The following is a 139,053-nucleotide window of genomic DNA, read 5'->3' as shown; positions in this document are numbered from 1 at the left end:
GTGGAATGCATGTGTCTGTGTGATTTGGGGGTTGTTATGGCAACAGCGCGGACTCATTCCAAGTCAGCCAGCAAATGCTGGGGTGGAAATCTGTGTGAAGGGCTGGGTCTCACGGTGGAGCCTTCCTGGCCGTTTCTAAGACAGGCAGCCGCGAGTTTCCAGGACGGAGAGCCCGGCTGCTGGTGGGGAGGGAATCACATGCAGCACGCAACCCTCCCCCACGAAGAGATGCTCTTTGGAGAGCTCCCCGAGGGAATCCCCTCTTTACAAGACTAAACAGCTGCCTGCATCCAGCAGGACGCAGGGCTGAGGGGGCTCAGAGCTCCTCCACAGTGGGGCTCTGCCCTACACTTACTCCAGACCAAGGGCATTTGCCTCCCAGGCGGTGGGGCCAGCGAGGGCTGCGGGACTGCCCCCTCCCGGGGTGCAAAGGCTGGTCCCAGGAGGGAGTGGAAGAGAGCGCCTGGCTGGGAGGATGGTGTGCAATTGCACAAGTGCGTGGGTGGGTGGGCAGGAGGCCGTGGACAGATACGTAATTGTTGTGGGCTGTCTGGGGAGAACTGCACTGTCTGCCGGGCTGTCCAGAGGAAAGGGAATCCAGGGACACACACGTTCTACACACACATACCCTTCGCGGTGTGTGCACACACTTATCCACATGCCCACAGGCTCCTTTCCCCACATGTTCACCCCTGGGAACGGGGTCCCCAGTCAGCTCCTGGAAACCCTGGCTGGGAGGCCCTCGGTGAATCCAGCAGCATGCGCAGCCCAGCTGGTACCTGCCCCAAATGTCGTTACTGCTGTTTATCCTCCCAGTGCATCACAACATGGCTGCAGGTCTGTGACGCCCCCTTCCTGCTCCTGGATCAGCTGTTCATAGTGCTTGCTCCTCAGCACTATCCCCCTTCAGGCTTCCCAGCTCGCTTAGGGCCCCCCTTTCCACTGGGGGCCCCTTCATTTGACTTTCCATCTGTGAGGGTTTCCCACAGTCCATCCCCAGAAGCAGTGTTCCTTCGGTGGGGGTTACCCCACAACTCCAACTCCAGCCCCGCTCCTCTCCCCCGTTACAGGGCTTGCTTCTACTCCTTCGGAGAGCTTCCCCTCACCCCAGTCCAGCTGCTGTATTCCGGCAGTGCACGTCCCATGTGCCGGCAGAGCACGCTGAATGGGGCCTCTTCCCCAGCACGGGCAGCAGGCTGTATCCTGGCTGATCAAAATGACCTTATTTTCTTCCTGCCTTGCACCCGCAGGTCTCACTCCTGAGGGAATCTCGTCTTTTCCCCCCATCTCTGCTTGTGCTGGACAAGCCGCTTTCCTTGGGAAATCTGCCTGGACACACTCCTCGGCCAACGTTACCGCTGCCTCCATCGTCTCTGGCTGGTGTCTCCTCACCAGACCTGAGAGGGATCTGGGAGGAGCTGCATAAATTGCTCTAATATCATGGCATTCATGACTGCTTCCACATCCTGCCCCCTTGGCCTCAGCCGTCCGGTGGCCCAATCAGTCAACTGCTGCACAAATGCGCTGGCTCTTACCCCCAAGTCCACCTGGCTGCCCTAAATTTCTACGGGTGTCTTTCGGCTGCCAAGCCTCGCCAATCCAGCGCTGCAGCCATGAACACGCCGTAGTTCTCGGCCTGCTCTCGGCTCAGCACTGCGTAAGCGGCTTGAACGTCTCCCACCAGCTAGGGGCTAACCAGAGCGCCCCTAAGCCTGGATCCCAGCCCCCGCTAGGCGCAATCCGTCAGTCCCAGTGCACTGGGATCATTCCCAGGCCCCACAACTTCCATTCCCCACGGCAGGGCTGGTCACGGTCTGTACTAACGGCTGCTCTCCCTGGGCCTGTTTTGTCCCAAACTCCTGAAATGTTGGCGGTTGCACCGCCTGCCACCCAAGCAGGGCTTGTCTCTGGCTTCTGCTGCTCTCCCAGCCACTGCATCGGCTCCAGGTTCAGCCTGTCCTCTCACAGGCCACCTCTCGAGCCTCCCTGGCTCTGTGAACGGGCTCCCCCATCAGCTCCCGGAAACCACATGTGAGAGGCCCTTGGTGAATCCAGCAGCGTGCGCAGCCCAGCCGGTACCTGCCCCAAGCATCTTTATTGCTGTTTATACTCCATATGCATCGCAACGTGGCAGCAGGTGTGTAGAGCCCCCTTCCTGCTCCTGGCTCAGCCGTTCAGAGGGCTTGCTTCCCAGCGCTGTCCAGCTGGTGAGCTAATAACCTCATTAGCTCAGCAGGCTCCCTGCCGTGCAAGTGATCCTGGCTACCTTTCCAAACCCAAACTGCCGACGGCCCTCCTACACCAGTGCCCTGGGTCGGCTACGGAACCAGGAGGGTGGCTTGCAAAGGGCTCAATTTATAGCTGCTAACAGCACCCTGTCACAATGCTGAACACACACACACACATGCTGACACATGTTTCACACACAGACATTACACACATGCATGCTTCTCCCCCCCAAGAGACATATATCTTCCCCCCCACCCACACAAATAGACCCTCCCCCCATGCACACACTGGACAAACGCATTCTCCACACATAGAAGGGGAAATTCCTGCTGTGGCCACGGCTCCCTTCAGTCTGAGCCTGTCGCTCCGGGGAACCTTCTTGGAGCTGGCTGCGGCACTTGGTCCCCCAGGAGCCTGGAGTTCGTTCATTTGCCCAGGGCACGTGGTGACAGGCGGAGCCCTGGGAAGTGACAGGATCTCTGCACCCAGGGCCTCAGCCTGATACCCTTCCTCAGGCAAACCTCCCAGCAAAGCCCAGAGATGCTTTGGGTGAGTAGAATCCAAGCCAGGACGTGGGGCTGTGGCTCCCCCAGGACAGGGGGGACAGACAGTGTCACACACAAGTGCCTCATGCCCTGTGTCTCAGCAGTGCCCTGTAGGGAGCCCGGCGAGGGCTGCTGGGTCTCCATGGCCTCGCAGCGCCATGCCGGGGAATTGGGGCCAGCACTCACTGCAAAGGAAGACCCCCCCCTGCATTGGCTCCCCCACAGCACCATGCCCCACAGTGCCATGCTGGGGAATTGGGGCCAGCCCTGAGTGCCCCCACGTGAGCCCCTTCCCTGCTGGGGGTGACTATACTGGGGTTGCTTGGTTAGTACGGGTCCATCCCCCCGCGGCTACTGCCTCATCTGAGCTCTCAAGAGTCTTTCAGCCTAATTCTCTGGCTGCCTGAAGGGCGCATGGCGCGGCCCTGACCGTGCGACCACAGCAGTCACATTGCCAAGGCAACCCCTGGTCTGTGGTTACGCTGGCCCGTTCCTCGTTAGAGAGCTGAGGTCACGGGGGCCCCGGGGAGGCGACACCAGGGTGGCGGGAGGCAGCCGCAAACACTGCTGAGCGATGGGTGAAGGGCTGGGCTCGTCCGAGGGGCTGGACTCGCCGGCTGCTGCTGCTGGCACCTTTGCCTCCAGGTCCCTGCTGTAGCTCAGGCTCAGCCGCAGCTCTGGAGGCGAGAATGGCCCCGGGATGGGCTGGGCTGGGGTTAGGGAAGCCTGCGTGAGGCCTCAAGGCACATGGCCCGTCACAGGGCTCCCCTACGCTGTTACCTGGCAAGTGAGACCCCTGGTCCACACAGAGGCAGGGCTCCATGCCCGCCAGTGCGCATCAGCTGGGTGCGGGACAGGCCACTTCTAGGAAACCTTGGCCTGTGCACTAAGGCTGCCAGCTTGGGCGGGAGGGGAACTGGTGCCCAGTGTGCTGCAGACCCCTGTGCCACTGGAGACTAGACTGAGCCCAGCCCGCTCGCATCACGCAGGCTGCCTGGCAGCTAGCGGGCGTGGCATCGGGTCACAGTGGCCTGGGATAAACTCAGACAGGGACACAGAGGTGAGAGGCTCCATAGGCCAGCCCCCATGCCCTGGGCCATCCTGCTGCACAATTCTTATCCAAAGTGCAAAGTGCTTGGGCTACTTGGAGCGGAGAACAGCTGTACAGCCCTCTCTGTGGGATTCACCCTGGGGCAGAGGCCCTGTAGGAGGCCTAGGAACCTCTTCAGTCCCATGTAAGCCCGGACAGCTCATGCACAGGGAAAAATTCACTCTGTGCCAGCAGCTGCATTAAAGTCCTGGGGAATTCTGACCCTCACCATGCATCATCCCCAGGCCCCAGCGTGAATCCCCTGCACAGGCCTGATGCCTTGTTTCTTGCTGGGGCTGTGAGAGTCAAATTCCTCTTTGCTGGCTCTAGGTTCATGAAACAGCCTCCAAGAGCAGGTGAAGAGGATCCCAGCTCTAACTAGCTGAAGATGCGTGAAATTCACCAGTTCCACTCCCCCCAGCAGGCGACCAATCCATTTTCCTTCAGATTTTCCCTCCTGTTTTGTTTATTACAGAGAAGACAAAAATCTCGGTGTGTGGCCCCATCTGCAAAGAAAAGGGAAATCTGCAAATCAATCTGCAATGGAATCGCCTCTCTCCCAGCCCCTAACTGCAGCTGATTATACGGTGGGTTGTTTCCCCCCCGTAAGTGATCTCCTGCAGCAGAAAGCAGCATCTGCGCTCCTCTACGCCCACACGAGCCCAAATAGCCCCAGCACATCTAGGCACAGGTTGGAAAGAAATTCCAGACCAGTAGGTGGGGCCTGTTAGCCGCAGTAGAAAACACAAGTGACTCATCAGCAGAACTGGTAGATTAGGAAAACAAGCCCGCCCCCCCACAAATCTATGCATCTCTGTTGCTCTCTTACATTTAATACAAGAGTTTGAGCATACTCTCCCTAGCAGGAAACAGATACATGTGTGAAGTATGTCCTTATACTTCCAGTTACCGCTTTGAACACTGGGCCTGATCCTGCTGCCTCTCATTGATTTCTAAATGAGGGGGCCCTTCCCAGCAAGTCAGAGATAACAGCCTTGCAAGGAGCTACCTGGGTCAGTGTCAATTCAACTGCCTCCATCAAGTGCAGGATTTGCAACAGAGTGAGCATGACCGTCATCTGGCCCTTTCCGTCAGTCTGTCTCTCTTTCCAGCTGTGCAGGGGCTGTGAGAACTGAGTTGATCACACACAGTCTGTCAGCTGACCTGCCTATTCAAAGGTTACCTTTGCTTCCTTCACATGGTACAAGTGCACAGACACGTTTAATGGCCCTTGGAGTAACTGGCTTTGTCCAGCCAGTGTGCTTGTGGCCGGCATCCTCATGTCATGCCATTCTTTCCTCTCTCTTTGGTTTAAAGTGTGATGTCACATGGTGTGGCCACACAACACTGCAGACTGCTGGGAAACTGGTTGCTGCCCCAGGCCTGCATGCACAGAAAGTTCAGTCCATGCAAGTCTCGTGAGAGTGTTTCCTCTCCCACCCCTTGTTACTAGAACTGAGCCAAGAGGCAGAGCTGCGGGTGACTCAATAAAAACAAAAACAAATGAAAACCAGTCTCCTCCTGGCGATAATGGGATTGGTTCTGTCTCCACCAGGCACATTCCAGAGAGGCGCGAGGGACTGGGGGGAACCTTAATGAAGCCAAATTATTTTCCGTATTCAAATGTCAAAGTTCAGCGAGGTGCCGCTGGCTGCATCTGGCACAGCTGCTGCCTGGTGGCAATGCGGTGGAGAGGCATCACACCCTTGTTGCAGCCAGCACAGAGTGTCTGGTGTGTGCATCCAGCCTTCAGCCAAGTGACATGCTTTTTCCATTCCCTGCTCTTCATTACTTTTTGGAACGCAGACAGCGTTACACTTGACCACAAGGGGCTTTGTTTCCCTTTGTATTTGTTTTCCCTGTTTTTTGCTGTCATGTGCTCTCTTGCCAGACACGAAACTCAGCAAACCTGGTCAGTGAAAGTACAAGTGTATGGCTGTGGTTTGGCTGGGGGGATGGGAATTTTACTCCCCTTGGTGCCAATCCAGCAAAACACTTAAGCACCTGCTTAACTTTTGGCACTTGAATAATCCTGTTGGTTTCACTGGAACATCAAATCAAGCGCCTCCATAAATGTTTGTCTGGATTGGGTCCTGGGGTCAGTGGTTTCTACACGTGCCATTTATGGTACTTCCAACTTTGGGGCCTGGTACTGTAAGCTCCCCCTGCCTTTTCTAGGGCCTGATCCTGTGATGAGCCAGGTGCCCTCAGCTTTCATTGACCGGAGTGGGAGTTGAAGGAGCTAAGCATCTCACAGGAAGGTGCTAATACTTCCCCTGGGTTGGGCCTTAGTTCAGCACTGCTGCCTGCCTCCCATTCAGCTGTGCACCCTCTAGCCTGCTACGGGAGTTGGGCCACTCTTGGGTTTGCAAATGCAGAGCAAAATCCCAGCATGAACTAGGAGGAGACTGGGGTAGATGAGGTTTTTATCCTGGGAGCTGGCACAACTGCCTGAGAAGGCTGGCACCGTCTTGCTGTCTGGTACCAGTCTGAGCAGCCACGTTGCCTGCACCCTGGGGAGGGAGCAGATATTATGGCAAAGGACCATCCAGTGCTCATATGCTGTACTGTAGCTTCAGCAGCATTTTAGCTTTAGGGTTTTTTTTCTTGTCTTCCCACCATGAGAAGGAGAATGAAGCCTCATCGATTTGATCTCTTCCCCCTGCTATTTGGATCTGTGGGTGTGAGTTTGTTGTGTCTGAGCTCATGCAGCTCTCGCTGCATGCTTACCTGAAGAGGTACCTATGTTAATTAGCTGACCAAAGCCACAGGAGTATTTGCATGGAAATTGGCAGAGCAGCTAAGAGGGAGAGAAAGGCTGGTGTTGAAAAGGTCCCCACATATTTTGTGGGGAGGAAAGTGTGTCACCTTAACGAGCTTCCTGGTTGAGAACAAATAATGCTCCAATCATCAAACCCCCCTATCCATGTGAGAACATGACTGTGAAGAGAGCCAGCCAGCGCTAAGGAGTGGGCTGACAGGCCAAGATCTTGGGTGTCCAGGAATCAGTCCTGCAGTAATTACGTTGCAGAGCAACCCACTCATTTACTCCCACACTCACCAGGGTACACACACATTCGCTGTCACACATGCTCTCCCCCTCCCACCCAGGATTATGGGGGGATTAAGGGAGGACAGTCTGTCAAAAATCAAGAGTGAACAAAGCCAGGCGAGACACAGACACAGAAAGAGGCAACACACACACACACATTAAAATGATGGGATGCGATTAGTATTTGCGTTTGGTATTTTTTCTAGACCCTGCGTCTTAGCTACTTAAACTGTGCTGCTGTAAGAGTGATTCCTGCAAGTTAGCACAACACTGTCGCAATGAGAGCTGAGCAGTACCCTCCGTTTGGGAGCAAAGGAGAGATCAGCCTGGCTCACCAGCTGGGCAGCTGGTGAGTTTAATCAGCCGGACTCAGGGGGAAAGTCACTGCATAACTAGTCCAGGAGCTGGCTCGGGCGAGAGCACACTCTGGAAAGCTGCAAATGATGCCTTTGAAGCCGAGATAGGCCAGAGAGACAGTTCACCCTCCCATTCTCCATGACAATAGCAATAAAGGCATTCAGGTGATCTCTTGGGCCTGGAATACTACTGAATAGCTGCTTAGGACCTGGTCCCTATCCCCATCACCTTCACCCAAATATGCAAGTGATAATACTGTGTGTTGTGAGAGATGCCTGTGTATAAATAAAAGAAAAGGAGTACTTGTGGCACCTTAGAGACTAACCAATTTATTTGAGCATAAGCTTTCGTGAGCTACCGCTCACTTCATCGGATGCATCCAATGAAGTGAGCGGTAGCTCACGAAACCTTATGCTCAAATAAATTGGTTAGTCTCTAAGGTGCCACAAGTCCTCCTTTTCTTTTTGCGAATACAGACTAACACGGCTGTTACTCTGAAACCTGTGTATAAATAGTTAAGAAATAAAGTGCCAGTAGATGGCGCTCAAGAATATGCAGTGTTGCTACCTCACGGTTTTATCCCTCGTCTGGCGCTATTTGGTGTGTTTCTTGGAGCTCCAGCTTCTGGATTCATGTGAATATGTGAGACTCTCATCTTTTATTTACAAAAATAGTTTGTAGCCCTTGTGGTTTCAGAGTAAAGCTTGAAAATGTGAGCTGAGTGCACCCCGAAGGCTCAAAATGCAGAAGGTAAAGAAAAACAACCACAAATGTATTATTATTTTTAATAACTCTTGATTATTAAGCTTCAGAGTAACAGCCGTGTTAGTCTGTATTCGGTATGCATCCGATGAAGTGAGCTGTAGCTCACGAAAGCTTATGCTCAAATAAATTGGTTAGTCTCTAAGGTGCCACAAGTACTCCTTTTCTTTTTGATTATTAAGCCAGTCTCATTTTGAGCGGGGGGACTTGATGCATGATTTTTGAATGTTTGAGTCTTGGCAATACTGAATTCCTTCCTTCATCCCTTTGCTATCTTGTTATTTGCTTCCTGCATCCATGCCTTGTTTATGCTGTCAGGCTGTGAGCCCTATTATAGATCTGCAAAGTGTCCAGCCTGGCTTGGGTGCTATATGAGAAAGATGGTTCAGGCACTAGAAGACTTCGGTTCAAATCCCTGCTCTGCCACAGACTCCCTGTGTGCCCCTGGGAAAATCACCCTGTGCCTCAGTTCCCCATCTGTACAAGGGATGACAGCCTGGCCTTGCCCGCCAGATGTGTTGGGAGGATAAATACATGAAAGACTGCGAGGTGCTCAGATACTACAGCAATGGAGGCCATAAAAGTACCTTAGAGAGATATAAACATCATAATGGTAAGCTCCTCAGGACAGTCTACACCCTGCCTAGGGCTAAGGGCACTCAACAAATAATCAACAAAAGTAAAATAAGTGTCAAATGGGCCATGCAACGCTCCGGGACCTGTTGTCAGAGATTAAGTCCCATCAGTTATATGAAATAACCAGAAATATCCCCCATTGGTTTCCTTCTCTGCATGACATGAGGCAGCATGCCTGGTCACCAGAGGAGTTATGGAATCCATCTTCCTTCCAGCCTCTTATAAAGGTGTTTTTCATGCTTTGACAGACCTGGTGGGGTTTCCTTTAACTGCGGTCTGGGGAACATGTGAAAGCCATTTACAGCATGCGGCATCGTCTGGCTTTGCCCGCAGGGGGAGCAGAGGTGTGATGTTCATAGCTCCAATCCTTTGATCTGCCTTGCCTCCGGAAAGGTCTGAGTAGCCACTGCCGGGAAAGCCTGCAACTCGAGGGCAGCCTGGCCAGACGAGCAGTCAGCAAAGCTGGTTTATTGCTTTGCATATATTGGGCTGAGACTTAACAAATAAAGTCAGAGTCAAAGTTCTTTTAAACATGTAAAGCAGCAGGGGGGCGTGTGGGTAAGTATTTATAGTGCACAGTTACAGCTACAGAAGGGAACCCTTAGGGGAAAGTGCAGGTTGATGAAAAATGAAGTGGAGACCAATTTCAGAGGAAAGTTGCACGTGCGTGGGGTTGGGGAACCATAGAGTCCAGGGTGAGAGACCATCAGAAACAACAGAAAACAGGTTCAGATAGCAATGGTTCTTCGTGTGGTGACTGGGAGTCAGGACTCCTGGGTTCTGTAACTGACTCCCTGTGTGACCTAGGGCAAGCCATTAACCTCTCTTTGCTTCCCTATCCCAAGCTGTGAGACAGGGATAGTAACAAGAGGCATTTTGAGCCAGAAGGTAGGGCATTAGAATGAAACTCCAGAGACCTGAGGATCTGCTGTTAACCTGTGGTTACCTTATGCAAGTGACTTCTCTCTATGCCCCTGTCCCCGCCCCGCTTTGCTTGTCATGGCTATTTAGACTATCAGCTGTTTGGGGCAGGGACTATCTCTATGTGTAGGTACAGCATTTAACACAATAGGGCTACATTCTTGATTGGGGCCACTGTATGCTACAGGAATACAAATAAATTAATAACTAGATCTTCCCTCCTTGTCAAGGGTGTTGTGAGGCTGACAATGAATGTCTTTAAAGTGCCATTAGATCTCAGGTGAAAGGTGCCGAGGAAGTGCCAAATATGTTGAATTGCTCCACCAGATTGACAAGGATCAAGTTTGAAAAATACACAGTTCCACTCTTTCAAATGAAATCATCTCCTTGAACTGCAGCAGCCTTAGCTAGTTCTCATCATGCTGCCTTGAGAGAGTATTTTGAGAAATGAAGCTTTCCAAATAAGTTTATTCTCTTGTACAAATTCCTTATCCCCCCTTTTCAGATGTGGAAACTGAGGCACGGAGAATCCAAAGGGACTGACAAGGCCAGGATTAGACAATATCCTGATTTCCAAGTCCCCTCCCTGCCTTCAGCTTTCTCTAGTTCTCTGCTGAGGTGCTTGCTGCACACTCTTAGAACCGCACTGATGTTTCTAGATCATATGGAGCATCAGCATTTGCCCAGCTGTTGATAACACGCCTCCCTTAGCACACAGCCAACAGTGATTATGATGTTCTACATCAGTGGTTTTCAGCTGGGGGTCCGCAGACTATATCTAAGATTTCCAAAGGGGTCAGCACCTCCATCCGGAATTTTGTAGGGGTCCGCAAATGAAAAAAGGTTGAAGGCCTCTGTTCTAGGTGCATCGGGAAGTGGTGAAGAATGAAGTTCTGGACAGAGAGGTAAGACACCCAAGATGTGAGGATCTTTGACAACAGAACTGTACCCTCTGGAGGGTACTATTGTTCTTCCACAAAACTGTTCCTTTCAGTGAATGCTGGCACAGGTCGGCTGTGGTCTAATAATTACACAGCTCAGGATCCTTTCAGGGCTTCTCCCACAGTTCGCAAAGAGTAGTGAAGTACAGCATGTGCTAGTCCTGTACACGGGACACAAGACACAAAGGACAGGGGCTGCCTGGAATGCCTGCCAGGGAGACTGGGCAGTCTTTTCCTGGGAAGGCACTGCCCCCTCCGAAATAAGTTACATTCCAAAACCAAAGTGGAACCGTTAACCACTTTGGTGTGGTCTAAAGTAGGTGCGCGAAACAGTGTGAATTAATAATATAACATCCCAGAAGTTAGAGGTGGACAAGAGCTGCTAGATCAGACTGTGCTGGACACAAGGAGGTCCCAGGGGTCTTCTGCGAGGGAGCCTTACAACTGGGGGCAACTTATGCCTCTTATGAGCTGTGGTAGCAGGATTATTGTCCGGCCACAGTGTGTTTGCCATGCGACAGCAGCAGCTCGCACCCTTTGGCACCTCAGGAACTGGGTGCACCCTGTGGGCAGCACTGGGGATCCCCTTCAGCAGCCTGCTTGGTGCTGGGGGGCCTCTCTGGTGTGAATCACTCCACAGGGTCCCACCCCCAGGGCCCAGCTGCTTGTTGTAGGGCAGCACCCCTCGGATCTGACCAGTTCTGTGGGGTGGCAGCACCAGATGTCCCTCCCCAGGCCTCTTCGTGGAGCAGCGCCACGGGGCACCATGGACCCAGGCTCCCTATGGGGCACCGGGGGGCGGGGGGTTCCTGGGGGCAGTGCCGGGGGGGCACCACGGACCCAGGCTCCCTATGGGGGCGGCGGGGGGTGGGGGGCTCCTGGGGGTAGTGCCGGGGGGACACCACGGACCCAGGCTCCCTATGGGGCGCCGGGGGGGTCCGCAGGGGAGGCCGGGCCGGGCCGCGCTCGGCTCCTGCCCCTTTAACGCGGCGGCGGCTCCAGCCCAGCGCCGGGCCCGGCGGCGGCGCGGGGAAGATGGCGGAGTCCGGCGGGGCCGAGTCCGCCCTGGAGCGGCCGAGCAGGTGAGCGGGGCCGGGGCCCAACCTGCCCCCCGCATCGGCCCCCGGGTCCCTCCCCGGGTCCCCCCCTGCCCCATCGCTCCCCCCCTGCCCCCCGGGTCCCCCCCTCCCCCCCGCATCGGCCCCCGGGTCCCTCCCCGGGTCCCCCCCTGCCCCATCGCTCCCCCCCTGCCCCCCGCATCGGCCCCCGGGTCCCCCCCTCCCCTCTCGCTCCCTCCCTGCCCCCCGGGCCCCCCCTGCCCCATCGCCCCTCGGGTCCCCCCCTCCCCCTGCCCTCCGCATCGCTCCCCGGGTCCCCCCCGCATCGCCCCCCGGGTCCCCCCCACCCCCATCGCCCCCCCTCGCTCCCCGGATCCTCCCCGGGTCCCCCCCTGCCCCATCGCTCCCCCTTTGCCCCCTGGATCCCCACTGCCCCCTGGATCCTCCCTCACCCCCCGGATCCTCCCTCCCTGCTCCCCGGGTCCCTCATCGCCCCCCGGGTCCCTCCCTGGGTCCCCCCTGCCCCATCGCTCCCCCATCGCCCCACGGATCCCCCTCTGCCCCCTGGATCCCTCCCCGGGTCTCCCCTCCCCCCTCGCTCCCCGGATCCTCCCTCCCTCCCTCCCCCCCGGGTCCCCCATCGCCCCCCGGGTACCCTCCTTCCCCCTCCCCCATCGCTCCCCACCATCCCCTCCCCTCCCCTCCCCCCTGCCCCCCGGATCCCTCCCTCCTCCCCCATCGCTCCCCGCCATCCCGCCTGCCCCTTCCCCCTGCTCCCTCCCTTCCCCCCCGCCCCTGGATCCCCCCTCTGCCATCCCTCCCCCCCATCCCCCTAGATCCTCCCTGCCCTCCCCCACCTGCTCCACGGATCCCTCCCCTTCCCCCAGATCCCTCCCCGCCATCCCGCCTGCCCCTCCCCCCCGCCTCCTGGATTCCTCCCTGCCTGTCCCCCTGGATCCCCCCCACCTGTCCCCCGGATCCCTCCCCTCCCAACCTCTCTTCCCTGCTCCCTCCCTTCCCCCCCGCCCCCGGATCCCCCCTCTGCCATCCCTCCCCCCCATCCCCCTAGATCCTCCCTGCCCTCCCCCACCTGCTCCACGGATCCCTCCCCTTCCCCCAGATCCCTCCCCGCCATCCCGCCTGCCCCTCCCCCCCGCCTCCTGGATTCCTCCCTGCCTGTCCCCCTGGATCCCCCCCACCTGTCCCCCGGATCCCTCCCCTCCCAACCTCTCTTCCCTGCTCCCTCCCTTCCCCCCCGCCCCCGGATCCCCCCTCTGCCATCCCTCCCCCCCATCCCCCTAGATCCTCCCTGCCCTCCCCCACCTGCTCCACGGATCCCTCCCCTTCCCCCAGATCCCTCCCCGCCATCCCGCCTGCCCCTCCCCCCCGCCTCCTGGATCCCCCCCTGCCTGTCCCCCTGGATCCCCCCCACCTGTCCCCCGGATCCCTCCCCTCCCAACCTCTCTTCCCTCCCCCCAGCCTTTCTGCTCCCCCTTTTTCTCAGTGCTCCCCTCCTTAACTCTCTGCTGCTGCTTGGCCCCAGCTGTCTGCCCACACTTCCTCCATTGTCCCCATCCCACTGGCCCCTAGCATGCATGCCCCGCACCTTCTTGCACCCACCTGCTCCCCTCGGCTGTGCCTCTTGCACGTACCCCCCTGCTCATGCACCTCTGCCTACCCTGATCCCCGCCTGCCCACCACCAGACATTGCTCTGTGCCCCTTCCTCCCCCATGCCCCACCTTTCCCTGAGCCCCTCAGCGCATCCACTTAGAAACTCCCCCTCCCCTCCCCACCATGGGTCCCTCTCAACACACAGAGGAAAGTAAAAGTCTGGAGAAGTCCTTTTTTCTGCCAAGAATTATCCCCTTCCTGCTTGGAGACTTAGACTTTGTTTTTCTGCAACAACAACAAAATGGTGTTTTTTATATCGAGATATCATTTGCTATGTAAAATCATAGTTGGGATAAGATGCAGGTAGTTTTTACCTGAGTATAGCTAGTTGAAGTCAGTCCTGTTTCACACCTCCCCCGCAGTTTATTGTGACTTGCTACATCGGGGTAAAAACTACAGCCCCTTGTCTCCACTAGGTTTTTACATCAAAATAGCTTTCCTGGTGCAAAACCACACCTCTTCTGCAGCGAGGACACAGTCCAATTTGGCAACTGAACTGGAAGGGGAGGGAGGAAAACGAATACAATGAATGTATTTAATGATCCCTTGTCTCTGATATTTGACCAAAGACATCAGAAGACACCCCCGCCCCGCCCCTCCAACCTCCCCAAATCCAGGGTCTTTCCTGGTAAACTAGAGGCGGAGGTGGTGGTGAATTATTGCTAATTCTTAAGGGATTGATTGATTTCTGCAAAGACCAGTCCCTTTGAAGTAAACGTTTTTTGTAAAGATTTTCTCCAATAGAATCAAACCTAGTCACAAGTTCCTGAAATGAACAATCTGCATAGATATTTATGGAGGAGGGGGAAATTAATTCCTAGGACTTCCTCCAAGAGTGTATTAATAATTCCCAAACAAAAACTAGTCTTTGAAGAAATACTGCATCCTCCTTAGTTTTGTGATGCCAGCTCGTTTCTTCGGGGGAGAGAGAGGAAGTGGGCGGTGGCAAACAGCAAGTGAGTTTGCTCCCTGCCTTAATCTCTCAAACTGGCCTCAGTTCTTGGGACAGAGTCGCTTCCTAGGGAGTGGGCATAGGTGTTTGGGCTAAGATTTCTGACGGGAATTTTCTGGTGTGCTCTTTGTCACACTCCAGTACTGCTGTCTATAGTGTAAATGAAACGGGTTACACTGAGCAATAATTCACCACCACCTCCGCTCTAGTCTACGGTGGAAGAGGGGTTTTGCTGGTATTGCTGTACCAGTAGAGAGGGAGTGGCAAACCCTCCTAGTGTAGATGCCGCTGTCTACCAACAGAGGGGTCTTTTGCCTGTATGGCTTATGTCAGTTCCCCAAACAAAATAAGCTATGTCAGCAAAATGACTTTTTTGCGGGTGTGGCTGTGTCTACACTCAGGTTTTCGTTGGTAGAGGAAAAGTGTAAAAAATCGTACCACTAACCAACATTATTGTATCAGCAAAAGTCCCTAGTATAAACCTGGCCACTCTTTCTTGAGTGCTCACAGTGAATTTAGACCCATCATTTTGTATGTATAGTTGGGATAATGTTTTCCAACGTGCATTACTTTGCATTTATCAACAATGAATTTCATCTGCCATTTTGTTGCCCAGTCACCCAGTTTTGTGAGATCCCTTCATAGCTCTTCGGAGTCAGCTTTGGACTTAACGATCTTGAGTAACTTTGCATCATCTGCAAACACTGTCACCTCACAGTTTACCCCTTTTCCCAGACCATTTATGAATATGTTGAATAGGCCTGGTCCCAGTACAGATCTTTGGGGGACCCTGCTATTTACCTCTTTCCATTGTGAAAACTGACCATTTATTCCTACCCTTTATTTCCTGTCTTTTAACCTGTTACTGATCCATGAGGGGACCTTCTCTCTTATCCCATGACTGCTTACTTTGCTTAAAAGCCTTTGGTGAGGGACCTTGTAAAAGGCTTTCTGAAAATCCAAGTACACTGTATCCACTGGATCACCCTTGTCCACATGTTTGTTGACCCCTCTTGAAGTCATTGTGGAATTTGTGGGTAGTTCTCTGAAAACATCTGCTCAATGTGCAGCGACAGTCAAAAAAGCCAACAGAATGTTAGCAACCATTAGGAAAGGGATGGATAATAAGACAGAAAATATCATAATGCCATTATATAAATCTATGGTACACCCACACCTTAAATACTGCATACAGTTCTGGTCGCCCCATCTCAAAAATATATTAGAATTGGAAAAAGTACAGAGAAGGTGTGACATTCCCCGCTGGTATTACCCTGCTCAGCTGTGAGAACCCCCACTCCTGGGCTATTCATGCATAGCCTCTGGCAAGTAAGCTGCTTGGATTGTGCAACCGACTGACACTAGCCAATATCTCTGGTCTCAGACACAGCCCTAGGAACTCCGTCTTGCAGTGTCCATTTATGCCCGTTGGACGCTGCAAGCTTATATGAGTCTGGCAATTTAACAAATTGATATGTACCAGGCTTGTTATCTCAAGGGGAGTCTCTGTCATGCTTCAAACCAAACGCACTGCTTCAGGTAGAATAAACAGATTTATTAACTATAAAGATAGATTTTTATAAGTGATTATAAGTCAAAGCATAAAAAGTCGGATTTGGTCAAGTGAAATAAAAGCAAAATGCATTCTAAGCTGATCTTAACACTTTCAGTGCCCTTACAAACTTAGATGCTTCTCACCACAGGCTGAGTGGTTGCCCTTCAGCCAGGCTCTCCCCTTTGATCAGCGTTTCAGTCGCTTGGTGGTGATGTCTGTAGATGGAGGTGGAAGAGAGAGGAAGAGCATGGCAAACATCTCTCCCTTTTATCATGTTCTTTCTTCCCTCTTGGCTTTGCCCCCCCTCAGAGTCAGGTGAGCATTACCTCATCGCAGTCCCCAGCTGTCCAAAGGAAGGGGGGTGACTCACTCGAGAATCCAACAGATCCTTTTGTTGCTGCCTCGGCCAGCATCCTTTGTTCCTGTGAGGCTGGGCTGGGTTTGTCCCATACATGCCTTGATGAGGTGTGAGCTGACCCTCTGCTCTTGGAGAGTTCTTGCCAGTTCTTATTTTAAGCCATGAAGACACATTTTCAGCCTCATAACTATATACATGAAATTACAACCTATAACATTACGTAAGAACAATTACTATCACATCACTATAACAACAATGCTCAGTGCATCATGAGCCTTCCGAAGACACCCAACATGACAAACTTTGCATTGGATACCACACAATCATTCTACAGGGATGAACATGGGGGTGCTGGGTGTTCCCCCCGAGGTACAGAGCATCACAGAAGAGCAACAAAAATGGTTAGGGGTATGGAACAGCTTCCATATAAGGAAAATTTTAAAAGACTGGGACTTTTCAGCTTGGAAAAGAGACGACTGAGGGAGGATGTGACAGAGATCTATAAAAACATGACGGGTGTGGAGACAGTGAATAAGGATGTGTTATTTACCCTTTCACATAACACAAGAACCAAGGGTCACTCAATAAAATGAACAGGCAGCAGATTTAAAACAAACATGAGGAAGCACTTATTCATACAGTGCACAGGCACCTGTGGAACTCATTGCTAGGGGATGTTGTAAAGGCCAGAAGTGTAGCTGGGTTCAAAAAAGAATTAGATCTGTTCATGGTGAATAGATTCATCAATGGCTATTAGCCAAGATGGTCAGGGATACAACCCCGTGCTCTGGTTGACCCTAAACTTCTGACTGCCAGAAGCTGGGACTGAACAACAGGAAATGGATCTCTTGATAAATTGCTCTGTTCTTTTCATTTCCTCTGAGGCATTTGGCACTGTTCGAAGACAGGATACTTGGCTAGCTGGCCTGTTGGTTTGACCCAGTATGGCTGTTCTTAGTTATTAGAATTAGCTGTATGGGGGATAGGAAATGAAGGAATACTGGGATTCCATGCATTCCACTTTATTTGTATTTTAAAAAAGAAAATCCCTTAAAAACCCCCAAGAGATCTTCATGTTCGAGCAATGTCGTTTGGCTGACGCCAAGAGTAAAGTTGCTGGTCTCCAGAGCATTCTTTATCCAGGCCACTGTAGAGAAGGTTGGTTGTGGTGCAGGGTGAAGGAGAAGCAGTGAGGGCAGAAATTCCTGGAGGATTCTCTTCCCCACTTCCCCCGGTGTGATATCAATACACTTTGTGATGTATACATGTGCGGCTGTGAAATTTTACTGAATGGTTTTAATGAAAAGATGATTGGCTGTGCGGCAAGTATTGGTTTTCCTTCATGAGGAAATGTAATCGTGTTTCATAACAATTGTTAACGGGTTTGGTGATCTAAAGCGGCAACAGACAAGTTGCATTCAGCTTTGTGACAACTAGCAGGTAAACATTAGCCCCAGATTTACTTACATTGCTGACATAATGCTGAACTGACTCGCTCTTTTCCAGGTTGATGTCTGATAATTCGATTGTTCAAAAATAAAGCTTAAACACACTTCAATTTCTTAGTGAAAATGAGGCCTAAATGTAATTATTCGTGATTTTTTAAATAATGTCCTTTATCGATGGGGATTTATAGGAATGGGGTTAAGTGATCCAGCAGGACATAAATGTTTCCATCAGAAATGACCAGCTACAGCTGTTGATTGCAGAAAAACATTTGATTCCATTTCAGTATTGACAGTTTGTAGGATATTTTCAGGTTACTCTGTTTTGGGGGCCTATTTTAAAAATACCAGGTATTTATTTCATACTGCTGTTCTGATCCCAAATATTTTATATAGGTTCCCTTCCAGAATCAGGCATTGCTGCTGTACTGATAATATCCCAGCCTTTCTTACTGGGCACATGCAGGGTGCTGGGTTTCTCCATACTCGCATGTGTTGTGCTGGCCATCCTGTTTGTCTTCCTGTGCTCTGTCAGGGGACTGAAAAGTACAAGGATCCTCTTGCACTTTGTATGTTTCAATCCCTTATGCTCAGAATAATGGACCCAGACAAGTGGTGTAGAAGGACAGTGTGACATCTGTGAGGGTGGGCATGGAAGCATAGTTGGGAGGGCTGATTTTTTTGGCCCACTAGACACTATAATGTCCCCTGTAAAGGATATGTAAGATTAACAGTTGATTCAGAAAGCCAGCTCCAGATCTCTGTGCTGCACTGTTCAGATGGGAGCTCTTCCATGTATACATTAAAACCTCTTATACTTCTGGTGTGGGTATAAAATACATATATGTAAAACCTGGTCACTGCTAAAGATGTGTAGTTCCTTTGATTGTTGTGAACAGGTGGCTACTTAATACAGGGTGGCAAAGACCCTTCAGAGAACTTTTCAATGTAGGCATCTGCAATTGCATTGTTGTTTATGCATTCTAAAACACGACATACATAAACCATACCCCTCTCTTTGCAAGTTAAAATGTGTAATTGTTCAAGTGACATTCTTCACATTTGGAAAAAATCCTGAAGAGACTTCCCTTCCTGGCTGCATTAGCCGGTGACTGCAATGAAATTTAAACCGATGACCATGTCAAGGTGAGACTTGCTGTAGCGGGGATAGGAAATTTCTCAAGGACGGAGATCTTGTGGACCGCTAGCACAGGTGACATAGTTAGTGCATGGCAGTACATACAGTGGGATTGCCACATGCTAGTCTTTCTGGTTTAATGCATGCATTTGTTCCGCTCTCATGAGCTACAAGCTGTTATAGTTGAACAGTGTTCAGTAGCTCGCATTCCCTGTCCATTCTAAATCGTGTACTACCGTGTCATTCCTTCACTTGGGAGGACAAGTGTGCCCTCTCAACTAAGCTGGCTGCATTTGCAAAGGAAACAGTCAATACATGCATCACGCTATAGGGAGGCAGTGTTCCTCGGGGCTAGAGCACAGCATTGGGGAAGAGGCCTTTCTGAATTCTAGCCCTAGCTTTGCTACTGACTTCTTGTGTAGCCTTGGTGTGTCATTACACCTCTCTCCACCCCCAAGCCCTCCTCCATAGAAATAGGGACAGTAATACTTCCCGTGGATGCTGTGAAGGCTAGTTAATGTCTGTGTAGCATTTGGAAGATTTACAGTGCTATGTGAAGTGGTGTAATTTGTTCTGAAGACATCATAAACTATCCGGAATGGAGCTTCAGTGGTTTGTTCCCTGCCCTACGGAGAACCTGTTCTTGCATCGTTGCATGTTGGTTGTTTTGAAATAAAGGGCTCTGCCACTCTAGATTCCACTACTGCTTTCTTAAGTGTGGGTTTGTGAGAGAGTTCAGGGGTCTGCAGGAAGCTCCGACTGGAGATAGTGGGCATCATATGCAGTCAGCGGAGTGTGAGGGAGAAGCTTTAAGGTCACCTCCTCCAGCCCTTTATTTTGATTTGTTGTGCTCATTAAATATTTATTCTCGAAGGCAGATGAAAACAGTCCTTTGTTGCAGTTACGCAGACAGATACCATTTCAGTGGTGCAGGATTGTTCAAACAGCTGGAAATTCTGTCTGTGCAGAGGAATTACTACTGCGCTGTTAAGGCTATTCACTTTAAAATAACACCGTAACCTCCTAAAAGCCAGGAAATTCAGCGATGTCTGCCACACATCCTATACACTAACCCAGTAAGGCAGAGATGGTCTCAGAACTGCATATGATCTTGCATTGGCTATGTGCCGCTGTACTGTGGCACCTAGAAGGCATAGACAGAAGGGTCACTATAATCCTGAATTTGCCTGGGTTTTGCATAGCAAGAGGTATGTGTACACACATACTGCACCTCCGTTCACATGTTTGCAATGCTTTTCAGTTACATTATTCCCCTTTTGATTGTTTAAAAGGTTGCAGTAAGAATTTAGTACCTTTAAAACAAGACCAAACTGATCCCAAATCCAAACCTTGTCTTTTGAAGTTAATGCTTCTTGCTTTTCGTGCAGTTAAGAGTTGATGAAATGCAAAGGGCTATTACATCCAGCCCTTTCTATCTTGGTGAGGGAGAGGTTCAGGATACATAAATACCTACATTTGGAAGAATGGGTACAGCCCAGGTCCTAAAGGAGGATTCCGACTCCAGAGAAGGTGGGTACAGAAGAGACAGCGAGACTCATTTGGTGTCCCCTGGAAGGAGATGCGTACTGAACTGCATATTAGATTGAGGGATGGGTGAACTTTACTGCAGCGTTTGAGGACAAGAGGAAGGGTCGTGCTATGCTCTAGGAAAAATCCTTTTGGACTCTAGGGAAAGGGTATTGTGCAGAGTCGCTGAGTGGGAACTGACTAGGGAGGGTCTCAGCAAGGTATTGGGAAGAGCTGTGAATTTGGAATAATCTACCACAGAAAATAAGAGAAGCAAGTGGTATAAACTTTTTTAGTAAAACAAAGACTCCTGTTCCCTCCCCTCCCCCACCCCCAAAATAAAGTCTGCACAAAATGAAAAATGTGAAATATTTCCCACAACCCAGGAATCCTATAATATACTTTGGTGTCACCTGCCAAAAGCAGAATGAATGGACGCGGGAGACCTACAATTTTCTCCAGCTTAAAAGATGCATGTGTCTCATTGCACATCAAGAGCAAACGGGTCTGTTTTTTTTTCTTCCTTAAAGAAGGTGGGAGAAAGAGATCAAATGTATCAGGAAGGAGGGGAAACCCAGTACAAAGGGAGATTATGGGCTGAACTAAGAGGCTAGGATTGAATTTATGTTGCTGTAACCTAATATACCTTTATTGTGGAGTCTGGTCCATTAGGGGACTTTTTTTCTCTAGGAACTGTTCAAAAATTCAGTTTTGCATAGATTTATATTCTGAGCATTTGCAACAAGGAGCTATTAAAACAAATTTAGCTGCCAGCTATGGTAGACATATATATATCTATATACTCGTATAAATGTTTATGCTGTAGTTGAGTCACTAAAAATGGTTGCTGCTTTTTTTTCTTTCATCATCTAAAGGCTTCTGAGCTGATGGTTTCAGATTATGTAGTTTAAAAGTAAACTTCAGAAGTGCTTTATAGGCGTTGTGAGTTACTCTATAAGTAAACATTTAGTGCATTGTAAGGGACAATCCTGCATTAGCAGGACAATGAACTAGAGCAGGCGTTCTCAGACTGTGGGTTGGGACCCCAAAGTGGGTCACCACCCCCATTTTAATGGGGTCACCAAGGCTGATGTTGGCCCTGGGCCCCAGCAAGTCTGAAGCCCAAGCCCCACTGTCCAGAGCTAAGGTTACATGTCCCCTGCCCAAGGCAGAAGCCCTCGGGCTTCAGCTTTGGCCTCCGCACCTGGGGCAGCAAGGCTCAGGTAGTGGGGCTCGGTCTTTGGTCCCCCCTCCTGGGGTTGTGTAGTAATTTTTGTTGTCAGCAGGGGGTCACGGTGCAATGAAGTTTGAGAACCCCTGGACTACAGCACTGGTTCTCAACCTGCAGCCTGAGGGCTGCTTGTGGTCCAATCAGCACACAACTGCAACCCATGTGACAACTTCAGGGCCATACAGGTAGTGTATATATTGTGTGGATGCGGCCCAGAAAACACAAAGAGAGCTGCATGTGCCGTTCACAATGGTAAATAAGTTGAGAACCGCTGGACTAGAGGGCCTATGAAGTCTTTTTCCATTTCTAATTTATATTAACTATAATTGCTGACCTTTCGTAGAAGGAGAATAGAAAATGAAATGAAATGACCTTTCCAAAGAAAAGCCATTGCAGCACTCAGGTAGGACTTAGACTGTTCTGTTCAGTTAACACAGAGAAGCTGGAGTTCAAGGTGCGTAGTGTAGGACCAGTTTATGTCCCGTCCAAGACTCTTTAGAAATGCTACAGGAGAGCTTATAATGGGCACATCCTTACCCAGAAGGTGAGTGAAAAGGTCGTAGATAATGCAGGAAATGAGTGATATTAAGAGAGTTTGACCATACAGAATTTGGAACTGGCATTATAATTTCAAGTGCTCATGCAGCTGCTTGCCAGTGCTGCAAACCCGGATTTCTTGTCTTTGTGTTAAAGTGGAAGTGTTTAAAACGCTCTGGCAGGCAAAATGATGGTGTGTTTTGGGGTTGTTTTTTTTTCCACTCTTGCTTCAGATTAGCAGTGGGTAGCAGCACCAATCTGGTGGGTGGGTGTTTATGGAGGGTCATGAAAGTTGAGCCTTAAATTTCCATCCATTTTACTGTATTCACATTTTGTATTTGTAAGTAACATAGATAATTGATACTGTCACTTAGGGTGTGTCTACACTGCAATTAGACACCCACGGTTGGCCTGTGCCAGCTGACTCGGGCTAAGGGGCTGTTTAATTGCAGGGTAGATGTCAGCCCCAGCTCTGAGACCCTCCCACCTCGCAGGGTCCTAGAACCCTGGCTCTGGACTGAGCCTGGACGTCTACACCACAGTGAAACAGGCCCTGAGCTCTGTGAGCCTGAGTCAGCTGGCATGGGCCTGCTGCGGGCTTTTCATTGCAGTATAGACACACCCTTATAGTGCAGTAGTGCCCAGACGTCCCAGTCAAGTGCTACAAAGACACATAGCAACAGAGACCTATCCTGACCCAAAGAGTTCACAATCTATCTCTGAAATAAGTTGTGGTGAGTGTGGAAAAAGGGGGAAGGAAGGACGAGGGTAATGAAAATACTGTACCACGGCAGGGTTACAGAGACTGCTACCACACAAAGCGCTGAGTCCAACCCATCAGACATGGGGTAGATTGATAGATTTTTTTCAGGCCAGAATGGGAGGGACAAATGTGAGCAAGTAGTGTGACCTGCTGCATAACGGAGCAGAAAATTTCACCCAGTGACTCAGAGTGGAGGGAACTCTTCTTCCCTGCTCTGTACGGAGTGTTAGTATTGTGTGCTGTGTTTTGTTTTTTAATAAAATCCACTCTCTGAGAGAGGTACAACCTAGCCATCGCTGATTTGTGGTAGGTGTGGAAGCAGGGGTGGGTCTCGAGAAGGGATCTGAAGGCGGACGCAGTGGCCTCGTGGATTCATTCGGGTAGGGTGTTCCGTTGTGCCCGGTTCTATATGTCAGTCATGTGCACATGCTCTTGAACTAGAAGTATTGCCAGGGTTGGTGTGGGAAATGAAAAACAAACCAAGAGCCCCCAAGTAATTAAGCCTGTTTGGGATCTGGAGGAATTACTGCACTTTAGTATGGCACACAAGCGGGTTTGATGTAACTCTTGCCTGCTCTGCGGTTTGGCACCACTAGGTGCCTCTCTGCTTTTGCACACCAGTCCGTGGAAATGTTGGCTATTTTAGGATGGTTGTGGTCAGGGGGGTATTGTATTAGGCAAAGAAAACAAACAAATAGTAGAAAAAACATGGGTCCAATTTTGGGCCTCTAGATGCTACTGTGTTGCAGATAATACATCATGATTTTAAAAGAGGATTTCATTTTATGTAGTTGGGATCGGATGTATTTGGCTTGTTTTAAACTAGTGTCATTTGGTTTAGAGACTGGATCTGGAGGATTAACAGATTATGACTCCAGAGGATGTAAGCCAGTCATGGACGCTTTCTCTATCATATCAGACAGTGTTATTACCCGTAAGGAGTATCATGAAGACAGGGCACAGAATTTGTAATACTTTCCCATGTAACCCTTTGTATCTTTGGCTGAGTCTTTCTATCTCTTGAGGTCCTTGTGTGTTTGAATCATCCTGAAATTTTAGGAATGGAAGAGAGTAGCTGGTTGTTTTATACGATTGGGATACTGTGTAGCTGCCAGAGTAATTTGTAGGATTAGGATCATTTTATATGGGCCCAAGGTGGAGTCATTCCTGTACACCAGCAGGATTAGAACTGGGTCTGATGACAGCACTGTCTTTGTTACTGAGTGTCCCCTTTTAGGGTCTTCCCAGAACCAATCACTGTGTGGACATAGCTTGAATGGTATCAGAGCGAAGTATGGGGCTTAAGTGCAGGCATGGTTGATTGTCTGGTTAAAGCACCAGGTGGGACTCAGGAGATCAGGATACAGTTCCAGGCTCGCTACAGATTCTGTACATGATATTGCGCAAATCACTTAATCTCTGTGGACCTCAGTTCCCCATCTCTGAAATGGGCATGATGTAGGGTTGTCAACTTTCTACTCACACAAAACCGAACTCCCTTGTCCTGCCCTCTGCCCCACCCCTTCTCGCTCATTTTCACCAGGCTGGGGTAGGGGGTTGGGGTACAGGAGGGGGTGAGGGCTCCGGCTGGGGGTGCAGGCTCCAGGGTGGGGCTAGAAATGAAGAGTTCAGGGTGTGGGTTCCGGGCTGGGGGGTTGAGCTGAGGGGTTCAGAGTTGGGGTTTGGGAGTGGGTACAGGCTCTGGGCTAGGGGTGTGGGTTCCAGGGTGGAGCCAGAAATTAGGGGCTCAGGGTGCGGCAGGGGGATCTGGGCTGGGGCAGGGGGTTGGGGTATGGGGGGGGTGTGAGGGCTCCGGCTGGGGGTGCGGGCTCTGGGCTGGGGATGGGGATGAGGTGCTTGGGGTGTAGGAGGGTGCTTTGGGCTGGGACTGAGGGGTTCGGAGGGCGGGAGGGGGTCAGGATGCAGGTTCCCGGCAGCGCTGACCTCAGGCAGCTCCTGGAAGCAGTGGCATGTCCCCCTGCCAGCTCCTATGTGGAGGCGCGGGCAGGCGGCTTTGTGCGCTGCCCCATCTGCAGGTGCCACCCTACAGCTCCCATTGGCCGCAGTTCCAGGCCAATGGGAGCTGCAGAGCCAGCGCTTGGGGCGGGGGCAGTGCTCGGAGCCCCCTGGCTGCCCCTACGCATAGGAGCCGGAAGGGGGACATGCCATTGCTTCTGGGAGCCGCATGGAGCCTGTCTTAGCCCCGCTGCACTGCCAACCAGACTTTCAACGGCCCAGTCAGCTGTGCCGACTGGAGCTGCCAGGGTCGCTTTTCAACCGGACTTTCTGGTCCAAAACCAGACACATGGCAACCCTAGCATGATGGTAAGACTATCTTGTCCACGTAGATTGTAAACTCTTGGCCGCAACAGAAAAGCTTCAAAAACAGACTCCAATAAGAAACTGCTGAGCTTGAATTAATATGCAAATTAGATACCATTAACTTGGGTTTGAATAGAGACTGGGAGTGGCTGGGTCATTACACAGACTGAATCTATTTCCCCATGTTAAGTATCCTCACACCTTCTTGTCAACTGTCTAAATGGGCCATCTTGATTATCACTACAGAAGTTTTTTTTCTGCTGCTGATAATAGCTCATCTTAATTAATTAGCCTCTTACAGTTGGTATGGCTACTTCCACCTTTTCATGTTCTCCGTATGTATATATATATCTTCTCACTATATCTTCCATTCTATGCATCCGATGAAGTGAGCTGTAGCCCACGAAAGCTTATGCTCAAATAAATTTGTTAGTCTCTAAGGTGCCACAAGTCCTCCTGTTCTTTTTTTGTATGTCTAATTTTATAAGCAAGTGGTTTTTAAGTGAGGTGTAACTTGGGGGTATGCGAGACAAATCCGACTCCTGAATGGGGGTCTGGAAAGGTTGAGAGCCACCGTCCTAGCATGTGTATTTTGTATTTACAATTCATGGCACCATGGGGTTCCAGCCACGGTTGGGGCATCTAAGTGCTACCATAACATAAATAACAATGGTTGCTGTCTTGTTGATGTAAAGGTATATAATTTTTAAGAACAAGCAAATATTAAATCCCCTTCCCTCCACCAAAGAGCAGATTTTTCTTAACCTCAAAGGCTTCAATTGTAAAAGAAAGGGCGAGGTTTTCAAAAGTGACTAGTGATTTTGGGCTGCCCAATTTGAGGCACCTTAAAGGACCCTGTTTTTTTCAGAAACGGCTGATCCCTTTGAAAATCGGGCCCACATTGAAAGGGTCTCAGTTTGGGCACCCAGATCACTGGGCGTGTTTGAAATGCTTGGACAGACACATTAGTCTTGAGCTCAGTACTCGTCCTGATCATTTATGGTGAAAGACAAAGATGCCAGGGGACAAAAAGAGAAGAGGGAGGTAAGGTGGGGGAGGGAACAAAGAAATGAGCAAAATTTATTTTATTCACCGATGTTGCTTCCTAAAGGTGTTTGGGTTTCTGGAAAACAGCCCCTCCACTCTGTTAATGTTTAATTAGCTGCTGATCATTAAGTGATTATTGTTAATTTGGACAGGGAGATGATGGTAGATTATTGTGATAGACTGTTCTGATGGTGGGCCACTCCAATTCCTGCATGCTGCTGCTGGGCATGTAAGTAGGTTAATGGGCCAGGTATTTTTAAGAGCCACATGGCCGAGTAGCAGCTAACGGCCCTCCTCCTCCAAATGCCAAACCTTGCGTGTTAGTATGGAAGGAGCCGGATTAGTGGGTTTTGGCAGAGGGAAAGAGGGCCAGAGAAGTGGTGTCTGGAAGTCAAAGTGCCAATTGATATGACTCCATCCAATAGCAAACTCTTCAGCGGTCTGTTTAGCCTTATTGCTCCTTGGTAATATTTGTCAGTGTGAGTTGCTGAAAACAACGACTTTATCATTTGGGCGTGTGAGATAAAGCCTAAGGATCTGAAATATTACGGTAACCATAGCTACCACTGACTTATCCGAGGGAGTTTGACTTTTTTGTTTTGATTTTAAGTGTCTAATTGTAGTTTAGAAATTGGAATCTGAATGTGCTTTTTACATAGGCACGAAACAGAAGGCATTTAAATGAACTACCTTAGTAAAATCTCTCTCGTGCTACCTTGCAAGTGCTCGGAAAGAAGGCCTTTTGTATTCAGACCACGCATGCAAAATAAAGGGATTCTCTCTGGCTTCACTTTAGTTTTGCTGTCCTCGCTGATGTGGGCTTAGCACTGCCCGATCGACGGCTCGAGAGTCTGAAGTCTTTTTTTTATCCACTGAAAAGATGTGCCCGTGCAAGCTTCATGCACATAAACCTACCCTTGCTGCTTCACACCCCCTGCAGTGTCTTACCGTTAGAGACTTGTCTACCGTAGGGACTCTTACAAACACCATCCCTCCAGTGCTACCCCTGGTAATCAGGATTAGGACTAGTGGTAGCCATGAGGCTCTTGTGGTCAGACCTGTCTTTAGCACTGTCCGTTGTTGCTGTTGTTTGTTTGAATTAAAGTAGCACCTAGAAGCCCTGTCTGGTGTCAGGGCTCCATTGTGTTGGTGCTGTACAAAGGATGGGACAGTCCCTGCCCCATGGAGTTTGCAATCTAAACAGACAGACAAAGGGTGGGAGAGGAAATAGATGCACAGAGAGAGGAAGTGACTTGCTGACCAGTGGCAGAGCCAGGAATAGAACCCAAGTCTCCTGAGTCCTAGGCCAGTGCCATAAACGCTGGACCATGCTGCCACTGGAAGCCTCCAGAACCCCATGTACTCTAGGGCTCCTAGTGGCACCAACTGTGGTTCAGCTGAACCAGTGTCAGCATTGGTGGTAAAATTCCCTAGTGTAGACACAGTGGAGGGATAAGAGAGGAGCTCAGTATCCACGGGCCATTAAGTCCTTGGGATATTTTCAGAGGCCTGGTCTACATGGGGAAATTGTCCAGCATAACTTTTGTGGAATAAGCTCTTCTGCAATAGCTCTGCCATAATCGCTTCCCTGTGGACACGCTGTTCTGGAATAAGAGTGACTTTTACTCTGGAATAGCACCCATGTGGGAGAGTTACCCTGGAATAGCTGGGCTGGTCCCTTTCCCCCTTGTAGACAAGGCCTGAGACTGCTGTTTAGTTTTCTTAGAAAATGTGCTAATGAATGTTAACTCCTAGGGCTAACCACAATGAGCTGATGTGTCTTGAAACATGAGAGCCCTTGGCCACACAAAGGGGGAACCCTGTATTAAACATTTGTTAGGTAAGACTCATATTTTCTAATGCAATGTATTTGCCCAGGAGAGAGAAGACCAAATGCTGCAGTTGTTTTTTGTGAGACAAGGTGGGTGAGGTAAAATCTTTTATTGGACCAACTTCTGTTGGTGGGAGAGACAAGCTTTTGAGCCACACAGAGCTCTTCTTCAGGTCTGTTTTTTTTTTTCTTCTGGTTGTTTTTTATGATATGTACCATTGAGACTCACCAAATTCCTTTCACATGGGCTACGAAACAGCTATCACATAGTAATTGTTTTCAATCCTTTGTAGCTTGGACTGGCTTCAAAGAGCAGCAGAGAGATGAAAGGTGTTCCGTCCCATTACCTGTCTCTGAGTCAGCCAGTCCCTTTCACTAAATAGAACTGCGACTGTCACGGAGCTTATGGGAACATTTGGCCACTAGCATGGGCAGTGCCCATGAAACAGTCACCTACAATGAGCTGCCCGTACCCTACTCAGGGCTTGTCTACACTAGAAAACTATACCGCTTGAACTGGTCTATTAGAGCAGTACAATACAATCCCCCTGACTGGATGCAGATATACTGGTAGAAAGATGCTGTACACTGGAACCGCTGTTCCTGTATGGGAAGGAGAATAATTATACAAACTTTACATAACTATCCTAGCAGTCATCATCTTAGCAGTGCAACTGTGTTAAAAGCCCAGATCCTGCAAATGCTTTCAGGTCCTCTTAAAGTTGATGAACAAAGCCCTCGGATGCAATGTACATTGAATATGTTATTGCTTTATGTGAATGTGGCTTTTTATTGTTGAATGTTTACACCAGGGTAATTCTGACTCGTTAATATAGACAGCCACTTCACCTTGCTCCCTGGATTGGGAGGAACTTGAAGTGCTACAGAAGCAGTATTCTCAGCTCTTGGTGAAAAACACTTTGCTTTTCTCTAGAGGTCTCCGTAGGTCCTCTGAGAGGCTCTGCAGCAGAGGGAGAGGGTGGCCATAACATGTAGCGTTGAGAGTGAAGAAATAAAATAAGGAAAATCCCCAAATGCCCCCAATCCTATCTTATTAAAAGGGGGGTGTGGGAGAGAAGAGGGAGAAAAGATTTGCAGACGAGTGAATAGCTTGGCACTGTTGTACAGTGAAGAAGGCTCTGTAGCTTGAAGGCATGTTCTGAAGCAGAGTGGTAGATGGTGACTCTTCCTTACTTTTGCCAGTCAGGCTGTTTCTTCTTTATCAGACGGAGACAGCGATAAGTGTACGGTATATGCAGATGATCTCAAATTAGATACGAACAGCCTTGCAAAGGCACTTTCAAATATTCAAGGCTTCCTTTTGTGCTTCATCGTCTCTGGCATCCAACTTCTGCTTCTCCTCGTTTCTCGTGTAGCACAAAGCACGGAGAGCAAGGCCACACAGTATAATGTAGTGCACCATTATTTTGTGCCCTGTGGTATGACAGACAGACTGGTTTGAGCTTAACCTGTTTTTATCACAAATCCTCTTTTATTAACTGCGGTGTTGTGAGACACAAGGCAGTACTTGTTCCTGCCTCTCCCCCTCACCCCCCCGCCCCTTGGTTTCTCTGCGCCTCTTCTTCAGTTTCCTGTGGTTGTGATTATTTGTCTCCATTGGACTTAGGGTTTCCAGTTTGAGCAGTTTATTTTGTGACAGTTTTGGGGTGGTACTTTTCAGTACACCTAGCAAACATGGGCAACAATAACCCTCCTTATGCTATTGGATTTTTCATGTGTTTTATCAAAAGGAGCTAAAGTGACTTTAATTGTTGGATCCTTTGCATTTTTTCACCCAAAAATGTAAACATGAAGTAGACAGAGGAATTGTTGAGCATGGGCAAGGGGGTATAACTAGGAGTAACGGGATGAAACTAAATGAAGGAGGAATATTGGTACGGGGCGAACTTGTGAACAGTGAGATCTCAGGCCTGCTCTACACACAGCTTTTGTTCCACTTGACCTATTTTGTTCTGAGGTGTGATATTTTTCACCAAGATAGTTACACCAGCACAACCCCTAATGGGGTTCAGTTAGACTGTTGTAAAGTGGCTTATGCCATTATAGCTCATTCCCCATCCTGGATGGGAAAAGCTGTCCCAGGTTAGATTCATAGAGTTTAAGGCCAAGGACCATTAGATCAGCTAGTCTGATCTGTGTATCACAGAGCACTAAATTTCACCCAGTTTAATCCTGTGTTGAGCCAAACAACTTGTATTTTTACTAAGGAAAAACTTGTGTTTGGCTAAAGCAGATTTCCAAGACAGACAGACTAGCCCAGCTTTGTGGCTTAAACTATATCCTATAGTGAAAGCAGTGCAGCCCTTGTGTGTAGACAAGGCCTTATACTGTGGAATAGTCTCCCACGGAGATGGACGTTTAAAACTAAACAGGAGAGACTCCTGAAGAATGTTCCATTAATGAGATATCCTGCCCTGGGAGAGGGACCCGATATAACCTAGTAAGTCTCTTCCATCTTCACTTTCCAAGATTAACAGCTAATAAGAGGAGATGTTTTAAGCCATGTTTTACCTGAATCTTTCTTTTTAAGCTTCTCATTTAAACTGGACTTGGTCCCATAGTTATTTCACAGGGTACAGAGAAGTGTAAAGCTTCATGTGCGCCGACCTCATTTGTCTTTAGCCGCTGAAGGGGGCCAGGGCATTTTAAGACAAGCTCCATGCATTTCTGCTGACAAGGAGAAATGGGTGGGGACGAGTGACATTTTCACTAAAGTAAAACCGATGTCAGACCTGTATTGAGCTTTATGAACTAAGACTTCGTCCTACTGGTAGGTAGCTGATTTGTAACAGTGAATTACGTCCCTAGAGGGACGCTGCCACACTTCATCGCCCCCCAGATATAACCACACATTAATAGCCCTGATGGACCCCAAAGTGCTCTACAGTGATATGCATGTGGCACTCCTGATTAAGGCAGCTGCCTCGTGGGCAGAGCATGACAGCTGACCAGAATGCTGGCCAACCTCTCAGGACTCTGATGGATTTTCTTTAACTCGTGCTGCCATAATGCACTGCATACAGGAAACTGCCATCTGATCACAACTAAGCAGTTGACAAGTTGTGTTCACGACTCCTTATTGGCTAAGAACTGGGCACATCCTGCTGATTTTGCTACCCTGTCTTCTCCTGCCCCCAGCTGACCTGCTTGTTTGTCTCATCCACTTCTTCTGTCTCTTGGTTTAGCTTGCAAGCTCTTTGAACAGGGACTGTCATTTCATATATATTTGTACAGCCCCTAGCACAATGGGGCCCAACCTGTTTGGCCTCTAGGCATTACCCCAATATAAATGTTAATAGCACCAATCCTTCCCCCACCTATTCAGTTAGAATACCAAATACACTCATAGTATGGCTTGCATCTCCAGATGAGCTTGGCAGCAGTTAATCTCCAGGTAAAAGATGCACTGAACGTACATCTGTAGATTACTGTGTAAATACGACATCAGCAACTCATCAGGTTCTACAGGACCCATCTGGAACTCTCTGTCACTCTCTCCCCATTCCACAAAATATGCTAATTAGGGATGTAAATATCATTTAAAAAATTAACTGGTTAAACGATTAAAATTATGTCGGTTAACCGGTTAACTGAGGTCCGGCCGGCATGGCATGGCTGGGGCTGGGGTCCCTCTGGTGCGGCCCGGCACAGCTGGGGCTGAAGCTGTTGCAGTTGGCCCACTGGTCCGGCGTGGCTGGGGCTGCTGTGGCCAGCATGGCCGGGTCCTGGGGCTGGGGTCCCGCTGGTCAGCCGGTGCGGCCAGGGCTGGGGCTGCTCCAGCTGGCGTGCAGGGGGTTAATGGTTAAGGTTGGTTGACAGTAAGCCTAATGCTTACCGGTTAACCTTTTACATCCCTAATGCTAATTAAAATCTGATGATCAGTAGTCTGAAAAAAGAATAATTTCTGCAAATTGAAATCCTGGCTTGAACACTAAGGTTCCTTCCAAAAGACAGAAGTGTGGGATGTTGAGCGAAATGACAAGAATAAGTGAACAGTGGGTCAAATTTGAAAATAGGCCTCAAAAGTTTTGCGAACCCCATCCCCAGTGTGGTGTGATTTCAAAGTTTGCAGGTCCAGCATCGGACAGGCTTGAAAATTCAGCCTAGACCAGTGCTCCTCAAAGTGGTGGTCCGCGGACCGGTGCCGGTCTGCGAGCCATCGGCTGCCGGTCCGCGCACACATTGGGAAAAAAAATTGCCAGTCCACCACATCAGAGAGCTTGAGAAGGACTAGGCTAGACAATATACATCTTAATTGTAATTGTCTGCTCAGCTGCATGGAGGATCTGGGCTCTGATGTTCTGCTCTTCCTGTCTGTGTGGGAAACTCACAGCTGCCAGTGAGAACCCTACGTGTAGCGGGTAAGGAAGTGGAGGCAAGGCCCAGCATGTGGATCTGAGGGGAGAATTGTCCCCATAGCGAAGAACATGCACAGGATATTTCAAGAAACCCAAGAAGATACTGACATGGGGAGGAGTCTAGTTACAGTGCAATGCCAAATGCTGCAGTAAATGGCAATGTCAGAGTTTGCATTCCCTCTTTGGATGTGGGTCAAGCTGGTGTGAAGGAAGCACCGATCAGGGGTTAGCAGGGCTGGCCTTAGGATATACAGGATGCTAAACTGCTGCAGCATGGAATGCGCTATGACTTGTGCCCCCCTCCAGCCGGGCGGCTGCGGAGATTGAGCAGTCAGCTGCGTTCCCCTCCAGTGTCAAGGCCAGAGTTGGAGGTCCGGATGGGCTCTGTTAGTTAGTCACAACTGTGGGGTCCCAGCAGTGTGTGTGAATTGCTTGGCCCTGTTTGGTGGTGTTTAGGCTGGCTCTGATCTGCTAGCCAAGAAGCCCATGTCAGCTGCAGGCTGACAGCTTGTTGTCAGTAACGTGAAAATGTAATTTAAAAATTCAGAAATCTGTCTGGGGTTGGGGGAGTGACAGCTAAGCTATGGACATCATCATGTTCTGCGCTGCATTTGAGCTGGAGAACCCGGTATGATTGCTGTCAAACTGCTTTACATCACAGCATCTTCCCCAGCAGGTAGCTCCATAGGTGTATCACACGTTTTAAATTTAAAAAACCAGTCTGTTTCTCTTGTTCTGTTTTTAGCATGGCTGACAAGAACAGCGCCCTGAAATGCACGTTCTCTGCTCCTGGCCACAGCACCACTCTCCTGCAAGGACTGGCCTCGCTCCGGGCTCAGGCTCAGCTGCTTGATGTCATCCTCACTATAAATAACGAAGTGTTTCAGGTTCATAAAGTTGTCTTGGCTGCCTGCAGTGACTACTTCAGGTGAGAATCTGACAGGAAAGCAGAACCAGGCATCTCTTCCTTTGCCTTTCCTCCTTTACTCTAGGAAAGTTGGTGGGTTGTGAAATTAAGGGCTGGCTGCTCACTCACACTGAGTTGCACCTTAGTCCCAGTGAAGTCAGTGTGCGGAGCGAGCAACTATTCAATATTCAATTCTAGGTCTTGGTCTCCTTTTGGAGGCTGCACGGGCAGTGCTCTCTGCCTGTCAGGGAGGGAAACTCAGCGATGGCTGTTCCAGCTGATTATGGAGGGTCATCGAGTGGCTCTGAGCTGGAAGGATGGTGGCCACAACCATAAGAGCCTCCAGGGGAGAAGTTAGGTAGCAATAATGCAAATGCTAGCTTGTTATTTTCAACTATTACATGTCATTTTATCTAAGGTGTTATGGCCCCCATTAAGAACATCAGAATCGCCACCTTGGGTCAGACCAGTGGTCCATTTAACCCAGTATCCTGTGTCTGACCAGTGCCAGATGCTTCAAGAGGGAGTGAACAGAACAGGGCAGTTACTGAGTGCTCCATCCCGTCGTCCATTCCCAGGTTTAGGGACACCTGGAGCATGGGGTTGCATCCCTGACTATCTTGGCTAATAGCCACTGATGGACGTGTCCTCCAGGAACTGAGCTAATTCTTTTTTTTAACATAGTTATACTTTTGGCCTTCACAACATCCCCCGGCAACGAGTTCCACAGAGTGACAGTGCGCTGTGTGAAGAAGCACTGCCTTGTGTTTCTTTTACACCTGCTGCCTGGTCATTTCATCGGGTGACCCCTGGTTCTTGTGTTATGGAAAAGGATAAATTACACTTCCCTGTTCACCTTCTCCACACCAGCCATGATTTTATAGACCTCGGTCATATTCCCTCTTAGGTGTCTCTCTTCTCATCTGAATGTCCCAGTCTTCTTCAGCTCTCATTCCCAGAGTAGCTGAGCCTCACAGTTTGGCTGGACGTATCTTTCCAGCACCCCTGGGAGGTGAGGCAGGGCTGTCACTCTCTTGGTACCAATGCAGAATGGAGGCAGAAAAATGAGCTATCTTGCCCTAGGCCAGACCTGGAGTGAGTCTGAGGCAAAGCAGGGCACTGGACCCAGCTGTCCTGAGTCACTAGCTAGCATCCTCCCCCTGGGGCCCTCCAACCTCTCTGTCAAACTGTTATTAACGGACAGTGCATTTGAGAGCGGGATTGCTTCCTGACAGGGAAGCAGCAGTTCCAAACGCTAAAGGGTACTGAGGGTCCAGCAGGTGTTTTGATCAGAAGAGTCTGAGTTTCATTGGAGTTCCTGCTGAACGGCCGTTCAACACTGGGAGCTAAAGGGGCAAAGGGCCCAGTAGGTGGAGTCTGCAGTCCCTGGAAGTGCCGGCTCTTGCCTGGTCTGAGGGGCTTGGCTGCTGGATCCCAATGGTCAAGAACACCAAGCACTGTGTACAGGGACGTCTCTTTGATTTTTCCACCACATTTTGCTGCTGGTCCAGGCTGCCTTGTTGTGTGTCTGTTTTCTTAGCCAATCCAGGAGCTGTGTTTTTTCCATTACCGTGACCCCTAAAGGTTTATCGCTGTCCCCTAACAGGCAGGCGATTAACAATGGAGATGATCTTCCACCAAATGCTAATAGCACCATTTGTATTCATAGAGGCTGTCGCAGAGCCATTGCTCGTGTGTTCTCACTGCCAACCATAATTGTCTAGTCGGGTTCTTTTACAACCTCTGTTGTGTTAAGTAGGGCTGTCCTGGGGAACAATAGTAACATAATCTAGCCTTTGAAAATACCCTGCTTTTTATTCAGAAAGGTGTTGGGGATGGGGGGGGGGCAGAGCAATAAATGCCTCTTTCATACATTTCTGTAGCCAGTATTTCAGACCCATAACACCTTTTACAGGAATTGCATGATTTCGCTATTTCATAGAATCATAGGACTGGAAGGGACCTCGAGAGGTCATCCAGTCCAGTCCCCTGCCTGTTTCCTTCTTCACGTTCAGCTTCTCTACCCAACAAATACGTCTGCATCCCAGGTGGACCGAAAACCAGGGTCGCCCGGGGGGGAGCGGCAAGGGGGGCAATTTGCCCCAAGCCCCACAGGGGCCCCCAGGAGAGTTTTCGGTGGCAATTCGGCGGCAGGGGGTCTTTCAGTGCCGCGGAAGAACCCCCGTCCCCGAAGACTCCAGACCCCCTGAATTCTCTGAGTGGCCCTGCCGAAAGCAGCATACTGCTCTGGGAGATGGTTATGTGGAGGGATTGTAATATAATGCTCCTTTCTGTTGCATGGACATACAACACCAGTCAATAGTATTATTGGTCACTGGGCCATGGAAGGCCCATTTTATCCCCAGGTCTCCCACTCAGCTCAGCTGTCTGGGTGCCCACACTGGACTGCACCAATCCTTTTGGCACAGTTTGGGGAGGGGAATTGCAACTCCCTTGCCTCTGATGAAACCCCCAAGCCATTATTTTACTCCTGTGTCTAACTCCTTGAAGGTACAAAATCAGTTTCCTTCTCCCCAAGGTGCCCCGATTTAGGTAGCAGTGACTGCCTATTTAAGACCTTTTAAATCAAAGCAAAGGTCATTGGAGAACATGTCAAACAAAATCCCCATGGAAAGCCTAACTCCTCCAAACTGCCAAATAGTTGTGAGGTTGGGGAGGGAGCCCCTTCCCGGCTCTTTTAGGATCTTTCTACCCTGCAAGCTAAGGTGTAACTGTAGTGTGGGTATGCCGGGCCCGTGCCAGCTTTCATCTGGCTAGGGGGGTAACCAGAGCAGTGAAGACAGGCTCGCCATCCTGGTACTAGCCTGCGGGACCCTGGCTCCGTACTTCGGTTGCTGGCTTGTGCTGAAGGCTGTGCCACCACGTCTTCACTGCCATGGTTACCCGCACTAGCTAAATGAAAGGTCGTGTGAGGATTCCTCCAGGGGCTGCAGAGACACCTTGACTGGCCGTGTAGATATACTTTTAGTGTGGCTGCTCCTTGACGTTTCTGTAGCTTCCTGCAGCAGCCCCATGGTGATGTCCAAATCCAGGAGGGTGGAACTTGGAAGAGAGAGGCAAAGGGGCCAGGTGGGGGTGGGAGGCCCTAAAGTGGGGGGAAGCACATATCCATTAAAAGCCCTTTTTAAATTGCAGACCCTTTGGACCTTTATGCAGCCTGAGCCTGGTTTTGGTGACAGTGGCTCCTCGTTGCTTCTCCAGCAACCTGTTTGCAAGAGGCGTTTGCTCCCTGCGCCCCTCTGGCAACACTAGCTGAGGCATGTGTTCACAAAACAAACCTTTGCACTCAAGCTTCCCAGAAGTAACATAAACGGCGCCTAAGTTTAATGTAAACTTGTAAATGACATGCGGCTACAGCCCCATCATGCCCACGGAGCGGGAAACGCAGCACCTACCTAGAACAGCTTACTAGCTTTGCCTGCAGCACCTGGCTCTGCGTGTACCGCCTGTGGAATTTAGAAGCCTCCTGATGAGGGGATCCAGGGCCTGATCTCTGCAAGGCCTGGTCCACTGACTTGCTCACAGCTGTGCTGTAACTAGATATTGTTTTTAATTGCCTGCTAGCCCCCTGCCGTCCTCCTGCAATACAACAGCAGTTTTCGGAAGATGGTGCAAACTCACAGTTTCGTAGGGAGTGGAGAATAACCCTCAAAACCAGCCGTGCAGCTGCGCTAGTGTGCAGGGAAGCACGTAATTGGAGCAAGTGTTTGTAGCTAAGTAGTTCTCGACCTCCTCATATAAAAACACTGATGGTCCTTTAATAGGCTTGGTCCAGATATTTCTGTGAAGTGTAAGACTCGGCAACTGCTGCCTGGCACTCCTAGAGTGATGGGTGTATAAAGGCCGTGGCCAAAGTGTGCTGGGCATTAGCTTCCGGCAGGATGTCTCCGTGACTGGCCAGCAGCGTGCTCTCTGCAGTTCTCTATCACAATTACCAAATGGAATTTTACAGTCAAGAAAAGTCAGATCCTTGTATTGAGACTTGCAGCAATTGCAAAGTTCTCCATGTGTCCAGAATCTTAAAGCCATTAATAAGTTCACACACAATACAATGGGCCAAACTGAAATCCTTGCCTGAAACGCCCTGCTCCATGTAAATCCAAAGCATCATTGAATCCCCAAATACCAGGGCCTGTAGAAATCTCTGCATTCCCATTGCACCCACAAAACCCCCATTTGCACTTGCAAATCAGGAATTTAGGTGTGCAGTTACCCCTGGTGGTTTTTGCAGGAGCAGGATTGAGACCTTATTTTTTTATAACTGGAATATTTAATTTTTACCTTCATTGTATGTTCCATCATAAGTTTAGTATCAGTTATTTCGTGCTCCCATTTCTCTTTGGCAGCTAGGCCTTTCAAGATGCTGTGCTTTGATTACCAGCCCCCCACCCCCCCAAAAAAAACAACAAAAAACAAAAAACAGAAAAACAACTTAAGGTAGACAGTGCATCACATGATTGGAAACAAAAATTTCTCTTGTGTTTTTGACCTTCAGGGCAATGTTCACAGGAGGGATGAGAGAAACCAGCCAAGATGTGATTGAACTGAAAGGGGTATCCGCAAAAGGACTGAAACACATAATAGACTTTGCTTATAGTGCTGAAGTGACTCTCGATCTTGATTGTATTCAGGATGTGCTGGGAGCTGCAGTCTTCCTCCAGATGGTGCCTGTGGTAGAGCTCTGTGAAGAGTTCCTGAAGTCCGCAATGAGTGTTGAAACATGTCTTAATATCGGGCAGATGGCCACCACCTTCAGTCTCGCGTCCTTGAAGGAATCAGTAGACGCGTTCACCTTTAGGCACTTCCTTCAGATTTCTGAGGAAGAGGATTTTCTTCACCTGCCCCTGGAGCGCCTTGTCTTCTTCCTGCAAAGCAATAAACTAAAGAGCTGCAGTGAAATAGACCTCTTCCAAGCTGCCATCCGCTGGCTGCAGTATGACCAGTCCCGCCGTGCCAACGCCAGCCAGGTGCTCTGCCACATTCGCTTCCCGCTCATGAAATCGTCTGAGCTGGTGGACAGCGTGCAGACCCTGGACATCATGGTGGAAGACGTCCTGTGCCGGCAGTATTTGCTGGAGGCGTTCAACTACCAGATCTTGCCCTTCCGCCAGCATGAGATGCAGTCTCCTCGAACCACCATCCGTTCCGATGTCCTGTCCCTCATCACCTTTGGTGGCACCCCGTACACTGACAATGACCGGACTGTGAGCGGCAAAGTGTATTACTTGCCAGACACCAATGTGCGTCAATTCAAGGAGCTCACTGAGATGGAGGTGGGCAGCAGCCATGCCTGTGTGGCTGTGCTCGACAACTTTGTCTACGTTGTGGGGGGGCAGCATCTGCAGTACCGCAGTGGTGAGGGAGCTGTAGATATCTGCTTCCGCTATGACCCCCACTTGAACCAGTGGCTGCGCATCCAAGCCATGCAAGAGAGCAGGATACAATTTCAGCTGAACGTCTTGTACGGCATGGTGTATGCCACGGGTGGGAGGAACCGGTCAGGGAGCCTGGCCTCCGTAGAGAAGTACTGTCCCAAAAAGAATGAGTGGACCTATGTGTGCTCCCTCAAACGCAGGACGTGGGGGCATGCTGGAGCCACAGTGGGCGGCAAGCTGTACATATCGGGTGGATATGGAATATCAGTGGAAGACAAAAAAGCCCTGCACTGTTATGACCCGTCAGTTGATCAATGGGAGTTTAAAACCCCAATGAATGAACCTAGAGTCCTGCATGCCATGGTCAGTGCAAATACGAGGATTTATGCCCTCGGAGGGCGCATGGACCACGTTGACCGTTGTTTTGATGTATTGGCTGTGGAATACTATGTGCCTGAAACTGACCAATGGACAACTGTGAACCCTATGCGGGCAGGTCAGTCAGAAGCTGGTTGTTGCTTGTTAGAAAAGAAGATCTATATTGTGGGAGGGTACAACTGGCACCTGAACAATGTAACGAGCATCGTGCAAGTGTATAACATGGAAACAGATGAATGGGAAAGGGACCTGCATTTCCCAGAGTCTTTTGCTGGCATAGCATGTGCTCCTGTTATACTGCCACAAATAACAACCCAGAGATAACCATGTGGGACTGTGCTGTCTGGGAGCTCCTCTCTTGTGTTGCATGTTCTCAGGACTCTGTGTTGTCTCTTTGTTGTTTGCAAATAACGTTGTGTGTTTCGTTTGTTTGTTTCGGGGTGGGGTGGGGGGACGGCAGGGAAAGGGAGGAGGAAAATACTTTGCATTCCCTTCTCCAGGAAATCTCCTCCTCCTCTTAATGTAGCGTTCTGACAGCGTGTTCCCTCAGAAGCACTTGTCGGCCAGTTAGACTTAACATATGCTACAGCTAGACAAGGCTCTTCGTTGTTGTCCTGGGGGGGAAGATGCATTTCTCTGACTGCCCATCTTTTTAACGAGGTCATGCATTGCAGGCAGTGACCACTCAGGAGCGTGTTAAGTACTGTGGGATGTTTAGATGAGTTCTGATGTGATTTCATTAATGTTTCACAATTCCAAAAGCTCACTGGGGTGTGTAGATTTTTGTCATCGTCTTGTTTTTAACAAACAAAACCAAACTCTTTATAACATACTGACCTCCAGGAGCAATAAGGGGATGCTGGAAACTAGACGAGTTGAGGTGCTTGGATTATGACGCATGTTCTTGGCTTCCCAAGAAGTGATTTTTTTCTTTCTTTTTGTCTAATAGGATACAGGTTCTCTCTGGCCACTGAGGTCTGTGTTGATTCTGTTTGCTCTTCACCAAATGGGACAGTTTAATGAAGCTCCTCCTCCCATTCCTCCAGATAACCATGTAATGTCCTACTCAACAAAACTCCCCTCAATTGGGGCACCCAAACTTTGCAACCCGGAGGGGCCATGTTGGCAGCTCGCCAGGAGCTGGAGTGCATTGCTAAACGTGCATGATTTTCATAATTGCCAATAAAGTGTGACATCCCCAGCAGTAAGAACGTTGGAGTTGGTAGCTGTTTGTACTCTGATGATATAGGCAGAAGGCACCCAGAGCTGCTTTCTAGGGCCCATTTACTCCGTCTTTCGCATCTCCTTCCCCTTTAAGCGCATTTCCCTTCCCTCCCCTATGCAAATTTACCCAAACTGGGTTTTTTTAAATACTACCAAAGAGCCAGGTGGTGCTTGTCCTACTGCGAAAAGGTTCCCCAACCACCCCATTTATGAATAAGAAACGTCCGCTCCTAACACAACAGAACTCTGTGAAATGTAAAGTCCTGTTGCCCCAAAATGTTTTATTCTTTAACTAGAGACTCATTTTAAGAGGGCTTTGCAGTGTGTGAAATATATTTGTGTTTTCTGCACATAGAAGGTTTTTACTTCTCAGATATGTTCTTTTTTCAGGTCAGTTTTCTAAGCAAATTAACCTGTTGGTACATTGAAGTTTCTCCTTGTATCAGGAATTCTGTGCCAAGGGCTTCATTATATTTCTCTTTTTTGGTGTATGCAAAATGTTGAGAAACAGTTAGGTTCTGGCATTATATAAATGCTGAGCTGTCACCTTTTATAGGGAGTATAAAACGTCTCTTTTGCTAATGTATCATTGATCAGGCCTATTTCTGCCCAAGTGAAAAAGCATGAGCTTCATAATTCAAATTAATTTTCAGATACCTTTCTCTAGGACTTAAATTCAGGTATTTGAAAAAGCGATACAGTAAGTATGCATGTTACCCGGCTAACCTGGTGAAAATGTAATTCTCCATCTTCATTCCATATTTTGCCAGTGATGAATGAATAAAAATAAAGCCCCCATTTTGCTGCAGACATACTAGAGATGCTGCAAAAAAGGTGGCTTACCAACAAATGGCCAAAATTTGAGAGGAAAGAAATGTAAATAGAAGCACTAAAACAACAAAATAGTGGAGCCCTTTTATTAAAATAGTCTACCTCTACATGTTTATCAGACGTTAGTAAACCCCAAATATAATCTGCCTTTTCTCTTCCAGTTGCAAAGTCCATGTAACTTTGCATGGGGTTCCTCCCAGAGGAACACTTCAGTGCTCTTCCCTATTTTTTTTTCTAACCTTCATATAAATACTCTTTCTATGCCAGCAATGCAGAGCCGAAGAGCAGCCCTCTGATAACAAACCAAGGTGCATATTCCCAGTGCTCACAAACTACCTTACAGTAAACAAACCAGAGAGCCTGCATGAAGGATGAAATAGGAACCTGGTGCTAAGGAAAATTGATTTTTTTCGTTTCAAGCTTCGACAGTGGTGATTAAATTGTTGCAGGGAAAGAGAAGAGGAATCTACTTTAGAAATTATGAAAAATACATTCTTGGGGTCCTTTTTAAATTACCCTTGTGGAAAAAAAAATCAGTTTGAATGCATCTCTGGAAGGTTGGTTCCTTGATAGGGGGCTAGAAAAAGCCATTCCAAAGTGGGCATTAATTACGCAGACACTTAGCCACTGAACTAGCCTAGTCACTGCACTCCCTTTCCAGTCCCCCATGGAATCTGTGCTAGGGTGGGTTTCCTGATTCTCTAGCCGGAGACTGCTGGCAGAGCAGTGCTATGCACCATCTGTGTGTTAATGGAATGTTCTTTTTATAGATCTATATCAAAATAAAATTATTTTTCATAACATTAACTTTCAAAATTCTAGCTGCTCTGAATCTAAAAGAAACTGGCTGAACTCTTGTGAAAATGTGTCTCTTGCATACCAGTAATAAAAGAAGTTTTACTCATGTAAAATACATAGTAATGGCTCTGAGCTGTAATATCCATAAGCTCTGTTACCCTGAAAATAAACTGGGTTCTTAGTTGGATAGAAGCTACTTGAATGAACATAGGGTCTACATGACAATGATACTGCTTTGTTTCTTGGATGCACAGTTCAACAACTTTGAGTCTTAAAGGGACTTAGTGGGGGCAAAAGATTGAGCTTTCCTGTATGCATTCTTCTGTTACAAGCCTGTCATCTGGGACTGAGTTTGCTTGGAAACCATCTACCTATTTACAAGAAGCATGGACCAGTTTGGGTGCAGATTTCTCCTTTTCTTCTTTGTCCTGACCTCGCTGGCTTTGTGCCTGTAATAGGACAGTCTTGTTTGATAACATAGTGATGGTGCTCAGTATAAATACGCAGATAGATTTGTCCAGAATTCATTCTGGGGAGGGGAAGGGGGTGAAAGGACTTGCTTCACTTCTTGTTTTTATTGTAGAACTCCTCACTGGCCACGTTTGGCTGGTGGAGCTGCACTCCGCGTGAACAGCAATTGGACTGGGATCCTCTCCCCTCAAAGAGTGAACAAAGCCAAACAAACGTTTGATTGCACTCTGAGTCATTTGTTAGATTCAGAGCAGCAATAAACATTACAGGGATAAACCTGATTTGGCACATTTTTAAATACACTTGAACAGATGGGGAGCGGTAAAAGCAAAGCGTCATTAGTTCTAGGTATTTGTGCAGCTCAGGCATGTCCCATTAGGGGCTCATGGCACTACCAGGATAATAGCCTCTGTCATTTTATGGGCCTGAAAATGTACTTCAAACTGTAAAGAAAAATTGGAGCTCTTGGCAGTGTCCTGTGCTTGGCAGTGTCAGTTTCATACAGCAGTGTCATTTCATACTTTCCCAAAGCTCTGTCTGCTTCATAATCTACTTTAGTTTCCCCTACAATAGAACCTCGCTAATTCTCACTTAACAACTCCCCAGGCAGGCTAATGCTCACAAACAGATCCCAGCCATCTCACCCCAATCCTCAAATTTAGAATAAATAAAAGCTCTCTTCTGCTAGTTCCGAGCACTCTGCCAATTATTTAAAATGACAAAATACAATACATTCAGCTCAGCCGTCTTAGCAAGCCACAGCACATTTATTCAAACACTCCCACACGCATCCAGTGGCCAGCATCTCCATCCATCTACCTCTCTTCAGATGCCGAATGAAACAAACAAGCCTGCAGTGTCCTGTGAAAGTTAGCAAATCCCAAGGCCTTTACTGAGAACGTCTTGCCAGCCACATCCCTCTCTGTTCTAGCAAGGGTGACCTAGCATTACTTGCTCTGCTGACTGAAACTGTGGCCCCATATCATGGGGAGGTGCTGTCTGATGAGATGTCATATTACTAAAACTCTTTTGTTAATAACCATACTGATCTCCTTTGTAAAGCACTTTGAGATCTACGGATGAAAAGCGCTAGTTTATGAAATATGAATGATTCAAATCTAACTATTTTCAGAATAAATGATCAAAGTATACTTTATGATGCTCCTTGGTGTTTTTAACTCACATTTCTTAGCAGACTTGTTAAGTGACCAACTTGTGTAAGTTAGGTCTCCCGTCATTAGTGTGAATCAACAGGGTTTCACTGCAGGTGCCTTAAGGCAAGAGGAAAGCCAGTGTTACTTAATAAATCTACAGCTCTATTAAAAAAAAGTGGAGCCCATCCCAGTATTTCAGCGGAATATGGGGCTCTTCCAGCAGTATCTCCTAATACTGCCTTTGTTGATGATCATTTTAGACCATTATTCAGGTGTTTATAACTACCTCTTAAGGTCCCTTCCAGTTCTACATTTCTACGATTTGCTTTGGGAAGAAACTTAATCTGCACGGTCCTCACCTGGGCATTGTTTTTTAACCAAACCCAACCTCCCCTAATTCCATTTTTTGTGGCGATTCTTGCATCGGACTGTGCATTTTAAACCCTGCCTGGGCATGGTACTCAAGCTGCAGACCCTAAAGCTTCCTGGTTTTCCATCCTCATCCCAAGCTACTGGCTGAATTTCAGTAGCACTTTTTAGTTGAATATTTAAACAGAAGGGAATCGCACAGCGAAGTTTGGAACTACATTTATGAGCCAGTTGTGATTTTTAACCTCATGACAGTTCAGTCCCTGTACGTTCCACAAAGCGGGCAAATGCTGCCTGAGGTCTCGGCTGTGGAGTCTGGCAAGGAGCAGCTTGAAGACAGCTGCCAAACTAGCTTCATCTGCAGCCTGAAATTAGATTCAGATTGTAGGACAAAGGGTAAAGATTTAGTGCCCCAGGACTAGGCAGCAGTAAGAGCCCAGAGTTGCGAACTGAAATGGAAATCGGACTAACTGCTGCAGCAAAAGTCTCTATGGTTTATTTACTGCAGAGAAAGCAAATCAAAGCCTCTTGGCTTGGTCCCTGAGGCTTTGCAGCTGCGATTTCACACCCAGGTCCTGGCACATTGTTAGGCAGAGCAATTTCTGTGTCTTAAAAATAAAAATAAAACCTTTTTCACTTGTTTATGCAGACCAGGGGCCAAACTCTGCTTCTGGTTACACGGGTTTAAATCTGGAGTAATTCCTTTGAAATCACAGGATTTACTCCAGATTAACGCTAGGGTAAGCAGAGCAGAATTTAGCCCTGTCAACGAGTAGTGATATGTATCTTTTCCCAGTCACATTGCTTTGGAATTGTATCCAGGAGTTTTTTACATATGGTATCTGATAACTTTCTTATCAGACCACTGCTCGGTGTCTCTGTAGGAACAGAGCTTGCCATTGTTTTAAGTGCATCATTTCCCTTTCATCACCAGCCTAGGATCTCAAAGCTGGAGACCTGTTAAACCTGCAGCCTTGGAGGGCACAGACTTACAGATTCAGCAGCCATTCATCTTGCTGAGTGGAAGTCTTGTGTTCGGAGTAAGCATGTTAATGGCAGCATTAAGATACTGATGCATAAATAAATTTGTGGGTTTCACTGAGGGTTGAAGGAGACAAACTTGTAATGCAATTCGTGTAACTAACCTGTGTGTATGGTGCAGAATTTGTGGAAAGGATTTTTGCATTAGACATGCGTATTGGCAGTTTCTTAGGAAGTGAACGCAGTCAAATACGACAGTGATGGGTGCATTATAACTACCTAGATAGGTGGAAATGCTTTCTGTTTGCTTAGGGAGGAACTTTCTACCCTGCCCCTTTCTGTCTAGTCACCACTCATCACTTTGAGATCTGGATCCTAAAGTGACTGATTAGAGAAATCTACCTAAAGTGCTTGTTTCCTAAGTGGAATTCAGAGTTGGAAATGGTTGACTTAAAAATCCCTAAAGGCTGCCTCTTTTCCTGCTTCCCCAGACCTGACACATGTTTATTGCTTGTTCATTAGGTGTGTAAACTAGGCCATTCAGGTTATTGCAGGTAATACAGGCTTTCTCTGCTTACCATGTGGGCTTGAGAGGCTTCCCTATCAAGATCTGAGACCTTTAGGTCATCGGGGAAGCGGTTGTTTGTCCTCTAGGGCTGCAGCTGTTGGGGTGGGGTGGGAACCTTATCACTGTCTGTAGCAGTAACATAGAAAATATTCCAGCCTTTACACCAGGGAATGAACACCATCACGATGGAATTCAGAAAAAGCAAGCCTTGACCCTGTAAATCTCTTTATGGAAGAGTTTCAGGCAGGAGCCTTGAAAATAACCACAAAGCTGCGTTTAGTTTCCCAGGATAGGGGCACAGTGACTTCTCTGCTTTGGTTTGTGGCTTGCAGTTTGGGGAATCTGTCATTTGCATTGTGCAAAACAAGTAACTACATTCTGCTTTGGATGGGAATTCTATGAACAAGTAACTAGGGTTTGAATGAATGAGTCAGATCTAGCAAAGGGGAACCTTAAGAAGCTGCTTAGAAAGTGCACCTATTTTGAGGTGCACAGGCCCAGTGTTGGGAAAGCACTTCAGTATGTCAGTAATCCATTCTTATTCAGCAAAGCACTTAAGATTGTATTTCAAAGTTCCAGAAGCACATTAAAATTAAGCATGTGCTCACGTGCTTTGCTGATATAGAACTTAATCATGTGCTTAAATTAAACACATGCTTAAGTGCTTTGCTGAATCAGAGCTTTAACTGCTAAATTTCAGAGTAACAGCCGTGTTAGTCTGTATTCGCAAAAAGAAAAGGAGTACTTGTGGCACCTTAGAGACTAACCAATTTATTTGAGCATGAGCTTTCGTGAGCTACAGCTCACTTCATCGGATGCATACTGTGGAAATTGCAGAATACATTATTATATACACAGACACCATGAAACAATACCTCCTCCCACCCCACTCTCCTGCTGGTAATAGCTTATCTAAAGTGATCATCAAGATGGGCCATTTCCAGCACAAATCCAGGTTTTCTCACCCTCTGCCCCCCCAGAGACAAACTCACTCTCTTGCTGGTAATAGCCCATCCAAAGTGACCACTCTCTTCACAATGTGTATGATAATCAAGGTGGGCCATTTCCTGCAGGAATCCAGGTTCTCTCACCCCCTCACCCCCCTCCAAAAACCACACACACAAACTCTCCTTACAACTGCTAAAGACTCTGCTTCTCTGAAACTCAGTGTGCAAGTGAAGTTCAGACTCTTACAGAAAAGACAGCAATCTAGTTCTGGAAACCACTCAGATGGGTCCACAGTTGGTCTGTAAGTAGTTACCTGGTTACACTGAATAAACAACTTTCGGTAATGTTCCAGGGAGTGAAAGTTAAGACACTCAAACACCTGAACTGCTTGGGTTTTCCAGGCATTCTAGTTTATTTGGTGATCCAGTTCCAATGCAACAAAGAAGACCTCTGCTTTCAGAAAGTCACTAAGTGCCTTCATTTTCTACCCCTCATCGGGGCAAATAAATCTAAATCATTCACAAAGGAGTAGATGTTTCATTTCTATGGCTAAAGAGAACATCCACAGTTACATTAGGTAAGAAATATGAGGGATCAAACCTTCATGCCTCAGGGCATGAGCTAACTGGCTGGGGCTAGGAACAAACGCCTGCTGTGGGCTGTTTATTCCAGAATGGTACATTGTGGGGGATTCTTGCACCTTTCCTCTGAAGCATCTGGTGTGGGGCATTAAAACAGGATACTGGACTAGATAGACAATAGGTGTCCTCTGGCCTCTCAGCTGAGTCTGGACATGTGTCTACCAGGGACTAAGACCTATCAACTCAGAAGGGGGTGTTGAGGCTGCATTTCAGCAGTGGGTGAAGTAAGCCCTGTCTTGACAGCCTGTGAAGTCCCTTGAGAGCCAGTGTCTACTGGATTAATGCTGTATGAGTGTAACGAATTATAATCTTTACAGAGAGACGTAGAAGGATACAAGAGACTGCAGCTCAGTGTAATTTGAAACTTCCCAACACACAACCTGAGAGACCCCCATCCCAACACTGGGAATAGCAAGGAGGGATGCGGTCACCTTCAGGTTTGACTGTTACCATGTCAACTACCTCAGGTCAGATGCATCTAAAGCAGGGCCTTGTTTGCAACAAAACCTGATGCAAGCCTTTTAGCCCCGTGCTTCACTAACTCCAGGTGAGCTTCGGAGCCACCTTCAGCATTCTGGTCTGTCCTAATCTCAAAGGTGCTTCCATCACAAAAGGTGTAGAGGGATGAGGTAGGTCTAGCTACCATCCCACGGTGTCCCTGTTGTAGGGAAGGGATAGTTCAGTGGTTTGAGTATTGGCCTGCTAAACTCAGGGTTATGAGTTCAATCCTTGAGGGGTCCATTTAGGGATCTGGGGCAAAAATTGGGGATTGGTCCTGCTTTGAGCAGGGAGTTGGACTAGATACCTCCCAACCCTGATGTTCTATGATAAGTTTTCCAGTGAGACCATCAGTGTTCTCATATAGCCCATCTGTGCTCAAGGCGGAAAGAGGGGCAGTCATATAAATAACATTCCTGGCCTCAGCTCATCATTTTGTCAAATACTTAGCACAGCATTTGCTGGGGGAAGGGTGAAACCTGGCACTGGGCTGAACTGCCTCCTTGCCAGAGCCTTAATGCAATCAAGATTTATACTGGCTTCCAGGCCATGCATGCAGCTGTAGCCCAGACCCCACCCACACCCCATAATGTGCAACTATGCGTCGGAGAAAGACTCCAGAAGCAAGAAAATGTGTGAATATTTTGCAAGAAAAATTTAAAAACGATGTAAGAAGTTTTAACAAGTTTACAAATACATGCCATGTAAATATCTGAAAGAAAACAGTTACCATGACCAGTTAGCATTTGTTCAGAGAGGCGTACAGGCATGTAGCGATCATATCTTTCTATCTGACAGGCGGTTAGAATATTAGAGTGAGAATCATTGCAACACCTATAATGTCATTTCGAATGATTTGATTAAGTTTAACATATTTAACAGACCAGGCACATCTCTCCGCTGTTAATATTCAGGAACAATTGGAGAGGTGTGCTGGGTTTTTTTTGTTTTTTTTTTGCAAGCAAGTGTACATTGAATATTGAATAAATGGTAATCAAATATCTACCTATCCTCTGTCTGTTTTGCTGGGTATGTAATTGATGTGTTAATTTGCCATTACCACAACCTCCCATATCTTCTGAATCATTCCTCTATGGTTGGACCGTTTTTTCTTTTTCCCATTAGTGGCTACCACTAACTGAGCAGCTCCTAGCAGATGAGAGACTAATTTTTCATTTCCTCTTGTGTAACCATTCCTATTAGGAAGCCCCAGCAGGATTACCAAGGGATCATTAAACAAATTATTTTAAAATCATGGAATGTGAGCACAAGAACAAGAACTAGTTTAGCTGTTGTAATTCACCCAATCACATCATAGGACGATGGAGCCAAAGCCACATGAGAAAACCGCGGCTGGAAAAAACCTGTGTTCTCCCGCCATGCACCACCCGAGAAGCAGAAGTCAGGGAAGGTGAAAGGTTCTGTTGCCTTTGGGATGAAATCTAAGCAAATGGCCACCCACAGTCTTTCACCCCATGGAAGGAGAAAGGAAGTTGAATCAAGTTTAATCTTTAGCACTTAATCTTCTGATGCCAATACCAGCAGATTGCTATCTGGGTCTATGGATGCCTGGTATTCCCATTTGTATTAATCTGTTCTGAGACTGGGGTAACTCTGCAAATCATTCCCACCCTTCCCAAGCAAAAATAATGAGTAGTTAATGAGTCTTAATAAGTCACAAAATTTCTACATGCATTTAGCACTGAAGATCCATTATGCAGCTTGCACACTGTTAATTCCACTGTACAGTCAGTTCCATTTACTCAGCTGGCCTGTATTTAACTATTCAGTTTGCTGTTTATCTAATTATTTATTCCTGATCAGTAATACACCAGCTACTAAGTTATCAGTGAACTGAGGGTTGGTAAATGGAACGCAAGGTAAACTATTACCTGGTTGTAAATAGTAATAATATATTGTGCTGACAGAGGCATAATTTCCTCCAGCCATCTCCAAGAGTTTTAAAATGTGGATAAGTATCGTTCTCTCTCTCTCTCAAAAGGGAGGGGACAGGGGCACAGGCAGGTGAAGTGACTCGGCAGAGGCTGCATAGTGAGTCAGTGGCAGAGCTAGGAATAGACTCTAGGTCTTCTGACTCCCAGGCCTCTGCTCTGACCACTTGACCGTTACAAAATACACCGTTATTGCTAGCAGGGCATGGACTGTTCGTGTGACAAAATAATGCACCAAAAAGTAGGGTGCTGACTTTACCGCAGCTGCTCCGTAAAGGTGGCAGCGTAAAGGCCAGTGGGGGGGGCGTTAGGAAATACCAGCATGATCAGGGTTTATTACTGCTGAATGCCTGCATCTCCCCGACCCCAGCGCTTGACACCAAGACGGCATTAGCACAGCTGCAAGGGGTGACTTAGCAGCCTGAACTTGAAACAGCTGCACTCCCTGGAACTACAGGCTACAATCTCTTCTCTACCCTTCACCCTCTCAACTCACAGGCAGGAAGGTCCATGCGTTTTATGGAGGTGGGTCTTCTAAGGTCCCGACTACTCAGCATGGACAGTAAAGATGCTGGGGGCACCTTTCGTAAGAGTAGAGGCTGCTACGGAGCAGGCAAGATGTGTGTGTGTCTCGATATTTTTTTATATATAGGAGAGGGCAGGTGTATTTATAGGTGGGTGTAGGGGTGTGCACTGGTAGTTGTGGGGGGCTGGGTTACCACAATGTAAATATTGCTTCCACGTCTCTCCTAACTGCTTGTACCCTCTCTTGCAGAAGGGGGTAGCTGCTTGTGAGGGCAGCCAGGGCTGGAAGGAGGGGGGGAACAGGAGGGGGAAGGGAGGGGTTGGGGACAATCAGGGCTAGGAGGGGGAAGTGGGGGGGGGGTTAGGGGCAGCCAGGGCTGGGGTGGGGGGGAAATAGGAGAGGAAAGTGGGGGGACTGGGGGCAGTGAGGGCTGGAGGAGAGGGGAACTGGGAGGGGGCTGGGGGCAGCCAGGGCAGGGATGGAGGAAGGAAAGTGGGGGGGGGGTTGGGGGCAGTCAGGGCAGGGGGGGAGGGAGGAGGAAGGGAGTGGGGGGCAGCCAGGGCTGGGGTGGAGGGAGGAAAGTGGGGGGGGGTTGGGGGCAGTCAGGGCTGGGGGAGGAGGAGGGGAGTGGGGGGCAGCCAGGGCTGGGATGGAGGAAGGAAAGTGGGGGGGGTTGGGGGCAGTCAGGGGAGGGAGGAGGAGGGGAGTGGGGGGCAGCCAGGGCTGGGGTGGAGGGAGGAAAGTGGGGGGGGGGGGTTGGGGGCAGCCAGGGCTGGGGGTGGAGGAGGGGAGTGGGGGGGTTGGGGGCAGCCAGGCCTGGGGGAGGAGGGAGGAAAGTGGGGGGAGCTGGGGGCAGCTAGAATAGGGGACCCCCTCCCCGTCTATCTGTTCTTGCTGGATGGGAACAGGGTCGGTGGAGCCTAGATTTACCGCGCATGCGCGCTGGACAGTGCCCAACCTGCTCCTCTTCCTTCCCCTCCCAACTCATCTTTAAAGGGCCAGTAACGGGGGCGAAGACGCGGAAGTCCGCCCCTGCGCCTGTTCCACGGCGTCTGCGGCAGTTCGCCCCGCGTACGCATGCGCACTTGGTTCCCTTCGCCCCATCTCAGGCGCGGGCGCCGCTGGTCTCCACCCCCCGCCCGGCCCCTCCGCCCGCGCATGCGCCTTGCCCCCTCCGGCCCGGGGAGGGGGACGCGGACGGGGGAAGATGGCGGCCTCGAACAACCCGCGGAAATTCAGCGAGAAGATCGCGCTGCACAACCAGAAGCAGGCGGAGGAGACGGCGGCTTTCGAGGAGGTGATGAAGGACCTGAGCCTGACCCGGGCCCACAGGGTGAGTGAGCGCGGGGGGCTGCGGCGGACCCCTGCGAGGGGCAATAGCCCCCGGGGGAGGCTGGGGGGGGCTGACCCCCGTGCAGCGGGCGGGCTGCGGAGGAGGGGGCAGTTCGTGTCCGCCTTGCGGGGGCTGAGGAGGGGCAACTAACATCCCTCTCGTGGGTGAGGGGGCGATTGACCCCCCCCCCCGTGTGTGGGGTGGGCTGAGGGAGGAGGGGGCGATTGACCCCCCCCTGTGTGTGTGGGGGGGGCTGAGGGAGGAGGGGGCGATTGACCCCCCCTCTGTGTGTGTGGGGGGGGGCTGAGGGAGGAGGGGGCGATTGACCCCCCCTCTGTGTGTGTGGGGGGGGGGCTGAGGGAGGAGGGGGCGATTGACCCCCCCCTCTGTGTGTGTGGGGGGGGGCTGAGGGAGGAGGGGGCGATTGACCCCCCCCTCTGTGTGTGTGGGGGGGGGCTGAGGGAGGAGGGGGCGATTGACCCCCCCCTCTGTGTGTGTGGGGGGGGGCTGAGGGAGGAGGGGGCGATTGACCCCCCCCTCTGTGTGTGTGGGGGGGGGCTGAGGGAGGAGGGGGCGATTGACCCCCCCCTCTGTGTGTGTGTGTGGGGTGGGCTGAGGGAGGAGGGGGCGATTGACACCCCTCTCTGTGTGGGGGGGGGCTGAGGGAGGAGGGGCGATTAACCCCCCCGTGTGTGGGGGGGGCTGAGGGAGGAGGGGGCGATTGACACCCCCCTCTGTGTGTGTGGGGGGGGGCTGAGGGAGGAGGGGTGCTCTGTGCAGCCCCAGTGCTGGTTTAATGTCTCCCTCTGGAGAGCAGGGCTCACCAGGCTGCCTCCCCAGGATATATGCATGGCAGGGAGTGCCATGTATTCTGGTAGCTCGCAGAAGAGTGGAGACTGGTTGGATTTGTGGCATGGGGTTATGCAGGTCCTTTTGCCCTGTCCAGCTTTTGGTGGTTGCCATGATGCCCACCTGCTGAACAGAAATAGATTATTACTGCTGGCTAGAATCAGTACCTCGGAATAAGAATGAGCATCATTGTGTGAGTGAGAGCCCAGACTGAGGTGAGAGGAGTATCATCTGGGTGTGAGGTCCATGAGGAATGTGGGGAAGATTTCATGTAGTAGTTAGGTTCAGGGGCCTTTTGTGCTTGGTCCTGTGCAAACATAGAGGAAAACATTGTGTCTCTCACAAAGAGTTTATAATCTGATCCTTGTCCTCCTCCTCCTATGTAAATATGCATTTGCTTTCTTGATACCTTCTGTAGAGTGCTGAAAGCTTCCTTTTGCTTTACAAAATATGGAGAGATGAGTCCCTGCCTTGAGTAGCTTGCAACTGAACTTAGACATTACGCAGGATGAGTTCAGGCACAAGAAGGTGTAGAGGAGGCACCTGTATCACCATACTGATAATAAGTAAAACTGTAAAAGGAAAAGGAGGACTTGTGGCACTTTAGAGACTAACCAATTTATTTGAGCATAAGCTTTCATGAGCTACAGCTCACTTCATCGGATGCATGCAGTAGAAAATACATTGGGGAGATTTTGTATACACAGAACATGAAACAATGGGTGTTACTGCTGTTACTGCACCCATTATTTCATGTTCTCTGTGTATATAAAATCTCCCCACTGTATTTTCTATTGCATGCATCCGATGAAGTGAGCTGTAGATCACGAAAGCTTATGCTCAAATAAATTTGTTAGTCTCTAGGGTGCCACAAGTACTCCTTTTCTTTTTGCAGATACAGACTAACACGGCTGCTACTCTGGAGTAAAACTGTGTGAATGCATTGAGTTAACATCATTAATATTTTTCCCATTATGTTTTAATTGTCATCAGTGCAAATTAATGCACCTTCAGCTCCGTCTTGTCTTGTGCTGTCTTTGGGAAACACATAATTAGAAATTACAGTGTAGTGAATACATTTTCAGTGCTTGCCAGGAATGTCAGGGTGCTATTTTGACTGCTTATGGATTTTTCTGATTTAAATCTAGTGATGGTTGAGAGAGAGAGAGAGAAAGAGAGAAAAAACTCTCCATTAGTGTCTTCAGCTTATATGTGTGTGTCAACATTTTTATGCTGCTTTAAGATAAAAAAAAAAAAAAATGCAAGCCTGTTTGTAGCCCTATCATACCATGAAAGGGAACATATTGTTGAATTTGCTGTATTGCTTTATATTCCTTGTTATCAGAATAGTGTAAATACTTGTTTGTTGGTTTAATTAAAACAGCTTGGTCTCTTTTACCAGTAGAAGCTGGTCCAGTAAAAGATATTACCTCACCCATCTTGTCTCTCTAATAAAACAAAGGCACATTTCTTTTATCAGCTAACTCTTACTATGGTATATACTTACTTATTCTTACTCTGTTCATGCTAAACTATTTGTTGACATTTAATGGAGGATGCTATGTGAAGTTTCTCCTTGTGTTAGTTGAGGATATACTGAAAGCAGTTTTAGTGATGTTTGCAGTTATCTGAATCTTCTCTTATCCCTTGTGTTGCTGTTCTCCTGGTAGAGCTTGTCAAGTTGGGTTTTGTAAAGAATCTATTTAAATATACACAAGCTTTGTAATTTTCAACCCTCCAGATAGTTCTTAGGATTTGAATATTCTTGAGAGAGAATTCATGAAACTATGTACTTAAAATGTGCCCATTGAAAAGTGGTATTCAGTACTGAGCATTCACAGTTTGAAATATTTATATACGGTAAGGATGGATACAACTCGCAATCCCAGATCCAAGCATACCCAAATATTGGTGTTCAAAATTCTGGTCTGAATTTTGCAGATGGAACTCATCTTTAGTTTAAGGAAGACCAGCATTGAGAAAGTGACCCAAGCTGAATAACTTGTTTCAGGAATCTGGGTTCTGAAGTGATGGAAATTTTGACCAAATAGCTGAGCACAATGTCTCCTTTGTGATTTTTTTTTATTGCATGATTTCATCTGTGTTTAAAATGCAGTATAAAAAGGGTTAAGCACAATCTTGCTGTTGGCTCTCAATTTCACTTGGCAACCACACACTTTGCTGTCAGTCTGAAAATGCGTTATTCTGATTCAGTTTGTGGAACCAACCCAAAATTTCTCTTGTTTTTTTCATTATTAGTAATTGTCTTTTTGCAGTGCTTTACCATCTTGTCTATTTAGTGTTAGTTATTGGTCATAGCAGAGGCAAAGACTTGCAATACCAAGACTTGTGCATACGCACTTTAATGCTTTTCTGAGTTGGTATTCTTCCATCTATTTATGCAATGTAGTCTTGTGTGTGGTTTTTTTTTTTAAAGTCATGGTATTTTCTTGTTCTCACCAAAGTATTGTAAATATGAAACAGAAAAGTCTTAATTTTTTTCACACCAGAAACACATCTTTCTCTCCCCCCCGCCCCGGAGATTTAAATTATTTTAGTTTGAAAGATAGCTTAGCCTCATCATGACGGAGTGGGGAAGAAGGCCCATCTTGCAGCAGAGAGAACCTGGGAGCATGTTTTTTTGCTTTTGTTTTTAATTATCTGAGGCAGTCTGTGTGGGGAGAGGGAGGTGAGTGGCTAATACAGGGAACACACTAAAGTGGGGATGTGACTCAAATGGAATTGCCCCTTGTGTGGGACCTTTGTGCCTGTAATTGGAGAGATCTGTGAGACCCCATCTTACCAAAGTGAGTGAAAAGAATTTCTCTTTATTGTGGACTTTAATATCATAAACAGAGAGTAGGAGCTGTTTTTAAGGTTGGAGAGTGACTCTTTTGTGGAGAGCCCCTTTTTTGGACAGGGCATGAACTTCCAACAGCTTTTCCCCTACCAATTACTACTTTCTTTTGATGAATGAGCTATCCACATCAGTCTCCCCACAAAATATCTGCTACAGCACAGCCTGATGAGGCTTGCCACTGTGTGTGTCATCCTAAATGATGGAGTTGCAACCTTAATATTTCTTTATAAATATTAATCAATTTTTCAAGGTTGTATGGACCAAAATGTTAGAGCACAAAAAATTTCAAGTAATGTTGGTATTCATATTTGGTCCTTCAAATGTCAGGAAATTCAGGGTATAAAAAAACAGTTTGGGCTCAGAATGTCATCTGCCTTTTAAAGGTGGTTCTAATCCAGTTGGAGATATCCCCTGGATTCTAGCTGTTTGTTTTATATTTTTTGTAAATCACTAGGATTTGAGGGATCAGAGCCAAAACAGTATTTGAGCTCCCTCTTCTGGACTCAGCTGTGTTAACTAAGTGAGCACTGCTCTGAGAGCTGTGCTGACATAGATGATGCTGGTTCATAAACAAGGAAGTAAACAAAAAAACTAGCTTCATGTCAACAGTTGGAAACATTTTGCATTATTCCAGTACTCCTGTGTAAAGGTTTGTGTTGTGGATAAAACCCCAGTGGTAATGGAAGTGCATGGAGATGTTTCATTCAACCTTAATACTAATAGCACATTTCATCTGAGGACCCCTAATAATAATAATAAGCCTGGGGTCCCCAGTGGCACACATTTACTGTATTATGTTCTATAACACATAATCCAGCGTCATATCAATCCCTATGATGGTACTGCATATGTTTAAGACCTGAGAAAATGGTGCATGCCTACATTACCTGGTTTTTTCAATGTTACTCAGTTACTGAAAATTTCTTTTGCGAAATACCCGCTCAAAGTTCACCTTGACTAAGCCTGAATTCTTGAATTTTTATATGACAATGAAGTTTTAAAATTGATCTTTCAATCTTAAACACAAGTGAAAAAATAAACTTAATGTAGTAGGTGTAGCCACATGACTGAAGTAAAATTAAATAAAAATGAATGAATGATTAAACAGGGTAAGATAGCAATACATTTGTGTGTGTGTGTATATATATACAATGAAATTGTTATATGTAAAGTGAGAGAATTTCATTACTTGTATTTTGAATGAAAGCCTGTGTAAAAGAGCACTGTCTTACATGTTCATAGAACACACAATTTGCAAGCAATCAAATGTAAACATGCAAAACAGTATTTAAAAGATTAGTTAAACCAAGAAAGCTCATCTATAAATTTTTTTGTTAAAAGGCAGGCTAAATATTAATGATGGTGATACAGTATTTAATTTTATTACGATAGTGTTTGTTTTTGTTAAAAGGATTTGATGAAAATGCTAACTAGGGAGATAGTCGTTATACAGATCTGTAAAGCTAAAATATAGTGAAGAAACATATCATGAAAAATTAGGACCCAACCCTGCAAACGCTGCAGGTAGTGCTTTGCACGGGGAGTAGCCCCATTGGTGTTAGTAATACTACTTGTGGTAGTAAGCACCAGTGGTCCCTCTAATTTTTGACAGGCTGTGTGCGCAAAAAATTTCTTCTGTGCAAATTTTTGAAGCAGAGTTCAAATTTGTGCGCCATGAGGCAAATGCTCCCAAGCGAGTAAAATGTTTATACATTATCCCTTTTCCCCCCCATGCCAGCTTGTAGAGTTTGGCTGTGTTGATCGATGGTGGGTGAACAATGTCAAAAATCGCCCGTAAATGATATTTCAGCCCAGCTCCGATGTAGTATTTCATTTTGTGTGTGCGCGGTGTTTTGGATCAGTGTGCGCCCGGACACACGTGCAGCTTAGCAGGAACAGTGGTAAGCACTATACTTCACTTCTATAAGGGTTTGAGAGATCTGGCCCCTACGTTATTTAATCAGTGTCTAAAATGCTTAGTCACTTTTTTATTTTATTTCAGATCTTAGCTGCTAATTTCTTAAGCAGAACAACAGTTTTTATTTGATATTGTACTTTGGTAATATTTTAAATACTACCTATAAATCAACACACAAATGATGTAGCAGAGTCTGAATACAACCTAAGTCATGTAACTGATTTAAAAAAAAAAAATCCACCATTAGCAAATCATGTGGTGTTAGCATGGCGGCCTGGCCTGGCCCAGCATGGCACTTCAGATTTCTGTTTTAAGTCACTGTTGATGGATTTAAAGATGTTTTGTCTGGTGCGGCTCATGATTTTTCTTTTTTTTTTTCTAACAGAAGGCTGCTTCTGCATTGTAAACACAAAACTCTCGATATGCAGTTACACAGGGACGTAGCTGGATTTTAGACTCGGGTTTCCCCTCAAATGTACATATTAATTTTGACTCTTAGTTCCCTAGGTTTTTTTGGGGGGGTGGGGGAGGGGGTAAAGGTCCTCCCCTTTAAGTCCTTCATAATGCTAAAGAAAGACTCAGGTCCCTGGATACCACATCTCTAAGACAAAGACGAGGTCATTTAGGCCTGGCTCATAATCTTCCCGTATGGTAACTGAATTTCTGTAGCAGGACGCAGAATAAAGCCATAATCCTGCAATTGACTGTTTGTGGGTAGACACCTGTGCATGCAGGTGGCATCCTTGAAGTGTTTGGGGATTTGTGTGCAGGGGTCTGCTGGTGTGTAAGAGGTTGCAGAATCAGGGCCTAAATGTCCAAGGGGCCATACTGTGTTCCCATTGGTTTTGTGCATTTTGTACTTATACTCACAAGCTTAGGGAGAATTAAATGTGCAGAAATAATTGCACCAGATGTTATTCATTCTTTGTAAGATTTAGTGTAAATTGCATTGTGTGAGCATGAAAGTTAATTACCCACAAGGGAATAAAGAGTTTCTGTTCTTGTGTATCACTCAGTGTTCCTTAACTAGTCTGCGTTGTCCAAAGTAAATAGACCTGGTTGGCTGTTGATATGCCAAAGTATAAAACATACATACTGTAGTATTTCTTACTATAAACTTGCTTACATTTTGTTTGAAAAAAGAAAGGGGAAAATCGCTTTGTCCTTAATTTGTCATTTACATGCATTCTGATTACTGAATTTTCTTAGAGGAAGTCTTTTCCTATAAAGTTGCAGTGTTCTTGTATTTAGGTTCATAGTGTTTTGTTGGATTCCTATACACACACACAAGAAATTACAAGATGCTGTTGAAACATAACAGGTTTTTACAAATGTAACTGTTAGTAGAACACCATATTCAGTTAAACAAGTTGTTTCTTTAGCTCAAGTGCTGAAGAATCCTTATGATGGTTTGCCTTCATAGGAGTTATTCAGTTTACAAGCAAATCCATTCTGAAAGATATGTACGCTCAGCTCTTCCAGTTGTTTGAAGTTGAACTAAGGTTTCCTTCCCAGTAAAATGCTTTCTTGACATCCCAGACACAAATGCCAGAAGTCACTGTAATGGGATATAGACCAATAGTTGAGAACAGTTAGTTCTGAGAGCAGGTTTTTCCACAGTTAAGATCCCCAAAAGTTGTTTTGAGTTGTTAGTTTCTCAGTGTCCTGTTTATAACCCAAAGTCTGTAATTTTGGTTTAGTACTGGTTATAGTTACAAAACTCGGCCTATTGACCTGAGCAGAGAACTGCTCATAAGAACTGCCTGCATGAATAAGGGGGTTGTAGGTCTGGACCACAAAACCATGTCTATGGTATGATATCGAACAGTTGCTGAAAATGTTTTAGCAACACATTTCCCTTAAAAATGTTTGAATGTAGATCAGGTGCAAACCATTTTCAGTACTATTTCAGAAAGTGTGATTGTGATTTGGTGAAAGAAAGCAAGGGAAAACAGTTTTGTACAGTCAACTCTTTTCAGTCCTGGTTTGGGGGAACCATTGCAGAAAACCATGCTCAGTAATGGTTTAGTTTCTTATACTTAAGCTAGGTTCTCACAACTTCTCAGTTGCCAGCTGCATCTCATTTTCCACAGGACAAAAACATCACCTTTTCCTTGGCATCTTGATTTTTTTTTTTAAAATCACCTTAGATTTGACTGTGCCAATTGGAAGAAAGCAGACTCTTTTTTTTAACTGGTTGACAAAATACTGCTTTTAAAATAGGAAATAAGTAATTAGTGCTAGAACCCATTTATTTGTCTCATTGATTTTTGTTGCAAACTGTTTGCTACATTTTTAAAGAGAGTAAGGACTCCCTTCTTCACCGAACTTGGTTTGAGTGGACTCATGCCCAGATGGAGCCCCACTGAAACTCTGTGCAGGATCAGTGACTGTAAGGTGGCATTTCAGCTTTTCATGTTTGAGCACAATAATTCTACCAATTATTTTTACTCTTCAGTGAAGTGTCTGCATTGAGAACATGTAAGGTACGTGTAAGGTGCTATTCCTTAGTAATTTTAAGATGATATACACTTGTTTAAATTCAGTTATGATTTAATAGCAGCTTCTTAAATCTTGTAACTTTTTTGTTTTTAAATTTTATATCTGTGGTAGTAAATTGAGAGAAATTGCAGTTATTTAAAAAAAATTAACGTGCAGTAATGCTAAAATGATTCCGATTCAGAAAAAAAAGTTAATTTTATCAAAGTAAATTTTTTTTAAATTGTTGCCCTTAATGTAAGATACATTTGCATTATCTTATTATATCACTCAACTCTAATTATGAAACAACTGTATCAATTTCTAATAGTGAATTATTACAGCAGTCTTGTCAGAGCAGCTGTGAAAATACCAGTTTGTGCACAATAACTTATTTTGTGTTGGCTTTGTTGTTTTTGTACTGAATATATTATCAGGAACTCACTACTTTAGTGTAGTGTGCAGCAAATGTAAAACTATATCTGAGAGAGAAAAAAACAATGGGGGTTTACATTTTAAAATAAAAATTCAGCTTCTTATGGCTGTAATATTACTCCAGTAGTATCATAACTGTGCTATTATAGCTGTTTTACAGATACATATATGCCAGCTGATGGCATTGGAAGAACTAGGTGAAAAGAAATAGGCTGTCAAGATACTCTTACAGTTTTTGCTAACCATGTAACAATGTTCACTTTGTGACAACTGGTTGTGACCTCAGTAGTGCATTCTTTGTGCTGCTTTGCTCTTAAACAACTTGCATTTCAGCAAATAAATGCAACCCAAAGACTAGTGTAAATTTAAGGGAGTGGTGACCGAAGTGGAGACCTCCACGTAGTTGAAACAATGGAATTCAGGAGGTTAGTGTTGTTTGGTTTGTTTAAAATCATCTTTCTTATAGTACTGAACATGCTATGCATGACAACTCCGAACAAGACATTTGTAAAGGTCTCCATTGGTACTTGTGTTTAGAGTCAAATTAGCATGGCAAAAGAGCATATTTTGTCAACCAAAGATGTTTGAAAATGCATCACTACTTTATAACTCATAACGCTGTCACTGAATAACTATGATAGAACTGTTTATAACTGATTTCCTAAGAAATAAAAATTCTTCTCTCCCCGGAACAATCCTGTGCATTATTTTAAAAAAAAAAATCACATAAAATGAATCTTAATTTTTTAATGATTTGTTGTGGGTTGGGGGAGGATTAGAGTGGCACATTCCCATTTTATGGGGTACCCTTACAAATTTCATAAACATAATCACTTTGCTATTCAGAGGAATTGTGGTCTACCAATTAGAGTAGGTCAGTGGTTTCCAAACTTGTTCCGCCTTTTGTGCAGGAAAAGCCCCTGATGGGCCGGGCCGGTTTGTTTACCTGCCGCATCCGCAGGTTCGGCCGATCGAGGCTCCCAGTGGCTGCGGTTCGCTGCTCCAGGAAGCTCCCATTGGGGAGCCTCTGATCGGCCACTGGGAGCCTCGATTGGCCAAACCTGCGGACGTGGCAGGTAAACAAACCGGCCCGGCCCGCCAGGGGCTTTTCCTGCACAAGCGGCGGAACAAGTTTGGGAACCACTGGAGTAGGTTATTGGGAGCCAAGTCTCCTGAGCTGAGAGCTCCAGTTTCAGCCAGTAACTTGGTGTGTGGTCTTGGGCATGTCACTTAACCTTGTGCTTTTCCCCTCCTTTAAAATGGGAATAATGTTTGTAAAACACTTAAAGGTTCTTGAATGAAAGGTACTAGAAAAGTTCCTCTTTTTTATTAGGAAATGTTCCTAGAATATTTACTTCCTTGCCAATTAATCCCATCTCTGTTTTCTTGGTGACTGGGAGAATACCCTCCCTGATGTTCCCACATACCTTAATTTTTGAGGCTGCTTGTGAGTCTTCTTCATGTCAGTAATTGGATGTGCTAATGGCAGATTGTTGTGATGGTAGCTAAATCTTCAATTCATTTGGATTACCAACATGTAATTACTTTATTATTAGTGATGGGTTTGTTTTCCTCTGGATCGTCAAGGTTTCAGAAGGGAGATAAATTAGAATTGGATGTCCCAAACCCCTATCAGCTCACTTCATTGGATGCATTCAGTGGAAAGTACAGTGGGGAGATTTATACACACAGAGAACATGAAACAATGGGTGTTACCATACACACTGTAAGGAGAGAGATCACTTAAGATGAGCTAATACCAGCGGGGGAGGGGGGAGAAAACCTTTTGTAGTGATAATCAAGGTGGACCATTACCAGCAGTTGACAAGAACGTCTGAGGAACAGTGGGCGGGGGGGGGGGGGGGAAATAAACATGGGGAAATAGTTTTACTTTGTGTAATGACCCATCCACTCCCAGTCTCTATTCAAACCTAAGTTAATTGTATCCAGTTTGCATGTAGTTCAAGAAGGTGTGTTGCTATTTGAGGCAACTGATTATCTACTGCTAGTTCTTCTGAGGCATCAGGTTAGAAAGAGATACTTGCAGAGGTGTGTGTAGCTCTACGGAGGGTTCTTCATTGTTTTTATTTCTAATTGTTCTGATGCACTGAAATCCCTCAAGTGGTGCTCTGAGACCTCCAGTGGGCTGGTTCTTTTGAGAAGATCTGAGGGCAGGTGTCAAGACAATGGACTGGAGCTCCCTTTTCTTTTTCCTCAGTGACACACTGAGGCCACTTTTATGGCTTCTAATACTGCTGGGTAGAGTGGGTTATCAAGTTTTTTCCCCCTTACTATCTATATATCCAGTGGCCGTCAGATTGCTTAAAAGCTTATGGTAAGGACACAATTGCAGGAAACCCACAATAGAGATTCCCGCCCCCTCCCCCCCATTTTGTGGCATTCTCCCACCTGAGAGGGAGACTGAGGAGGACATTTTGAAAAGTGCCTGATTCCCACCCTTGTGCATGGAATTCAAACTCTGTTAATCTTTTCAGTAATATATTTTTCATTTGTCCAACAAAAGGATTAAATCTATGTCAGCTTTTAGCATTCAGGGGATGCCAAGTGCTTCCAAACTTAAGGGGGCTTGTTCCTCATCTTGTAAACTCAGTACAGTTCTTGAGGTGCAGTATGAAGGTCGGAGGCTGAAGAGCAAGTGTAGTCATAATTTCAAGAACTGTCAGAGGGAAAAGCATGTTGCAAAGTTTGTGACATCACTGGGATTGGTGAAGTATAAATTTGGTAGCACCGACATGGTTAAATAAGCTTCTTACCAATGTGAATGAACACAAGACTCCACAGGTTTCAGAGTAGCAGCCGTGTTAGTCTGTATTCGCAAAAAGAAAAGGAGTACTTGTGGCACCTTAGAGACTAACCAATTTATTTGAGCATAAGCTTTCGTGAGCTACAGCTCACTTCATTGGATGCATGAATGCATCCACTGAATGCATCCGATGAAGTGAGCTGTAGCTCACGAAAGCTTATACAAGACTCCACAGTGGATGAATCATTTATTCATTTTGTAACAATAACATTTTAACTAATGAATCACACGAGGCATGCTCCCAGCTACCTGTCAGTGGAGTAAAGTGAAGTAGTACACTTCAAAGAATGTAAATATGCCCTGTTTGCCTTTTGATTTATGAAACATGTAGGGTTACATAACTGAATATTCATTCTGTGGCTAAAAATAAAAATTGGAGCATAAAAGCTTATTTTTTATCTTGCTTAATGAGGGCATCTCTGCTTTTGTTTGATCTTTCCTGAGGCCTTTCTAATTGATGAGCAGGGCATGGGGCAAAGAGCAGGTATTAGGGAGGCGCACTTCAAAAATTATTTGTTCACAATTGACTAAAGGTGTCTCTATATCATTAAACTTAAAACATTTCAGATAGGAGAGGTCTTTTTATAATAAACTAACCAATAAGTTTCAAGTCTGAGTCCAGGTTGAGGTTTTACATTTAATTGTCAGTGGCAAACATTCTCCTTTTGGCTGGATACTTTTCAAAAACAAAGGGTGACATTTGAGAACCAGCAATCGATCTGATTTGTGTGTGTGCGCGCTTTTTTTTAAGCACAAGTAAGGTTTGGTTTGTCTTGTAGCTTAGCTTGGCTCCATGCCCAGCAATAGAGCAGAACTCTGAAGAATAGTCACTATTTTAAGTCTGTATCCTGATTTTACTTGTTACTGAGTTGTGGCTGGGTTTTAAACTGCAAACTTTTGTTCACTAGAAATAGCAAAGTGTATTTAAACATAGAAAAACAATCCTGGCTTTTTTTTTTTAACAAATGTTGCAAGAATATGTTCTGATTGCTTAGACACTCAAATAGGTTAAACTTGTTCATTTTCCAGAAGATTTCAATCTTGGCTCGTGGAAAAAAAAAAGTGACACAGTGCTCTATTAAATCACCCACCCATATTTCTCTGGTATGTCATATCTGGATTCATATGCAAAAGGAATTTTGTCTGTGAAGTATCATGCAAATTTAGCATGATGTATGAATAATAAATATTTTCACTCCTAAAATGCATAATTGGCTACTCCTAGAATAAAAAAGGCAACTTTTGTATAACAGCAACAATATCTCCTGTTGCAGAGGTAATCTGTGTGTGTGTAACTGTAATATTGCTTTATTCGTAAGACAAATAACCTTATAATTGAGGCCACCTTGGAGATTTGTTTTAAGCTTATGGGGGAGAATCTAGAATGTCTTGGAGGTCTAGCTTTATGAAATTTACAGAAGAAGCATAAGAGAACAAATGATTCAGTGAAATGAGCTGAGGTCTCAAATAATCTCTTCATTAAGAAGGTAGAAAAAACCCTCTAAACTCATGAAAGACTATAGTAATTCTTGGCTGCTTTGTAATTGTAAGGATGCAGTGAATACCTCACTAAGTTCAGAAGCCTAGCTGGCAGAGAATCAAATGAATGATTACTGAGTTTCTATCAATAAATACCTCAACTCTGAGTTCTTATGATTGGGTGTCATTTGACTGATGGGCACTGATTTTAACACAGCATTATAATTATAAGTTCTGAGAGCTTCAAAAGTGAATTAATTTTTTGTGTGTGTGTGTGTTGTGTATAATTGTTACCTTTTTATAGCTCTGCTATAATATTCTTACAGCAATGATGGCTCACAGAATCATGGACATTAGAAATGGGAACTTCTTATTATGTCATCCAGTCCAGAGGTTCCCAAGCTTTCTTTTTGCTTTTTCCCCCTTTCAGAGAGTCACATTTCATGCACGCTCCACTCCGCCCTTCGGCAGTGCAGGGAAGAGTAGGAGGCAGGGCTGATGATTGCATGGGAGGATGCAGTGGGTGGTGGGTGCCTGGGAAAATGCAGGGGGGCAGATTGTGTGGGAGGCAGGGGTTGGGTGGTTGCCGGGTGCCTGCAGGAGGTGAAGAGGCAGGGGTGCCTCTGATGCACTCAGTCACACTTCTGTCAGGAGCAAGTGCCAGGTGCCCATCTGCCCCCTGCCTCTTACTTGCTGCTGAGCACAGGAAGATGATCTGCTGCTGCTGGGGAGGCTCTGTTTCCTCCTTGCTGCAGCTTTGTAGCGACCCCGCCCCCCCCCCCATATCAAATCTGGTATCTCTGCAGTGTGCATGCACAGGCACCTGAAGGCTGCCTAGCTGCCTGCAGGCTGTCTGTCTGTCTGACCTGAACTTGAGCAAAGCCCAGTTCCCAAGCAGCGAGTGATGGCAGCAGCCTCCTAACTGTGTCACCAGGCAGGGCCTGCAGTGACCTGCACGATGTGGCTGACTCGGAAGCACCTATGCTCCATCCTGTTCACTGCTCCCCTGATAACCTCATCCCATCTCCCTCAGGGAGGTGCACCCCAGAGTTTTAAAACCAATGAGCTAGTCCATTCCTCTTGTCCAAAGCAGAATCACTCCATGCAGAATCTCTTCCACATGAGGAGAAATTAAAAAGACTAGGCTGTGCAGCTTAGAAAAGAGACAACTAAGGGGGGGGATATGATAGAGGGCTACAAAACCATGAATGGTGCGGAGAAAGTGAATAGAGGAGTGTTGTTTAACCCTTCACATAACACAAAAACCAGGCGTCATCCAAGAAAATTAATAGGCAGCAGGTTTAAAACAGACATGAGGAAATACTTCACACAGTGCATAGTGAACCTGTGGAACTCATTGCCAGGGGATGTTGTGAAGGCCAAAAATATAACTAGGTTAAAAAAAGAATTAGATATGTTCATGGAGAATAGATCCATCAATGGCTATTAGCCAAGATGGTCAGGAACGCAACCCAATGCTCTGGTTGACCCTAAACATCTGACTGCCGGAAACTGGGAATTGACAACGGGATGAATCGGTCAATAATTACCCTGTTCTGTATATTCCCTCTGAAGCATCTGGCACCAGCCTCTGTTGAAAGACAGGATACTGGGCATGATGGACCACTGGTCTGACCCAGTGTGGCCATTCTTCTGTTCAGTGCATATTTCTTAATGTTTTTATCCGGTCTTAAATGACCTGCATAGGTTTTTCACCAAGTCCGTAGCCTTAGAGACCTTGTGGTTAGCAGAGAGTAACTGAAGTTGCAGCACGCTTAGGACAAAGATATTTTCAAAGGGTTTGAGAAGTTGTATACATGAATTTTTAGTGCATTGGGAAGGCTCTCGGGCTTGAGTAGTGCATTTGATAGCATGTAGATGGCCTGCTGTCATCAGTGGAGCTATGCACAAGTGCAGCAGTTAATTGCAGGATTGAGGCCTTTTGTTGGAAATTGTGAGTCCCGCCAATGGGTACGTACGTACTTTACTGCTCAAATGGTATTGAAGAGGTGTGGGATTTTTAAAAAAGCTCCAATGAAGTATAGCTATGTAGCAAAAACAGTTTTCATTTCATCACAGTTGCTTCCGATGAAGTTGGTTTTAGCCCACTAAAGCTTATGCCCAAATAAATCTGTTACTCTTTAAAGTGCCACCAGACTCCTTACAGTTCGCATTGCTTTTGTCACTGGCTGATAACTTCTAACATGTTATACATAAGAGGATTTTTTTTTAGTAATTTTCACTTGGTTTGTAGTAGTCATTTGGCTTCCTGTTTTGGCTTGGTTGTCTGTGCTCTAGAACCTACAGCACTTGAATATTAATGGCATCACAGCTCAAGTTTGAAGACATTGGCAGATGCAAGTAGGGAAACTTTCAGAGTCCTATCTACACTGTCTGGATGTAGCCAGTGTTGTTGCTCTTCTCTTCTATGAGTAACCAAAAAAAAAAAAATCACTTGTGTAAGAGAATAAAACTGTTACAAAACATTTCACATTAAAGGTGGAATACATTATGTCCCTTGAGTGCTCTGGAAAGAACAGGTGCTATCACTGTAGGTTACAACTTTGCTCTACACTTCAGGCTTTCACTTCCTGTGCCAGTCCTGTTGGAGAAACATCTGTCAGTCTGGATCCAGACACTGCTGTCTGATCAGTGTTAGGAACTGCAGGCAATCAGTGTCTTTAGAAAGTTTGGCTTGCTGGAGTTGCTTCCCAACTGTGACAGCAGAGAAACAGGGAGAGGAGAAGGAATTTGTTTTTTGTTTTTTCTCTTTGATACAGACTCTGCTGTGCAGTCTGTGTCTGCACTGTCCTCGTAGAATTGTGAAAAAGCGGGCAGTTACCAGTCGAGCGCAAGATATGGTTAACAGTGTCTTCTCGTGAATTAACACACTAGCGGCTTTACAGATAAAATCGTTCTACTGTCATGAGCATTTAATGTTTTCCACCACTAATCTGACAACTAAGTAGTGTGGCCTGAAATTTAGGTTTGCTAAAAAATAAAAATGATAACACTTTAAATGGTTTAAGAGCTTCTGTCTGGATGTAAACGTTCTCTTGCTGGGTTTGCAATCTCGAGATTGAAGCCTTAGTGCTAGTGAATATGAATCATAAAGAGAAATTGGTCTCCTCTTAATGTTCAAGTTGATTAGAGTAAGTAATGTAAATTGTGAAAACCAGTGTAGCTGCTTAATTTTTTTGCCTTTTTTCATAAAATAAGGTGTTAACATAAATAATAATTCTCCATGCACTTGGACCCGTGTGCCTGCATGGATCCCTATTGACTTCAGTGGGTTCTGCATGGGTGCAAAAGTCTGCCTGTGTGTAACAGTTTTCAGGATCAGGGCCTTGGATAAGGAAATTGTTTTAAAAATCATTTTTTAACTTGTTAGTGCCTCTTTGAAATAGCATTCTCTCTCTCTCTCTCTCTGACTCTCACACACACACACACACACACACACACACACACACACACACACACACACACACACACACACACACACACACACACACACACACACACACACACACACACACACACACACACACACACACACCCTTTAATAATTTGATCTAGTTATTCAGGTTTTTTTGCAGAACATATAACTTGCTGTTTTCTGAAGTAAAAAGAAACTTCAGCCAGAATTCTAGTATGTAAACTAGCCAAGGTAGAAGCTGTGTGTTGAGTATTTGACAATCTGAAAAATCCTTGCATTTGATTAGGTGACTACAGATGCTCAAAGACAGAATTAAATGATATAAAAATCAAGGGATTTGCACTCTTTATCTTCAGTAAAAAAAAAAAAAAAAAAAAAAAAGACAAATCAAGGACCCATATTTAACCCCCGTTATCATTAGATTACAATTGGAAATTGAACTGCATTGACTTAGAATTGCTGATTAAATTGATGGAAAAGTCTTACACATTTTCCTTTTGATGACCCTTGCAAATTAGCAGTTATTTCTTCACCTCTACACCCAGTCAGGAACTGAAAGGAATATTTACATCTTCATCTTAGTGTCAGGATTCTACCATTAAAGGTGTGTGTGTCTGTCTTTTTGGGCTGGTGGGTGTGGTGGGTGTGTATGTTCAAAAGAAATAGCAAAATCAGCAATTTCAGTTATAGATAATACTTGCCTATAGATAATATGCTTGTCTTGATTTACAGTGTTTGAAATTTCTCTCAACTGTTCTTGTTAAGTTTGTTAGACTAAATTTTTTCCTCCCCATAACCGTTCTGTATCGAACATCGCATTTGCACTCACGACTACAATTATTTTTATTGCTATAGTGAGTAGGAGTACTAGTCATGGACCAGGACTCCATTGTACTATGTGCAAACACAACAAAAACCAGTCACTGCCCCAGAAAGCTTAAGTATAAGACTAGAGGCGGATAGGCAGATGGGGGAATGCAAGGAAACAGTGAAACTGTTAGCTTGCATAATAGGCAGTGGTCTCAGCACACCAGCAGCAAAACCGTTGCCAAGTATTTTGTAAGCATCACGAGGAAGAGTTTTTTAAGCAGGGATTTGAAAGGGAATAAGGAGTTTGCTGCTTTTGTGTGTGCGGGGAGTTTCTTCCAAACCTTTGGGGCAGATACTTCAAGATATGTAATGAACGATATAATAGCCACTGTAACTCACCCTTCGCTGTTTCCAGCATATAATACAAGATGCCACTTCCTGGCTGTCATCTGTATTCAGGCAGCTGTCCACTTATTTGTGAGTTGTCCCTGTGGGCCAAAATGTTTGCTGCTTTTTTTTTTAATTCATTGATTGTCAGACATTTTATTAGTTTACAAAGCAATGATAGCTTTGAAAATCAGACTCCCTTTTGCAGTTTGTGTTTTGTGAAGTGTGCTGAAGGCAAACTCTAGTCACTGGTCCTCTTTAGTGCAGTAAGTGTGCTTACCCATATTGTCTTGCTGTGCAGTAAGTCATGCCCAGCAGGCTTGGGAAAAAAATCTACTGGTTTGAAAGTGGACTTTCTCTTTTGTAGTGTTTAATAGGGTTTCACCATATTATTTGTTTCACTTCATATATAATCTGGTATCCTTGAACATAAGGGATCCCAAGTGGCCTTATGTTCACCATAATCTTTGCTGCTGTGGACCAGAAAAATTAAAAAAGAAAAAGCAAACAAATAATACTCTATACACTTGATCAGGCAGTCATGTCATTCAAGGCCAAAAACCATCTAAGGAGTTTAATGACAAATATTAACCAGTTCTCCCAACTATTATGCTGAGTGAGTGACTAACTTGCCTAAGGATGCACTGGATGTTTAGCCTAATAAGGTGTAAAATACCTTGAGGCTAAAAGTGTTAGCCAGGATGGTCAGGGATGCAACCCCATGCTCTGGGTGTCCCTAGCCTCTGACTGCCAGAAGCTGGGAGTGGAAAAGCTTATGCTCAAATTTGTTAGTCTCTAAGGTGCCACAAGTACTCCTTTTCTTTTTGCGAATGCAGACTAACACGGCTGCTACTCTGAAATGGGATGGATCACTGAATGATTGCATTTTCTGTTCATTCCCTCTGAAATACCCGACATTGGCCACTGTTGGAACGTAGGATACTTGACTAGGTAGACGAATGATCTGATCCATTATGGGTGTTCTTATGTAGTAGGATGGTACCCTTTCATTAGTATTGTGTTTCTGATTTTTAATGGGACTCTATGTGGGTATGTTGGTCTGCCTGCAAGTATCTGATTGCAGGACACTTGCCATAGTTTGTACAAATGGGGGTACTGGTTTAAATTTTTCTTTTTAGGAGGGGATATATGGGTAGAAAATTTTCTTTTTTTCATGGTTGTGCGACTATGTTTGTGATCACAATTAAAAGGAAAACAGATTTACAAATCAGATAGAAATTCTAGATCACTTGTAGGTAGGGTGATATTAGCAAATAAGAGATTCTGTGGCTGGAGGAGGTGTAGTTGTATTAAATAACCCTGGGTGAAGGTCTGTGCTGTTGTACATGTGTAATTTGTAAAAAGCCGAAAATGGCTGAGAACTTAAAATTTGAATGGTAACAGACTGCAAAACCTGGTGATATTCTAAACAAAAAGAGCTCTCAACCATGCTTTTAGCTCTTTCCATTGGTTCACACTGACTCAGCAGACATTCTAGGCTTCAGAGAGAAAGAGAGACAGTGACAATCCTGGAATCTTATTAAATAGATTAATCAAAGAGTAATTGTCTTGCTCTTAAGATTTCTAAAGTTAAAAATGCAAAGTGAATTTCAAAAGTCTGAACAAGAGGGCTATTCTTCTATGGTTAAAAATGATTTTATGTTCAGAGTTGTTAAACTATGGTATAGTTTTGGGAAGCTTCTCAACATAGGCAGAAAAAACAATGTACTTTAATTTTTTGATGACTTAAATAGATTTTGCGTTATGTAGTGACTGGTTGGCTTATGAAGTTTTTAGCCGAAGGCTATGCTGTCAAGTCCAAATCCATATATGTGAATCTCTTATACACTATTCACTTATCTTTCCTTTTAAGATTTTATTTGCTTTGCTTATCTTCGTGGGAATAGTGGACTGGGAGAAAGTCTCAAATTCCTTGTGGAAACGAACTGGCCAATCTTGAGGTTATTAGATTTTGTTTTTAATTTAGGGCTGGAGAAAGGTGCCAGACTGACAGCCTTGGAGACTGTGACATCCACAGGTCAGTCAGAGCCTGGGCATTTGGATTGGCAAGCTTTCTTATTGCCCTGCAGGTGTACCTTACTTCTGATCTTACAGGGCCCATCTTTAGGAATGAGAGGGGAGTTTGGTCTCAACTACCCATGTGGTCCATGGCCTCTGCTCAGATGACTAATAAGGGTAACGATTATGGTGTAGTGGCCTTTTGTTGATGTGGATGCGCAAAGAGGGAACTGGACTGGGACCACCACCTCATTTCATATAGGAGACCCCAGATTAGCTATTGAATAGTAAGTCTGGGTGCCAGCCCAAAAACTTCCAAGCAACTGTAAATACTTCTGGGATGTTGTTTCTGTCTCACAGATAGTCATTTAGGAGGGGCAGTTCCTGAGCTCTTTTAAATGTGCCTTATTTGGAGACTGCATGGAGCAGCACTCCAAGCAATCTCATTTCAGTTGAGACAGATTTGTACTAGCAGACTTCCTGAAGACTCTTCTGTAGTCTAACCTTATGTATTTAAGATAATTCCTTTTAGCCCTTTAATCAGAGAAGTTTAATATCACTAATGTTTTATTTTAAATTATAAATTAGATTAAATCTTTGTTTAATTCACTGTATATTTAACTTGAAAGCACTGGCTGATTCTGGAATAGCTAAGTTTGAATTTGTATGTAAAATTTAGTATGGAAACTGCAAACTGGCAATTCTCTTGAACTATTACTTCCTGTGTTCATGAGATTCACAAGAGATTATCTTTGTTCTCATCAAAAGGACACTCCACCCTTATTATGATATCAGACTTGTGGGAGCCAAGCATTCTGAATGTGTATAAAGAGATGTTTTAAAAAGGGTGATCATGAAATTTGTCATTTTACTGCAGCTGAGTTCTGTGTACACACTTGTAACTTGCTGAGAATTTTTTTGGGAAGAGTTTAGAACGTCCAGTGTTCAGTTTGCATAAATGCTGTGTTATTCCTGGTGGTTAGCACTTCCTTTGGCTTCCACCTGCATATTTTGATACTACTTAAAGTTGTGCAGGAAACCCCCATGAAAAAATAATGCACTTTTCACTTTCAGAGATCTGGTTCTCTTTTCCCACAACTCCCCTCCATTCTGAATCCCACTGTCCAAACTTATATTTTTAGAAAGTTTTAGCCCAATTTAAATGGGACTCTTGGAGGTAAGTCAAGTGAATGTGACTTTAGTTCTTGCATGCAAGTCATAAAGTAGATACAGGAAAATTGCAGCACTGCTGGCTGTTAGGACAAGCCAGTAATTGTGTTAAATCTGGTGGTGTTGGATTCTGGTCCAGATTCTGATCTAGGTTGTACTGTTGTAAATCCAGAGTAACTCTACTAACTTCAGCAAGATTAAAAAGAAAAGGAGGACTTGTGGCACCTTAGGGTATGTCTACACTACGGAATTAGGTCGAATTTATAGAAGTCGGTTTTTTAGAAATCTGTTTTATATATTCGAGTGTGTGTGTCCCCACAGAAAATGCTCTAAGTGCATTAACTCGGCGGAGTGCTTCCACAGTACCGAGGCTAGAGTCGACTTCCGGAGCGTTGCACTGTGGGTGGCTATCCCACAGTTCCCGCAGTCTCCGCTGCCCATTGGAATTCTGGGTTGAGATCCCAATGCCTGATGGGGCTAAAACATTGTCACGGGTGGTTCTGGGTACATATCTTCAGGCCCCCGTTCCCTCCCTCCCTCCCTCCGTGAAAGCAAGGGCAGACAATCGTTTCTTGCCTTTTTTCCTGAGTTACCTGTGCAGACGCCATACCACGGCAAGCATGGAGCCCGCTCAGGTAACCGTCACCGTATGTCTCCTGGGTGCTGGCAGACGCGGTACTGCATTGCTACACAGTAGCAGCAACCCATTGCCTTGTGGCAGCAGACGGTGCAATACGACTGGTAGCTGTCATCGTCATGTCCGAGGTGCTCCTGGCCACGTCGGCCGGGAGCGCCTGGACAGACATGGGCACAGGGACTAAATTTGGAGTGACTTGACCAGGTCATTCTCTTTAGTCCTGCAGTCAGTCCTATTGAACTGTCTTATGGTAAGCAGGCAGGCGATACGGATTGCTAGCAGTCGTATTGTACCATCTTCTGCTGGGCAGGCAAGAGATGTGGATGGCATGCAGTCCTTCTGCACCGTCTGCTGCCAGCCAAAGATGTAAAAGATAGATGGAGTGGATCAAAACAAGAAATAGACCAGATTTGTTTTGTACTCATTTGCTTCCCCCCCCCCCCCCCGTCTAGGGGACTCATTCCTCTAGATCACACTGCAGTCACTCACAGAGAAGGTGCAGCGAGGTAAATCTAGCCATGTATCAATCAGAGGCCAGACTAACCTCCTTGTTCCAATAAGAACAATAACTTAGGTGCACCATTTCTTATTGGAACCCTCCGTGAAGTCCTGCCTGAAATACTCCTTGATGTAAAGCCACCCCCTTTGTTGATTTTAGCTCCCTGAAGCCAACCCTGTAAGCCGTGTCGTCAGTCGCCCCTCCCTCCGTCAGAGCAATGGCAGACAATCGTTCCGCGCCTTTTTTCTGTGCGGACGCCATACCAAGGCAAGCATGGAGGCCGCTCAGCTCACTTTGGCAATTAGGAGCACATTAAACACCACATGCATTATCCAGCAGTATATGCAGCACCAGAACCTGGCAGAGCGATACCGGGCAAGGAGGCGACGTCAGCGCGGTCACGTGAGTGATCAGGACATGGACACAGATTTCTCTGAAAGCATGGGCCCTGCCAATGCATGCATCATGGTGCTAATGGGGCAGGTTCATGCTGTGGAACGCCGATTCTGGGCTTGGGAAACGAGCACAGACTGGTGGGACCGCATAGTGTTGCAGGTCTGGGATGATTCCCAGTGGCTGCGAAACTTTTGCATGCATAAGGGCACTTTCATGGAACTTTGTGACTTGCTTTCCCCTGCCCTGAAGCGCATGAATACCAAGATGAGAGCAGCCCTCATAGTTGAGAAGCGAGTGGCGATAGCCCTGTGGAAGCTTGCAACGCCAGACAGCTACCGGTCAGTTGGGAATCAATTTGGAGTGGGCAAATGTACTGTGGGGGCTGCTGTGATGCAAGTAGCCCACGCAATCAAAGATCTGCTGATATCAAGGGTAGTGACCCTGGGAAATGTGCAGGTCATAGTGGATGGCTTTGCTGCAATGGGATTCCCTAACTGTGGCGGGGCCATAGACGGAACCCATATCCCTATCTTGGCACCGGAGCACCAAGCCGGCGAGTACATAAACCGCAAGGGGTACTTTTCAATAGTGCTGCAAGCTCTGGTGGATCACAAGGGACGTTTCACCAACATCAACGTGGGATGGCCAGGAAAGGTACATGACGCTCGCATCTTCAGGAACTCTGGTCTGTTTCAAAAGCTGCAGGAAGGGACTTTGTTCCCAGACCAGAAAATAACTGTTGGGGACGTTGAAATGCCTATATGTATCCTTGGGGACCCAGCCTACCCCTTAATGCCATGGCTCATGAAGCCATACACAGGCAGCCTGGACAGTAGTCAGGAGCTGTTCAACTACAGGCTGAGCAAGTGCAGAATGGTGGTAGAATGTGCATTTGGACGTTTAAAGGCGCGCTGGCGCAGTTTACTGACTCGCTTAGACCTCAGCGAAACCAATATTCCCACTGTTATTACTGCTTGCTGTGTGCTCCACAATATCTGTGAGAGTAAGGGGGAGACGTTTATGGCGGGGTGGGAGGTTGAGGCAAATCGCCTGGCTGCTGGTTACACGCAGCCAGACACCAGGGTGGTTAGAAGAGCACAGGAGGGCGCGGCACGCATCAGAGAAGCTTTGAAAACCAGTTTCATGACTGGCCAGGCTACGGTGTGAAAGTTCTTTGTTTCTCCTTGATGAAACCCCCCGCCCCTTGGTTCACTCTACTTCCCTGTAAGCTAACCACCCTCCCCTCCTCCCTTCGATCATTGCTTGCAGAGGCATTAAAGTCATTGTTGCTTCACATTCATGCATTCTTTATTCATTCATCACACAAATAGGGGGATGACTACCAAGGTAGCCCAGGAGGGGTGGTGGAGGAGGGAAGGAAAATGCCACACAGCACTTTAAAAGTTTACAACTTGAAAATTTATTGAATGCCAGCCTTCTTTTTTTGGGCAATCCTCTGTGGCGGAGTGGCTGGTTGGCCGGCGGCCTCCCCACCGCGTTCTTGGGCATCTGGGTGTGGAGGCTATGGAACTTGGGGAGGAGAGCGGTTGGTTACACAGGGGCTGTAGTGGCAGTCTGTGCTGCAGCTCAACCATACACTGGAGCATACTGGTTTGGTCCTCCAGCAGCCTCAGCATTGAATCCTGCCTCCTCTCATCACGCTGCCGCCACATTTGAGCTTCAGCCCTGTCTTCAGCCCGCCACCTCTCCTCCCGGTCATTTTGTGCTTTCCTGCACTCTGACATTATTTGTCTCCACGCATTCGTCTGTGCTCTGTCAGTGTGGGAGGACAGCATGAGCTCAGAGAACATTTCATCACGAGTGCGTTTTTTTTTTCTTTCTAATCTTCACTAGCCTCTGGGAAGGAGAAGATCCTGTGATCATTGAAACACATGCAGCTGGTGGAGAAAAAAAAAAGGGACAGCTGTATTTAAAAAGACACATTTTATAAAACAGTGGCTACACTCTTTTAGGGTAAACCTTGCTGTTAACATTACATACATAGCACATGTGCTTTCGTTCCAAGGTCGCATTTTGCCTCCCCCCACCGCGTGGCTACCCCCTCAACCCTCCCCCCTCCCCGTGGCTAACAGCGGGGAACGTTTCTGTTCAGCCACAGGCAAACAGCCCAGCAGGAACGGGCTCCTCTGAGTGTCCCCTGAAGAAAAGCACCCTATTTCAACCAGGTGACCATGAATGATATCTCACTCTCCTGAGGATAACACAGAGAGATAAAGAATGGATGTTGTTTGAACGCCAGCAAACATACACTGCAATGCTTTGTTGTACAATGATTCCCGAGTACATGTTACTGGCCTGGAGTGGTAAAGTGTCCTACCATGAAGGACACAATAAGGCTGCCCTCCCCAGAAACCTTTTGCAAAGGCTTTGGGAGTACATCCAGGAGAGCCGCGAATGCCAGGGCAAAGTAATCCTTTCACATGCTTGCTTTTAAACCATGTATAGTATTTTAAAAGGTACACTCACTGGAGGTCCCTTCTCCGCCTGCCGGGTCCAGGAGGCAGCCTTGGGTGGGTTCGGGGGGTACTGGCTCCAGGTCCAGGGTGAGAAACAGTTCCTGGCTGTCGGGAAAAGTGGTTTCTCCACTTGCTTGCTGTGAGCTATCTACAACCTCATCATCATCATCATCTTCGTCCCCAAAACCTGCTTCCGTGTTGCCTCCATCTCCGTTGAAGGAGTCAAACAACACGGCTGGGGTAGTGGTGGCTGAACCCCCTAAAATGGCATGCAGCTCATCATAGAAGCGGCATGTTTGGGGCTCTGACCCGTAGCGGCCATTCGCCCCTCTGGTTTTCTGGTAGGCTTGCCTCAGCTCCTTAAGTTTCACGCGGCACTGCTTCGGGTCCCTGTTATGGCCTCTGTCCTTCATGCCTTGGGAGATTTTGACAAAGGTTTTGGCATTTCGAAAACTGGAACGGAGTTCTGATAGCACGGATTCCTCTCCCCATACAGTGATCAGATCCCGTACCTCCCGTTCAGTCCATGCTGGAGCTCTTTTGCGATTCTGGGACTCCATCATGGTCACCTCTGCTGATGAGCTCTGCATGGTCACCTGCAGCTTGCCACGCTGGCCAAACAGGAAATGAGATTCAAAAGTTCGCAGTTCTTTTCCTGTCTACCTGGCCAGTGCATCTGAGTTGAGAGTGCTGTCCAGAGCGGTCACAATGGAGCACTCTGGGATAGCTCCCGGAGGCCAATACCGTTGAATTGTGTCCACAGTACCCCAAATTCGACCTGGCAAGGCCGATTTAAGTGCTAATCCACTTGTCAGGGTGGAATAAGGAAATTGATTTTAAGAGCCCTTTAAGTCAAAATAAAGGGCTTCATCATGTGGACGGGTGCAGGTTTACATCGATTTAACGCTGCTAAATTCGACCTAAAGTCCTAGTGTAGACCAGGGCTTTGAGACTAACCAATTTATTTGAGCATAAGCTTTCGTGAGTTACAGCTCACTTCATCGGACGATTGTTTCCTGCTGAGGTAACTGAGTTCGGAATCTAGTTGTTTGGAATGTGCAGGCAGTCAGGGTACCAAATTGTTACATGACAAATTGCTGTTTCATTGTAAAGGTGCTGCTGTCAGCACATAGGATGTTCTTGGTTGTATCACTTTTGTAGCTTTTTGGAAATATGTTTGTTTTTAAATACAGCTCGTTTCACAAATCTAAAATAGCAAATTAGTAGCATGACATTTTCATTTGGGCAGCATTTCGTTTACAATATACAACTGCTTAATGCAAAACCATTGTTTTTAATAATGAAATTTCTAAATTGATCTTTTAATTTAAAATACATGTTTCTCTGGGAAACATACAGTATAAATTGACACTGTTATCTTGGACCAAGAAAGTAAAATATCTTGGTGAAGTCCCAAGAGTTCAAAATAGAAAACTTCCATTAATTTAATCTCACTAGAGCAAACTAGAGTTGGGAAGTGTGAAAGGATTTGAGAATAATCTCACTCTGTAAAGCAACCTTTTATTTTCAAAAATGATGATCAGAGTATTTCAAAGCATCCAACCTCTTTTGTCTCTGGGATTGCATCTTTAATTTACATTTTGTGCATATAGTTGACAGGTTCATACCTTGGTGGAGTTATTTTGATTAGAAAAAGGAGGAAGTATTTGCTCTGGTGGCATCCAGTATCTATTCCAATTTAACTTGCTTCTTACCATGGAGGCTAAGTAATCCCTCTTAAGATGAGTCACATGTTTAGAGCACTCACAAATCGTAACAGTGAAATTTGCATTGCTTTTTGTCTGGTTTGTGCACACACAGCAGACTTGAACTGCATTTTCTTGGTATCAGGCAAATATTTGGAGCATAAAAATGCTGCTCAAACTTTTAAAATATCAGTCAGCTGACATTGTCATCTGATCATACAGAGTAACTTCAGGAAGTGGCCAGATGAGGATATCTTTCCTTGTTCTCCTTCCTTGAGTGATAATCGTTATGTATTCCACTCTTGGTGTATATATGCCCCATGTGCCAAAGATTGGAACCTTAGGGCCAGTAGTGTCCATTGGCCTGCCACCAGCTTTCTTTATGTCCCCTGTCAAAGGGCATAAAAGGGTTGAATAGGGCCAGCTGCCTCTCAGTTCCTTCTCACCATCTTTGGCTGAGAGATGGTTAGTGGTGTCTATACTCTAGCTATTTTTTCCTAATTTTTTTTCTACTGTAAATGCTATATGTAGTTAGTGTTAGGATTAGTGTTGAATTTCATTTGGGAAACTTTTTATATTGCTTTAGTTTCCCAATATTGGGACTTCAGTCCTTATGGCTGATCAGAAATCTCCTGATTTCAAATATCTCTCATGTGACCCAACTATTTCCCTTAATGATGGTCTTTCTAAGTGCCTTTTGTGTAGGTGAGGGACACATCATGAACAAATGCTCTATTTGTTTACTTCAAAATTGAATTTGAAGCTGTTCGTGCTAGTTAAATATGAGACCAGCATTGTATCTGGGTATGCTGGATCCCCCAGGTTTGGAACTGTCTTCTTCAAAAAGTGCACCAGCAGCTACCATGCCTTGGGCGTGTCTGACTCTTCTATTCTTTTGGCAAAGGTTCTGGCTCCAAAATCTTCATCAAAAATGGGTAGGAGACATCATCATTCCTGCAGGGAATGTAAGATCACCTTTTCATGGAGCCTCAAAGAAAGGATAGAAATCTTCTCACCCATCTCTAAGGGTAGTTCAGGGCATAAATGTAGTTCCTCTGACACCCTAAAGCATGTCTGTATTCTTTGGTACTTACAAAGAGTAGCCCCTTGTGCAGGCTGTGAGTGAAAAATCTCAAACTTCTTTCTAAATTACATACATCTCTGCCAGAAAGACTGGTGATGCCAGTTAATGATGGTCTTTAGGGACCAGCTCAGCTAAACTCTGGCCCCAATACATCCTACCAAGAGTGTGCAAAGTGTCATCCTTCTTTGAACTAAATACTGCAGTTCTGACCCTTCAAAAGGTAGATTGTTAGTAGCATTTTAAACCTCACATAGGATACTGGAAGATTGTAACCAAGACGCACACCTCGTTGTGGCAAGTGTCATTGAATGTGTGCAGTATTCAGTATGTCTACTGCCACTTGTAGTGAGGTTTTAGCTGCTAATTGTGATTAAAGATTTTAATTTATTCTCTGGACTCTTGTGGTACTTTATCAGGGATCTCCATGACCCTTTGCCAGGAAAGGTATTTGGAGAGGAGTGTTTGATAATTAGAATTCCTCATTTGAAGACTGTCCGGGGATAGCTTTTCCTTCCAAATATGTCAATTCACTTAAGTCTCTTCCTTTGGGGTAGATTTGGAGCTTTATTTTGTACACTCCTGAGCTGGTGTGACCACAAAAGAAGCCATTTGTAAAAAATTGCTTGGTGTGTATGCTTCTCAACTGAAGAGGAAACAACAGACCGCAATCACAGTCAAGACAGCTGTCATATCTTTATTCCTGCTCTTGTCAGAGTCCAGCTGAGTCTCCAAGAAAGAAGCAACACTTCCACAAGATGTGTCCTTGAGCTTTTTCTTTGGGTGCTACTTTGCATCCAAACAAGCAACAGATTTGACAGTCTTGTCAAGAGCTTTTCTGAACCAGACCCTCTGATTTATTTTTCTGAAACCTGGAACAATATTACAGCAGGACAATGGGTCCTTGAGGTTATTCAGACTGGACATTCCATTCAGTTCCTGACCGTTCCTACCTCTCGCCCAGCTTCCCTGTCTCTTTTCAGGGACCGCTCTCAAGAGGATTCTGCAACCAGGGCTTGAATCTCTTGTCTCTCAGAGCATAGAGAAGATTTCTCTTCAGTTCAGGGAAAAGGGTGTTTATTCTCAGTTTTTCCTGATGCCTTGAAAAAAGAGAGGTTAGAGTGTAATTCTGGATCTGAGAAGAATCAAACTCATTTGACCATTCATATTCAGTGTGTTGCCCCGAACCTCAATAATCTTTTCCCTAGATCCACAAGACTGCTTTACAGCTCTTGACGTCCAGAACCTGTTTCCATATTTCAGTCCAACCTGCTCTTAGAAAACATTTGCAGTTTGTAGTGGGAACACAACAATTCCAATGCACAGTTCTCCCATTTGCCTGCAGCTGCAAAATGCAAAATTCACAAAATGCCTTGTGGTCATGGTGACATTTCTCAAAAAGCAGAACATTTCCATTTATACTTATCTTGGCAGCAGGCTGATTCCAGGTACCCCTCCTCAGCTAGCCTCAAGCAACATTTATTATATTCAGGTACCTGCCAAACTGGTGCTCAGGATAACTGGGGAGAAATATCTTTTGATGCCATCAAAGAAGGTACATCGTTGCTGTGGTGGAATCTACTTACCACAGTTCAGGTTCAAAGTAGTGACAAAAATTATAAATGAGTTACAGTGCATCCCTCAAATGTCTATAAGATAGTGTCTAAAGAATTCTAGGCACATGGCATCATGCACATTCTTCGCTCCCCATGCCAGACTTCAACTTCATTGTATTCAGAGCTGGTTGAAGTTGATACTCGCTCCAGAGAAGTACCCTATAGACATGCCTTTGAGGGTTCATCAACACTTACTTTCTTCTCTATACTAGTGGAAAAATCCGATTCATATGTGCAAAGGTGTTCCATTGTTGCCTTCTCTTTCCACATTAACACTGATGATGCGTGCTTCCAGTCTGGGTTGGGGAGTACACTTAAATCATCAGTTGTAGGCTCTCTGGTCAAGAGACAGATCTTGTCCTCTCAGAAAGCATGTGTAGCTTTCTACCTCTAATCCAAGGCAAATTGATACTGGTGATGACAGAAAACACCACTGTAGTATTCTGTATAAATTGGCAGAGAGGATCCAGGTAATCCTCTGTCAGGAAGGGATCCAGCTATGGAATTGGTGCATCATGCACTGCTCAGGACTGAACTCCCTTGCAGATTGGCTGAACCAGCCATTTTCTTCTGACCACAAATGGTCAGAAGAAAGAACTCAGTTACTCAACAGCTCTTATTCAACAGATCTTCCAGAAGTGGAGTCACCCAACCATAGACTAGTTTTGCCTTAGAGATGAACACACAATGCAACACCATTTGCTCGAGAGGGTGCTGAATTCAAGGATCTCTACTGGATGCTTTTCTAATGGTTTTGGGGTCTGATGAACCCCAACCCATTGATTCCTTTAATATCGTATACATTGAGAAAGCTTGGACAGAATGCTGTAACGTTGATATTAATAGCACCAGTTTGGCCCAGACAGTTCTGGTTTCCAAACCTCCTGAGAGTTATTGTAGGGACTCCAAACGTGTTGTGTCTAGTCTCAGGTTTGATCTCCCAAAATGACAGGCAGACCTTTCATCCAGACCCAGTGTCTCTGCACTGTACATCTTGAATGCTTGCTGCCTAGCTGAAGTGGAGAAGTCTTGTTCCAGGGATGTCCTGACCATTTTGAATAATAGTTCAAGGACTATATAGGAAGGACTCCACAAGGACACAATGTCAAAAGGAAAAGATTTACCATCTGGACAGAATAACATCACACCTCACTCTCCCTAACAGACATTCTTTTAATTTTAGGTGACCTGCTCTTGTTAAAATCATCTGGACTTTCAGTTAGTTCTATAAAAGTTCAACCTGTGGTTATATCTGCTTATAATCCTCAGATTCAAAACCACACAGGTAGAGCCACACAATGTGAACACAACAGGATTCAGGTTGGTTCGGAAAACAACCCAACTCCCTCAGGCTCAGGTCAAGTGGGTGAGGATCTGGGGTCAGGGTTTAAAATTAGGCCTGAGTAGACCTCTATGCATAGTCTTTACACATCCAACCGTGTCTAGATCTCTGAAGGGATTAGTACTCCCTCTGATTAGAGAATCCTCTCCTTTGTAGGATCTTAATGTGTGATATTAGTTGGTGTTATGGGTCCTCCATTTGAACAGTTATCTGTGTTCATTACATCATCTTTCCATGAAAACATTGTTTTTGGTGGCTGTTAATTCTGCTTGTTGTGTGAGAGAAATTCAAGTTTTAATGGCAGGCTCACCATACACTATTTTTCATAGGGATAAGGTCTCTCTCTAGGTAGGAAGTTTGGATGGGATCTAAAGTAATATCTAATTTTCATGTTAATTAGACTATTCATGCACTTGTTTTCTTTCTGAAACCTCATGCCAGTGATTCTGAAAGAAAATTACTCTTTAGATTTTTCTAAGAGCTTTATTTGCATTTAGATAGAATTAAGCCATTCAGAGTCTCTTCTAGATTATTCATAGCCTATGCCCAGGCTGTACTATCAGACTGTTCTCAAATAGGTAAACTTGATTCCCCTGACAAGTCTAAAGGTTACCCGGCTTGAGTTCATGCTGCATCTGTGGCTTCCTTTAGAAATGTCCCCATCGCCGAAATCTGTAGGGCTATCACCTGGGGTTCAATTCACATGTTCAAAAAACACTATGCTATTGGGGAGGTGTCCCAAGCAGATGTTTGCTTTGGCAGAGTGGTCCTTCAGTCATTATTTGGTTAAGATTCTGATTACCCATCTCCTCACACAGGGTTACTGTACAAGTCTCAAGAATGGAATACATGTAGACAGTTGCTTGAAGAAGGAAAGACCATGTTTAACTTACAATAACTGGTGTATTTTGAGATGTGTTTTTATGTGTATTCCATGACCTGTTGGCCTTCCTTGCTATTTCGGAGTATCCATTATCATTTGAATTCTGGTTGGCTAAGGAGCTGAGGCAGTTGGCCCCACACCATCCTTTTATACCTTCATGAGTGGGGAGCATGAGAACAGCTGGGGCATGGGCCGGTTGGCACTGCTGGCCAAAAGGCTCCAGTCTCTGGTGCATGGGGCATGTGTGAACCCAAGATTGGACTACGTGTAGACAACACATCTCAAACACTATTTATTGTAAGGTGAGTAACATCCTCCTTTGTACTGAAGGTCCTATTGGGAATGAGAGTGGGTCTTTTAAAACACTTATGTTCTTGGTAGAAGGGCATTGAGACAGTTTTGCTCTATTACAGTGAAGTTGGTTGAGTGTTGACTTAACTGTGGGATAACCAGCAGCAGCCATTGCAGGGCAGAACTTTTAAAATGGAAGAGGCTGAGGTGAATAATAAATACAAATACAAGACAAATGTAAATTTTTATAGTGGTGAAAACTAGTAAATAGTAGCAATAATGAGCAATTAAAATTTAGTAATTTTTCCTGCATGGAGCTCACTGAAGGTAGTGTTGGTAAAATCACAGATACATCAACGCCTTCTAACAAGCTCATTTTAAGACTGTTCTGGTATCAAAGGGGATGATTGAAGAATAAGGGAAGAAATCACTTTCACTGCTAAGTACAGCAAATAGGTTCTCAACTCTTCCATCCTCTGCAGATTGAGTTGCATTCTTAAGGAATGGGAAGCGCAGACCACTTGCTTCACAGTTGCTAAACAGCTAGCATAGTTTTTGTGCCTTTTTGACAATAAAATTTCTACAGTTGAGATTAGATCTGAATTGTCTGATACATTTGTCAGATTAATTGCTTCAAACAAAACAGTTGAGAGATCTGGGTTAACTGGGTCTGTGGAAAACTGTTGGTTCTCATAGAGTGCTCACCATTAAGGGACAAGTAGATTTGTTTTCTGATAAGATTTGGATTTTATCATATCAGTGTGCATGCTTATTATTGAGAGTGAATTCACTGTTTTGTGAAACTGAGCAACCTGAGAGTGCTGTCTAGAGCCAGACATAATACAAGCAGGGCCTGTGTCGTTTTCTCCCTCAGTTATGATTATCCTCTGGTGAATTTGCGCATACTCAGAACTGTTCAGGACACCTGGTCACATTATTACAGTTTTATCTGAGTATCCCTTGATAGTAATCCTTTTCAGCTTTTTAGGAGGAAACAAATTGCTTGCCTTCACATAAATGTCTTTGTTCAACCCCATAGTCTTTGTTGTAGGCATTTAAAGGTAGGACCACAGGTCCCATTTTTCATTTCCGAAGAAAGGGAAAACAAACATGTGAACACTGAGCTTTGGGGATGCCAGATTTGTTGTGGCATTTCCAAACCTCATTCTCTGAAATCCTAGGATTCTGAGAGAATGGCTTAAGGATCCGTTTGTGAGTGAAAATGAAAGATCTGTTGATGTACATGCTACCGTGCTTCTAGTCCAAGGATCGAACATTCTTTAAACAACTGTTCATTGCCAATCTAGGAATGCCCGTCTTACTTTTCGGAAAGTAGAACAGCTAAGCTGTCACATTTAAATGATCCCAGCCTGCACTTGGTCAGTCTAGCAGAGGGATGTGGTGGCACTGTGACATCAGATCTGACTTTGCTGTGCAAAAGCAGTACCGAAGTCAAGGAGAAATGCCTGAAAATGGAGTTAGTAAACTGGTAAATATGATTTGGATGCAAGATTTTCTATCTTGAAAAGAAAGCCAGTCACTTAAAACTTTGTTAAAAGGCAGGTTCTGTTAATCAAAAGTGGTTAAGGACATACAGTTCTCTGGAAAGAGAAGGAATAACAGTGAAAATAAGATGACTTAATTTCATGTGCAAAGGTTTCTTTTTTTCCTTTATCTCTTTACAAAAACTATTATTGGTTAGATGAACATGTAGAACATGCTGAAATGTTTTTCAGGTAGTGTGTTGTCATTTAACATTTGAACATGTTTCCTGCATTCTCTGAAACTGTGCTGTTTGTGTCACATTGTTCACTCTCATACAAGTCTCTTATCGTTCTTTTTGCGGATACAGACTAACATGGCTGCTACTCTGAAACCTGACATTCTGGACATAAGAGCTATCTGCAGCTTGTCTAAAGAGCCTTTTCCAGTGTTAAGAAACTGGCACCCTGACAATAAGAGGATTTCCTACGCAGTATAAAATTACAATTTAGGCTGAATAATTCTGTTCAAGGACAAATGCCGAAAACTTTGCAAGCTTTGTTAAACAAATACATATATTTTAAATGAGAGTGATTTTGTTACGTATATATCTGAGCTCTTTGAACTCGTATCTAATTTTGGCATTAGCATGGTCAAACATCAGATTAATGTAAGTTTTTTTAAATTCTAGCTCTTTAGTAGGTGAGATAAATACCTTATGGTTTCACATAATTTATTGATATAAACTTGCATGTGGTCACTGTGATTACAAAGCTGACTTTCTATCATTTGTCAAGCAGAATTGGCAACCTGTCATCTTCAATCTTACTCTTCATAGTTAAACTTATTCATGAGCTGGTGTCAATTTTCCTTTCACACTGTTTGGAATGGAAGCTGTTCTCAGTGATGTCTGAAATTAAGCACAATTGAATGAAATGAATGTTGTTTTTTAAAGTATCTCTCCTAGTTGCAATCATCCTTTTTTTCTTATTTCTTTAGTTACAATTACAGAAAACACAGTATTTGCAGTTGGGACAGAGTCGTGGCCAGTACTATGGAGGGTCACTGCCAAATGTGAATCAGATTGGGAACAGTGCCATGGACTTGCCTTTCCAGGTGAGCTTCAGCTGCTGTTTATACATTTTAAATCAGAGCTGTGACTTTCTTCAACTGGAGACTGTACAATAAAGGCTGATAACAGGCCCAGAGCACAGAATCGTAACCTCTGCAGATCAGCGTAACTGTATTAAGATTTATCAGTCCTAAAGAATCTAATTTTAAAGTATAAAAAGCGCATAGTGCTTTGTGGAAAAATATATATGTTACCAAGAAGTTGATTGATACAATTCTGCTGCGCTCTGGTTGTGGACATCTTTCACAATTGGTGCCACATAAGTGCATGCTGCCAAAGAGTAACTCTGCTTTATGAATGATTATAGTGCCCATGTGCATCTGCATGGTACTGTTCAGAGGCAAGGGCCTTCGTTTTCAGTTTTTATTTGTTTAAAATTTCCTGGGAATTTATTGGTGCTTATTACAAAAATTAAAAAAAAAAAAACGGTAAAAACCAGTTCAAAAAATTGACTTCACAGTTTCTTGGGTAAATATTGGGGAGTAGGAGGAAAGGAAAAGAGCAACAAATAAAGACAGGTAAGCATATTGAAAGTATAAGCAGTTTAATGCTGTGGTTTATTTCATGGACTGTACATCAACAGTACATACACACACATATGCATGCGCATGCATATATCTGCCATGACATTGCCTTACTTTAAAAGACAGCCTTGCCTCTAGACATAAACTAAAGCGCATCTACTTAATGTACTGGGGGGAGGGATAGCTCAGTGGTTTGAGCATTGGCCTGCTAAATCCGGGGTTGTGAGTTCAATCCTGGAGAGGGCCATTTAGCAATCTGGGGCAAAAGTTGGGGATTGGCCCTACTTTGAGCAGGGGTTTGGACTAGATGACCTCCTGAGGTCTCTTCCCACCCTGATATTCTATGATTTTGTGATTCTATTAGATTTTTTTAACATAGTGAGTATTTTTACATACTTGAGTGGTCCATAATTTGGTCAAAATTGGCAAAAACCATGTAATTGTTTTTGTTTTTTTTTTACTAAAAACTTTTACAAAAGCTAAGGGCCTTATTCACAGTGTGACCAGTATTGGACTTACGATGGGACCCGTTCCCAAAGGGGTGACAGTCTAAAGGCGCAAGTGGAAACACACTGGACAAAATAATCCCGGCCACAGAATAAGATGGGGGTGGGAGGTGAGTCTATTACAGCGTGAATATTTTGTGGAATTGGGTGCATATTCTTGGCACCTTTTTTTGGGTGGGGGCGAGTAAAATGCTTTAATCAAATGTCCTGTGGCTAAACGTTAGCTTGAGAGTAGGCTCCATTCTTCAATATGGCTGAGGTTTTTACTGAGGTTTTGTTATGCTCTGGCTAATTTTTGAAATGACTCCTTTATCTAGATTAGTTTTCTCATGATGCCTGAAACTGGTGGCTTGTTTCATTTCATTATTTGTGGTTTATATACTAAATCTGCTTAGCTTGCTCCTGTATTAAAAGACATTGTCAGAACAATCCAAGTTATGCATTTTTTTGCCCGTTACTGATTAATATCCCATATTACTAAAATGGAAAACTTTTAAAATCTCATTTAATTTTCTCTGTTTAGGTTGCTTGTGTTCTGTGTATTTAAAAGTTTTACATAATGTCAGTTGCTACAGTTTCTAAGTGCTCTGCTCCTGTCTTTCCTAGACTAGGGTAATAATTTCCCAACTCCAAGGAACAAAAACTCTTCCATCCTCCCCAGAACCAATCCTCTGCCCTCTTTTCACCCCTCGAGCTCAAGCTCTGCAGAATTCCTTCCCAGGGTCTTCTCCATGCAGGCCCGGCTAAATTCCCTCTAAGCCGCTCAGCTGCTTATTAAGCCCCGCGCAGGGGCTCAGTCCTGTGGTGGGGAGGGGCGCCCCTCCCCACAGACCTGCCCCGGACTTGCCACAGCCAGCCGGGGAGAGGAGCCTCTCCCTTGGCCTAGCCCAGCCCCGTCAGAGCTGCCAGGGCTGGGGGAGAGGCGCCTTTCCCCTGGCCCCGAGCTGCTGCCGCAAGAGAGGGCTGGGGTGGGGGTGGGGGGGTCCTCTCTCCCCACCACAGCCCCGGGGCAGCCTGCACTCCTCTCATCCCTGGTGGTGTAATGACAAGATGGCTCTGTGGTTTGGCAGACGGACAATATGCTGTATTTGTAGGACCTGAATGAAGGAGCAAATTTAGGATTTTCCAAACAGATGGCGCAAAGGGATTCAGCAAAGCTGTTACGGTTGGCAAGGAGTTGAGGAGTGCCCAGTTTTTCCCACGTGGTTCACGGACAGCCCTTGATGTACGAGTGGAGGCTGAGCATTCTGTTCTCGCACTTATGCAGCTTTGTACTGTGATAATGTAGAGGATTTCGAGTGAGATTGCTTGGAAGTCTTGTCTGCAGCAGCTTCGGGTTCTGGGAAACCTGTTGCCAAATAGTAAAAGTTCTAGTGGCATATACTTTGTTCTAATGCATAAGATCCATAGAGTGGAGTTGACAGGACTAGTTGTCTTCCCAATCTAAATGAAACTTTTAGAAAGTAAATTCAATTTTAAAATGTTTGTTGCTTTAATCATCTTTTTTAGCAACATGAGAAGGAAATTTCTTGTTTTGATATTTTTATTTTGTCAGTGTCTCTTAAGATAATTATGATGCTGATGAGAGGGGGTGAAAAAAATGCCTTGAGAGAGACATTTCCTACAGAGCATCAAGTGAATGTTAGGAATCTGAAATAAGAATTCAGTGTACTCAATGAATTCCCTTCCTGCATCTTTTGCCTTCATGGTTAAGTTTAAGCTCCATTTGTCAGCATGTTCCTTCTGGATGCATGCTGCATGATACACCAGGAGTAACTTATGCACTAGTTAGCAGTAGGTTCATAGATTACTCTACTCATTTCTGTCATTCCTGGTGTTTCAAAGATGGGGCAGGACTTAAAGGCTGGAAAAATAGTGCAAATTTAGGAAATCTGTTGCCGTCTGCCTCCCCCTATTACTAAACTCTCTTTTGGGAGGTAGTTTCCAGTGCTTCTCCATTCCAGATATAGTGTGATCTGTCTAGTATATGAAAATTACATTTAAGGAAAAAGTTACATTGTCCAAATGATGATTGGCTGGTGTACCCGTAGCTATTAGGTTTATTTTTAGTGCATACAGAATCAGGCCTAGCTGTGATATATTGATTCTGTCCAGGTGGTTTCTGCATGTATTTTTCTGTTGATAACTTTTTATCTCCCTTAGACTCCTTTTCAGTCATCTGGACTGGATACAAGTAGGACAACTCGGCATCATGGTCTGGTGGACAGAGTTTATCGTGACAGAAACCGCCTTGGGTCACCACACCGGCGTCCGCTGTCTGTGGATAAACACGGAAGGCAGATATCCTTTGATTTATGGTGTGGCATTAAAATGTTGCCTTCGTCAGCACTGTTCATATTTAAAGTTTGTTTTACAAATTGTTTTAAATAAATGAACAGATAAACCCCAAGCATTGTAGAGCGCGAGTGTGGATTATAATGGGGGACTCCTGAGTTCCATTCTGGTTTTGCCACTGATTCATTTTGAGACTTTGGGCATAAGAACATGCCGACTCAGATTAGAAATCCACCCAGTCTCACATCCTGTCTCTGACAGTGAATCGTGTCAAAGGACGGTGCAAAAAACCCCATAATGGATGAACTGTCTTGCTTGCAGGGGACGTTTCTTCTGAACTCTGGACAGTTAATATCTCCTGTTCTGAAGCATTATCCAGTGTAATGTAACTGGATAGTCTGCTTATTGCTATATGGATGTCTGATCTTTCACAAATCCTAATACTTTGCTTCTCTGTATCTCAGATTCCTCAGCTGTAAAGAGGGGACAATAATACATACTTAGTTCCCAGAGCTGTTGAGAGGCTTAGGTAGTGCCTTGAGATCCTTTAGTGAAAAATACAACAGAAGTGCAAAATGGCAGTGTTGGTGGGTCTGACTCCTGTTTCAAAACTGAGCAGAACCAGGACTGAATTTTTTGCAGGTGATTTCTTTCCATTTCTATTACAAGCTGACTCATATGAGTTCAGCGTCTGCCAAGCACTATTTCTTGCTGACTTTCATAAAACAGAATTAGCTTATTGCTGTTGACTAGCTTTAAAAGTGCCAGTGTCAGAGTGGTTATTGGAAATGAGGGTGATCCTCCTGTTACTCAAAAGTGACAACTGCTGGCCAGTTGAGTGGCATTATGTGATCTCTCTCTTTAGAGGAAAGTTGTGATACAACCTGTATACACGGAGGGAGTAGTATTAGTGTATGTATGATGGGAGGAGAGATGTGTAGTTGGAATAAAGTGTATCTGAAGCTATAGGTTGAATTGAGTCCTACTGGCAAGGCGCCATATTTCATGACCCACCCCGACTTGTCTGAGACGACTTCAGCCTGTGTGTGTGTGTGTGTGTATTGGTGGGTAGCAGGGAGAGGGGATCATTTTGACAATAGTGTGTGTGGCTAGGGAAAATGTAGGATTATATGGGAGGAGGTCAAGAAAAACGTTTGAGAAGAAGGTGGAGAGTGATTACCCCTTCATTGGACTGTTCAGAATGACTCCCTGTATACCATTCCACCCCAGTAGGTATAAGCATTTTTTGTTTATGTATTGTCAGGCTTGAATTTTTAAGTAGGAACACCCTTTCCTACAGCACCTACAAAGCCACCATTAACATGCATATTTTGTTTGAAATGTCATGCCAAAATCAGCATTTCCTCCACAAAGAAATGCTCTTTGCTTTTCTCACTAGAGTGTATTGGCTCTGACAAAGTAACTTAAATTATTCCTTGTTCAAAGCTTTCAAATGGGCCTGTTATTTAAACAAGAAGCTCCTGGTTTTCTCCCCCTTAACTAAATGAATCACGTGGACAGTTGTCCATATGGCACTGTGTATCTGTCGCCTCCATCGGATACAAGCTGGAGAAGGTTAGTGGCATAATTCCATGTGCATTGGTATTTGGTCCAAAGACTTAGATCCTGTGACAACCCTTAGAAGTGCAAGAAACATTTGTTTTTCCCCGTGGCAGCTTACAGTACTTAGGGTAATCTGGATTGCCATGTGTCTTTTTTTTTTTTAAACTGAATCTAGAACTTAATGTTTTTTCAACTCTGTATGGATTCTTTTAAGAGTGTTTTTTAAACTTAAAGTATGCCAGTGCATAATTAGATTTTGAGATATAAAGTTTCCCAGGTTTACGTCTGTAGAAGGGTAAGATGCTCAGAATTACTGAGGTAGAAAATCTTAGGTTTTTACCACTACATTAGAAGTGGGGCTGGTCTTTCTTCACAAGCAATCAGTGAGCAAAGAATGTGTAGTCATTTGTCCCCACCGTCGTGCCCCTTGCACCACAGTTGGGACCAAGAAGTGCCTGTGTGGTATGCTGTGCTTTCCAGTTTGAGGACGCTACATCATGCAAGAGTGGCAGAGTAGAGGACTGGGATCCTGGGACTCCCACAGTTTAATTCTGGCTCTATAACAGGCTACTTGTATGTTCCTTGGCAAGTCAGTTTCCCTTTCTGTAAAATGTGGGTAATATCTTCCTCGCAGAGACGCTGTGACGCTTAAGCAATGTTTATAAATTGCTCTCAACTCCAAAAGTGCTGCTGCTTATTTTGAGACTGTACGCTGCCCCAGTGGTACCAGCGAGAGCACACCCCAGAGAGTTTTCTATCTGTAGCGATTCATTTGTTCATCTTTGATGTTCCTCCTAAACTCTGTTGTGTTGTTGAAACAGTTACTCTATAAACCTGTAATAAATTCAGTTCTGTAAAGTTATCTGATCGTTTCATGGAGAAATCTTGCCCAGCATAATCCCAGTGTAATATTTTACAATTACAAAGTGGTATTTCAGGTTTATTTTAATTTGCTGAATTTCCCATGTGACTAAGGGGATTGTTATCCTATAAGCATCCTTAGTTTAAAAAGCTAACAGGTTTCTTTGCTTTCTTGCCAGGACCAATTCAGATTCTGCCTTGCATCAAAGTACAATGACCCCAGCTCAACAAGAGTCCTTTTCAGGAGGGTCACAAGACATGCAGCAAAAAAGAGGTAAACTCTGTGGGGGAGAGGGGTGGGAAATGGAAAATCCATTTCAGAACTTGATATCATTAAAAAATTGTTTTTCCCGTATAAGTGAGACTGCAGGAATTATCAAAATGTGGTTGGTGCCGGAGAAAAGTGCCTCAATGACAGTTCTGGAGACTGAAATCCAAAAGAAGTAGAGCATTATCAGCGATAGAGCAGGCTTCTCATCCTCTATCCTGCCATTTTACTTCAGCCTTGTTTGGCATGGCCCATCTTCAAGAGTGAGAAGGTAGTTTAGATTTCCTGGACCAGCCAGTCCATGATTTGTATGCTGGCACTACTTTCGGGGCTTCCAACTAGCTCCAGTTTGTAGTGATGGTTTGCATTATGGACATGTTTTAGAACTGGGACTGAGATCCCTATGTTGTTTAACATTGAGCAATCATTTGGTGGCAACAAGTTTTTGGGTACCAGAGGTCACAGTGAGAGCTCTTTTCACAAAGAGAATGTATTCCAGACGATTTTAACCAAGTTTTAATACCCTATGGTATCAATAGTACTGGTAACTGTTGGGGAAAATTGCTGTAATTGACAAGGTTTATTTTGGGCATTTCATTTAGTTTGTTACTTGTTGATTGATGACTACTGGCTTGTGACAAACATTCCAAGTTGGCAGTCTCATAAAATATTAAAACAAGTGGCAAACAAAATCAAATTCTTTAAATTAATTCTGGCTTCAGAATCTTAGGACTGCTACATTTCCTTTCCAGTAAATTAATCCAACAGATTTCAAGGGCTTTCCTCCAGTGACCAGCCTTACCTCAAAATATAAAACTTCCAGTGTTCAGATTGAAAAACACATGACTGTTAACACTTATTGTTCAATGTGCAAGCTCTTAACTCTAAATATTACCTAGGTTCAGATAGTCTGATTCTCCCCTTGGGCAGGTGTTGGGGATCATGACAATAGTAAAACTACCTGGGCCTTTTGGTAAATATTTAGGGGTGGCTTTGGTAACTTTCACTTTCCATTTTTTAAATTAGCCGTTGTAAGCTACTTTTTCAAAATTTGTCAAATAGCTATGATGGAAACCTGATTCAAATATGGCACTACAGAGGGATCTTCTCCAGTTCTTGTGGGTAGCAAATAATCAATGTCTTATACCTCAGTACCAATGTTTAGAAATAATAGGTTGGTGCTTTTAATGTCACTACTGACAGGTAGCAGTAACCATTAAACACCACTACTGATTTTTGGTGCCCTCTACTGGTTTTTGCTTCTATTACCAGTTCCAAAATATATTGGAGGCCCTTTAATCTATGCAGTGAGATTTACAGATGCATCTAAAATGACTTTGTTTTAGTCCTTGAAGAAATACACAGTAATACTGATATATAACAGTCAAGTACACACATTCTCCATTGTAACTTCTATTATGTACTCTTTACACCACGATATAAATAACCTTTTACAAAGTACTACAAATTTATACAGTGCTTTTCAAACGTAGGCTCTGGTCCTGCAGTCAGATGCATGCACGTGGGCCTTTGTGCCTGCATGGAACCCAATTGGGTTGTAAAGTCTGCATGTATGCATTTATTGGATTGGGGCCATAATGTAATATGTCATAGCCTGGAAAGGTTTCTGCAGATGGAAATCTGCTTTGTATGGATGTTCTGTCTATGTCACTATGCAGTCTTGCTGCTTGCATGATGAAATTGTTTTCAACTTTGAACCCATAAACGTCCTGGACCACAGAAATAGTATAAATTCAGTTTCTCCTATCCCAGTGGAAATGTCTAGTTTTTGCCCCATTGGGGCAACATTGGTAACTCACTAGAAGCATTTAAGTCTTGCATATCACGGACTTAAAATAGAGCAGATAAAAAAATGGGACCGCCTCAAAGGGGAAACTACAGGTCCCAGCATGCAGTGCTCCATCTAGATTTGAGCAGTGTAAATCAGATTTGGAGTAAAATTTTCAAAGGTATATAAGGGTATGTCTTCACTGCAGAGTTAACCTGGGCTCTTACATGGGTCTTGCCCCTAACACCCCTCTCCCCTCCACATACAACAACTCGCTCGCCCAGGTTTGATGCTTTTAAACTCTTGGCTAGCTGGCCCAACTGGGGTTATAGAGCCTGGGTACAGATTTCACTCAGGCTGGTAACCTGCCCTCTGTACAGTAAGGACAAGAGCTAAATCATTCAAGTGCTGATAGTCTTCTAGTACCTTCCCACAGGTCCTCCTGTGTGTCAAGAAGGTCACACAAGTTCTTTCTCAATTAATTGAGAGAGAATCACAGGAGGAAAAAACCCACTATGTGGCCACAGCTGGGGAAGGTCAGCTGACTCAGGGTCTTGGGGCTCCACCTGCAAGGTTGGAGGGTCCCCAAGCTCGGGCCCCAGCCTGTTGCCTGAATGTCTACACAGCAATTTTTCAGACCTGCAGCCTGAGCCCTGCGAGCCAGAGTCCACTGATCCAGGCCAGGCAAGGGTTTTTTTATCCCTGTGTAGACATAGCCATAGAGTGGTTCAGCTTACTGTAGCACTGAGAGCCATGGGATATGCCCCCAGAAGTCTAAATGATACACACATGTATCATTTAGGCTAAGTCATTTACATGCTTTTGAAAGTTTTTTGTCCTAGATGGAAAAACAAATAGCTTTTTAGAAAGCTGATGAACTACACTTGGGGTGAAATGCATTTTTTTAGTGATCTGGATATAGTGTTATTCTGAAATATACATCTTATTTATCAGTTGAGAATAGGAATTATTTACGGTAAAAAATTACCACATTTTTTCCTGACTGAAATATATGATTGTTTCTGCAGGATGTAGCAGATTTATAATAGTATGTGCTAACTTTTATTCTGTTTTCTAGTCTTATTATTGACTGTCCCTGGAATGGAGGAAAGCACATCTGAAACAGACAAAGCCCTTTCTAAACAAGCATGGGACACTAAAAAGGTAGAAATGCCAAATCTTTGTAAGGTTCAGATGTTCTAGTCCAGACAGTGTATTTTGTAAATATATTTAGGTAAACATTTTGAATAATGTTGAATTGAAATGAACTTTGCTTGGTCAGACTTGAGTTGAAGTTCTATATTCTGCAACAAACAACCTAAAGTGAGATCAGGGAGCAGTATAGCTATCTCTCTGTGCCTATTGTTGTCAACTGTCTCGGTGGAAACTGTATTCTAAACTTGAGTCTTGGAAGACTGATAAAGCAGAAAATGATTTTCAGCTGTCTTGCTTTAAAATTTATCTGTAAATGTTAAGTTTGCATGTAAAAACTCCATTAATAGGTTGGTCCCTTATGCAATTGCTTTTTTAAAAAAGTACCCAAGCATTTGTTTCACTTACTAAGGTTTGTCAGGAATTGACAGATTCCAGGAAATTTTAAAGTGAAGGCTGATATGTCATCCTTAGCTTGCGCTATTGCATTAACGGTGCACCAGTAAGAACAACATGAATGAAATACAGAATTAAAACATTCTTCCATCATCTTTTCAAATGCAGAAAGCCACTTTAATGAAATAAAATGCACTCTTTCCCTACTTATATCTCTGCTTTTATTTCTACCACTCACCATCCTGCCTCTTTTTTCTCTCCTCCTTTTCTTTTTTTCTGTGAATTTGTCTAACTGGCATTTCTCAAGGCAACTTCCACACCAAAACGATTATCAGATTTTTGTTGTTTGTAAAACAAATGGTAAATATTCAGGATTTTAGTTATTTTGCTCCTATAGAGCTGCTATTGTCTCCATGTTTTCCCCCATCAGCCTGGTTACTAGATAGATAGAAGTAGCAATGGTAGCATTTGCTTTTGAGATCTGAATATCTTTTTAATGCTTAAATAAGTCTGGATGTTTAAGCAGGTCTGAATTATTGAATATTAATAAACCTTTTATTTAGAAAAAATATATTAAAGAACCAATAGGGAAAGGATGTTTGGTTCATGAAGTTCTTCAAAACCAAGGCTGAATTAATGATTTTCTTGAGCTGTTCTTTGTGTTAAAGTATTCTCAAAGTCTAATTGTGGCATCTCAGCATGGCAGCTTTCCCTTTTCTTCTCTCTTTGCTACGGTCTCCCTGCTTACCTTGGGAATTATGTGTTTTAAGTCAGTCCCTAGCAAATGTAACCTTTCTAAAAAGGGTATGCATATTTTATAAAAAGGCATGCATTGGTTAATCAAGTGATCGTTCCCTGTATTACATGCAGATTTTTATTTATATGAGTAGCTAATTCGGCTTTGTGATCATATAAAGTGACTGCTGCCATCATGTGGGATTTTCATATGAGAAGTCTTGAAAGTGACATTGTTGGGAGGACTGTAAGGTTCTTTTTCTGTGGATTACCACTGTAGTATTCATGTCCATAAAGTGTCTAGGAGACAAGTTTCTCTAAGCTAGTGGAACTCAGTAAGATAGAAGTAGGACTTGTATTCTGAATGTACTATTGATGCCTGAGTGTCTGGTTTATGACAGTTGGATGCAAAGTCTTACACCTCATCTGAGAGCTTTTACTTTCTAATAATTGTTCTTTTAGCACAAAGATATGCTAGCAAAGGCAATAATGAATACATTTCATACTATTATGTCTTATCAGGAAGATTGCAATCCTGTTTTGGTAGAATGTACCCTGCAATTGTCCAGGCAGATTTTCAGGAAAACAAAATGTGACATGAAATAGGAGAAGTCGGAAATATCAAAATGGAAATACTTGATGTAACAAACATTAGGGATCAGAGTTTATATCCTGAGCTGGGAGATATGGGGAGCAAGTACTTCTGTGTAACCCCCTTGCAGACTCATGGAGCAGTGTTAAAGAGCTTTGCGTTTTTCTCCTCCGTTGGTATGAAAGTTGCTATGCTGTGGCGCTTTTGGAGGGTGGCACTGTGTGGTGGGAGATAAGGGCTTAGGTAACCTATTAAAGTTTTATTGATATACCAGACTTGCACTTTCCAAGTTTTTCTCTAAAGTGCTACTTGTTTTTCTGTCATTCAGTTAGCATTTTTGTGATAGTTTGTAGATTTTCATTCATTTAATGTCGACAGCCCCGACGTATAGCGATAGGCTTAGATTTAGTAAGAAAAATGACATGGTCGATGTTTGCTTGCTAATTTAAGCAGGTGATGTTTTACTCTTGCTTCATCTTCATTTTGTTTAGTTTATCATTGGAACTTTGAAGCTTAGCTGGCTTAAAGTCCATGCTGAGATCAGTTTTTTTGGTGTGGCACCAAACACCCACTGTGAGCAAGAAGAGGCTTTTAAGAGCATATGAGAAACTGCTCCTCTTAGGTTGTTTCATTTAGTAGGTTTCCTATCTTTTAAAACAAATTATTTCCTAAATGTTGTTTTCCACATTTCTTTGCCTTTCACAATGTCTTTGTTCTATTTTAGACAGGGTCATTGAGGCCTAAATCATGTGAAGTTCCAGGAATCAAGTAAGTTTGGGAGTGGGGTATATGGTTTTGTAGGGATGCATGTAGAAAGTTCACTGCCTGTACCTAAGCTTCCTGCTCCGTAAGCTCTATTGATTAAGGTTCCCTCTATACGGACAATGAAACAATGCTAACCAGATTACTTTTAAACACTGAAAACATGGTGAATGCTAACGTTCCTTGAACATGGTTTGCTTGGCCATGGTAACCCAGATGATGAAACCATTAAAACAATGTGTTCTAGATTCAGTCTCTAACTAGGTATACAGAGTACATGTGATTTAAAACAGGAGATGGAGAGTCAAGAATTCTGAGTTTTATTCCCAGTTAGGCATGTTTTGTGTGAACTCGGACAAATCGTTTGACCTCTCTGTGCCTCAGATTCACAATCTGTAAAACTGGGGGCTGAGATCTTCAAGGAGAGTTCATCACTTAGACATAGGCTTTATATGATCGTAATCACCCTGAAATGCACAAAGTGTAGTTCCCTCTTCTAAATAATATGGAAACAACTGCAACCCCACTGAAAATATTGCCATGTGACAACTGTGGGTAAACGTTAAAACTTTATATCAGTGACCACTCTAAATATTTTATTTGTATATTTTTTTACATAGCTTTGTGCATGACCGCTTCAGATAAACTTTCCTTTTGTATATCGTGTGGGAAGTGTGTATGTAGACTAAAATCTCAACTGACTTTTGTTACTGTATTTTTTTTAAATTTAGCATCTTTCCATCAGCTGACCAGGAAAACACTACAACGCTGATTCCTGCTGCACATAACACAGGTGGCTCTCTGCCAGACCTGACAAACATCCATTTCCCGTCTCCCCTCCCAACACCACTAGATCCTGAGGAATCCACGTTCCCATCCCTGAGTAGCTCCAATAGCACCGGAAATCTTGCAGCCAACTTGACTCACTTGGGCATCAGCACTGCCAGTCAGGGTAAGAACATATCCAAAGGGCGAATTTATAGATTGTCTGTCAGTAAAAAGTCACTTTCTATCCCTCAACAGTTGTATAGCATTGCTGAACAGCTGCTGTGTTTCATCTCAAAGTTGGCTTCACTGGTGTATGCAACTCGTATAAATCATTTTGGGATAAAGAAATGTGTAAACAGTCATAATTAATTAACTCTGTTTTGCGTATCCCTTCTGTGATATTCTTCCATCTTTCATTCTTGGCGCACATGCATTATTCTGGTTTTATTTTGTATGATTCTTCCAAGGGTGAGATGCAATGTCCGCATCTTGGCAGTAACTCGACTCGTTTTCTGGAGTACCAGCCAGAGTGCACCCACGTAGGGAAACCACTGCAGCAAACTTCTTGATTTCTTGTTTCCATTCCTTCTGTCCTCTCTTCTTGTTGTGGTGACTCTCTTGAGAGATTGTATCATTCCTTTACCTGAACCAAATGTGGACTGTTAGGCAACTGAATTAGTATATAAGCCCCCTAAAATATGTTCTAGTCGGGATTGTTTGTAAGCCTGACTGTTTCATAGCACAGACTGCATTTTTGAAGAGATCCTAAATACACCCACCTTCGTAAGGCTCTCAGGAATAAGCTTACAACCATCTGGACCATGTTGTCTTAGCGTTGTATCCTGCTCGCTCTTTGTTTTGTTGTGGTCTTGGATTGTAAGCTCTTTTTAGGGCAAGGACTCTTGTGTTTGTACGCCTCTTGGCACAATAGACCTTGATGCTGGTTGGAGTCTCAGGGCTTGCTTCAATACAAATACATAATTAAAAATCCTATTATCAGCTGTGCTAGAAAAATGTCAGTAGACCAGCACAACTACTGTATTTTCAGGACCAGTAGCCTTTTCCAGGCAAATAGCCTGAGCCAGTGATCAAAAAGTGAGAAGAATCGATCTCCGACTTGGGTTATTTTGTTTTATTTTGAAATAACTCATGTTGCCTGAGCAAGCAGGTGCCTTATATCACTGAAAACACGATTAGCAAAGAAATTGCATTTTATAAAGCACCAGGCCAGAGGGCCACTGAATGAGTGCTGCGAGCATTCATTTCCTTATACCAGTTGTCTTGGTTATACTGCACGCTTCCTTCCATCCCTTTCTTGTGTAGCTTGCCTCTGTTGCTGTGCCCTATTACTTTGTATCCACTGTACATCATGGGCTGCAAAAGAAGCAAAGAAATGGGAAAGATAACGGGAAGGGCGAGAGACTGACAACAGAATAAGAGATGAAGGCCAGAAGGGAGGAGAAGAAAGAAGGTGGTGCTGGGGCATGTGGCGTAGGAGTTGGGATAAACATTCTTTGTATATGGTAGCCATCAGTGATAAGCACAGAACTTGGCTCTTCAGGTTGCTGCAGAGCATGACTGGGCATTGTAACAGAAAAACCTGCAGAACAGATGCCTGTTAATTCAGACTGCTTAGATCAAAAGACCTTGAAGTTATAGGATCTGAGTACCCCTTGGAAGAGGGTTTCTAAATGTTACTTACCATAAAGGCGCTCTCTTTTTCTTCTGAGGTTATACTTATCAGGGGAATAGATGTGAGTGGGGTTAATAGTTTGTCTGACCATCAAATAATGACAGGCAACTTTTGTTTGCTAGTCATCAAATGGAGTCGTACCGTTGTATCTGGCAAGAGAAGTGTACTTCCTTTGGCAAAGCACCCTTGCAAGCTTTTCTTAAAAGTACTCACTGCATAGCATCCTGAGAAACTCTAATGATTCAAATAAGGTGGACACATAACCAGTGACAATAATTTAAAGAATGTCACAAGAATACTGTTAGAAATATTTTTATTCACAGAAGTGCCGAACAGTCCTTAATTAGTTTAATCCCCTTATTTTTAGTTACAGTTGTCCAAATGAAAATATAAAACATGCTTTTTTAATCAAGCCTTTCCCAGGAGCTATTTCCCATTGTATATGTCGAGATATGCTTTTCTGAACACTTGCCCTTGTGCTTTGGAGGAGGTGTAAGGGGAGAGAATGCACCTTTTTGAATTTCTTATTAGAGCTAGTTGGAAATATTTACATAAAACATTTTCATCAGAACTTGATTCATCAAAATCTAAGCATTTTGCGGAGCTTTGTTGATATCAGTGAAATTCCACTGGAAACTTCCTGCCAGCTCACCTGCCCAGCTCCTCAGCAGTCCAGGCTTGCAGGCTTTTCAACAGCCCTCCTAGGAGCTGACCAGGTGTTGGGAGCCCAGGGATTTGGGGTTCTCACATGTCAAGCAGCCCAGCCTTCCAGTGTCTCTGGCTCCAGGACAACCCACCAGGCTGACTGCTTTAGGGTTGAAGACTCCCAGTAGAACTGGGCAGAGAACAGTAATTTTGTTTCATGGAGGATTTTAAAATGTTTGATTTGTTTCAAATGGCTATGAAACAAATTTCTAAATTCTCAGTGAAATGGAATTGCCATTCTCTGCCCAGCTCTGTTTCTCATGGCTTTCTTGCAATTTATCTTTGGTGCTTAGATACCAGATAGGTACCTTAGAAATTCCTGATACGTATAGTTATAACAAATCTCCTTAAACAAGTCCTCTCCTCTCCTCTCCCTCCTTGGTGTTGTTTGCACCAATTAGATTTTTTCATAGATTCCAAAGCCAGAAGGAACCACTGTGATCATCTAGTCTGACCTCTTGCATAACACAGTCCAGAGAGCTTCCCCAAAATAGTTTCTAGCGCAGATCTTTTAGAAAATCTTCCAATCTTGATTTAAAAATTGGATATTAAAAATACTGGTAACTGTTATCATGTTGCATGCCTTCTTTCCACTCCAGTCCTTCAACACACCCAGACCATTGTTTAAAAAGTGGTCTGTGTTTAATTATTTTAGTCAATTGCTTGTAAGTCAGTTTCTCCAGGTGCTTATTTTTGCTGCTCTTCTAAGGCCTGGTCTGCACTACGAGTTGAGGTCGAATTTAGCAGCATTATCTCGATTTAACCCTGCACCCGTCCACACGACAAAGCCCTTTTTTCGACTTAAAGGGCTCTTAAAATCGATTTCTTTACTCCACCCCCGACGAGGGGATTAGCGCTGAAATCGGCCTTGCCGGGTCGAATTTGGGGTACCATGGCTGCAATTTGACAGTATTGGCCTCCAGGAGCTATCCCAGCGTGCTCAGTTGTGACCGTTCTGGACAGTGCTCTCAACTCAGATGCACTAGCTAGGTATACAGGAAAAGGCCTGCGAACTTTTGAATTTCATTTCCTGTTTGGCCAGCATGGCGATCTCACCTGCACAGGTCACCATGCAGACAGAGCTCATCATCACAGAAGACCATGAAGTCACAGAATTGCTGAAGAGCTCCAGCATGGACTGAACGGGAAGTATGGGATCTGATCGCTGTACGGGGAGACAAATCCCTGCTGGCTGAACTCTGTTCGAAAAGACGAAATGCCAAAATATTTGAAAAAATCTACAATGGCATGAAGGACAGAGGCTATAACAGGGTCCCGCAGCAGTGCTGCTTGAAAATTAAGGAGCTCAGGCAAACCTATCCAAAAAACAGAGAGGCAAACGGCCGCTCCGGTTCAGAGCCCCAGACATACCGCTTCTATGATGAGTTGCATGCCATTCTAGGGGGTGCAGCCACCACTACCCCAACCCTGTGCTTTGACTCCGTCCAAGGAGTGGGAGGCAACACGGAAGCGGGTTTTGGGGGCGAGGAAGATGAGGAGGAGGTTGTAGATAGCTCACAGCAAGGAAGGGGAGAAACCGGTTTCCCCGACAGCCAGGATCTGTTTATCACCCTGGACCTGGACCCAGTACCCCCTGAACCCACCCAAGGCAGGCCCCCGGACCCTGAAAGCGGAGAAGGGACCTCTGGTGAGTGTACCTTTGTAAATATTATACATGGTTTAAAAGCAAGCGTGTTTAATGATTAATTTGCCCTGGCATTCACGGCCAGTACAGCTACTGGAAAAGTCTGTTAACATGTCTGGGGATGGAGCGGAAATCCTCCAGGGACATCTCCATAAAGCTCTCCTGGATGTACTCCCAAAGCCTTAGCAAAAGGTTTCTGGGGAGGGCAGCCTTATGCCGTCCTCCATGGTAGGACACTTTACCACGTCAGGGGAGTAGCACGTAGTCGGGAATCATTGCAGCGTATGGTCCCGGTGTTTGCTGGCATTCAAACAACATCTGTTCTTTATCTCTGTGTTACCCTCAGGAGAGTGATATCATTCATGGTCACCTGGTTGAAATAGGGTGGTTTTAGTAAGCGGACATTCAGAGGTGCCCGTACCTGCTGGGCTGCTTGCCTGTGGCTGAACAGAAATCTTCCCCGCTGTTAGCCATGAGGTGTGGGGTGAAGCCGCCATCCCAGAGAATTGGGTGTGTGGGGGGGAGGGGTTAGTTGGGTTTCTGCTGCACGTGAACCCGGAAACCGCAGCCCCTCCTTTTAAATTGCCAACCCATTTTTAGTGGCCAACCCAACGGCTACTTCGTATGGGAAATGAGGGAGCTGCTGTTTGAAATCATTCCCACATGTTATGAAGGTTAAAGAAGCCAAAATACCGTGCCTTACCATGGCTGCCTGCAAGCCGAATTCTGCTGCACGGCCCTGCATGAGTGATCTCTCACACCAAACCAGCATACCCTCAATAAGAGGCAAAATACAACCTTGTAATGAAAGCACATGTGCTGTGTAACGTTAACAGCAAGGTTTACTGTGAAAGAGTGTACCCATTGTTCTATAAAATGTGTCTTTTTAACTACCACTCTCCCTTTTTTTTCCCCTCCACCAGCTGCATATGTTTCTCCTTCCCAGAGGTGAGCGAAGATTAGAAGGCGAAAAAACCGCACTCGTGATGAAATGTTCTCTGACCTCATGCTGTCCTCCCACGCTGACAAAGCACAGAAAAATACTTGGAGGCAGACAATCTCAGAGTGCAGGAAAGCACAATATGACCGCGAGGAGAGGTGGCGGGCTGAAGATGGTAGGTGGCATCAGCTTGCTGAAAGAAGGCAGGAGTCAATGCTCAGGCTTCTTGGAGGATCGAACTCCTATGCTCCAACGTATGGTTGAGCTGCAGGAAAGGCAGCAGGAGCACAGACCACCACTACAGCCCCTGTGTAACCAACTGCCCTCCCCCCCAAGTTCCATAGCCTCCTCACCCAGACGCCCAAGAACACAGTGCGGGGGCCTCCGGCCACCCAGCCACTCCACCGCAGAGGATTGCCCAAGCAACAGAAAGCTGGCATTCAATAAGTTTTAAAGTGCTGTGTGGCCTTGTCCTTCCCTCCTCCACCACCCCACCTGGTGCTTCCCTCCTCCACAACCCCTCCTGGGCTACCTTGGCAGTTATCCCCCTATTTGTGTGATGAATAAATAAAGAATGCATGAATATGAAGCAACAGTGACTTTATTGCCCCTGCAAGCGGTGATCGAAGGTGGGAGGGGAGGGTGCTTAGCTTACAGGAAAGTAGCGTGAAACCAGGGGGGCAGTCCATCAAGGAGAAACAAACAGAACTTTCACACCATAGACTGGCCATTCCTGAAACTGGTTTTCAAAGCTTCTCTGATGCGCACCGCGCCCTCCTGTGCTCTTCTAACCGCCCTGGTGTCTGGCTGCACGTAATCAGCAGCCAAGCTATTTGCCTCAACCTCCCACCCTGCCATAAACATCTTCCCCCTTACTCTCACAGATATTGTGGCGCGCACAGCAAGCAGTAATAACAATGGGAATATTGGTTTTGCTGAGGTCTAACTGAGTCAGTAAACTGCGCCAGCGTGCTTTTAAACGTCCAAATGCATATTCTACCACCATTCTGCACTTGCTCAGCCTATAGTTGAACAGCTCCCGATTACTGTCCAGGGTTCCTGGGCGTGGCTTCATGAGCCATGGCATTAAGGGGTAGGCTGGGTCCCCAAGGATAACTATAGGTATTTCAGCATCTCCAACAGTTATTTTCTGGTCTGGAAAGTAAGCCCCTTGCTGCAGCTGTTGAAACAGACCAGAGTTCCTGAAGATGCAAGCGTCATGTACCTTTCCCGGCCATCCCACGTTGATGTTAGTGAAACGTCCCTTGTGATCCACCAGTGCCTGCAGCACCATTGAAAAGTACCCCTTTCAGTTTATGTACTCGCTGCCTTGGTGCTCCGGTGCCAAGATAGGGATATGGGTTCCATCTATCGCCCCACCACAGTTAGGGAATCCAATTACAGCAAAGCCATCCACTATGACCTGCACATTTCCCAGAGTCACTACCCTCAATATCAGCAGCTCAGTGATAGCGTTGGCTACTTGCATCACAGCAGCCCCGACAGTAGATTTGCCCACTCCAAATTGATTCCCAACTGACCAGTAGCTGTTTGGGGTTGCAAGCTTCCACAGGGCTATTGCCACTTGCCTCTTAACTGTGAGGGCTGCTCTCATCTTGGTATTCTTGAACTTCAGGGCAGGGGAAAGCAAGTCACAAAGTTCCATGAAAGTGCCCTTATGCATGCAAAAGTTTCACAGCCACTGGGAATCGTCCAAGACCTGCAACATTAAGCACCAGTCTGTGCTTGTTTCCCTGGCCCAGAAACGGCGTTCCACGCCATGAACCTGCCCAATTGACACCATGATGTGCCCACTGCAGTGGCCCGTACTTTGTGAGAAGTCTATGTCCATGTCCTCCTCAGTCTCGTCCCTGTGTTGCAGTTGCCTCCTCCTCCTCGCCTGGTTTTGCTTTTCTTGCAGGATATGGTTCTGCATATCCTGCTGGATAAAGCGCGTGGTGTTTATAGCGCTCATAATTGCCGTGGTGATCTGAGCGGGCTCCATGTTCCCAGTGCTATGGCGCCTTCACTGAAAAAAGGCGCAAAATGATTGTCTGCCATTGCTCTAACGGGGGGAGGGGCGACTGACAATATGGCTTACAGGGAATTAAAATCAACAAAGTGGGTGGCTTTGCATCAACACCCAGGAGACATATGGTGATGGTAAGCTGAGCGGGCTCCATGCTTGCCGTGGTATGGCGTCTGCACAGGTAACCCAGGAAAAAAGGTGCGAAATGATTGTCTGCCCTTACTTTCACGGAGGGAAGGAGGTGCCTGACAATATGTACCCAGAACCATCTGCAACAATGTTTTTGCCCCATCAGGCATTGGGATTTCTACCCAGAATTCAAATGGGCAGCGGAGACTGCGGGAACTGTGGGATAGCTACTCAGAGTGCAATGCTCCGGAAGTTGATGGTTGCCTCGGTACTGTGGACGCACTCCGCCGACCAAATGCACTTAGAGCGTTTGTGTGGGGACACACACAATCGACTGTATAAATATGCTTTCTACAAAACCAACTTCTATAAATTTGACCTAATTTCATAGTGTACACATAGCCTATGTTCCATCCAGCTTGTCAGTAGCTCTCTGATGTTGAGATGCACAAAAACTAACCTGTTGTTCAGGAAGCAGACTCAGAGCTGTATCGAATGGACTGTCCTCTCCTTGTTCCATAACATAATACCTAAAATTAAGTTCAGTTGCTTTGGTGTGAAGATGGAAACTCTGTGTCAAAGGCTCTGACAATCTCTGTAGTGTTGCTTCTTGCATCAGCCTCCAGTGGGTACAGAGAGCACCTTGTCATAATTAAGAATTGAAATCACCTTTTGCATTAGCTACATAGTGTTTCTATGAGTGCTGCCTTTATCCCAGTTTTTCAAGGCTGAGCTGAAGTTAATAATAGGCAATACAGGTCAGAGTGAATGCAGAACCTTGACAGATGTTACCTGTTGAGATTGGTTGCTTTTGTGGGGAATTCATATTTAATGCTGTTTAGTTTATTGTAATGAAAACTATTTGTGTGTCCTATTCATCTACACATGTGAACAAATCTGTTACACTTATAATGAATCTGTTCTTGCTTTGCCCTTGTTCTTTGCCTGCCAGTAAACCATTTATCTCCTTTCAAATGCAGCTGGAATAGGACTGGTGAATACAGTGGGCAGAAGCACTGTTCAGGATTCTGTGGCATAAGGACAATGGGGTGGGGGGGGCAGTGGAATTACCTGTTTAATGTACTACCCTCTAGTATATAACACTGGGAGCAGGGAAGGGCAGAACAAAAGCACAAGACTCAGGGCTTGTCTACGCTTAACACTTCAGCAGCACAGTTGCACTGCTGTAGCGCTTCAGTGTAGACACTACCTACACCACAGAAATCCACCTCTCCGTGAGGCAGTAGCTAGAATTCTTCCACCGATGTAGCACTGTCTACATGGGGATTTAGGTCGGCTTAACAAGACCCCTTGGGAGTGTGGATTTTTCACACCACCGGGTGGATGTAGTTAAAGTGACCTCATTTTCTAGTGTAAGCCAGGCCTGAGTAACTTGTTTCCTTGTCTTTCTGGTCCAAGTTTCTGCAACTCTGATACACCATCTGGAGCTGTTGGGTTGTTCAAACTTGTCACATGAATGAGAGCCAGAAGCACTATTCAAACTGTGGCAAAAGTTTTGGTGTTAGATTCTGTGTTGTCCTTGTCTCTCGCTGATACCTCAGTCATGACTACTCGCAGAAACATGGACTTGCTCCTTCACTACAGAAAGAGTTGGTAAATTACAGCAGCTTTGCAGTCTTTCATCCTAAGCTTGCTTGCTTTATCTTCAGCCATGAGAGCTTGAGGAATGAGAAAGTATCTCATTTAACAGCAGCACTTCTAGGGGGTGGAAGAAGTTTCATTTAGTGGTCAGAGGAGGAGATGGTGGGGTTGGGATTGACCGTTTCTATTTTCAGCTCTGCCATTTTCTTGCTCATTGACTTTGGGGAAAGTCATTTAATCTCTGTGCATTCAACTTACCCAACTCTAAAGTGGGCATATTAATATCTATGCCACAGGGATGTTGCGAGGGTTAGTTAACGCAGTGCTTAGAGAGCCCCGATGAAAAGTGCTGATGCTGTGCAAACTAAGTAGGGGTAGGAATATCCCTAGTAACTGTTGTAGAGCGTTCTGTGCTGAGCATTGAAACCTCCCTCATCAATAAATCTGACCTCTTATTCCAGTAACAAAAGAAAAACTCTCCCACAATGCAACCATTCATCACTGATTCGTCAGACAGGTACTTTCTGCCTAGGTGCTTTGTATGGTCCTCCTTGTAGTATATGAACAGCTGAGATTGCTTACGGATGTGGGCCCCCTACATGGTTTCTGGAGTCTGTGTCAGGCTTAATTAATGTCTGTACAGCACTTGAGATCTGTGAATGAAGGGTGTCATAGCAGGGTAAGTATTAATAAATAGGGTTGCCTGCAGCCAGAGGGAGTCCATTTGGCATGGAACAATGGTAGCCACAATGCAGGGTCTTGAAAGTGCAGGATATTAGTAGGGGAAATAAGAAGTGGCTCAGGACTATGAGATGAACACAGATAACAGCCTTCCCCATCATTCCAGGAAACAAAATTATGGCCCTGCTCGTATTATTTTTTTATAAAATGACCTGACTTCATTTGCCCATGGAAGTTTCCAGTGGGTCTCATGGCCTTTGGGATAGGTTGGTGGTTCTGATTTTCAGTCTATGGGCCACTTTGTTAGAAGGGATAGTCTTGCAGACCCCCTTCCTGTTCCCTGCACCACAGACTGCACTGCCCAGTTCTCAAAATGTTTCATTCTATGAAGCATCAAGAAAGGTTCTGCATGCCAGTTTGACAACCACTGGGCTAATTGAATGGCAGTATCTATTTATACATTAACAGGAGTGATCAGCAAAGATGCTTGCAACAATCTCCTCTCCATCCTGGCATTTTCACTGTCACAAAATCCATTACAGATTTGCTAAGAATTTAAGCCTGATGCTGCATTCAGCATAGAATATTGGCCTAGCCATATTCAACACTTTACTGTAAAGTTTTGTAAAATTCAGCCATTTATTCGTCATAATTTTACTTCATATAAACAAATTGTTAAATGTAAACAAGCATTACCACAGTTCCTGCGTAAACTGGTTTCTTCCATTAATGGCAGGAATGACAACGACACAAGCCTCATCCCGGCAGCCAGCTGTCAGTCCCCTCTCACTGAATGCAGACTCCAGACGACCACAGTCCCAACAGATGTCTCCTACGCTCTCACCTCTGTCGCCAATTACTCAGGTAGGAGGCTGCGTGGAGATCTGGAGAAGGACTACATTTTATAAAAATAATGAACCTTGTTCCACTTTATAAAGTTTTAGATCATAGCTGTCTGTTTCTGACTTCATTCACATAGGGAAATGTTAGCTGTAAGGTTGATAAACCTGTAGTCGCGTCATTAATTTAATAATTTTCCCTTTAGGTATGTTTGTAAAGTTAATGTTGTCAAGTTCCTTTTTATAAATAAATGCTTTGGGCCGTTTTTTTTTTAATTTAAATCAAAGCCAGCAGCCAGATCTGAGCAATTCTACCAAGATAAATTCATGTATGCTGTCAGACAGTGGAGAAGACAGTTTAAGGAAACAGATTTCACTTTGTCTTCCAAGGCCTTGGAAGCACTAAGGAAAACAAAAAGGAGTACTTGTGGCACCTTAGAGACTAACCAATTTATTTGAGCATGAGCTTTCGTGAGCTACAGCTCACTTCATCGGATGCTGTAGCTCACGAAAGCTCATGCTCAAATAAATTGGTTAGTCTCTAAGGTGCCACAAGTACTCCTTTTCTTTTTGCGAATACAGACTAACACGGCTGTTACTCTGAAACCTGTCACTAAGGAAAACGTCTTTCTTTAACGATACCATCATAAGATTCTCTTGTGTTTCATGCTTCCATGTGAATCGTGAGAAACTCCTTTGGCTCTTAGGATTTTTGACCCTTTGATGCACCTGTAGGCTGCCTCTGCCATACCTGGCATGCTCTAGTTTGGTCTTTGAGGGGCTCAGAACAGGGACTTAGTAGATGGGTTTTCCTTGACTGACTGACTTGTCAGCTCTCAAATCAAACATTCAGCTAGGTTTGCAAACACACTTTTTATTTATTTACAACAAATAAAATGTCAAATTAGTCCCTTTAAGCCATATCCACATCCTTGAAGGTTTAAATGTAAGTTGTTGTTTTTTTAAATGCAAGATCTCAGATAACTTTCCAGATTGCTTATGTGATATATATGAATATTCACTTGGTGTGAAATTTTAGGAGTCTCGGAGTTGAACCAGAGCTCTGCATAGTACATTTTCCTGTTTTCTCTTTAAGGCTGTGGCTATGGATGCATTGTCTTTGGAACAGCAGCTTCCACCGTATCAGTTTTTTACCCAGGCTAGTTCCCAGCAACAGCAACAGACCCAAGTGGCAAGTAGTCTGCCTCAGAATGCCCCTTTAATGCAGACTTCTGGCTTACAGCGAGGAGCACAGCTTCCCCCCCTCTCAGTCACAGTACCATCGACCATCCCACAGTCACCTCCAGGCAGCCAGACCCAACCTTCCATGGGCATAGACATCAACTCGGTAAGTTTGGGCAATGACTGAAAATGATACAAGTGGAAACAAATAGCTTTCTTCCAGAGAACATGACCTGGTAGAATTCAACAGCAGTGTTGGCCTGCATTGTCAGAGTTCTAACTAGATAGCCCTTGTAGCAGTTCCGCATCCAGGCACTGTATACACTGGATTCAAACAGTTTGGTTCAACCAGTTTTTAACATGTTTTAAACATATTATAAAAAATGTTTTAAACGTAATATGGCTAACCCATATGAACCAGGCCAAACTGTTTAAACTACTAAATATGATTTTAGAACACTTGGTAAAATGGGAATGGCTCCATAACTCTGGCTAACCCTGTCTAAATTCAGGCCCACTTAAAATAGTTTAAATAGATTTTTTTAAAGATCAGTTTAACAAACGCAAGTTTGAAGCAGTGGAGATGTCTTCAGAGAGACAGTTTCAGGGCTAGCAAAAAAATAAACAGGTGGGTAATGAAGGCGATGCCCTTATTCTTTGGGTGGATGATATATAAAATTTATAAACTGGCAAGTCAAAGGTCAAGGTAATATGTCAGTAGGGTTTTTTAATAAAAGAAGTGGTTGGGGAAAATGTCATTTTAAATGACACATCTGCAAGTTGAGTGCCCTATGCCTTTAGAAGGGAAGATGTAGATAAGCATCTGTGTTAGCATTGCAGTTTACAAGGTGTTGGAAAGCAGCAATGAAGTGACTATCAGCTAGGTATGGAGAGACTGAATTAAAAAGTACCATTTTATAAACATCTGTCTGTAAAGTGAGAAGCATCTTTTGAAATTTAGCTAGTTTTAAGTTCTGAAAGACAAGACATTTCTGTGCAATTGGAAAGACCAGAATTTCGTAAAACTGAAAAATATTTATCCATATTAACTGTGTTCAGGTGTCTGCCAAAATGGAGTTTGGTCAGACTAGTTTAATTTTCAGACAGCAGCATTTGCATTTTAGTGCAAGTGTACTGCTACCTTCCCAGTTATCATATGTACTTATTTTTTGCCCCAGGTGAATCTGGTATCCACAAGTTGAGTGCTACACAACCAAGATGAGACATTTAACTGAAGTTTAATAAAGTTGTGCTAATCAGCATTTTCCACCAAAGATATAGAAAACCACAGATAGTGATTTTAAAGCACAGCAGTTTTAAAGCCAAGAGGAATTTTTTTGGCTAACATTATTTCTTGGAGAGTTTGTTGTAGTTGCTTTCAAGTCTCTCTAAAGAACTGAGTAGACACATCTATATGGTTGAAGAGCAGAGTTAAACCAAGAAGGCAAAATTTTCTATTGTAAATTGTCCAACCTCTTCCTACAACCTGGAATCCAGGATTCAGAAGGTGGTTCAATATAATAGGTCAGCCCTGAGATGATGTCCCATTGCTAGGAAGAGGTACCTGGCACATTCTCTGCTGGTTCTGCTCCGAAGGCCAGTGAATTGCTGTCTCTGATTTCATTGGAAAATCTTCTCTTCCTGGCAGTGGGGCAGTACTAGCAGCTGTTCAGATAACAAGAGGAGCCGTTTCATTATGGAGGGCTAAGACGTGATTGTGGGTTTCAATCTGGGGATCAGGTTTAAACCAGGTTGTGCTGGTAGAGATGTGGCTTCTGTGCCAGGATTGTGAGGGAGTAGGAGAAGATAAAGGTGAAACAGAAATCAGTAGTTTGAAGGGATATTGGTTTTGACATGCCGGCTACTCAAAACAACATGTCTGAATGTTTTTTTTCTAATGTTTATGCAATAACTAATACAGATATTCTGATTTTCCTTCTCTGCTTTTCACATTGCTTTCCTCATCCTAAACTTCTCTAGGCCCTTAAAATTCAGAATGTTCAGCTTCTCTTTAGAACTTGAAATTGCATACAAGTACACTACATTTTAAACGTGGGTAAAAAAAGTACTCTAAGCTACAGTGCAGCTTCACTGAAAGGTTTTCCATTAATCCTCATAGTCCCACTGAAGGCCAGTGTGCAGTACCTCAATAGAATACCTGAATTCTATGGATCTTAAAAAAAAAAAAACAAAAAAACAAAACAACAAAAACCCAAACCCTTTGTCAAGACGGTGTACTAACCTTGAGTTATTCTTTATGCATTTTAAACAGTGTTAGAAAGTGTTAATACACCACTCCTCACTTTATAAAACTGTCTGATTTAATTACTTCTTGGTCAGCGGTATTGGGTTCTTCCTCATAATAATCTTGGCTCTCAAAGACAGCATTATAGAAAGAGCGGTGTTTATTATTTCAACAGCTGCTCTGTATCTGTTTTGCGTTTGAGTGATCCTCTGACCTTAATCCAGGGTACTGTATGTGACAGTGAAAAGGTAGTTCTGTGAACATCTTATCTCACTAAGGCTAAAAACTATATGGGCATAGCTAGCATTAGCCTACAGACAGTGTATGTATCAGATGGTGTCTAGTTCATATAGTTGGAAAGTATGTAGTTATGAAAAGCGTTTGTCTTTGCAATTATACATTTTAACCTAATTAATATACCTAGACTAATTCCTAAGAGTAGGAAGAACAGTACTCATATCACTTTTCTAAGGGCCATAGGCATCAAATTAAGAAGGGGAGAGGGTGGCAGTTGAGTTTGAAGGTATCAATGCCCGTATTTTCAAATTATTCCCAGATTGGGAGGCCTCTTTCCACACGTGTCTCTTTTATGTGTTGGCTGACTGGTTTTTTAAAAAAATGAAAACAAAACATAAACCAGAAATACTTCAGTTGTCCTTGAATAACAGCACTGCCCTGTTTTTAGGTGTGCACAGTTAGACACCAGACCATGCTGTGTTGGTATCTTGACCTTTTTCATGATGTTTGGGGCATTATTCACAGTCATAGCATAATTGCTGATCTCCGGGAGTTCTTGAAGATGGTCTCACCTGGCTTCCCCAGCTCTACACCAATAAGTATATAATTTTTCAACCTTCCATCAATCCCATGGTCTTTAATTCTGTGTTGTTCTGTAGGCTTCACTCCAGCAGTACCGCAGTAATGCTGGATCCCCAGCCAACCAGTCTCCCACCTCTCCTGTCTCCAATCAAGGCTTCTCTCCTGGCAGCTCCCCTCAAGTAAGGGACTCTGTGCTTCCACAGGCCTTGCTTCTTGTGTTTGTTTTTTAGTTGAGTCTTTCCATTACTGACCCATGGTTGTCTCACTGTAACTTTATGTGCTTCATGCATCACTGATGTCTCATCATGTTTGCAGCTTCATTCAGATACAGAGTTTTCCAAAAGTTGGTGAATTCAAACTTTCATAGAAGCTACTGTTAAACTTACACTCAATTACTCCTTCATGAGACCTCCACACAAAATGCATCCAGAAAGATCCCTTTCAAAAAGGGAATGATGCCTCATGGGAAGTGTGAGTCTATAGCAATGATTGGTGGAGTGGCTGGAAGGGCGTAGGGATGTGAAAGGAAGTGAGGGGATGGGGAGGTCTGTCCAGGGGATTTGTGCACCTCTGAATACAGCTCTCATCCTCGGGTGCAATTAAAGCAGGAAACAATGGACACTTTTAAAGAAACCTCTGTAGAAAGTGAACTCTTGAAAAGGCAGTAACTCCATTTCACGACTTGAAAGAAACAGGTTAGAAAAACATTAAATATTAGTCTTGCAGGGTGGCTATCTTCCCTGTCTGTGTAAATTTTAATTTATATATGCAAGAGTCCCACAAATCATTGTGCCCGTATTTAAACAGAGCAACAGGAATTTAATCCGCCAGCTGCAGGGCAACTAAAGAAATAGTGAACTAGTTTTTAGGGGGAACTGCTAATCAGGCAGTGCTGAGATAGTTTAGAATCTCCTCCTAGTGCTGCTGCAATAGGTCAAAGTTGTTGCCCTTTCCTACATCCCAAAAAAGGTGATGGGATGCAGAAGGGAGTGCTCATTGGACACCATGAGAGAGTCTGAAATTGTATTTCCTGTTTTCTGGTACTTTAACTTTTAAAGGATATTTATAAGGAGAAGCATAATTAAAATAAATAAAATTATTCCTCAAAGTTGGAGGTTCATCTCTCCAGGCCATTAGCCATAGACTCAAGTCAGTGATTTCAGTCAGAACTTAGTGAACTCAGTAATAGATCTGAGGGTTAGGGCTGTCAGTGTGACTTTTTAACCTTCACTTCACTGCCACTGTCACTGATTCTTCTGCCTGCCTCTTCTAGCTCTGCTCTGTCTTTGTATGGCTCAGAGTAGGCAAGAAAACGTACTCCCTTTTCTCTAAGCTGCCATTAGGTTAATGCTGCTACCAGACACTGTTACTAATTCTCAGCCCTGAAACCCCCATTGGGCAGTGCACCCAAATGTAGGCTTCTATTGATTGTCCATTGACTGGTCAGTAAATCCTCCCTGCCTGTGTCCTCAGACCAGTTACCTTATTGTCATGGGGCAGTCTAAAGTGGTAGAATGCCATGGAGAGCAGTTTTTCCTATTGGTCTTCCCTCCGTATCTAAACCAAGTCTATTTGGCCTCTTAAAAACATTTCATTTCATATTTGGTATGTTGGCAAAGGGATACATGTCAGACCAATTTACAAGGAACAATTAGTTTCCAAACTAGCAGAACTTGGTTTGAAGTACTGTACTTCTAAATAGGATGCTGAGATACGGGTTGCCATCTAGCAAAAGCCAAATGGGAAAGATTAGAAAATAGTTCTCGATACCTTATTAAATTAGAAAACCTATTCTCCTTCCCACATCTGTAAGCCAATGGGTGGGGTGACATAAGTAGCTACGTATTTTTAAGGATGGAGAGAAATGATAGAAAAGGGTATAACTAGGAGAAAAAGGATAAGAAAAAGGAAGATGTAGGCTGAATGGTTGGGGTGGTGGGGAGACCTTGTTAATGATGAGGTCTGTTAGGCTCCAGCATAAATAGTCTCTCGAGGGAAGAAGTGGAACCCTCATCGGTTGAGACGTTTTAAAAATAGGCTGGTAAAGAAACTGGAAGGTGTAGTGTAGGGGAACAATCTTGCTCTGTATGAGGATGTACGGGTGGGCTAGATGTGGCTTTGTGGGCCTCTACCATCCCTAACTTCTGTATTTCTGATTAATTTTAGGTAAATCCCACATTTTATTAATAGTAGAACCAGCTCTCTGTATGTAAACTTTTAGAATATAACTTGTTTAATCACATCTAGTTCATGCAACAGGAATTATTCCTCAACTTCCCCACCCCCAAATCTATTTGCTAGTCTCTTGAGTTCCAAATTCTCATTTCCGATCTGAGGGACTTTCCATTAAAACATCAATTGAAAAGCTCTGCTTGTGGTTCTCAGCTTGTTTGCATGGCTCTTCATTAACACTGGCTTTGTTTATTACTACTTGATTTTTTTTTCCCCTGACATCATTGTCTCGGTTACATATAAAGTTGCTTTTTTAGTAGAACAGCTAAATACTTGGAAAATATGGTATGTATTATTAGACAATGATTTAAGCGAGGTTTTTTTGCAGTCACCACGTCATTAACCAAGGAAGATGTACTGTTGACAAAACAGACCTTGTATAGTATTTCTGTAGGAGATGGGTTAACAAGATGTATATCAGACCAGTTGATAAATTATTTTTAGACCCTGAAGTCATGAACTTTCTGGTTGATTTCCTTATGGAGCTTTACCACTAATAAAATTATTAGATAATGCATTTAGGAGTCTCAAGAAAAAATTAATGTAGCTTGAGTTTCTGTGATTTGTTCAGAGCGCCTTGTGAGGAACAGGGGCTAACACATAAGAATTTTGTCCAGTTCATTGCTTTTCATGTTCTACTTCAGGCTTCTTCTAGGACAGGAGTCATGATAACCATACTACGGCAGGGATTTTTTCTTTTTCCTCTCTTTCCTTCTTTTTCTCTTTCTTGCTTTTTGTTGTATCTTTGAAAAGCTTGTGTAAAAATGGCAGAAGTTAAAGGAGAAAGGACTTGTTCAGGTTCTGTCTGGGGCTGCTGCATGTCAGCTGCATTTCTAATGACAATTCCAGGTTGGCTTTAGTTGTGCATACTGCGGATATGAGGAGGCGCTGTTGCGGTTAGGGTTTGTACTGGGGGCAGGGCAGTCATGTCTTATAAATGAACGAGAGTCGACAAGGAACTGGCAAAGAAGCTCCTTATTTAACATGCAGGATACAATTCTGGCAAAAACATCTTGATAAGTACTTAGAAGGAAAAAGTGCTTTTATTTTTCACTTTGATGCAATTAATTATACTTTAAAAATTCATGAAAAAGTGTTTGAATCATCCCTTTCAAATGTAAAACAATAAGAGTGGAAATATTCTGTGTCGAAAACCTTCTTTTTGCTGTAAAATCCTATTCTTTCTCTTGAATCAGTGTTAAGGAAAAGGTTCCTCATTTCATTTAGTAGCCAAGCCCTTCCTGAGAGTGACAGGAGACTGATCTTTCCTGTCGGACAAGATTTGCTGAGCATCAGGATATTTTCTGACTTTACACATCAGAGTTTGGAACATAGAACCTTTGGGCATATATACAGTGCAGTTGGCAGTGAGCCCTGCAGTCTGGGTAGACAGACTCCTGCTAGCACAGTAAAAATAGCAGTGTGGAGGTTATTGCTTGGGCCTTCAAGCCCACCCGACCCTTTAGGCTTGAGAGCCCAAGCCACAGCATCCAAACTGCTGTTTTTAGTTCACTAGCCTGAGCCCTGCTAGTGCTGGTCTCTCTACCTGGGCTGGGAGGCTTTCTTCTAGATGGTGTTTAGACATAAGCCTGGAGCAACGCTTTAAGGGTGGGTTGCAAGTACCCACCATGTTCAGCATTGTGCTGGATTCATACAGAATGCTCACTACTCAGGAGTTCAACAGTTTTCTATTATCTGAGTGCACTCAAACTATGCCCTCTGCCCTCCCACACACAATGAAATGGGGGTTCACAGTATTAAGACCAGACCTGGTGCAAATAGGATCTGTTTAGCAAATGGATTGAATATGTGCACCATGCTGAATCCCTGCTGGGCTTTCTTCAAGGCTTTTAGTTATCAGGCTATGAAGCCACTGCTGCCACAGTAGCTCAAGAGTTTCCCTATAGCATAATGACACTGGAAGATTCTGCCTCAAGGTAGAAAGTTCGTTTCTTTTGCTTTGAAAAGGCATTGTCATCATGTTTACTTCATGATGGCTCCTTTTTACAAAGGACTGTTGGAAGGCTTGCTGAAAAAAACCATCCCTTCTCCTCTTTCATGCTGATTTGAAATATTTCATATATATACGTACACGCATGCATGCACAAAGACACATACAAATTATTGGTGCCATTAGGAAAAGTGTTTCATCTGAGATTTTACTATTTATCTTAACTGTTGTCTGCTGAATTGATTTTATGTTCACTGTTGTGGACTTCATCTTGTGCTTTTGAGTATTTTGCAACTTTCCCATGTTAATGTCCTTAGTTGTATTAGTTGGTGTAACTGTATAGTTGCTTATTAGGTTTTTGCTTAAAATTTCTTATGTAATTCAACTTTCTGTGGGAAAAATGATTTGTCTCTTAGCCTTGTGGTTGAATTTCATGAAATTAAAACTGCTGGAAGATACTATGCAAGACATTTAAAAAACAGAAACAAATACATCTCTAAACATAAGACAAACTTTCCAAATAAGTTCTATATAAGTACACTAGTTGTGTTGGAGACAGTAAATTTTCAACTAGAATCTGCAAAGTTAGACAGAATTTAAAGAAGGAATTATATTTGTGATTTCTATTATAGCTAGTAGCCTTTTGAGTAAATAGAAGTTGAAAGTTGGATGGTGTGTAAAAATAAAATAACACAACAATTCAAAGCTGTTGGTCACCTTTGGAATGACTGATCAATGGACATTTCAGTAAAAGGAAAAGAAGGAAATTAGCGTGGTTGTAGAATTCCTTCTGCAAATTTACCTTCTCTTGGTACTGCTGAAAGCACATTTCATAAATAACTTCTCTGATCTGCTCTTGGTGCAAAAGACTTGGTACTGTAAATTGAGATTCACTGTGGCACCTTATTGTTTTAGTTAAACTGCTCATTTTGTAAATACTAGGTGAGGGAGATGGGTAACCAGCCATCATAGGCATATTGATGACCGAAGTACTTACTGCATTATTCTAGAATCATAGGACTCAAAGGGACCTTGAGAGGTTATCCAGTACAGTCCCCTGCACTCATAGTAAGATTAAGTATTATCTAGACCAGGGGTGGGCAAGCTTTTTGGCTCGAGGGCCACATCGGCGTTGCGAAACTATATGGAGGGCCAGGTAAGGAAGGCTGTGCCTCCCCAAACAGCCTGGCCCTTGCCCCCATCCGCCCCCTCCCACTTCCTGCCCTCTGACTGACCCCCTGCCCCTAACTGCCTCCCGGGACACCTGTCCCTATCCAACCTCCCCCCCGCTCCCTGTCCCCTGACTGCCCCCCGGGACCCCCTGCCCCTTATCCAGCCCCTCCTCCCCTGCCGCCCCCTTACTATGCTGCTCAGAGCAGCAGGAGCTCGCTGCCCCGCCGCCCAGCTGGAGCCAGCCCTGCCGCCCGCGCTGCCAGCAGGAGCGGCGGGCCAGAGAGCTGACGGCGCGGCGCGCTGAGGCTGCAGGGAGAGGGGAACAGCAGGGGAGGGACCAGGGGCTAGCCTCCCCTGCCGGGAGCTCAACCACGGGCCATAGTTTGCCCACCTCTGATCTAGACCGTTCCTGACAAGTTTGTCCAACCTGCTCTTAAAAATCTCCAATGATGGAGATTCCACCACCGCCCTAGGCAATTTATTTCAGTGCTTAACCACCCTGACAGTTAGGAAGTTTTTCCTAATGTCCAGCCTAAAACTCCCTTGCTGCAATTTAAGCCCACTGCTTCTTGTCCTGTCTTCAGAGGTTATCGAGAACAATTTACCTCCCTCATCCTTTTACATACTTGAAAACTTTTATGTTATCTATCGGTTGCAACGTGCACTTTGCTGCCTTAGCTGTATTTGTGGTTTTTATTCTTTTCATGGAAAAATGTTTGGGTTTTTTGGTGCAAAAATTGCGGTGGTTTTTTTATAGTATATTTGCATAACTTCTGTTATAAAGCAGAAGTTTATGTATGTCCCCTATGGGAGGAAGCTTATGGTTTCCTAGAACCTATATTTCTTGTGCTTTAATGAAAAGAGTTATACAGGAGGACTCTGGTGTTTGAAGAGAAAATCCAATATTTTATATTTTGTTCTTTATTAGTTTTCCTTAATAATTAATGGTATTTCTTACCAAATTTGATACCATTCAGTTGGAAGAGTTCAGTCACTCACACACCTTGGGTACGCCTCACTGTTTGTGTGACTTTCACAACATAAGGACTCTGTTTTGTTTTCAGCATTCTTCCATTCTGGGGAGTGTATTTGGTGACTCCTATTATGATCAGCAGATGACAGCTAGGCAGGCTAATGCCCTATCCCATCAGGTGAGCAAATTCATCTCAGATTTTGACTATATTTTGGCCATTCTGAGATTAAAATAAATACATAGAATTCAATTTATGGCTATTCTAAAGATCACATTTCTGTCCATATCTTATTACTTCTGTTTTAGTTTGTAATTGCACGGGTATTTCATTTTATTTGCTGTTCCCCTTAAGCATTATAGCAGATGGCTTTTAAAGGGACTCTGCCAAGACTATTAGATGAAAGAAAACCAAAAAACCTTCCTTGACAGCGATCCCATTTGGAAGATCTCACTTTGTGGGTGGCAACAAATACATACATCTATAATTTGCAACCAAGATGTGTGGGATCCCAAAATGTAACAAGCAGACCTCCATGCTTTTGTCAGACCAGCCCCCCACTATAGTCCCTACTTTAGCTGTTAAATGTGCCAGTGTAGTTGAGAAAGTGAAATGGCTTCAGAATGGGATTGCACTTGGGGCAGGCAGATAGTTGGCTCTAATAGCATCAATCATATCACTTTAAGCTTTTTTTTTTTACTGTTTTTTTCATTTTTTAAAAAGTATTATTTTATTTTTCATTCTTTCAAAGGCTTGACTGCCTGGTAGGATATTGTAGGCAGCAATTTGATTTGGCACAAGAGCGGAATTTGGCTGTAAACTATTCTGCAAAGCTAGGTGGAAATAGACAATATTCTGGTCTACAAAACCTAAAGATGAATTTGTTTGCCTGCCCTTCTGAAACGTTATCTCCCTAACTAGAGGTGTGTAAATTGCTTCACTGTATTTCCTGATGGCTAGAAGTAACTATTCCTTTGTGCCTTGGTCTTCAGCTTGAACAGTTTAATATGATAGAAAACGCCATTAGTTCCAACAGCCTGTACAGCCCCTGCTCCACCCTTAACTACTCCCAGGCAGCCATGATGGGACTTACTGGGAGCCATGGCAACTTGCAGGACTCGCAACAGCTGAACTACTCCAGCCATGGAAACATCCCCAACATCATCCTCACAGGTAAGGCACTTGCTGACCTAACTGAACAGGGACGAGTAAAACTTTCCTTCGTTGTACTGGGGTCATTTTCACTGTGTGCTGTTGTTGGTGAGTGGAACTAAGAGGGAGTGTTGGAGCCTGTGAAAGCTGTGTTCTAGACTATACAAATATTTGTGGATTTTGTGCTGGTGAGAGGTGCCAGGAGGACATCCTTCATTTAGTCACAACATAGACCATACTTGCAGTGATAATGCTAGCTACTTCACCCCTAACCTTCTAGGACCATTAGTCATGGTGTGAGAAGAATTCAGCCTTCATGGCCCATTTTATCTTCAGCTCCTCTGCTGAGACTTGGCAACAAGAGAAACCCTAGTGCCAAATGTGTGTGTTGAGGTGGATATGAAGCACTTGAAAGTGAAGTGATTCCCCCAGGGTCACTAAGCAAGTCAGTAGCTTAGTCCAAATTTCATTTTAGGATCTTTCTGGTGTCTAGTTCTTGGCATCATGTATGTTAAGTTATGGAGAGAGCTTAGTTCTTTTTGAACCTTTGAGAGGGGAGGAGTGAAGGGTGGCTTTGGTCTCACTGCACTCCTCATTTGGAAGTTAAGACTATTTTACTCCTAAAGGTGCCTGTGCAAAGCTTTCTACATTTATTTTTGAATAATCAAGTGTTGGTGTGATAGTCATGTGACTGTGTGGTCTGTCCCTTTCAGTTCCATTCCCACAGGGATTCACTTGAGTTATGCTTTGAATTAGGCTGCCCATGATGATGTAGAGCCCTTTAATTTAGGTTTTGTGATGCATTTGACAAACCTGCAATGCAGGTTAGGATCTGTTTTTCTTTTTCAAATGTATTCTTGCTAATTCAGTAAACTCCTCTGATCTGTGTGCAAGCTGTTTAATCACTTTATCTTTAGCCAGAAGATTGTGCAAAGAAGTGTGTGTTTTGGTAAATGAGCAGCAGTACTGAGGCCTGTCTCCCCTCCTCTTCACTCTAGTGACAGGAGAATCTCCTCCCAGCTTATCAAAGGAACTGACCAGCTCTTTGGCAGGTGTCGGAGATGTCAGCTTTGATTCGGATTCCCAATTCCCTCTGGATGAACTCAAAATTGACCCTTTAACCCTGGATGGACTGCACATGCTTAATGACCCAGATATGGTCCTCACCGATCCTGCCACAGAGGACACTTTCAGGATGGACCGGCTGTAGACTGAGGACACCATGAGCCTGGGAATAAAATTAGTTCCTGGAGCCCATCTGAACTGAAGAGTCCAATGGGTCAGTCATGTCCGATTAAAGAGTTACCGAGAGCAGTAGCTCTGTCATGTACACCATGTACAATGAGTAAAGCTTGTTGTTCTAAGCTTGCAGTGCTGCAGACCCCCATTCCCCGTTGCGCCATAGTTTATCCCTTATCTACTCATTGCCATTAAATGAGTAAGGAGTTTGCATCAGCCTTCTCCCCTCCAAACCCCCACCAGCGAAGTCCCAGTGTAAGGTTGTCAATTTATCCTTTGCACTAGAAGGTGGTGTTTCTGGGTAGGTGATGAAGGTTCAGAGTCAAGGGTAAAGAGATTCTCTTTGTAAAATACCACATCATTAACATTTGATCATTGGCTGTTTCTGTAACTGATCAACAGCCATCTCCTTGTGAGACTGAGAGGGGAAACTCTCAGACTACTGACCTCTCACTAACTCTAAAGCAAAATGCCTGTATGGCCACCCTCTGGGAAAGGGGGGAGGCTGTTAATTTTGACTCTCCCAGACTATTTTGTGACAGTTGCTTTGTAGAGTACAATGCTTCTCCCTTGATTGATATGCCATATTTGTTTTCAGGTTTGTTTCCTTGACTGTTGTCCAGCACCCACTGCCTGTTCGTATGCCCTGAGCAAACTCGTGTACTTGGCAAAGCAGGAAAGCGGCCTGGCAGCCCAGTGGGCTCTCGGTAGCCGGTTATCCAAAAAAGCAACTGTAAACACTATTTCTGGAGCCTTTTTCTTGTTTTAAATTTCTGAGCACACAAAAAAGTACTATAATTCATTACCTGGTGAGTGTGAAGGAGTGAGTGGAGCATTTTGAAGCCACTAAAAGTATATTGGTGGCTAAGTTGCAGAGAATTTTATTTTTAAATTCTGCTTCTTGTGTGAAATTCATATAGGCAACAGGAAGGGCCGTTGTGTAGCAATACCCAGCCCAAGTCATGGTGGCTATTTTTATGATTTTTTTTATTCTTGTTCGTTGCCTATTGAATATTCTGTTACTGTTATTTATGCATTTTTTTTTATTTAAGTATTTGGATATTAGAAAAGTAGCTAAACTACATAAGGCCAATTGAAGCACTCTGCATAATACTTATACAGTACATCCTTTTGTGATTTTTTTATTCCAGAAATATTATATATAATATTTTTAACTAACTGGAATTTGAAGCCAGATGCTGACCAGAAGTAAGCAAACCCAGGGCAAGTCTGTCAAGTGTTTGCTGTTTTATATATTCACATTAGGGTAACAGGAACATACATATTCTTTGACAGGGTTACGGGCCTACTGGATGGGGGAAGAAGATATAGATGTGATGGATCTTGATTTCACTAAGGTTTCTTGACAGATTCCCACATGATATTCTCATAAGCAAATTAGTGAAATGTGGCCTAGGTTAAGTTACTAAAAGATGGGTGCACAACTGGTTGAAAAACCATACTCAAAGTGTAGTTATCAATAGTCCACTGTCAAACTGGGAGGGTGTATCCAGTGGGGTCCGGAGGTAGTCAGTCCTGGGTCTGGTACTATTCAATATTTCATTAATGGGTTGGATAATGGAGTGGTAAGTATGCTTATAAAATTTGTGGGTGACACCAAGTTTGGAGGGGTTACAAGCACTTTGAGGGACAGGATTAGAATTCAAAATGACCTTGACAAATTAGAGAATTGGTCTGAAATCAACAAGATTAAATTCAGTAAAGACAAATGCAAAGTATTACACTTAGAAAGGAAAAATCAATTGCACAACTACAAAATGGGGAATCACTGGCTAGGCGGTAGCACTGCTGAAAAGGATCTGGGGATTATAGTGGATTACAAATTGAATGAGTTAACAGTGTGATGCAGGTGTGAGGGGGAGAAAAGCTAATATCCTGGGGTTTATTAACTGGAGTGTCATATATAAGACATGGGAGGTAATTGTCATGCTTTACTTGGCACTGGTGAGGCCTCAGCTGAGTACTGTGTCCAGTTCTGGGTGCCGCACTTTAGGAAGGATGGTACTAAATTGGAGAGTCCAAAGGAGAACAGAAATGACAAGGTTTAGAAAATCTGACCTATGGGGAAAGGGTAAAAACACTGGGCATGTTCATTCTTGAGAAAAGATGACTCGGGATCTGATAGTCTTCACATGTTGAGGGCGGCTATAAAGAGGAAGGTGATCAGTTGTTCTCCATGTCCTCTGCAGGTAGGACAAGAAATAATGGGCTTAATCTTCAGCAAGGGAGATTTAGGTTAGATACTAGGAAAAACTTTCTAGCTATGAGGGTAGTTAAGCTCTGGAACAGGCTTCCAAGGGGGGTTGTGGAATCCCCATCATTGGAGATTTTTAAGAACAGGTTGGACAAACACCTGTCAGGGATGTTCTAGGTTTACTTGGTCCTGTCTCAGCGCAGGGGGCTGGACTTGATGACTTCTCACGGTCTCCTCCAGTTCTACATTTCTATGAGTCTGGAATATTTCTTCTGTAACCCTGGAAAAAATCACTTGCTAATAGTGAAATGTACTGTGTCCTAGCATGCCGAGGCTCTTACATTCATAGTAGACTACTTCTGTTAGTCACAGCGAATATTCTCTGGTACAGCATAGCGGAATGGTGAATGATTTAAAAAAACAGACCACCCATAGATTCTAAAATGATGATTTCACTTAAATGTAATGGCTGAAATTGACATAGAATAATGAGTCCTAGATTCCTGACACTAGGTCACTCTTTTACAAATCTGAGAAATAGGATTTGCTGTTCACCAAGAGGCCAGTGCACTTGCGGTACTTGTCGGAGAAGTATAGCTGTTAAAATGTTGTGCTCATTGCACTGTAGTCCTCCCAGTAAGAGAACCCACATACATGACCCTTCTCAGCAGAAGTTAAAATTTACATTATTTGACTTGTACTAACAAAAAATATTTGATTACAAATAGTATATTGAATGTGTTAATGAAGGAATTACTACAAAAAGAGAGACTATTTCCCTGCAGCAGGGGCTGAACATCCAAATATATTTTTGATAAATACAATTTCAAATAAAAAAGCCTTCTTAACTTATATTTAAAGACATCATTTGTTTGTTTGTTTTTCCCCTTTCAGGAATGGTGTTTATTCTCCACCCTCTCCAAATCTTGTTCTCCTATTGACTGAGTTTGCATTGCCCTGTTTTGCATTGGTCAAAAAATGCATGAGTTAGGGTTTGTTTTTTTTTCCCGTTATGAAATTTTTTATCGAAAAACATCCCCCAACCCAATCACCCCACTCCCCAAAAACCTTTCCCTTCCCTTTTTTTGAGCAAGGAATGTAAATGTCCATGGCAAAAGTGGGCTACTTCTAATGAGTTATAGCTAGGTTTCTGTGTGCTTCCAGAAATCCGTGAGGTGCTGTCCTGAGATGCACAGAGACACTGCTAAGCAGAATTACTGCTGGGATCTTATATAATGGGGATGCGTGTTTGCTCACATATTTGTGCCATTAGTTGACCATTTGCACTAAAAGTGATGTGGGATTTTTATTTTTTCTGTCTCATAGCTTTTGTGTAAACTTCTTGCTAAAGGATGGTTTTCTTTGGTTCCTCTCCATGTAATTGCAAGGCTATCCTGCATCTCCATTTATAATGTTCATCAACATTTAAGCCTGATGTTACGTGTTACTCACAAAGTCTGCTTATGTCAGATTGCTAATGCTTTGTCAATTAAAAAAAAAAAGGTAGCTTTAAACAGGAGGTTACCCTAAAAGAATGTGAGTAATTTGGGCACAGATGATATGAAGTTCTTTACTTCAAAACAGCCAAAGGTACAGTGTGAATGGAGTACACTTTGTGCAGTTACTTAATCTCCTTGACAGTACTGTTAGTTCATTGATTGGATCTCTGTCTATATCAACCTCTTGTTCAGATGTCTCTTATGCATGTAAATCCTTGTCTGTGATGATCTATTTTTTTAAAACCAGAGTCACTTAAGAGTGAAGCATCCAGTTAGGAATTCACAGACTCCTGACCGGATAGTTTTACAGGGAGATATCGCTAAATGCTACCTTCTATTTTTTTTTAAACTACACGTGTATATAGGAGAGCTTGTTTTAGACTTGTAAGTAGACATTTTAAATGGCCTTAATTTAAAAAAAAAATATAAACCCATCTAGATGCAATTGTCAAAAACAAAATGTGTGTGTGTGTGGGGGGGGGGGGCAATTAGGGACCATCTAGTTAGGAGAAATATCTTTACTTTGTGTTTCTTTTCTGGAAGGGGTAAGAGGAGAGGAAGAAGAGATCATGGGAAAAGGAGATGATGAATGTGTATGAAAGAATGTGCTTCATCTCTTTAGCTCCAGTAGGGGGCAGGCTAGCTGCTTTCATTTTTAACCCTTTGAGAATCAGAGCGGTTATTTTAGTACAGTGTCAGTAACATTTCAATAGTTTCTGCACTTTGCTCCCTGACAGAGTGGCCTGTTGACAGCAGCATGTGTGCTCTATTCTAGTAGAAGAATATTTTCCCTTTCCCTTTAAATCTAATTTTTTAACAGTTGTGTATGAGTTTACATTATTTTAAACAATAAATGTTTAAAGTTTTTGAGTTCAAACACAGGGTGGATCCCCAATGCTTTCAGAACGTAAGTAGATTTCTATTTCATTTTTAAGTTAAGTAGTACCGTTTGCATTTTCTACTCTGCTTATGAGGGTGGAAGATGTGGAAAAGCATTGGCCATTAGAATAAAGGAACTGATGATGCTTGCAGAGATACTTGTGGGAGGAGGGGAAGAAAGGACATTGCTTGGGGAAAAATAAGATGAAAAAAATGAAGTATTAAATTAGATGTAATTGTTTTTTAAACAGTCTCATGTCTCAAAGGGTTAATGTCCAAACATATACCTGCTGATTGATTTCTGTAGAGCTGCGTTTTTATAAGAATTTCCCAAGACAGACTGTTGCATTTGCCAATACTTTGGGGAAGTAATAGGAGTAAACTCTCAATGTATAAAGTACTGTGATTTAAAAAGAAAAGTAGATTTCTGCTTTTTATTGCAGCTTAAGTGGTGGGCGGGATGGGAGAAGCTCTTTTGCATTGTATATAGTACTGACTTTGCATTCTCTTTAAAAATGGATCTGCACAGGCCGAGTTATGATAGTTCTGTATGCTGCATGCATGGTTGACCGCAGGCAGCATCAAACGTTTGTCTCACTACTGCTTCTGCATGTTAGTGAACACTTTGCCAGCATTCTTTAACCGTGCAAAAACCCTTTCCTGTACAGAGAGAACCTTTGCTTTTAAAAAAAAAAAAAAAAAAAAAGGTGGAAAGAAAGATTTTGACTTTTAATTATGGCAGAAACTATTGATAATTTATGGACTGTTTTTTGTTTCCCTTTAAAACAAAAAATTGTGCCCGAGAATACTGGTGCAAACCCTCTTAACAAAGGTGGTTGCTTAAAACTCCCCGCTAGGAGACTTGAGCCACACACAGTTGGTAATAACTGGTACAGGGTTCTTTTTGATTAAATTCCACTTCAGAGTAAGCTATGAATTGTTGTTTCTTAAAAACTCTATTTCTGTAGGAGTGCTATTTAAGACTTGCCCTTCCCTTATTAGGATATTACTCAATTTGGAAACCACCTCAGTGTATAATATGGAAGAGGAAATCCCCCTCATCGTACAGTTGGTTAAAATGTACTCTGTGCTTTAAGGATGAAAGCATTTATTACTTGGACAAACGGACCCCCTGTCACTGTGATGGCAATGTGAAAGAGCAATTAGCATTTATTATATGTATATGTTCTCTTTTTAAAAAAGGAAAAACTTTGTAGTGCTCCTGTTGTTTGTATTTTTAGTTGCTTACTATTTATACTGTGCAGTGTAGGCATGGATTGCATGTCAGTTTTCTATGCGGGCACCATGATGACATTACGATAACTGTGTATTATAAATCATTTTTACCTTTTTAAACAGAATCATTGTGTGGAATTTCTATACTGCAAAACAAAACACTACATTAAGTACTATATTCATTTGTGTTATTTATTTTTTTTTGTGGGCGGGAGGGGGTGGTTTTAACTGTGGTGTATATTGCCTTATATGTGGGCGTGACCGACTTTATCAAAATAAAGGCATAAAGGGGTAAATATGCTTACTGTTTTATTCAGTAATACAATGTAGGGCTGCCACAGAGGTAGCTGCAGAAAAGTATATTGTACAAGCATAGAAAGGGAAGCAGATATATAGTATATAAATCTTTATAGGACAGGAAATCCAGCTTTTGTGTTATAGACTACAAATAGCAAGCAGGCTTAAAGTCCCATGAGCAATTAAAAGTTTTTATATGGTGATTATTATGCCAATCATTTTGTACTGAGTATTATCAAAGCCCATTCCAACCTGTTCCAGCACACATAATGTACATTCTATAGTCTGAGGAAGCTCAATCCAGTAAAAGTTTTGGTTTGGACACGCCCTGAGAAATCTATTCTCCTGCACGCTGTTGATTGCAGAAACTTGACAGACGGTACAGTTACCTGCCTTTGCCAGAGGTTGTTGCGTGTTTTCTGAGTTTGGAGTCTCAAGGATACACTGGAGCTGTACATTGTGCTGTGGGTTGCTGAAGGCTGCAGACAAGTCAGGCAATAAGAATTATCAAAGAACGTAAAAGTTGTATTTTAAAAGAAGAGAGCGAGAGAACTCCTGTTTGAGGCTGTAATTCAGTTTGCATGTGGTCTATAGTCACAGATTACAGAGCAACATATTAACTAGGGGCTTGTGTATTTAAAAACTGCACCAGAAAATTGTCCCTAATACAAGACTTCCGATAATAGTGTTCTTCCTAGTTTGACCTCTCCCTGTACACCCCCCACACCTTTCAGTCTGCGTTCACGTCTTCCTATAATGCGAAAATATAAGGAGGCATGTTTAAAGCCACAGAATTTCTCTGTTCTGTCCTCAGCTTTCAAATGCACCTAGAATCTGTTGGACTCCATTGTGTTTCTTTTCCCCTTGAAGTAGTACTGCAGGAACATACAAAGCTTTGGGGAGAGTATTCATGAGCAAACAAGTAGAGTAGAACCACGGCTAGGGGGGCCCGCACGGTTGTGGTATAATCTGTGATAATGGCTGTCATGTTTCCAAATTTCTTTGCCACAGAGTAGTGAGTTTTTCTTCTAATTTTGTGTCCATCTAATTTTCAATACCAAAAAATTAGTTCACTTGCATTTATTGATGCTTTCTAGATGCAAGTGAAGTGAAGAGCCTGCCTACTCGACGCCTGTGTTCTCCTAGACGGGCTGGGTAATACCCGCTCAGAGGCATGTGTCGCAGGTCCTACAGCCTGACATGTTCAGTGCAATAAAATCAAGGATTGAACAGTTGGTCTGTTTGTTGTGCAAGGCTGAATGTGAATCTGTAAGGAGACTTCACAGAGCTGGAATAGTTGTGCTGCTCTGATAGAACCTCGCTGAGTTGTGAGCACTGGCCACGAGACACGAATTCCTAACAGCTGCGTGCTGTAGGTGCCTTGACTCCAGCTAGCGTGGGATAATTGTGGTTTGTATGTGGCTTTAGTCTTATGTTGGATCGGGAAAGGAATGTGCCATTGAATTAGCGCTCTGACCACCGCTACACAGTATCTGCAGCAGTTTTCACGAGCCTTCCCTCCAAGAAAGGCACCTAGTAGACACTACAGGAAAGGCGGTAGGTATACTGAGCTTGGCGGAGATGAATTACAAGTAACAACTCTCCTGATTTTCTCAAGCTATGACAGCCAAATATTATTGCTAACTACTTATGGGGGATATTTTTAAAGGCACAAAAGGGCACTAGTCACCCAGCTGCCATTGAAAGTCAGTGGGAATTGAGTGTCCCGTTTGCATTTGTAAAACTCCCCTTAGATGCATAGTGACACAATAATTGGGGGCTAGTAATTAAAACCAGAGCGGTTTTTAATGTAAAGTGTAATAGCAAAGTTTCATAATATAAATCCCTTAACTAGAGAGCAGTCCTATACATGCCATTTACTTCTTATGTTCCAGCTTCTGCTGAAGGGAATGCTGGCCATCTCCTCAATACTAGCTTCATTACACTGTTGCTCTTTCGGAGTGTACATCACGTAAATGAGGGAGAGAGACGTGCATAGATAGATTTGATTTAATTTTAGCTTGACTCTTTTTTTCTGGAACGCTGGATTGTATATTAAATAGCTACAGGAGAATGGGACAAATTATGTATGTTGAATTTCTGACTTGTAGTTTCCACCTGCCGGAGAATCAGCCAGATGATGTAATCTTAGGGTTTACTGGTATCTCTGAAGATCCTGTTTTCTGTTAAATGCATTTTAATCTGGTACATGGCCAAGCATTAATGCAGCATCATGATTCAGCAGAGGAAACATCTGTGGTGAGATCTTCTCTGTAAAAACAAAAACACAAAACGTTAACGTCTCTTAGCCAGTCTCCAGCGATCTGCTGGGAAGCCACGTGTCCTGTTAAGTAGTACCCAGGTTAGCAGTGTCAGCGGTGTAGAGCTGGCAATAATTGCCTTGTTTGGGGGTGTTTCACATTTGTTGTCAGAGTCCCAATCCAATTCTCAGTCATTATCTTAATGGCTTTTGTGTGTTCGGCTGCAGTTGACTGTGGAGCATCTGCACTGACATATGTCCAGGTAGGGCCAGGGCACTTGCTGAACAGATCTGCTATGTCACTCAGGAGTGAAGCGCTTCGATGATAGGTATCTAAGAGAGAAAAGACTTCAAAATATAACAACCCCTCTCACGCAACAATGGGATTGGGGGAAATTAATATTTCTGTTGATGCTGCAATTTCAGTGTCTGGTTTATCCAATTACACAGCTGCATATTGGTAATTTTATGAAAGCTCTTGGCAATTGAAAGGTTTGCATCCTTCCTTTTGGAAGGAAAGTTGAGTGCTGGAGAACACAGCAAAACACTGAAGCTGTTTTACTGTGAACAGATCTGGCTTGCCCTGACTAATGAGAACTTGCTGTAGCTAATGTGATAGTGGCAAAACTTTTAATAATTAGAACAAGAACCAAACACCTCATGAAACACCTCTTCTGGAGCTAGCAACAACTATCAGGAAGCTGTGACTATAGTGTCTGCATTTTTCCCCAAACAGTGTCCTCCCTGCAGGTTTTTCATTATAGTCCTGTATTCAACAGCTGCCCAGGCATCGTGCATGTTGCAAGCAGTAGTAAATTCCTGGAGACCTCAAATGAATTTTCCACACCCTGGTGGCAGGGTGGAAGCGAAGAGGACAGTGTTAACTATTTTACTTCTTAATTTGCTTTCCTGCACTCACTATAACTTACAAATTTTTACTTTTTAAATTTGTTGAGGGTGCTGAATATTTCTTTGTAGATAAAATATACAGTGAGGGGTGTGAATGAGTGGAAGACAGCTCTATGACCTGGCTTCAGGACAAAAACTAATCACAAACCAGATTATATGGCCAAAACATGGTACATGCAGGAGCTGTGCATGGGACCGTGCCAAGGGTAGAGGTAGTCATAGCTTCTCAAAACACTCCCTTCAAACATTAGGAAGCTAGAGTCCAGTAATCGCAGGAAGCCCCGTTCTATGCCTGGGAAGAGAATGAGTTTGCATTTTATAAGTCACTAATTCTGCAGGTTTTGTTTTAAATGAGCATTGGACTTGGAACGTGTGCAATGCTTGGAAATCTAAACTAAATCCAGCTGACTCAGAAAGCTAATTATCTGTTTCAAATGATTTAGCTCTCAACTAACAATTTTAGATTCATCTGTGCAGAAAGGAGCATTTTTCTGAGCGGGGGTGCTGGGATTCCTCCCTCTCCATGAAGTAGATGTCTCCTACACTACCTGATTGTAAGTCAGGAGTGGGCTGCAGAGCCTGGCACATTAGCATAAATCCTCTGGAAGAACGGAGAGTGCTCGTTACTGAGTTAAAGAAGGCCTCCCACTCACACATCCACCTTGCAGGCTTGTCAGGCTGGGAAGTTGCTTCATACCTATAAAATCTGGCATGCAAACTTTGTGGCCAGGGGTGTTGGAAGCTGTCATGGTTCTAGCGGTCCAGCTCCTGTTCAGTAGAGTATCAGTAAATGACGTGAATTTGTTTAAAAATTCTGTTTGGAATACAGAATCTCTCCATTCTGCTGTGTCAGCACTCTTAGAAGTGAACAGTTCTCAGCACGGAATCTGTGCTGTATGTGTAACGCATCTGCAGTACCCAGAAGTGGGAGTACAGAACAGCTCCCAACGCCATGTGGGGGATAGGATGCTTGGGTCTGAGCTGTGAACCTTACTGCTGTGTTCAGAGTTTCTTCCTATAGTGTGTGTTGCAAGCCAGCATAGTCTAAGGCTTTTGTACAACTGTGTGGATGTGTGTTTGTTTAAAATGAGGTTAGATATGAAGAATTAAACAATTCTTTGAAGCGTGACAGTGGTTTTCCTATGCTGATGTGTAGAGCTCAGTTCAACTAGGTTGAATGAGGTGCTTGCTCCATGTTACTGTATTTCTCTTTGTTTGCATTTTTGTTTAATATTAGGATCAAGTCTGGCATCTTTTGTAGTATTTTCCTTAAGGTTTGTGTGGTAGATGAGTCAGAATGAGATTGGAACCGTCAGTGTTAGAATCAGTATGAGCAAGTTGGATGTTTAACATGCTAGAGAGTGAGTGACAAAGGCTGACTCACGATATTTTTATGTTTGGCTGTTAAATATGTTTTCACAGTTCCTGATATCTGTTTAAAAAAGGTCAAGTGACTCAAAAATCCTAGTGATCTCTCCCTCCCCCCTCCCTTTTTTTTGGAGGGCAGAGCATAAGTTAAATTGGGTTTAGGGCTTGCAAAAATTAAGTTGCAACCAATATTAACCTAAGCTCTCCCCTGCTGCTCCCATCCCCTTGAAAGTTTACATTCTTTAACTAAAGACAAAAGTCTGAGCCTCATCTTCGTGCACTTAATCAGTCAAGAATGATATTCTGTTTCTCAGGGCTCCTAAAATCAGATGTGACAACAAAACCAGCTGGTGATTATACTGAAGAAAATGCAGATCTTAAAATCACAGAAAAGAGCAATGGTAAAGGCCTCTTGGGTTTTTCCGCCCTAAACTCTTTGGGGCAGCCGATGTCTCATTTTGTGCCTTTTAAGGTGCTGTCTGTTATCAACCCTTAAGAGTGAGTCCCCTTTGCTGGTGCAGGACTCTTCCCTACCTTATGGTCATCAGTAGCATTTTAAATGTCTCAAGAGCTTTTACCTCTTCCATTTGGAGATTAACTTGAAGTCGAGAAAAAGGAGAGCACTGATTTGGGTCATCTTGCTTTGAGACTGCCATGTCAGTTGAATCAAATGCAAATTGCTTGACTATGAGCCTTTTAAAAACTCACTCATGTGAATGTTTAATGTTAAAAAACATTCCCCAACATTATATATTCGAAAAAGCACACCTACTGAATTCTGTCAAAGGACACTCATTTCTGCAAGCCCTAATTATAGAGTAAACTTGAAACAAAGCCTTTGTTTTTTTCATAATTGCTGTTAGGATTTTTCAATATCAACATTTAAAGCTACAGAAAAAGATGTTTATGGGGAGGGAAGATGGTGGTATGAAAGGGAAGTCTCCATCCTACCCATTGGTAGAGTGTCATTTTTTGCCATGTGTAAGTTTGCTAATGTACATTTAAAAAAGATTAGCCCCGAGATGTGTGCCGAGTCGTGTGACCGTTTTCTCTTTCCTAAACTTGTGGCGCAAGTTGTTGCCTGAAAAGCTTAAATTGTCGCAATTGAGAGTAAGTGACAGAGAAGTAGGTTTCCTCAGATGGCAGGAGTTTTATATATGTAATGAATCTTAGCTAAATCTGTGGAAGTAGGGTAAGGCTCATTGGCCAGTTCGAAGGCAGTCTGATTTATCTTGGATCACCCTGGAAAGCAAAGTATCAAGCAATTTACTGAAAGGCTGTTGTACCTTCTGCTGGTTCTCATTAGAAACGTGTCTGCTTTCAGATGCTCCCTCTTACTCTGTCTTCTGAACTGTTGTATTTATACAGTAAATGAAGTGTAAGGTTCGTTTGTACATGTCCTATGGACTATTCAATCCAATCTTTTTATATTATGGCTTAGAAAAAAAACAATGGAGGGTGTTTCTATTTATAAATCTAGCGTAGGGACTCATTCCTGCCACTGTAATAATGGTGGGTCAGTATTTACATGAGACATTTTAGGGGTGTTAGCTTGAACACAGAAATTAACTCTGGTTTGAAATTTACCATACATGCGGAAAATTATTGATTAAAATCAGTTCTGGGTGTTCGGTAGTGAAGAAAAAGAAAACGAGTAGTTAGTAGTTGTCTTTATGCTTTACATAATGCCACAAGAGTTTGTTTGAGAGGGAAAGGTAGTTATCCAGCCTAATTGTTGGCCTAATTGTTGGAATCTGGAAGAAAATTAAACATAAGGAAGATAAGCAGGTAGAAAAATCTTCCTTTACTTGCAGAGTAGAAGATACATATAAGTATTGTATATATAAAATATATAGTATTTATGGGACAAAGTATTGATGGAAATAGGACTCATTTAAACAAATCTTTGTCTTTACTTACTAGATCCTAAATATTTATGGCATGAGCATTTATAAGCCTAGATGATACATGGTATATGTGTATAAATATATATATTATACACATCCAGATACGGTTTGGTCAGCATTATAAAGCATAGCAATTACAAATATTGTATTTCAATCCGTTCTAAGTAACAGGTCAGTAGATATCAGGGTTTTGTTTTCTTTTGGAGGGAATTGGAAGTTGCTGTTTTTGGTTTTTATCTGAGCGGGGTCCCCATCTTTGATTGGATTCCTTTAAAAGAACTGCAGATCAAATGCAATAGGAAAGTACTTATGAAGGGAAGGTTTGATTTCAATAAAGTTAAATCCAGCTGCTTCTGGCAGCTTCTCTCACAGACTGGCAGCTAAAAACAACTTCATGTAGTTCAGAGTTTGGGGGGAAAAGTGTTGGATTTATGTATTTTCAGAGACAGTATAATATACTGTTCTTTACAAGCTAAACTTTTCTATCAAAATAACTTGTGGATTATTTCACTGATATATGCAAATCCTATATTCAGCTACAGCTTTGGTGACCCAGGAACTCTGGAGAAATTGTCCCTGCGACATAGAAGTTTAATTTATTGTGCTTTTCTATAGGTAAAGTGGAAAACTGAAGTTGGCTTTAAGTGTTTGCAATCTGAGAAATGATGTGAAAAAGCAGCTCAACTAAATGTAGATTCTTTTTGATCCTTTTTGTGTGAAGGCTTTTGTCTTTGTATCTTTGCATTATTTGTAAATGAAATGTAATAAAGTTCAAATGGTTTTTCGTCTCTGGCTGCTCAGCTTTTCTTCCTTAATAGTTTTCTTACTGAAGCTTTTTAATGTTCAAGTGGTTTAAAAAAAACAGGAATATTTTCATAATGTTTACCAGAAACCATGGAGGCCAGTCATTGTGGCTGGCTAACATTGTTTGCTGATGCTTTTGCGGGTATGCAAACTGACAATGATCTAGGTAATGAAATCCCAGCTTCAGGATGTGCCTTGTGCTTTTAGATAACAAGTCTAGAAAGATGATAAAGCATTGTGTTAACCCTCAACACTTAAGTTACTTAGAGAAGTCCCCAGTCCTCACAGCACCAGTGGTAACAGTAGAATGGTCAGTCATGCCATCTTTTCAATGGGACATAGCCCAAGATTCTGATCACTTGTGGTCATTGACTATCCTGTGGTGCTGTCTGTAAACGTCAGGTGTCTAATACTGGTGTCCTGACCAAATTCTGAATCAGGTAAGTTCTAGCTGAGTTTGCTGAATTTCCCCTGGCAGTTTTGTGGAAGGTGGTGGTATTCTTCTGCACTTCCTGATCTAACTTGCTGCTGCTGTGTTACATTGGGGTGGATGTCTTTCCAAAGTGGATGCATTTCACTAGTGGGAGAATGGATGTCCTTCACAGCTCAGCAACCTGTGAAATAGGTAACCGGGCAAAGACTGTAAGATGTCTGAAAAGGTTCTAAAAAATACAGTTACTTTGTGAGCTCCACACATTTGTATTTCAATGATCTGTAGATAAACTTGAGCCCAGTCAGGACATTTTCCCAACTGGCAGTGCCACAAACTCCAGCTGGGATCTAAAATAGTTACCACCACAAATTAGCAGACCATCTTATTGCCGATGTAGAGCACAGAATTACACCCAAGCTCATTCTCCTACAGCTGTATTAACTCTGCAGTGTTACGCAGGAGTGTCAAAGGAAGTGAGTTGGGGTGGGGAGGGTTGTGGATATAACATGAGTGGGAGTTGGATAACTTGGTTTTCTTTCCTGGTATTGCAGAGTTCCTGTGTGACCTTGGCCAAGTCACTTCACCTCCATGTCCTACTTCATCTAATATGTGTCTAATCCCTTTTGTGTAGGTGAGTCATGGGATGTAGCACTTATAAACATTAACGAACAACATAATTTTAGAGCATTATAAAGTAAGATGAGGCTGTTTTAGAGTCATTTTTAAGCTATAACTGGACTTGAAAAAAAAATGTAAAAGTTCAAGCAGTTTGCTTGGTTGACCCTTCAAGCGTATGCCCGTATCCTAAAAACTGGGTGCAGATAACAAATGCAGTGAAACCTGCTGTATAAGTTGGTTGTTAAAGATGTGAGACAGGTATGGTCAGTGGTGAACGGGGCGAGTCTTCTGTTTGTATTACAGAGGTAATCCATAGTTGGGATATGGTGACTAACTATTTAGCTCTTGAGAGGCAGCTATTACTGAACCCTCCCTGGAAGGAATTCGCCTTCTGTTACATTTTGATTTATTCCTGTTTGTGAGAGGAAAACTGATGGAGGTTTGGCTCTAACCAGAATTCTGAATGAAGGGGCAGAAGCACTCCTGTTCTGATAGTGATGAGATGTTCTAGTGGGACTGTTTTGCATGAGGTGTGTATTACCTTGTGCGAGAATCTACCCCCGGTGTGACTGGAGGATCACGCACATGCCCTTTGTGCATGTAAATGAAATGTGATTTATTCTTTTGTGACAGCAACCATACTGAAGATGTATTTAGCTTTTCAAAGGAAGTTGTGGAATCCCCATCTCCTGAACTGTTTGAAACCAGATGGGACAAAATCTTGACGCATAGAATGGTTTTTGAACAAACCTGCATTGGGTCCTGCAGATGGACTGATGGGCTTTCCCTTCACTGAGGTCTTGAAGGATCATTTCTTGAGTTTTTAATTCCTGTCCTTATGCCTCTTTTCCTGCCCCAGCACATTTTGCATAGGGATTTTTAAAAATGATTTTAAACTTTTCATTCTTTGTTTTGGAACATTACTCATCTGCATTTTGTCCTCTGGTAGAACAACAACTTGGTTGGCTCTGTGTTTTCATGGTAACCTTAAAGGGAGGGAGACACTGTCAAGAAAACTTACCGCAGAAATCCCCGTCCTGTTGTTCATTCGGCTAGAACAATGAAACTAGACTTGGCAGTGTCACTTTAGGCTCTTTGTACGTGGAGAGGAGGAAGAGGAGAGTGCTGTGTGATTGGCGACTGCAGTATTATTGCGGCAAGCACTAGCCTGTGAACTAACTCACTATCCAACACTTGCTGGGTTACGTGAAAGTACACAGGGCTCTGCAAAACTGATGTCCCATTTTGGATGTAATATCATTCAAATGGAAAAACGTGTCAGACCTGGGCTCCACTAGTTGAGTTTTGAAACTTTTGGAGTCATAGCTCAGTGCTGAAGAACATTCTGATAAACTTGAGGGAGAGAACATATCTGTGGTTCTTGCAGATCTGAAACTCTTGTGCTTGGCTACATGGTAACAGCAGCAGCAGAAACCACACATGATCCCCATATACCTTTTCAAGGAATGGCTATACTAAGAATGCCCAGAATAGCATGGTCAGAAGCAGGGTATGATATGTCCTGTTCAGAAACGCTGGGCCTGCGATCTGCAGCATTCACAGAATGCGGTTCTGCAAACCTGAGTATTGAAGCATTGATTGATCGAAGAACCGCCCTCTCTGCAGTGCTGGGGCCACTGCCAAAGGTAGTGTGATAAATAGGGGACTGAATACTACATCCATTGTTTTTCCTGCAGATTTCAGTCTTTGCTCTAATCCCCTCCTTCAGAAAAGGAAAAGCCATTCAAAGGGGCATTCCAAGATGAATGCACTTGGCAAATTCAGCCTGATGAATTATCCTGAGAGGGAAAGGTTGTATCCTGCAGTGTTCAGTACTTGGTTTCCTTGTCACTAGTCTAAGTGTTTGGGAAGTGCTCTTATGGCTCAGGCCTGCTTACCTACCTCTGAAAATAGCTACACCTCCCACATGTGGTGGAGTGGAAGAATGTGGTAAGTAAAGTCTAAGATGTTAAGAAGAGCCTACGGGAAGAAGTCTCTTAAATGATAAAGCTCTGGGTGGGAGGGGCCCTGTGCTGATATTTTGACAGTTTTATAGTGCTTGGAGCCTGGACTTGTTCCTCTTTAGGCTCACCTCAGCTGAACTCTCCAATACAATTAAGCATGACTTTCACCTGTGGAGAGCAGAAGCCACCCCTTTATCATCTGGGAGCTGTTCAGCTGCTGTAAACGTATCGTACCAGACCGGCTGGAGAAGAGACAGGAACAGCTTGAGTTATTTTTACAAACCCAGGACTGGGCAGGGGCACCATCACCATGTGGCCAGCTGCAGCAGGGAACCAGCCAGAGACTCCAGCCTGTAGGAGCAGCCAAAGCAGGGACCTCTGGACAGTGAGAACTTCCTGCAGTCTCATTACTTCAGTTTCGACCCCCTCGGGCTCCTCTCACCCTCTTCTCACCTGTAGGATCCGTTTAGCTTCTTCCCTCCTACCTAAACCCAGAAGAAAAATCTGTCCTGTGAATTGAGATTTGGGGTAGGCTATGTCTTACTCTGGAGTGCATAGCACGTTCTTGGGGAGTCCCTAGATGCTACGTAACAAAGTAAATCCGACTGCTTCTCCCACCTGCTTCTCCCACCTGCTGCAGCCAGTCCGTAAAGGAGATTTAAACATGTCAATGATCATGAAAAAGTACTTGTCTATTAGAGTGTTGTTTATTATCCAAATTATTCCAGAACTAAGGTGCCCTCTTAAAGTGCCTTTCGTGTTCTATGAGTAACTCAAACGTCCTGCCCATCTCTAATGTATGTGTGCTTTTCAAACTGACATTTCCTGGCCTGCACTGGTAATGGGACTTGATCTAACAGGAGGCAATGTAAAAATCTTTTAAGGCTTCAGAGCCACTAAGCAGGGGACAGTTACTCAAACAGGTCCAGCCACAGCAGGGAGCGTCTCAGCACATCTGTCTCCAGGCTGTGTGGAAGTCTCGTGTTAACCACGCAGTCCTCATTTTTGGCTCCTATTCACACTTCATTTATGAATCACCTTTCAGCACCTAAAATCTCTGCAATTCCAATAGACTTTCATAGCAGTTAAAGAGATTTGCTGTTGTAGAAAAGATGCCAGATAGTCAGTGACACCTGCTGCTGTACAGAGTGCAGTGGTACATTACATAGTTCTTTAGACAGTATATCAGAGCTGCAGGAGTGGATAGCTGAGTACTTTTTTAAAGCAAATTTTGATGGACAAACATTTAAGCTGTGGGCTGGTCCAGCTGAGTTCGGAATGTTTCATAATCTTCAGGAATGGTATCTGGAGGGGATGAAATTGAAGTTGGTGTAGATTAGCATCAAGATTGCAAATGAGAAGCAGAGTAAACCAGTAACATGAAATAAACACACCCACAACCCTGTTGTGTGCAAACGGGAATCCAACGAGACCTAAGTGGTGAGACAGGAAAGAGGAGCCAGGAACCTCAAGAAAAGCCAAGCATGATTCAAAGGGATCAACATTTAGTAGTAATAGTCTTTTGTCTGAAGCCCCAAATTCATATCTTGACCAAGTGTCGGGTATTGCCCGTCTCAGAAGCAGTGACTGCATTCCATCTCCCTAAGGCCCCTGCAGTTAAATGGGCACTGAACTCTTGACTTCCTGTCTTGAACAGTGCTGCTAGAGAAGAATTGCTGACCGATTTCGCTCCGGA

The 139,053-nt window shown here is 44.2% G+C and overlaps 3 protein-coding genes across 6 annotated transcripts in view; 2 read left to right on the top strand and 1 right to left on the bottom strand.

The window, feature by feature from the left end:
* The first annotated feature begins 11,565 nt into the window (after positions 1–11,565).
* Positions 11,566–43,650, top strand: KLHL26 (kelch like family member 26). The gene is made up of 3 exons (XM_074939498.1): positions 11,566–11,615; positions 33,094–33,276; positions 37,772–43,650. Exons 1-3 carry the CDS (start codon positions 11,569–11,571, stop codon positions 39,351–39,353), a joined length of 1,812 nt encoding a protein of 603 aa, XP_074795599.1. The 5' UTR covers positions 11,566–11,568; the 3' UTR covers positions 39,354–43,650.
* Positions 43,651–51,178: 7,528 nt separating this feature from the next.
* On the top strand, positions 51,179–134,224 carry CRTC1 (CREB regulated transcription coactivator 1). 4 transcript variants are annotated; one of them, XR_012636298.1, is made up of 15 exons: positions 51,179–51,323; positions 85,398–85,514; positions 88,724–88,861; positions 90,369–90,430; positions 91,459–91,553; positions 94,415–94,500; positions 96,936–96,979; positions 97,705–97,925; positions 107,902–108,029; positions 109,101–109,352; positions 112,328–112,429; positions 118,671–118,757; positions 119,570–119,750; positions 120,728–121,008; positions 121,567–134,224. XR_012636298.1 is itself a non-coding variant. In XM_074939611.1 (14 exons), the coding sequence occupies exons 1-14, from the start codon at positions 51,198–51,200 to the stop codon at positions 120,937–120,939; spliced, it is 1,851 nt and encodes a 616-aa protein (XP_074795712.1). In that variant the 5' UTR covers positions 51,179–51,197; the 3' UTR covers positions 120,940–134,224. The 4 variants fall into 4 exon arrangements, 3 of the variants coding, with proteins under 3 accessions (XP_074795712.1, XP_074795714.1, XP_074795713.1); XM_074939611.1 differs by having other exon boundaries at positions 120,728–134,224; XM_074939613.1 differs by lacking the exon at positions 112,328–112,429 and having other exon boundaries at positions 120,728–134,224.
* Positions 134,225–138,111: 3,887 nt separating this feature from the next.
* COMP (cartilage oligomeric matrix protein) overlaps positions 138,112–139,053 on the bottom strand; it is a 20,399-nt gene continuing 19,457 nt past the window's right edge. The window contains exon 19 of the mRNA XM_074939805.1: positions 138,112–138,662. Coding sequence (XP_074795906.1) covers positions 138,604–138,662 — 59 coding nt within the window. The 3' untranslated portion in view covers positions 138,112–138,603. The remainder of the gene's footprint in view (positions 138,663–139,053) is intronic.

The sequence above is a fragment of the Natator depressus genome, chromosome 25, assembly GCF_965152275.1.
Source record: "Natator depressus isolate rNatDep1 chromosome 25, rNatDep2.hap1, whole genome shotgun sequence".
Classification (NCBI taxonomy): domain Eukaryota; kingdom Metazoa; phylum Chordata; order Testudines; family Cheloniidae; genus Natator; species Natator depressus.
This window is presented reverse-complemented; position numbering and strand designations above follow the sequence as displayed.

Excerpts from the sequence above, each read along its gene's own strand:
- KLHL26 (XM_074939498.1), top strand. The coding sequence starts at position 11,569 with ATGGCGGAGTCCGGCGGGGCCGAGTCCGCCCTGGAGCGGCCGAGCAG. Across the intron at positions 11,616-33,093 it reads GCCCTGGAGCGGCCGAGCAG|CATGGCTGACAAGAACAGCG; the intron begins GTGAGCGGGGCC and ends TTCTGTTTTTAG. Across the intron at positions 33,277-37,771 it reads GCCTGCAGTGACTACTTCAG|GGCAATGTTCACAGGAGGGA; the intron begins GTGAGAATCTGA and ends TTTGACCTTCAG.
- CRTC1 (XM_074939611.1), top strand. The coding sequence starts at position 51,198 with ATGGCGGCCTCGAACAACCCGCGGAAATTCAGCGAGAAGATCGCGCTG. Across the intron at positions 91,554-94,414 it reads AGACATGCAGCAAAAAAGAG|TCTTATTATTGACTGTCCCT; the intron begins GTAAACTCTGTG and ends TCTGTTTTCTAG. Across the intron at positions 94,501-96,935 it reads AAGCATGGGACACTAAAAAG|ACAGGGTCATTGAGGCCTAA; the intron begins GTAGAAATGCCA and ends GTTCTATTTTAG.